We start from the raw sequence: 141,516 nt of genomic DNA, 5'->3' as shown, positions 1-141,516 counted from the left end.
GGAACCTGGCGCGCTATAGTCCATGGGGTTGCAGAATTGGACACAACTGAGCGACTGAGCACGCACGCAGGAACTAGATCCCACATGCCACCACTAAAGACCCTGCATGCCACAGTGCAGCTAAAATAAATAAAAATAAATATTAAAAGAAACCATGAACCCCCTGAGGACAGAGGCTGGCTCAAGTTTATTGTGGTCCACCCTGTCCCTGACAGAGTAGGTGCTCAATAAACATTTGTTGAATGAATAAACAAATGAGTGAATGGTGAAACCGTTCTCTTTTCCCCACTTGGGCCAGGAGAAGTTTGGGAGAATTAGGCCTGAGTTTGATTCATTCCTCTGCCACTTCCTGGCTGTGTGACCTTGACCAGTTACCTAACCTCTCTGACCTTGTTTCCTTCTGGGGGAGAGTCGGAGATGGCCTACCATGACTACACACATTAATAGTAGGTGCTCAGTAAACAGCCCTGTAGAGAGACAATTCAGGCCCAATGTCAAGCTCCAACACAAACTAGCTGTGTGACCTTGGACAAATCACTTTCCTTCTCTGGGCTTCATTTTCCAGATACATTCCTTGGGGGTAATAACAGCACCCGTAGCTCCGTGGTGGTGAGAGTGAAGGGACACAGTGAGCTTCCTAAGTAAGTGATGCTTTGGAGGGCTTGTGTGATGGAGAGTGAGCTCTTCGGGGCAGGGACGGCTCCTAACTCTCCCACCCACCCTCTGGCCCCACTCAGTGCCAGGCACACAGGGGGTCCTCACACGCTCAAAGGAATGGAATCTTGTTTCAGCTCTGTGTGCTGCAGCCCCAGAGAGCCAGCGCCGGCTCCTGAGCACCCTCCCCTCCCAGGCCAACTCTCCTGTGTTTCCATCTCATTTCCGATGAGCTGGAGTCGGAGCACCAGCTCTGCCCCCGCTTCGTGCTGAGCCTGGTGAGGCAGGGTGGTGGCTGCTCCTCCGGGGTGCACCTCCCGGTGGGCGCTGGGAAGGAGGGCAAGACGAAGCCCCTCCAGAGTCAGCCCTGCTTTCCCAGGGGCCCAAGCTCCTCAGGCAGGAAAGTGTGGGGCTTCAAGCCCAGAACCCCTACTCCTGGCTGTGTGACCGTGGACAGGTCACCCACCTCTCTGAGCCTCCCTTCCTGTACAGTGCGGCCGCTGATGACGCTGGCAGCCCCCTGGGGTTCCTGGGAGGCAGGTGAAGTGTGGGGCACACAGTTGGCACCGCATAGATGCACTGGGCACAGCTGTCTCTCATTTTATAGTGCAGCTCTTGTCTTCCACAGATGGAGAAGCTGAGACCCAGAGAGGGCCAGTGTCTTGTCCAAGGTCACAGAGCCTTTATCTTGCTGGTTCCAATGGCTTTAGCCATTCTCCCTGCACAACCCCAAATACCAGCAGGGCTGGGCCTCTGGGTGGACAGACAGGGGGTCTCCTGGGCTGAGTCCACGGGGAGAGGGTGGAGTGGAGCAGAGCGTCAACAGGAATAGCCTCCCTTGTTGAGGAAGGGCCTTAGTCGTTGTCTCAATAAATCCTGGAAAAGCTATGAAAGCAGTATTATTGTCGTCCTCATGTTACAGATGAGGAAACTGAGGCTCAGCAAGGTGAAGTTAATTACTTGCTCCAATCACACAGTGGTGGGAAGAAGGGTCTTGGCCGCAGCCCCAGATCTGCTTGTTGAATAAAGGAGGAGACAGTGGACAATGGAGGACCACTGAGTTATGGGTTGGGGCGTTCGGTCGCCGCCCCACCCCCCACCCCCCGCCGCCCCGAGCCTGGGATGAGGTGGGGGTGGTGGACACCACGTCAGCAGCATCTAGGGGTGGGGTATTGTTAGTAGCTCCCACAGTATGGAAAAGGGAAACCCTGTCATCCTTATCGGCCACTCCTGAATCAAGAAGCCTCCCAAGGGTGGCAAATGAACGTCGGGCAGTCTTGTGCAGCCTCAGGGGCGGGGCGGGGTGGGGCGTTACCTCCTGCGGCCCCGCCCACGGGGTACGGCCAGTGCAGCGCCGCCCAGCCCCAAGCAGACGCCCAGCCCGCCTCCTCCCCCGGTTACCCCGCACCCGGACCCACTGGGTCAGTCGTGTACAGTCTGGAGCAGAGAGCACTTTCAGTGCGCCTCCTGGACTCCTGGCATCCAGGTGCACCGTCTCCAGGCAGCCCACCAGGATACACCAGGAGCCGTCTCGGTCTCCCCACACGAGGACCCACTAGTTTCAAGGTCCGAAAAGGAGGAAGGCAGAACCCTCCACTCGAAAAGGTGAGCACCTTTGGGGGTGTCCCTTCCCTCCGTCGGACCTGCAGGCTGTTTGGACAGTTAATCCTCGGGGGCATCTGGGCACCTGCGTTCTCAGTACCGCTACCGATTTGTCAATAACTTCAGGTCCTCTCTGACCCTCAGTTTCCGTTTCTCTGCCACCATAGCTTGGAGCCAGGCCTTCCACCTCTAAAACTCAAAGACGAGACTTCATTTTGTGAAAGGCTCTACCTGTAGGATTGTAACAGTGCCTGGTCCTTGCAAACCTCTTTCCCCTTATTGAATTCTCACAGTGACCCTCCCAGAAAGTGTTGTTACCCATTTTATTGATATGAAAACGAGGTTGTGGAGCTTTCCTACTGGTCTAGTGGTTAAGACTCTGCACTTCCACTGCAGAGGTCATGAGTTTGATCCATGGTGGAGGAACTAGATCCAACATGCCACTCGGCATGCACTCCCCCCCCCCCCAAAAAAAAAAGAGGGTCATGAGTGGATGGATGTTGTTGATGTTCAGTCACTCAGTCCTGTCCGACTCTTTGCGACCCCATGGACTGCAGCACACCAGGCTTCCCTGTCCTTCACCATCTCCTGGAGTTTGCTCAAACTCTTGTCCATTGAATCGGTGATGCCATCCAACCATCTCATTCTCTGTTGTCCCCTTCTCCTCCTGCCTTCAATCTTTCCCAGCATCAGGGTCTTTTCTAATGAGTCAGTTCTTTGCATTATGTGGCCAAAGCATTGGAGCTTCAGCATCAGTCCTTCCAATGAACATTCAGGGATGATTTCCTTTAGGATTGAGTGGGTGGATGAGAATTGCACAAATGGGGTCCAGAAACCCTCCACCCCTGAGGCCTGACTTCAAAGCCCCATGCTCATCCCACTGAAACACTTCCTCCTCAGATCATCCGCTTGAACCCCACAAGGGCTGGCTTCCCAGAGGAAAGGTCAAGGGGTCCTTGCTCCTGTCTCTGGTCAGCACCCTCAGGTCCCTGCGACCACCTTTCTGCCTTATCCCCGGGGAACATCCTTGGGAGGAGGGACCGCAGATGTGGACGTTGTGTCACTGGCCCAGCCTGTCACTGTCACTCACAGCTGCCACAGCGGAGGAGGGCCCCTCACAGAAGTCTAAGGGGGATCCTCGGTTTGGGAATCAGAGTGAGGTGAAGAAGTGGGGGTTGGGTGGGGAGCTGGAGGTGAAATGTGTTCTGGGCAGAGGGGGGTTCTGGTGTAGAGGCCCAGCGATGGGGGCCAGCACTGTGGCTTCTACAGACTCTCTGCAGTCAAGATAGCAAGTAGAGGCTAGAGCAGCAGCCCCCAACCTTTTTGGCACCAGGGACCGATTTTGTGGAAGACAGTGTTTCCACAGACCGGAATGGGGAGATGATTTTGGGGTGATTCAAGTGCATTGTGTTTATTGTGCACCTTATTTCTATTATTAGTACATCTCTCCTACCTCAGATCATTAGGCATTAGGTCCCCGAGGTTGGGGACCCCTGGGCTAGAGTGATGAGCCAGGTGCAGACTCTGCAGGGCCTTGTACAGCACTGTCCGGGGTCTGGACTTGATCCTGAGGGCGCTGAGGAGCTGAGGAGGTTGCAGACTCTGGAAGGGCATGATTGGCTTTCCCTTCTGAATCCCATTGCTCAGTATGGTTGTCCCCAGCCCCATTGTCATGGACTGGATAGTTCTGCCCCTCCCCCAAAGTCATGTGGAAGCCAAGTACCCACGTATGGGACCTGCGAGGGTGATAAAGAGCAAATCTGGTCACAAGGCTATGAGGCTCTGAAGCTTCCCCGGTGGCTCAGTGGTAAAGAATCCGGGAGAGAGGTAAAGAATGCAGGAGACCTGGGTTCGATCCCTGGGTCGGGAAGATCCCCTGGAGAAGGAGATGGCAACCCACTCGAGTATTCTTGCCTGGGAAACCCCACGGACAGATGGGTCTGGCAGGCTACAGTCCACGGGGTTGCGAAAGAGTTGGACATGGCTTAGCGACTAAACAACAGCAAGGGTGAACCCCTAACTGTTTAGGGCTGGTGCCCTTATAAGAACAGGAAGAGACACAGCGCTTTCTATCATGTGTGGATATTGTTTATAAGCCAGGAAAACAGGTTGAACCAGGAACTGAATTGGCTGGCACCTTAAATTTAGACTCCCCAGCTTTTGGAACTCTAAGACAAAAAATTTCTTTCCTTTTTTTTTTTTTTCTTTTGGCTGTACCGTGCAGCATCATAATTTCCCCAGCCAGGGATTGAACCCGTGCCCCCTGCATTGAAAATGTGGAGTCTTAACCACTGACCCATCAGGGAAGTCCAATAAACTTATTTTGTTTAAGTCTCCCAGTGTGATATTTTTTTATGACTGTATTAGTCAGCCCAAGATGACTAATACATACATGGTTCACTGAAGTAAAAATTCAGTTCCTAAAAAAAAAAAAATTCAGTTCGCTGGGACTTCCCTTGTGGTCCAGTGGCTATGACTCCGAGCTCCCAATACAGGAGACCCAGGTTCCATCCCTGGTCAGGGAATTAGATCCCACATGCTGCATCCAAGAGTTCGAATGCCAAAACTAAAGATCCTGCCTGTCGCAACTAAGACCTGGAGCAGCCAAATAATGAGTATTTTTTTAGTAATTCAGTTCCTCATTGCACTAGCCACATTTCAGGTGCTCAGTGCCTACAATGGTCACCATATTGGACAGTACAGATAAAGAATATTTTCATCAGTGCAGGAAGTTCTGTGGACAGTGCTATACTGGACAGATCACTCAAGGTTCTGGGTGGAAAATGTTGGCAGAGGAGGAGACCAGTGAAGATGGGGTATCAGGAATCCAGTGAGAGGTGCCGGTGGCCAGCACCTCCCATGCTGCTTTAAACACAGCAGGTGCTCAATAAAAGGCCGCTGAATGGACGAATGGGCTGGATTTGAGTGAGGTCTTGGGAATGAAGATGAGAGGATGATCTCGGGAGGCCGGCAGGAGGCTGAACTGATAAGAGTGAGGTGACTGGTTCAGGAGCCAAGGATGGCACCTCGAGCAGCTGAGGCATCTCAGCTGGTTCAGGAGCCAAGGATGGCATCTCGGGCAGCTGAGGGGACGGTGGGGCTGTCGCCTAAGGTGGGGACCTGGGACGGAGGCAGGTGGGGGCTGGGGACAAGGATGAGCTTGTGTCTGGGTGCTGGTGCAGTGGCCACGTGGAGATGTCCGGGAGGCCGTTGGATTTTGGTGTCCGGAGGCCGGCAGTGAGGTGTGGGCCAGGCAGCGGTTTGGCAAGAGATGCCCTGCCCCCACCCCGGGAGAGGATGCGGGTAAAGTAGAAGGGGCTAGTGGCGGGGTGGGGGGGGTAGGGGGGTGGTGGAGTGGCAGGTTGCGGGGGTGGGGGGGTTCCTGGGAGATGACGTAGCCAGAGCAGCAGCAAGGCCGGGGCGAGCAGTGCCCGAAGTGCCAGGATCACTAGGCGCCTGTCAACCAGGACCAGCCAGGCCTGTGTGCAGCCAGGTTTCTGGTGACTTTGGAAAGAGATGATTCAGGGTGGGGGAGGGAGAGAGAGAGAGAGAGAAGAGGACAGTGACAGCTGGCCCCGCCAACTGGAATTGAAGAAATGGCTGCAAGTCTCGAGAAGCTTGTTGGTGAAAGAGTGAAGATTGTTATTGAAGGCGATGCTGGGTGGAGGAAGGGATTTTTTTCTTGGAGATGGGAAAAACCCAAGCATGGTCACAGGTCACAGGGAAACAGGGTGGGGTGTGTTAAAGACTAGGGGGGAAGAACAGGTGCAGTTAGTTCAGTGAGGTCCAGTAAGTGGGGTTTGAACCTTGCTTGACTATCTACACGCGATCCAGTAGCTGACCTCAACATTCCAGCCAGGTAGCTGTGTCTTATGTATCCCCACTTCAGAGATGAAGAAACTGAGGTCAGACGCATTCAGCAATCTGCCCCCGTCACTCTGGTCACCTTCTCCTAATTCTGCAGAGGCTCCGTCTAGGCCATCGGGGCTTGGTCTTGAATCCGGCCCCTCCGGCTCTGACCCCAGGGTGTGTTCCAGACTCTTCCTCTTTTGGAGCTCAACAAACCATAAAGTGATAAAGGAGCACCACGATTCCCAAGTGGGAATCATTTAGTCAGAGAGAAAGAACAAGAGATGCCATTCATTTAGTGCTGATATTTCCAGACTTACAACACATGTATGTTGCCGGCACCGCGTTCCCAAGTACAGTGTCCCGTGGGTCTGAAAGTGAAAGTAGCTCAGTTGTGCCTGACTATTTGCAATCCTGTAGACTATACAGTCCATGGAATTCTCCAGGCCAGAATACTGGAGTGGGTAGCCTTTCCTTTCTCCAGGGGATCTTCCCAACCCAGGGATCGAACCACATTGCAGGTGGATTCTTTACCAGCTGAGCCACAAAGGAAGCCCTGCTTTCACTGGGACTGCCCCATTTTAATCCTGAGGACCATTCACTATGCTCATGTTTTGTGCCGTACACTTTGCTAAGCCTTTAAATGCGATCTCGTTATACCACACAGCACCCATGAGAGGTAGACTCCTTTCAGCGTGTGTGCATGTGTGCTCAGTCGTGTCAGAATCTTTGAGACCCCACGAACTGGAGCCCGCCAGGCTCCTCTGTCCATGGGGATTCTCCAGGCAAGAATACTGAAGCAGGTTGCTATGCCCTCCTCCAGGGAATCTCCCGACCCAGGGATCAAACCCACGTCTCCTGCATTGGCAGGCGGATTCTTTACCACTGAGCCACCAAGGAAGCCCATGTAGACCCTCTTACTCTGCCGTTTTTAAGGAGAGACAAGGGAGGCACAGAGAGACAAAGCAACCTGCCCGAGGCCACGCAGCACGTCTTTGGCAGAGACGGAAATCAAAATGAGGTCCGTTTGCTGCCAAAACCTGTGTTCATGTGCCAAACTGCTTCATCTCTGTTCAGATTATAGCAGGAAGGCTTCTTCTTTTTCTCTCTCACCTCTGGTTTGCTGACTGAGGCAGAGGAAGAGTTGGCATCCAGCTCTCTTTTAGGCTCTCATTCTCTTCTCCCTTAGGGATGGAATTCTCCCAGGCTCTGGGGGTAGGACTCAGTTTTATCTGCAGGGAGACTGCATCAGCCTGGCTGGACAAACCCGTGTTTGCAGCCACTAAAAGCTTTTTGAGATCTGGAAGCCGTAGGGAAGTAGGGACAGATGGAGCCATAGATTTCTTCCAGAAATGGTCTCATTTTCTTTGCAATCTCTGATAATTACTGTGTTGGAGGTGGGGGTAGGGGGAGAGGTCAGGAAAATGGCTGGTCATTTTCCACTGGACTGGTGGAGGGGGAGGGAGTAAGGGATAACCGTCTGTTGGTAATTAACAGGAGAAGGCATCTCTGTGGCCCTTCCAGCCCTGGATACTGGAGAGAACCCGCGGTATCTTAATCAGGGTAGGTGACAGAGAAGACTGGAGAAGTGGATGAGAGCTGACCCCTGACATTGAGCTGGGCCGTCCATTTCTTGGGATCAAACCCTATAGCTGGCTGCTAACCCTCTGTTTGGAAAGGTAGCCTGGTTAAGAGGGTGTTTCAGCCACCCAGGTACTGAGAAGTTGAAGTGCTCGGCTTCAGTTTTCTGGGGGTGTTGAGGAGAAACCTAGCAGGGTGGATTTGTCAATGGAGAGCTATCCTCCTTCCTACTTCATTCAGGCCCACATCGGGGCACCCTGAACCTCAGTTTTCTACCTATGTGACAGTCCCACGCCCACCCGCAGAAATAGCCATTGCTCAAAGTGAGATAATGTCCTCCCAGTTCCTCTCTGTTTATCTGTGCTGAAGCCAACTCAGCCTGTCTTAATGTAGAAGGACACATAGGTTGTTTACAATTTCTTACTATTGTAAACAATGCTGTGATGAATAACTCTGTGCCTAAATCATTTGTAGCACCTGCCATCTTTCCTTAGACCTGATTCTCAGAAATGGCAGCCTACCTCCAAGGGGGGACCCCTAGCCATTCGCACCACCTGATAGTCACAGGTGTTGACTTTCACACCTTTTCACACTTTTCACAACTTTATGTTGTCTTCCATACTGAATTATGCTGACCTGAGTGGACAGTGTGACTTTCTTTTTCACATTTTTATTTAATCTATTTGGCTGCACTGGGTCTTAGTTGCAGCACGTGGGGTCTTAGTTTTGGCTTGTGAGATCTAGTTCCCTGACCAGGAATCAAACTGAGACCCCCTGCATTGGGAGGGAGGAGTCTTAGCCACTGGACCACCAGGGAAGTCCCTACAGCGTGTGACTTTCAAGGCTAAGTTATAAAAAGCACTGCAGCCTATGCCTTGGCTTCTTGAATCCCTCAGTCTGGGAAAGCCAACCGCCATGTCTTGAGGGCACTCAATCAGACCTGAGGAGGAACTGAGGCCTCCCACCAATAGCCCCCCCTATTTGTCAGCCATGCACATGGACCAATTTGGAAATGAAAGCGGGGTCTCAGGCAAGCCTTCCGCTGACTGCAGCCCTGGCTTTCACCCAACTTCAGACTCTTGAGAAGCCCTGAGTCAGAACCATGTAGCGGAGGCTTCTTCTAGATCTCCAGCCCACCAGACATGATAAATGATATTTCTGTTTTAAGCCAATGTGTTTTGGGTGATCTGTTTCACAGCCATAGGTAAATAATATGCTGAACCAAAGACCAGAGCATTCTTTAGATGCATGATGGAGAGTGCCATTGTTTTTCTTTCCTTTTTATATTGCCAGATTGTTAGCACTGACTTTGACATGTAATTGACCTATGATTGAAAGTGGCCTCTTGATAGGAGTTCCCATTAGCTCTGGAGATGTGAAGTATATTGGAAAGCACTGTATGTGACCAAAGATTCCCAGGTGGCGCTAGTGGTAAAGAACCTACCTGCCAATGCAGGAGACTCAGGAGACGCTGGTTTGATCCCTGGGTCAGGAAAATCCACTGGAGGAGGAAGTGGCAACCCGCTCTAGTATTCTTGCCTGGAGAATCCCCTTGGACAAAGGAGCCTGGCTGGCCGAAGTCTACGGAGTCACAAAGAGTCAGACAGGACTGAAATGCCTGAACACGCATACACACATGTATGTGACCAACAGCCCTTCCCAGGCTGCTCTCAGATGCAGATTGGTTTTTGATTTGTGGCCTTGAGCCCTTCTAGGGAAAGATGTTCACAACTTGCTTCTATGCCCAGCTAAACCTTCCAATAACCTGAGTCGCACAGCAGAGAAAGCCCAGTCTGTTGTCAGTTAATTGCTCCTTGCTTTTTCTGGATTCTCAAAAGCTTTTGAAAGTGTCAAAGATAAAAACATCTGGGTCGTGAGGACTATTTCACCAGAGGCCATACAACTCGAATGAGGGTTATCATGAGGAAGGCGGCTTCCATTTCTCTGCCTCATGTGCTCCCACGTGAAGTACAGACCTGGGGAACCTGCCTGAGCACTTGGAGAAATACCAAAGGCTCCATTCATTCAATCATTAATATGCTCAGTAAATATTTATTTAGCATCTCAGACACTGTTGAGACGATTCAGAGGAGTGTAAGTCATGGTTTTTGTGCTTGAAGTGATTCACAGAGGCAGCAAATGGTGTAAAAAGTCCATAGTTGTAACAGTTTGTACTGGGTTCAAATCCCAGCTAACCTATCTAACAAACTGTGACCCTGGACTGGTTTCTGCCCTTCTCCAAGCTTCAGTTGCCTGTTCTAAAAGGAAAAGATGATAGTAGTATCTGTTTGCAATGGTTTGAGGTTTACATGAGATATGCCTGTGAAACAATTAGTTCTGGACCTAGAACCTGGCAAGAACAAGTACTGAGTTTCTTATGGTTGGTAGTAAAAGGTCCCACAGAGCCTCGAATGAGCTCACATCAGGAAATACGATAGACTCATATACATATATTTTTAATTTTATTGAAGTATAGTTGATTTACAATGTTGTGTTAATTTCTGCAGTATAGTAAAGCGATTTGGTTATACATCTATATATAATATATATTCTTTTTCATATTCTTTTCCATTATGGCTTATCACAGGACACTGAATATAGTTCCGTGCGCTCTACAGTAGGACCTTGTTGTTCATCCATCCTATATATAATAGTTTGCATCTCCTAATCCCAAACTCTTTATTCATCCCTCCCCCTGCCCCGAGGCAACCACAAATCTGTTCCCTGGGTCTGTGAGTCTGTTTCTAACGAGTACTGACTTTGTTACTGTTGGAAATACAGCAATACAGTGCCTCGAACGAGCCCACATCGCAAAACAAGACAGATTCCTATTTGAATCCCGACTGTGTGACTGCACACACATGCCTGCAGCAGTCAGAGCCTCCATTCTTGATCTGTAGACTAGGTACGTCTAATCAATGCACCTTCCCGGCTTATTGTGCAGGTTAAATAAGACCGTGTCTGCCTGTGGACACTCAGCACACAGACCTGTAATATACAGTAGCTATTTCTGTGAGGGAAGATGATCAGAAAAGCAAATTATTGCAATGCAGTTTTATAATCGCTGTAACCAGGTCTTTCCCATGGCTTTTGAGGGCTGGGCGTGGAATTCTGAGGAACCATCCTGCAGTCTATTTGTGTAGCTAGGAGCTGACAGAGCAAGTCCTCACTTGATTATGGGGCTGGGACTCTAGCTCCAGAGGCAGGACCCTGGGTGGCGGGCAGATGGTCCTGGAACTTCCAGGAATGATGGAGCTGTTACGAGAGTTTGTCAGACCAGGGTCCACGATTCTGCTCACCATCAGCTAGCTAAGTGAAATTAATCAATGCAGTCACGTCTTCGAGCCTCCGCGTCTTCATCCGTGAAGCGGTGTTGATGACGCCAGTTGGCACTGAGTGCCAGCTACGTGCCGACCTTGTTTTCAGGGTTTATGTGCATTCACTCACTTAGTCGTCATAACAGCCCTGTGAAGCAGCTGCTAGTGTCCCATTCCCATTTTACAGATGGGGAAGGCGTGGCACAGGGAGCTTAGATCTTTCACTAGAAAATGGCCTGGCCAGGATTTAAACCCAGGCAATCTGAGTCCTCAGACAGTGTTCTTTTAACTCTGTGTGCGCGCGTGTGTGCTCAGTTGCTAAGTTCTGTCCAGCTCTTTGTGACCCCATTGACTGTAGCCCGCCAGGTTCCTCCGTCTATGGGATTTCCCAGGCAAGAATACTGGAGTGGGTTGCCACTCCCTTCTCCAGGGGATCTTCCCCACCCAGGGATTGAACCTGCATCTCTGCATTGGCAGGCACATTCTTTACCACTGCACTACCTGGGAAGCCCTTTTAACTCTGCAGCTTTATTATTATTATTTTTTAATAATATGGAATATAACATCCATATTCCAGCTACTTCTCACCACACTACCGGGCTTCCCTGTTAGTTCAGCTGGTAAAGAATCCACCTGCAATGCAGGAGACCCTGGTTTGATTCCTGGGTCAGGAAGATCCTCTGGAGAAGGGATAGGCTGCCCACCCCAGTATTCTTGGGCTTCCCTGGTGGCTCAGATGGTAAAGAATCTGCCTGCACTGCGGGAGACCTGGGTTGGGAAGATCCCCTGGAGAAGGGAAAGGCTACCCACTCCAGTATTCTGGCCTGGAGAATCTGTGGGGTCTTGAAGAGTCAGACACGACTGAGCGACTTTCATTTCCTGGGGTTTAGGGAAGGATAAAATGAGGCAGACCATGAGGACAGCTGTGGCATAGTATGTAAAGCAGGTTGCTGAATGCTTTTTTTTTTTTTTTTTTGCTGTTTTATTACACCTTCTACAAGGAAAGTATTTTTTCCTTGATCCATATTTTAGAAAGGTCCTGCATTCCTCCATTGCTGGCTATGAGATACACAGAAGAGGTGACTAGGACACAGAGGGGACTGGTGAACACTTGAGGGTCCCCCAGTGAAATGGTACCGTCCCTGGGTTGGGAAGATCTGCTGGAGAAGGGAATAGCTACCCACTCCCGCATTATTGCCTGGAGAATTCCATAGGCAGAGAAGCCTGGCAGGCTACCGTCCATGGGGTCACAGAGAGTCGGACATGACTGAGCAACTAACGCAGTACTACTGCCAGGCACTGTTCTCGGCACCGGGAATACATCAGCTGGGAGAATTTCTGCATCCTGCAGACATGGAGGGAGAACTCCCTAGACTCCCACATTACACGGTTCCTTCCTACTACTAGCAATTTTGGAGGCAAAAGCGTCTGTGTCTCAGAGCATTTGTTCTCCCATCTCAGCCTCCCTTTGGGAAAAGCCATTTTTCTCGCCTCTCAGAAATGGAGGTACACTTCCTTGGGGAAGAGAGATGATCCTTCATCCAGCTTTTCTGCTGGAAAAGGTAGCCACTGATGGGGACTAACATCAAAACCTGTAAAGAAGAAGGGAACAAATCCAAATCCACAGGCGCTCCCATGGCCCTGAGAACCACAGGCTGGTGTGATGCCCCTCTGCATGTTCAGGGAGTTCAGATTCTGTACAAGAATACAGCGCCCATTTAGTTCCAAATGCAGCCCTGAGACAACAGTGTCTCAGCAGTTTGGGTACAGGGTGTGGGGAGAGAAGAGTGCAGGTGCTGAGTTAGGAAAAAAAAAATTTTTTTTTCAGCTGCACCACACTGTATGGCATGTGGGATCTTAGTTCCCCAACCAGGGATCGAACCTCATTCTTGCCACTGAAAGCACTGGACCCAACCAGGTCCCAACCAGGACCCATGGTCCCTGGTCCCAATCATTGGACTGCCCACGAATTCCTGTAACATGATTCTTGTTTTGTTTTTGACTGTACCTTGCAGCATGTGGGATCTTAGTTCCCTGGCCAGGGATCGAACCTCCATATCCTGTATTGGAAGTGTGGAATCTTAACCACTGGACCACCCAGGGAAGTTCCCTTCCTTCAACACGATTCCTGATTCTACAAGATGGAGTCACAATCTCAGGTTTCCTGCTGAGCAGAAGCCTCAGTTTCTTCTTCTGTAAAATGGGAGAGTAATGGACCCTATCTCCTAGGTAGATTCCTATGAGGATTAAATGGGATCTTTCCTGTAAATCCTCTGGCCCAGTCAGACTTAATAAGGTTCTGTGTGGGCTTCCCTGGTGACTCAGATGGTAAAGAATCCACCTGCAATACGGAAGATCTGGGTTTGATCCCTAGGTTGGGAAGATCCCCTGGAGGAGGGCTTGGCAACACTTTCCAGTATTCTTGCCTGGAGAATCCCCATGGATCCTGGTGGGCTACAGTCCACGGGGTTGCAGAGAGTCAGACAACGACTGAGCGACGAAGCACAGCACATGTTTGACCCAGCGTTTCTCAGTCTCACCACTACGGACTCCTGGGACCTAAGCCTTTTTCGTCGTGGGCTGGGATGGGGCACTGCAGGATATCAAGCAGCATCTCTGATCCATACACAGTAGATGCCAGGAGCGCCCTCCTAGCTGTGACAACCAAGAATGTCTCCAGACAGTGCAAATGCACAACTGCCCCCGCCTGGTTGAGAACCTTTCTTGTTGCTATTATGAACAATAGTTCCCTTCTCATGTGAGGCTGAGGCACCTGATTTGCAAGGGGAGGCCAGGTTGAGGTTTGGAAGCTGCAGCTCTTGCTGCTGCCGTGGCCAGGTTTGTAATAAACCTCAATCTCAGTAATGAGATTGACGCGGATGAGTGATTTTTTTTTTTTTTGCCAAAATTCATGTTTAAATTTTGGGAACTCTCTACAGGAGCATTGTCTGGAGAAATTGTTCCAGCTGGGGTTCTGCTGAGGTTGTCAGAGGGTGACACTGGGATTGGAGTCTGGAGAGAACACCTTGAACTCATAGAATTTCTCCTTTCCCTTTAAAAAGATAATTTTTTTCAAAATTTATATCATTGAATGAACTTTGCAAAAGAAGTAGAAAACACAAAACAGGAAGTGTAAAATGGAAACTCACCTATAACTGGGATCCTGTCACTTAGAGATAATTTCTATTATAGTATGTGTAAAGAAAATTACCGGCCAGTATCACTGATGAGCATAGATGCAAAAATACTATTACAAAACGTGTGTTTTATAAAAACAGGACATACTGTTTTCTGACCTGCCTTTTTCATCTAACAGCGTCTGGAACATTTTTATGTATCATTAAACAACAAATATTCTTCCATAAAATTCTTTTATTTTTCCTGCTTGAAAACCTCCTGTGGCTCCTGGCAGCCTGGAAATAGGCAGGATTCACAGGGGGAAAAGGATGAAGTCACACTCCTTGACTCATGTTGTCCAGGTGTTGCCTGGACACATGGCGGCAGAGACCATGGACCCCATGAACGGAGAGGGCAGTGCTTGGGTTCTGGGCGGTCATTCTTGCCCCCGGGGTGAGGTGTAGACATTTCTGGCTGCTGTGTATTGTCTCCAGGGCCTAGCCCCGTCTGTCTTTCTGATCATGTCCCTCATTTATAGCCTTCTGTCCACTTCCTGCCCTGGAGTGTATTGATATTAACCCATCTCGTCTCACTGTTTCCCTTGAGGGTGGTTTCCCTAGCCGACAGTGGTGTGATAAGCATTCTTCCACATAAACAGTTAATCCTCATTATTTGTGGACTCTGTATTTTCAAATTCAGCTACTCATTAAAATTTGTGACCCCCCCCCACAAAACCATTTGTGGGCATGTGTGCATACAGAGTGGGGAAAAATTTGAGTTACTCAATGCACAGGTTGCCAGCTGAGGTTGAAGGAGGCAAAGGTCTGTCTTCTTGTTTCAGTTCATACTGTAAACAAGTATCCTTTCCCTGTAAATCGAGTGCCACGTTTTTAGCATTTGTGTGTTTTGGTATGATTTTGCTACTTATAATGATACCCAAGTATAGTGATAAAGTGCTGTTTAGAGTTCCTAAGGACAAGAAGGCTGTACGGTGCCTTATGGAGAAAATACTTGTGTTAGTTTCATTCAGGCATGAGCTGTGGTGTTATTGGCTGTCACTTCAGTGTTGGTGAATCACCTCCGTGCATGCGTGTGTGCTCAGTCGTGTCCAACTCTTTGAGACCAACTCATGGACTGTAGCCCTCCAGGGACCTTTGTCCATGGAATTTCCCAGGCAAGAAGTGGGTTGTCATTTCCTTCTCCAGGGATCCTTCCCAACCCAGGGATCAAACCCACATCTCCTGCATTGGCAGGCAGGTTCTTTACCACTGCACCACCTGGGAAGTTGAATCAACTACACACACACACACACTCTCTCACATATATATATTTCAACAATGTACATGTTAAATAAGATGTCTTCAAACAGAAGCACACATAAAACCATGTTATATATTGCTTGGTTGGCAAACATGTAACCAGAAGCCTGTAGGAACCTAATTTTATATTTCTCCCAGAAGCAATGATTCAATATTCACTCATTTAGTGTTTGTGGTGACTTTATAGAATATATCTCTTGAGTAATGAGAGTTGATTGTGTTTTTGCACGTCACCACGATTATTGCCTTAGGTTAAATTTCTGAGAATGGGATTACTGAGCCCACATAGAATGCCTCTACTGAGGTGTTTTCAGTTTGTATCAGGTAGTTCTTACTGCGTAACAAACCTGTTTCCGCCTCTGTACAACGCTGATTTTTCAAAAGCCATATTATTTCCTGTCAACTTATGAGGAGTCAAAGAGTTAGTGTCTGGCAAGTTGGTTAACTCTGGGCCTGGTGAGCAGTATGCGCTTAATAAGTACAAGCTCCATCATAGCACTTACTTGTATTGAAGATCTGTAGCAGGTACGCTCACAAACATAATCATAGGTTATTTCTCCCCATTGAAGAAATAAGGAAGCTGAAGCCCAGGGAGGTAACATGACTTGTCCAAATTGTCAGAGCCAGGAAATGGCAGGACCAGTCATTACATCAGAGTTTCTACCGTCAGCTCAATCCAATAGGGCTGTTGTACATGGACTCATTATGGTAGTCTGAGACTGAACCCAAAGTATCTCTGAGGTCTGCCTGTACCATATGACTGAGCAATTAAACTCCTGGACATTTTTCCAGGAGAAATGAGGACCTGTGTTCACACAAAAACCTGTACATGAATGTGTATAGTGTTCATAGCAGCTTTATTCATAACAAATGATCCCAAACAGGAAACAGCCCAGATGTTCTTCAATGGATAAAGGGTAAAACAAATTCTGCTCTCTATCTATGGAATATTACTTAGTCATAATAAAGGACAAAAGAAAAATGAAAAGATAACAACAAAAAGTAATAAGGAGCAAACATGTAACAGTCTCAGATCTCCAGAGAGTTATACTGAGTGAAAAAAAGCCAGCCCCCTAGGGTTGCACAATATATGAATTCATTTGCCATTCTTTTTTTTTTAAAAAAAATATTTATGTACTTTTTGGCTGCACTGGATCTTTCATTGCTGTGAGTGGGTTTTCTCTAGTTGCAGCGAGGGGGGTTACTCTTCATTGTGGTGCACAGGTTTTTCATTGCAGTGACTTCTCTTGTTGCAGAGCATGGGCTCTAGGGGGGCCCAGGGGCTCTGTAGCTGTGGGACATGGGCTTAGTTGCCCCTCAGCATATGGGATCTTCCCGGACCAGGGATCAAAGCTGGGTCCCCCAAATTGACAGGTGGATTCTTAATCAGGGGAATACCAGGGAAGTCCCATTTGTCATTCTTAAAATCACAAAGATTATAGAAATTGAGAACAGATGAGCAGTTGCCCGAGGTTAGGAGGGAATGGGGGCAGGAGGGAAGTGGGGGTGGCTGTAAAAGGGCAATGGCAGGGGTCTTCCTGGTGGTGGAAATATTCTGTGTCTTGTATCAAGATAAAAATATCCAGAGTGTGAGATTATACTCTAGTTTTGCAAGATGTTACCACTGGGGGAGGGCTTCCTAGGTAGTGCTACTGGTTAAAGAACCTACCTGCCAATGCAAGAGATGTAAGAGACACTGGTTTGATCCCTGGGGCAGGAACATCCTCTGGAGGAGGAAATAGTAACCCACTCCAGTAGTCTTGCCTGGAGAATCCCATGGACCCAGGACCCTGGCAAGCTAGAGTCCATGGGTTGCAAAGAATCGGACACGACTAAAGCGACTTAGCAAAGCACACACCATTGGGGTAAAAAGCACATGATCTCTTTGTATTATTTCTTATATTTGCATGTGTACCTACGATTATCTCAAAATCAAACATTTAAATTAAGAAAGGCTTTCCAGACTATTATTACATAGAATGGATAAACAATAAGATCCACTATATAGCACAGGGAACTATATTCAATGTCCTGTGATAAGCCCTGATGGAAAAGAATATGAAGAAGAATGTATATGCATGTATAACTGAATCACTGTACAGTAAAATTAACACATTATAAATCAACTATACTTCAGTAAAATAAATTTTTGAAAAAGACATCCTGTCCATTGCCAATCAATCATTTCTAGTTCTATTTTGCAGAAAGAAGCACTCCAAGCAGTGAGAATTAAAATTGATCAATGGAGGGTGAATTTTAATATTCCCCGAGTTTTGTCCTCTCTGTCAATTCAAGCAGGGGTCTTACCTACTGAGATTATCCCAGTAATCTGAGATTACTTCCAGTCTTTCATTTAATTAATAGTTTTATCATTTGTTTATGCTTCCATAGGGCTAATCCAGCTCAGCTTCCATGTTGCCCTGGCAACCTAAGACTAAGGTCCCCATTTGCTACTAAGAGAAACTAGAAAAAAAGATTTTCTTAGGAGCTTCCAAACGCAGGTCTCACAGTTCTTTCTTCTTCATACATGAGCTGGCGTGTGTATCATGTAGGATACGGGACCATTCTTTTTTTTCCTGATCACTAAATTCATCTTCATCTAGTGTCTGTCTTTTAAGGCTACTTCAGAAATCACCAGCTTTTGAGAGCAGAAGACTTACAAATTCAGCATCTTACCTGCACCTAAATCTCTCCATTTGGGGCCAACTTGGACAGAACCAAGGTTTCCTTTCAGACCCAAGAAGAGGTTGCTATGGATTCAAGAACAATGGGATGATTTTTTTTCTCAAAGAGTTACGCGATTTTCCAGCTGCTTCTGGAAGTAGCAGCTCTCCACTGAACACATTTGGGTCAGGTGTCGGGTGGGGTGGGGACGTGGCATTGCTCCTGACTTCGGACGCTTTCTGTGCAAGAATCATCTTCCTCACCTTAAGGGTAAAACTGGAAGACAAATGCCTTGGGGTCCTTCTCAGTATATTTCATGGTTGTGGTATGGTGGTGTCATCTTCGGGGAATTGATGTCCTGGGAAATTTTGCTTTAATTTTATCATTTATAGAACTGGGAGATGGGGATCAACACGTTTTAAATACCTTCTGAATGCTGGGCACTATGCTGGATGCTTTGCCATGCCTTAATTCATTGAATCTAAACTCCTGAATCTTCAAAACCATTCCCTGAAGTAAGCACTTGGATGAATCCCACTATATAGAGGAGGAGAGCTGGGTGCAGAGAGGGGAAGTGACTTGCCTGAGGTCACACAACTGGTAAGAAGTGGAGCCTGGATTTAGAGCCAAGTCTGTCAGAATCTAAAGTCCATGCTTTTTCTATTCTGTCATGCTGCCAGAGAGGCATTTTAATGTTTAGTGTAATGACTAACTGAGGGCTTATGCCAAGTCAGGCTCCTTGATAAGTGTATTACTAACTGGGACCTCATGGAATCCTTCCTAAGGTGCGTCTATTATCTATTTTACTGAGGCTTAGGTGGGCCAGTGGCTAAGACTGTGGGTCCAATGTAGGGGGTGCTGGTTTGATCCCTGGGGAACTAAGATTCCATATGCTGTATGGTGCAGCACCCCCCCCCCCCAAAAAAAAAAACAAAAAAAAACCCTGAGGCTGAGAGAGGAGACATAATTTGCTTTGGTAACTGTTTTGGTTCAGGTGGACCCTGCTTTACATAACACACCCTTCTGTGGCTGATGCTGAAAATGAAAAATTCTTCACTGTTAACTGCAAAGGTGTTTTGCTTTGGGAAGTAAATAGCCTACCCCATCAGAAGATCTGCTTTATCAGTTCAGTTTACCAGACCTGAAGATTCGCGTCCCCAAATTTTGACATTTCAGAGCTTGGTATTTGAGAAAGGGACTCTGGCTATCAAGAGAACAGTTTCACGCTACAGATCAGGAAATTCAGGTCCAGAAAGATGAAGGCAACTGCCTCAGGACACACAGTCTGACGGCAGCAGAGATGGACTCGAAGCCCCGCGTTCTGACTTTTTTAGGCCTGGGTCGCCCAGTTATTAAGTGAGGGACTTCGGCCAGGAAAAGAAAGGGAGGGACCCTGTAATCCTTCATTTCCCCACCTGCGAAATTGGGTCAAGACAGGCCCTCCTATGTAGTGGTGTGGGAGTCCAGGGGCCGCCACCTTGTGCTAGCGAAGTGACAAGGTGTAGTGGAAGGAAGATCTCAGCCTCAGGAGTTCCCAGGAGCGGTGGGAGGGCGTGCTGGCTGGAAAGGCGGAGCTTCGGGGGCCAGAGGCGGGGATTCGACGGTTCTGGGCGGGGCTTGAGATTTAAAACAGTTAGATGAACCCTGGGCGGGAATTCGGTCGTGTCCGACTCTTTGCGACCCCACGGGCAGCAGCACGCCAGGCCTCCCTGTCCATCACCAACTCCCGGGCGGGAATTGCGATGCCACAAATAAGGGTTGTTCGCCCGTGGGCGGGGCTTCTAGAAGTTGGGACGGGATTTGTGACGCAGAAGGGACAGTTCTGAAGGAATGGGAGGGGAGCTGGGCTTAAGGACCCAAAAAGCCGGCGAAGGGTTCGGATGGGGCAGTGGGCAGGGCTTAGAGGAGTTGATGTTCCGGTTTTCAGGGACTCCGGGGGAATTTTTGAGGAGCGAAAGAATGTGGCTCGGCCGAACCAAGCAGGTCAGTGGGCGGGCTCTAAGGTCGCCGCTCCCAGTTCTGAGGGGGCAGTGGGCGTGGCTCTCCGGTCACTCCGAGGGCTAGTGGGCGGTGCTTGCGCTTGGGCACGACCTTCTTCCAAGGCTCACCTGCATCCCTCGGCGCGACCAGAGGAGGCGCTAGGGAGAGTGAGGCGTGGAACACGGGGTGGGAAGCGGGCTTCCCCTCCCGGAAGTGGGTGTGGCGTGCCGCAGCCCGGCGGCCCTGGTTGGGCGCAGCACGGCGCGGGGGCGGGGCCTGCGTGCGGCGGCGGGGGCGGTGGCGGCTGTCTGCGCCCCTCCCCCGCGCGGCGCTCAGTGCCAGGCGGGAGGCGGTAGCGGTTGGAGGCTTTGCCGGGCTTTGCAGTGGGGACTTCGGCAGCGGCGCCTCAGGCACCTCGGCCCCGGTGAGCTGCGCGCGCCCGGCAGGGCCGCTTGGGAGCGAGCGGGGCGGGCGGACGGACCTGTCCTCTCAGCATGTGAGGGCGCCGGCTGACAGGAGCCGGCGGGGCGTAGGGCAGGGCCCGGTGGAGTGGACAGGGCTGGGTGGGCGCGCGCGGCGCGGGTCCCTGGGTCGGGGGCCCGCCCTGGCCGGTGAGCAGGGGGCCCGCCCTGGCCGGTGAGCAGGGGACAGGGGTCGGGGCTGCTTCGGGAGACTTGGGGTCCGGCGGGGCGGGGAGTTGAGGACTGAACCGCTCGGCCTGAGGAGAGTGAACCCAGGTCCCCTGTGGGGAGGAGGCTGCTCAGGGGAGACTTTTGGGGGTCCGGAACCCTCCTGGATGGGTGAGGAGCCGCGTGGGAATGGGGCTACCCCGGGAAGGATTTTAGGGGTCAGGGCTCCGCCGGGTTGGGTGGGGTCTTGGGTGGGGTGGGGCTGCGAGAGGCCAGGGCGCTGAGCCCGGGGGCGCCAGGCCTGGGGGCGGGGCTTGAGCCGCCCTGGGGAGCGGGTTGGGGGGGCGGTGCCAGGGGCTGGGCTCACGTGGGGTCTGGGGGAGCTGGGTCCTGCTCGGGAGGGGTGAGGGCGGCGGTCTGGCCTCGGGGTGCCTGCTTTGGGGTGAGAGGCCGGCTCTGGACCCTGAAGAGCTGGGTTGGGGGTCGGGAAGGGCGAGCCGGGCTGGGGCTGGAGTGATGTGGGTGGGGGCGGTTTGAGAGGAGGTTGTGCCGGGCGGTGGGAGCCGAGATCTGGGACTGGCGGGGGAGGGGCAGGGGGCAGGTTGGGAGAGGAAGAATGGGGCAGGAAGGCGGCAGGGTCGGGGGCCTGGAGCGTCCGCGTGCGCTGGGTGATTCAGAGCTAGGCTCCGGTGAGAGCGGAGCAGCTGGCGAGGGACGCAGTTAAGACGGAGCACGGCGCAGGTGGGGCTCCGCTGCGCCTAAATGACTGAGGATGAGCTCAGATGTAGAGGCTGGAAATACGGGAACCGAGCCCTCCCGCCTGTCCACACGGGCGCGCACACGCTGCCCTCCGTCTCTCGAATGATATGAATGTGTTGGGGGCAAGTGGCCCGCTGCGGAGAGAGCCGAGAAGAAAGGGGCTTCCTCTTGCAGGAGAGGCGCTGGCCCTCCCGTCCTTTTTTGGGAGTGTTCAAAGGGTTTTGATGGCTGGAAAAGGAAACGTAGGCTTTACTGCTTCGCGGTTTAGAATCACATCCTATATTTGGCTTTAATGTAGGCTGTCCTTGTTTTGTGGTATCTGAAGTCCTTGCTCTACATGTTGCAAACGTGGGATTCAGGGTAAGAAGCAAATTGCAAGTCGCTCATCTTCCCCAGGGGAGCAAGATACAGAGGCCTTTCTTTCCTATAAGACATTTAAGCAGAATTGAATATAGTGCGCGTTTGTAAACTGGTCCTGGGGAACGAATGTATTTACTTTTGGAAATGGTTACAACAAAATATCAGGCCCTCTCACTGCAGCTTTCCTGCCCAGGGTTCCATCCTCAAACAGTACTTGTAGGGCTGGTAGTCACTCTATAATAATGCATTTCATTGTCCTTATCTGGCAGAACTCTCTCCTGACACCAGCCTGCTAGAATAGACAGAAACATGACTAAGTATAAGCAGTTGCTTTGTACCGTCTGCTGTTCAGTTGTGAAGGCAAATAGATATCTGTTTATAGGATTGCACTTTCTGCACTGCCTGTAAAACTGAAGACATGGGAAGACTCTATTTTGGACTTGATTCTATGTATTTCAGAAAATTTAAAGGAAACATTTTTTTTTTTTTTTGCTTTGGAGGTACATTTCAGAGTCACAGCACCATGTTTGGATATGAAGCCTAATAGTAACTCTTGGGTCTGGGAGTTTGCATAAATAAATTGGGGGAGAAAGTGAAATAAAACTGGGAATTGTGTTGTATATTAGGGTGCCATGTTCTGTGGTAGATGTTTGTCATGTGTGCTGGGGATTGAACAAAGATAAAGGTTGGGTACACACCTTTTTGACAAATTAGGAATATGCCCTGTTTGTTTTCAATTATTTGTAGAAGGTACATTAAAGCCTGATGGATTCTAATGGACACATACTAATGAGAGATCACTGCACAAAATATTACATTTTTCATGATCATTTGTTTCTTTGTATGCAGATTGTGCTAATAATCAAAAGTTATGTCTATTACTTTATATAGTTTGGGATCAGATTCAGGGTTGACAGGACGTGTGATGTGTGTGCTACTTTATTATTATTTTTTTTAAACTAAGGTGTAACTGACATGCCACATTGTTAGTTTCATGTATGCAGCATAATGATTCGACATTGGTATACACTGAAATGTCACCACAATAAACCTAGTTACCATTCATCACCATACAAAGTTACATTTCTTTTTTCTTTGTGATGAGAACTTTTAGTCTCTTGACAACTTTCAAATACACACTAGATTATTGACTATAGTCACTGTGTTGTCTGTAAAATCCCATGACTTACGCATGTTGTTACTAGAAGTTTGTACTTCTTGACTCTGTTCACGCCTGACATATAGCCCTTTTTAAATATGGATTTTTTTATTTAAGTTTTATGCTTAACACAGCTATCGCTGTTGAGATTCACTCCACCCATGAAAGAGAGTTACTCAGATACCTACGAAATGGAATGTACAAAAGAAGAAGCGATCAGTTCTTAGTTATGTCACTGGGGGTGTGGAAATTCATTTCTGTAAGATGGCAGATTATTTCTTAATACTTTGTTTTGTCGCGAACAGTGTTTTAGAAATATTATATTAACCAAGTTGTTTCACCTTTGATTTCTTTTTCAAAGGTGGAACAATAATAAATTTTGGGTGCTATTTTCAGATGCAGGGTACAAATCCAGGTTTGTGTTCCTTTGGATGCATCCTGTTCCTGAGTTATGAGAACTGTTTTCTGACACGTGTATGTCTTTTTAAACTTAAGATGCCTTTTCTTTATTAAAACATGGAAATACTCATGAATATTTTAGTATGACCTAGTACCCAGAATGTTAAGTAATAGAATCTCTCTGGGTTTTCATTGCCCTAGTTCAGATCCTTTAAAATGAGTGAACAAGATTCTACACTCTTTTTGAGAGCTTATTTTGTTTTTCAGTGGCACATAATGTAATCTTATTTGTTTTATAACTACTTTTTGGAGCTATAATTCACATATCATACAATTCACCCATTTAAAGTGTAGAATCCAATGATTTTTAGTATATTCACAGAGTTGTACAGTCATCATAACAATTTTAGAATATTTTCATTGACCCAAAAGAAACCCTGTACCCATTAGCAGTCTTACCCCCATCCCTCAATTCTTCTCCCTCCCCTGCTTTAGACAACTACATATCTACTTTTTGTCTCTATGGATTTCCCTTGTTTTGGACATTTTTTATAAATAGAATCATACAATATGTGATCTTTTGTGTCTTTTATTAAGCATAGTGTATGGAAGGTTTATCTCTGCTGCAGCATGTGTAAGTACTTCATTCTTTTTCTAATAGTTGAAAAATACTCCGTTCCATTGTTTATCCATTCATCAGCTGATAGACATTTGGGTGTTACTCCTTTTTGGCTATTATGAATAATGCTTCTGTGAACATTTGTGTCCAAGTTTCTGTATGGACATATGTTTTCCTTTCTCTTGGGAATTACTGGGTCATATTGGTTACTCTGTGTTAAACTGTTAGAGGAACTGCCAGATTTTTCCAAAGCAGTTGCACAATTTTACAATCCCACCCGCAGCGTATAAAGGTTTCGGTTTCTCTGCATCTTTGCCAACACTTATTATCCTCTGACTGTTTGATACTAGCCGTCCTAGTGGGTGTGAAGTGGTATCTCATTGTGGTTTTGATTTGCATTTCCCTCTTGTCTTTTGGGATCCTCCATGAAACCTTCCTTAGTCCTCACAGGCAGACATTGTCCCTGTCCTCATGCCTCGGACATTCATCACTCCCATCTGCTACAAGGAACTGTATCTGAACTTGAGCTCACTGTCTGAAAGGCACCTTCCTATGGAAGGCAGAATGTGAGAGAGAAATGGACACGAAAGGCAGATCGAGATTCGCTTGCTCACAGCATGGTCTCTAGTGCTTACTGGATATTTGCTGAATGATTTTTTTTATTGAAGTTAACTGGAAAGATCCTGAGGTCAATGGGTTTGTTTCTCTGGTTATTATTTACACCTTTGTTGCCTATGTTAAAATAACATGAAGTGCAGAGGTAATTCCCCTCTGCTTTTCTGGCACCCGAGTCCACCTCTTACCAAAAAATTGCTCAGATGTAAACCGAGTGTTTGAAACATTTTCCTGAGGGCAGAATATTCTCATCCAGGCTCTTTCCCCCTAATAAACAGTGATGACTGGCTCACAGCCTTCTCAGCAGGGCAGATGGCCAGGGAACACATTGGGTTGGTATGATTTAGCCACACCAAGTGCAAGCAGGCCTGCCCTGATGGTGTTGAGTCAGTCAGTCAGTGCTGGAACTGCTCCTGTGCACCCCTGATGGTGGGTGTGCATTGACTTTTAAAGGTGCACACTGCCTTCCTTTTCACTTGCTCTTGCTTCTCTCAGAGCATCCGATTAACACTTTAATTAAAATACTCCATTTAGTATCTTCCTAAGAATTAGAAAAAAACCAGTTGGCCATTTGAGGTTATGTTTTCTTTTTTGTGTGGTCACTGAAGTGATTGGAGTGGAGTGAGGTAAATTTCTGGGACTTCCTTGGTGGTCCAGTGGTTAAGAATCTGCCTTGCAATGCAGGGGTCATGGGTTTGATCCCTGGTTGGGAAACGTATTAATAAGATCCCACATGCCAAGGGGCAACTAAGCCGGGGTGCCTCGACTGCTGAGCCTCTGCTCCCCAACTAGAGTCTGGAGCAGATCCCTCATGACACAACAAAGATCCGATGTGCTGCAACTAAGACCTGATGCAGCCAAATAAATAAATAAATACTTAAGGAAAAAAAATTTCAGATTTGTTCTTTGTCTCATCAGGCTCAATGAGCTATCTGTTCTTACATTGTTTCTTGCTCTGAGGGTTTTGTCTTTCGAGAAATTGAAGCAACGAAGAATGCAGACCTTCAGAGCAGACTGGAGGGTTTCACTCTCTAACCCTTGTTTTTAACAGCTGCGATTTTGTCAATTACCTGACCTCCCTGAGCCTCAGTTTCCTCTTCTGTAATATGGAGATGCTAATAGTACCTTGCTAGGTTTTGAGTAGACTCCGAATAAATTTGTGTGCCCTTTGTCTTCACTCTTTTTTTTTTCTCTGTCTTCGCTCTTAAATGTCTGTTAATGAATGGAATTGGGGGGAATCAAGGAGGGGAAGTTTAACACATTTTATTTTTCATGTTAAGCTATTAGTGTATGGATTCTCACTCCTGCCTCTGTATTTTCGACTTCATATCAAACTTGAATCACTGGAGAGGAAAAAGTGTTTAATTTTAGGATGGGAAGGTAGTGTTAAAAATGAGACCGTTTTTGGCCATCGATCTGAATTGTAACTGTCTATTCAGACGAGCTTCTCTTATGTAGGCCTTAGGCTTGTATTCAGTCTGTCTGTGTATTTTAAGGAAAAAGGTTTAGCTACTGGCAAAAAGATTGATCTTTGTAGGATTTGGAAGGATGCTCCAGTGTGTGAGATGCTCACAGGATGGAGTACGATGTGAGTGGCAGTGTTGTGATCAAATGTAATGTTCTGTGTGGGAACAGAGCCTCCGTTGTCTCATGGGATGTTAAATTAGGCCTGTCATTTGAATCTTACATTAATGACAAAAATCGTTCCTCTGATTTGCCATAGTCAAGAGAAATCAAATTAATGCGGAGGTTGGGGTGAAGGTGTACTCTAAGTGGGAGTAGAAACATTTGTATTTTGCATGACTGAAGGTGGGAATTTCACAATACATATTTTTCCCCCTTTGGTCATGCAATTATCTACATTTTAAAAAATTATGAATAATGGATCATAATTTTAGCACCGGTAGGTCACCGTCTTTTGACGAATGTATCATTTTAGTGGGCTTGGGAGATTATTTCTCAGGCCTAGAGGTCCTCAACTTGATGCCCGTGAGGATCAGCTTGGTCAGTCCAGCTGCCTGGGCTCCAGCTCCCTTGTGACTCTGAATCACAGCTTGAGCGGAAAGCGCCTCACTGGCTTGTTCCTCATCTGACGACCAGGGGACTGTGGTCACAGGCGCTTGAGAGACTTCCCAAGATCAGGAACTTGACTGTCCCTCCCTTCCTCCCCCACCTCCTTTCATGGATGGCGTGAGTTCATTTTTGTAATTGGTGGTGTGGATTTATACTATAGTGTGGATTTTTTTTTTTTTTTACAGTGTTAACCCCTATGAGCTTTCCTTAATTTTTAGTCCTTGACACAATTCAGCAGTTCCCTCTTAAGCTTCCACCATGGTCTTTTGCCAGATTTACACACTGAGCCCACTCACTGTCATTCACTTCAGTTCATCATCCGGATTGGTAGTTAGCACCAATTTCTTCTTTCCGCTTCTCATCTTCAGCTTGTACATGTATTAAACTAGGAAACTTGATCCAGATTTTCAGGGTGTCTTTTTAGATATAGTTTGGGGAAACTTGAAAATACATGGAATCTCTCGGATAAGCCTTTGGGTAGACGTCCTAGTTTTCATGTAAAGCTCCTTGGCAGTATTATATTGACCCCTTTTTGTGTCCTCAGTCTTGTAATCCGACCATTATAGTATGTAGTTATGGTAAGGATTTATCTTGGATGTTTCAAAGACCAATTAATATTGCAAAGGTCAGCCCCATTAGGCTATCCATACATGAAAAGGCTCATTTTGACAGCAACAAGATCCGACGGGTCCTGGAACTACAGACAGGTGTAATGAAAACCCCATAGGGTTGGCAGAAGTTGATCATTGCTTCCCAGTGTGATCATTATGTCTCTGGGGAACCATGATAGCCTGGGAACCTGGGCAAGTGGCCATTTGATGTAAGAGCCTTTTTTGCCCCATTGTGAACTCATAGTATGTCCCCATGTTGTGACAGTTGCTGAAGTCTTCATCATGTATGAACAAAGCCATAGTTTTTTTCAGTTTTGTAAACAGCCATAAACACACGTGGGAAAGGAAGTGTTGGGAGAGTGAAGCCTTTGGGGGTGTATTTTCCACTCTTGACATTATCAGGGTTCTTCACAAAATTCACAGGCTCCCCCTCTGTAGGATGAATGTTTACTCACCATTATTTGCTTACTTCACATGAAAGATACTTAAATTCCTTTTCATAATGGTCAAGCATTCTTTTCTAGTTAAAGACTCTAATTCCTTTCATTCTTAGGAACTTAAAGAATTGAGGCTGATTTATTAATATAAGAACTCAAGCGCTGCCTGAGCGGTGACTGAGAAACACATGTAAGCTTGAGCCATCATCTCCGTTAAGCAGAAGGATTTATTAGGAGACTAGTCACTTTACAAGCTAGATGGTAAATTAATTTTGTGGTTAGTAGTGTCTTTAGTTTAACATTGTCATTCTAGTTTTTTTTGGCAAGCAGGCAAGAGGCCAGAGCTAACAAGTGTTGGCCATAGCTCTTTGGGGTGATACTTAATAAGATGCGTGTTGTCTGTTTTAGAAATAAAGTAACTGTCCCCTTAGGCTCTCTGTCTCTTATGTGAACCACTGTTGCTTTACAGTGTTACAGAGGAAAAGGGAAACTGGAAGTTTGTTTGTTTGTTTATTTTAACCCTGAGGTGTCCTTGATCTTATGCAGTATAGAGCTATCTTGCATGCCCTGCGCTGAACTACAATGTCAAGTGGAACAAGTGATATGTCTTACCTGCAAAGGATAGTTGTGAGTCACGAGGTTCCCTGACCCTGAATGGTTGAGAGCCCAGCTGCAGCTTCTATTCTGGAGGCAGCATGTCCATTCAGTCCCCAACCCAGGACTGGGTTGCGTTCCCAAGTCTAACTCAGTTATTTGGAACCGAGAAGGCATTTTTTTGGTATAGGTTCAGTGTTGTAGCGGTGGTAAGTTCCCAGCCTAGACTGAAGAAATCTGTTTAAGTCACAGCGCAGCTTTGTAAACTGTTAGTGCTGATAGCTGAATTCCCGGCTTTGGGGGCTGGGGGTAAGGAAGGGACCCAGCTCTCCCCGGCGCCTGTCTCTGCCCGTGCCTGTCCGTGCGGGGACACCCTGCAGCCTCAGGCCACAGCAGCCCTCCTAGTTCAGCCTCCTTCTCTCTTGACTTGAAGCTTCCACTCCCCTGTTCAACTGATCTCCTTTAAATAGTAGTCACAAAGCAGGTGGTTCAAATGCATTTCTGTAACTAATGTGCTTCCAGAGGGCCACAGTTCCTACTAGACTACCACTGTTACTCAGCGCTAGAACAACTATGGCCTTAATTGTCTTAGCTTATTTCGCCCATGTCTCTTGCCCCTCTTAGAGATACAGTATTATTATTTTTACAAAGGAGATTCCTTACTGATAAACATCATCTCTGTGAAATGTTGGCCTGTAGTCAGTGTACCAGAGTTTCAAGGGAAAGGTTGAGGGAATTCGAGCGGGTTCAGGCAGAGCCCATGTAGGAGGCAGCCCTGGTTCCTGGAGTTGGGAAGAAGCCTTGTCTGCTTTAGAAAGGTTCCTTCTGGAGAGCAGATGATAACATATTCTCCCACATCCACAAGACCTGGGAGGTTGCGGACGGGCTGTGTCTGGAGGTGGAGGGGAATATGGTCAGTAGGACAGAGGGTAACATTGATGACTTACGCGTTGGTGGCTATGCATCTGCTGAAATCCCCAAGGGCAAAGCTGCTGAAAGCATAGTAATCACTGGTGTTGATGTTGTCTTGAACTATCACTTGCAGGAAACCAACTTCACAAAAGAAGTCTACAAAAAGTACATCAAAGATGATATAAAATCAATCAAAGGGAAACTTGAAGAACAGAGACCAGAAAGAGTAAAACCTTTTATGATAGGGGCTACAGAACAAATCAAGCACATCCTTGCTAATTTCAAAAACTATCAGTTCTTTATTGATAAAAACATGAATCCAGATGGCAGGGTCGCTCTGCTGGACTACCGTGAGCATGGTGTGACCCCATATATGATTTTCTTTAGGGATGGAATATGGTAACACAGTTGGCAGTTACTTTGGGTCTGTCACCTGTCGTCATAACTGGCTGGCTGCTGCTTTTCATCCGCACAGCACCAGGGCTTGGACAAATGGGACTGATGTCATCTCGAGCTCTTCATTTGTTCTGAACGGTGATTTATTTGGCACGAAGGCATTGTTTTTGAGAAAACATGTCATGTACGTTGTCTAAAAATAAAATGCATTTAAACTCAAGAAAAAGAAAAGTTCCTCATTGAGAACAGTGAATCTGCTCAGCTTTTTTTCAAAGCACTCATGATCCTTTTTTTTCCTCTTTTTTTTTGCGGGAGGAACCACAGCTTGAAAGGGTTTTAAGTTTTAGCAGTGACTCGGTTTCTGGAATCTTGGAGTAGTGGTAGATCAGGGCAGGGTAATGGCTGTAAGTTGGGGTGACTTGTGCTTGCCAGAGCTGTGTGCTAGTCTCTACCTGTATTTCTAATCCTTTATAGACTCTTATCACAAAGCCCCTTCTTTCCTCAAACAAAGGGAAATAATTGATCTTTCCTTTTTGTTATTACCTCTTTAAGGGGTTTGGATTGTCTGGTTTTTAAGAACATCTTCAACATTTTATGAAACTAAGTATAATAAGGATTAGGGACTTGATTTTTCTGGTACAGGTAGAGAAGACTTCTTCACGAAATGTTAATGGCAGGCTTAATGTTTTGATTTACTTTTAAAATGTGTAATAGTTGTAAAAATAACATTACAAGCTTCCTCTAGCCCCCAAGTATACATTTCTTGATGCTGAATTCTCTGTGTGGGGCCTGAGCCCTGTGGGGGTTGAAAGGACAGGGCAGTGGAGAGTCAGTGTCTCTGGGACACTGGGTTGAGGCTCTGCCCTCGGGTTTACGAAATAGCACTGGGCTGACTCAGGGCAGGTGTAACAGGGGAAGAGTAACGTGACGGATAAGGCAGATGACCCAGATTGTCCAAGGTCATGAGAACAGAATACACGTTTATACAGTGCATTTGAGTAAAATGGAAGTATGGTTTAGCTCTGGAGTTATAAAGGTAGATGGAAATGTAACTTATGGGTGTCACTAACATTATTGATTTCTGTGCTAATACTAATTACATTTTGAGCTAAATGAGTAGAAAGTTTAAAACAAAGAAGTGTGGAATTATTATTTTCCAGTTTGTGAAAGTGAACACTAGTGCCACTATATGCCATGTTCCTTGAAGGCATGGAAGTCTCATGTTTTTTGTGCTTTCATTTCCCAGTCCGCTGCCGTGTGCCTGGCCTACAGTAGATGTTCAGTAAATGCTAGTCAAATAATTGAATTTCAGTTTTGCATGTTGTACTTGTGCTAGGGATTGTTAGTCTTCCTAGTTTGCTAAAAGATAAAAGGAATAGAGGAAATTTTCTGTGGTGTAGAAGGACTGCTGATTGTAAACATTTGCTGGTTAAATTATCTTATGATAAGCTAGTCATCATTTTCATTTAAATGAATGTGTTAGCATATATATATACACATTTACTTACTGAAACATGTTTTATCTGTGAAGCAAATTTTGGAGTTCTAGTTATTTAAAGCATGAATTCTGATGAACTAATTTATTGAGTAAATTGAAAGTACTGGTAGCATGGAGTTCTTAGGGCTTTGATTTGTGGTTTGGTTAGCAACTTTGGGGCTTCCCAGGTGGCACTAGTGGTAAAGAACCTGCCTGCCAATGCAGGAGACACAAGAGTTGCAGGTTTGATCCCTGGATTGGGAAGATCTCCTAGAGTAGGAAATGGCACCCCACCCCAGTATTCTTGCAACTCTGACTTTAGAAAGAATCTTAAGAAACATCCTAGTGGAAGTGTGCCTTCGGCTGGAGAGTTTTTGTCGAAAGAGGTATGGGAAGAACCCTCATCTGTATCAAGGTGAGGATTTATAGTTAAGGTGAAAGTGAAAGTGAAGTTGCTCAATTGTGTCCGACTCTTTGCGACTCCATGGACTGTAGCCCGCCAGGCTCCTCTGTCCATGGGATTCTCCCGTTAAGGTAGCCCTCGAAAAAATGGAGTTACCCTTTCATGTCTTTCTCCTTCTGTCCAGTTTCCTGTCCTTTAATGTACTCGCTGTGAAGTGCCCATAATGGACACTGCAGGGCCCCCAGGCCAGCCCCGGGGAGTCACAGGGCAGGTCTCAGCTCATTTCAGTGGCTCCTGGATCGCCAAGAATTTAATGTGCTTGGGTTCATTTCACTTGAAAAATTGACAAGAACCAAGTACATTAAGATAGGGTGAATTGGGCACCCTTCCAGCTGTTGAATCATTTAGGAGTTCATTTGTGCAGTATTAAAATTTGAAAATCCGTAGGCTTTGGTTTATATCCTGTTATAACATGTGATCACAAAAAAAGAATCATTTTGTAGCTGTGTTTTTGTGTGTGTTATTTTTGGCCATTTTTAGAGGTTCCTGCAAACTATACATGTAAGTTCGTTATAAATGTAGTTTTTTAGACAAGCAGTGTTAGGGGGTGGGACACCTCTGATCTTTTCTTCTGACCTTCTACTCAAATGCTTAAAGGATTCTTCCTGCTTTCATTTGAGGCATTTGAAAATTTTCTTTTAGTTACTGTTATGTAGTCCAGTTAATTTAACATAAAGGATTAAGGACTATGATTTTCTTTTCAAATCTTTATCCAGTTTGGAGGGAAATTGGATTTGGAATGGATAAGGTTACAGTTTTACCAGCTAAGGCTGGTAAAAGCTTCTAGTAATAGAGAATTTACTCCCAAAATACTTAGCCCAAATGAAAGCTCATTTTGCTTCTGAAAGTGAGCCTTATTTGTTCGTCTCCACTTCCCCGGAGGTATTTTCATTTTATTAGTAGAAGAAGATGTGTGACATTTCCCGCTTAAAGAACTGAGACCTTCTAAAAGTATTGAGTGGTGGTAAAGTATTTATTTGATAGTAATTACATTTTCCCTAGTGATGTTACATTTTTACAGTTTCTTGGTTGTAGACATTGATATTCTGAGTTTTTTGTGTTTTCCCCCTTTAGAAGAGAGGTGTGCTGATGAGGAAGTAGTTTGTAATTTTACCCAAAAGAATTAGTCAAAACGATCTGTCCAAAGGTGCAGTAAGACTTCAAGAGGTACAGGCATGCTCACGCTCAGTCGCTCAGTTGTGTCTGATTCTTTGCGGACTGCATGGGCCATAGCCTACCAGGCTCCTCTGACTATGGGATTTTCCAGGCAAGGATACTAGAGTGGGTTGCCATTTCCTTATCACACTTCACAGATACTGTTTTTTCACAAAATGAAAGGTTTGTGGAAGCTTTGCATCTAGCAGGTCTATCAGCACCATTTTTTCCAACAGCGTTTGCCCACTTCACGTCTGTGTTCACATTTTGATAATTCTTGCAATATTTCAAACTTCTTCTTTATTATACTTGGTATGATGCTCTGTGGTCAGTGATCTTTGATGTTCCTGTTGTAGTTGTTTTGGAGTATCACGAACCACGCCCATGTAAGATGGTGAACTTAATAAAGGGGTTTTCTAACTGCTCCGCTACCTGGCTGCTCCCTGTCCCTCTCTCCTTGAGCCTCCCTATTTCCTGAGACACAATAGTGTTGAAATTAGGCCAGTTAATAACCTTGCAGTGGCTTCTAAGTGTTCACGTGAAAGGAAGAGTGTTAGGTCTCTCACTTTAAATCAAAAGTTAGAAATAATTGAGCTCAGTGAGGGAGGCTAACAGACTTCTTGGGCCAGGTAGTCAAGTTGTGAATGCAAAGGAAACGTTCTTGAAGGTCGCTGGTGAACCTGGAATGATAAGAAAGCAAAGCAATCTTATTGCTGATATGGAGACAGTTTGGTGGTCTGGAGAGAATACCAAACCAGCCACAGCATTCCTTTAAGCCAAAGCCTAATCTTGAGCAAGGCCCTAGCTCTCTTCAGTTCTGTGAAGGCTTCAAGTGAAGAAATTGCAGAAGAAGAATTTGAGGCTAGCAGAGGTTTCTTTATGAAGTTTGAGAAAAGAAACTGTCACTGTAACATCAAAGTGCAAGGTGAGGCAGCAGTGCTGGTGTAGAAGCTGGAGCAAGTTATCCCAAAGATCTAACTCAGATTATTAACAAAGGTGACACCCTAGACAATGGATTTTCAACACAGATGAAGTAATCTTCTAATGGAAGAAGATGCCACCTAGGACTTTCATAACAAGAGAGGAGAAGTCAGTGCCTAGCTTCAAAGGACAGGCTGACTCTCAGTGGCTAATGCAGCTCGTGACCTAAGGTGAAGACAGTGCTCGTTTACCATCCTGAATATCCTAGGGACCTTAAGAATCACGCTAAATCTACTCCTCCTGTGCTCTATAAATGGAACAATAAAGCCTGGATGACAGCACATCTGTTTACAACATGGTTTCCTGAATATTTTAAGCCTACTGTTGAGACCAACTGTGCAGAAAAATATTCTTTTCAAAATGTTACTGCTTGTTGACGACATGCTTGGTCACTCCAGAGCTCTGGTGGAGAGGCAGAATGAGGTGAATGTTGTTTTCATGCCTGCTAACACAGCTTCAGCTCTGTAGCCCATGGATCAAGGAGTAGTTTTGACTTTCAAATCTTACTATTGAAGACATACTTTTTTGTAAGGCTATAGCTGCCATAGATGGTGAGTCCTCTGATGGATTGTGGCAAAGTCAATTGAGAACCTTCTGGAAAGGACTCACCACTCTAGATGCCACTTAGATCATTCATGATTCATGGGAAGAGGTCAGAATACCAACATTAACAAGAGTGTGGAAGAAGTTAATTCCAGTCATCATGGATGACTTCAGTGGAAGAAATAACTGCAGATGTGATGGAAATAGCAAGAGAGCTAGAACTGGAGCCTGCAGATGGGCCTGGATTGCTGCCGTCTCATGATCAGACTTGGACAGATGAAGAGTGGCTTCTCACGGGTGAGCAAAGAAAATGGTTTCTTTTTCTTTTTTTTTATTAGTTGGAGGCTAATTACAATATTGTAGTGGTTTTTGTCATACATTGACAAGAAAATGGTTTCTTGAGGTGGATTCTGTTCCTGGTGAATATGTGAAGATTGTTGATATGACAACAAAGGTTTTATTTAGAATGTTACATAAATTTAGATGATAAAGCAGCAACAGGGTTTGATAGGATTGACCCCAATTTTGAAAAAAGTTCTGTCGTGGGTAAGATGCTATCAAACAGCTTCGCGTGCTACAGAGAAATCTTTTGTGAAAGGAAGAATCAATTGATGTGGCAGGCTATTCTCTTAAGAAATTGCCACAGCCACCCAGCCTTTCGAAACTACCACCCTGATCGGTTAGCCGTCAACCAAAAAAGATTATCACTCACTGAAGGCTCAGATGATAGCTGGTTTTTCAAAAAAGCAATTAGGTATTTTAAAATAAAGATGTATACATTGTTTTCAGACATTATGCTATTGTGCGTTTAATAGACTGTGTGCACACTAAGTCGCTTCAGTCGTGTCTGACTCTGTGACCCTGTGGACTGTAGCCTGCCAGGCTCCTTTGTCCTACAGATAACGTGAACGGAACTTTTATATGCACTGGGAAACCCGAAAATTCTTACGACTCACTTTACTTTGAGACATTTTTGTTGCAGTGGTTTGAAACTGAACCTGCATTATCTTTGAGCTGTGTACACATGTGCACTTTCCTGTCTCTATAAAGTGGCTGAAAATTCTGGAAACAGGGAGATTTTTTATTTTAAACAGTGTTAGTTTTGTTTTCAAATAGCTTGTTCATTATGTTTACCTTCAAGCTCTGGGGCATCTCTGTGGGCAAGCTACTTTAATTTATTTTTATTTTATTTATTTATTTTTGCTACCTTAATTTTAAAGCCACAGGTGGTTACTAATCTGAAAAGTCACAATAAGTAATTTAAATATTTTCCCCTAGTTTTTTGCTATTTTCAGACACTCTGCTTGTAAAGAGAAGGCTCTTGGGAGCTCCTAAAAAGGTGGTTCTTCACCCTGTATTGACTCCCTGCCCCATGTACTTTGCGTCCCAGCAGCACAGTGACTTTGGTGTGAATATTCGATTGCAGTGTCTCCTCTTGGAGACTGTCAGCTCCGTGGGAGCCTGACTCCTCTTCTTAGCATTATGCCAGGCACATGGTCAGAGCTCAGTAAATAGTTGGTGAATAAATGCATGATGAATGACTGGGGTTAAAGACTTCAGCATTCACAGTCAAGCATGTGTGTTATGAGTATAACCCTATGGGTGCTGGTAATTCCATTCTCCTTGAATTGTGTGTGTTTTATGGGGGGATGTAGACTGCATCCCAGTGAAAGAAACGTTCCATATAGACTTGTAGGCTTTGGGTTAATACATTTAATAATAATTGTATTAATAATAGCACCCTAGAATAATTTATTTTAGTTCTCCTACTTTTAGATGAAGAAACAACCAACCATAGGACTGAATTGATTTAGTGGTTAGGTGATTGTGTCAGTATAAGTTTATCTTGCATCCAGGCCAGAGTTATTTCACTCTACCTCCCTTGAAACAGGGTCAGGAGTATGTTTATTTGATCACTGCTTGCCTAGGATATATGGTATTAAAAAGGGAAGGCGGCAGTTTTTCAGTTGAAGGAGATTAGTGTGTTTTTTGACATTGCTACTTTTTCTTATGGCTAGCCTTATGAGGGGCTTCATAAAAATGCCTTTAAAAACCCACAGAAAGATCTGGGAGTCCAATAATTTCATTTCCTGCTCTAAATATATTGCTAAAGAGTTATTAAAATTTTATTCCAAGAGAAACTCCATCTCAGTAGTGGAAACAGACTTAGCAAGTTTGCAGTCATACACAATGTGCTTTCCCCCAGCTGTTGATAAGAAAAGTAGGTCATCAGTATAGAAAGAGCATTTCAAAACACATTCGTCATTAATTTTTAAGTGAGAGTGCTGGGCCAGTCATGTCGGTAAAGGTTCTGCAATTGGGACGAGCACTCTTGGGATTAATTTGGCTCTTTGAAGAGGGAGGCAGAACCGAGCTTCCAAGCCTGGTCTCCTGTGGGGCACTTTAGGGAGATGCTTCAGCTCAGAGGATTTTATTCGGTTCCATCGTGTTGTCTGGGCAGGTGGCGCCTGTCTCTTCGATGGGGGATTCTTCAGTGATCCTTTCTTAAAGCTCCAGGGAAGCATAGCATGGGTGTATTTATAAAGATGCTGGTGATAGCAAAAAACTGGGAGATACAAGGGATTGTAAACATGTCATCCTTATATGTTATCTTGGGGGAAAATATGCCCTATCCTTTGATAATGTAATAAAAAAAAATCTGTCATTGAAGAGCTAGAGATGACCCTTGCAACCTTTTAAAAGTTCTTGTTTTAGTAACTAAAATTCATGGCATGTCATTCTTTATTTTAAGGGAGTTCCAGCACAGACCTCTCTGGTTGATGAAGGGTCTTTCTTTAAGATGAGCATGCGAGAGCTGAAGTGGGATTTTGAGTTTTTGTATTTAGGATCTTTATCTGTTGCTCTTTTGCTGTTCACATCATGCTCATTTCTTTTTTAAAAATTTCAGCCTTGTTGAGTGTAGTTGACAGTTAGTTGTCAGATGTCTGAAGTCTACCTCGTGGTGATTTGGTGCAGGTAGATAGCTTGTCTGGCCTCTTGTCCCTGCATTTTTTGCTGTCACTCTGAGCTGCGCATCCTACTCTGTCATCGGGGAGTGCCTATACTGATGTCATTTTAGGAACTCTTTGTAACCAACCAGTTCCTAAAATGAGTACAAAGTTATAAACTGTAAAAGTAGGAGTTCTTTTCTTAGAAAGCTTTAAAAAGAGTAAACCTGTTCTTCGTACCTCACCTTTTAGAAAATATTCTTTATTAAAAAATAATTTATCTTATTTTTAACTGTGCTAGATCTTGGTTGCTGTGCAGGTTTTTCTCTAGTTGGGGCGTGCGGGGGCTGCTCTCTAGTTGTGGTACATGGGCTTTTCACTGCGGTGGCTTCTCTCGTGGAGCACGGGCCCTAGGCTCGTGGGCTTCAGTAGTTGAGGCACTCGGGCTTATCTGCCCCAAGGCATGTGGGATCTTCCAGGATCAGGGATCGAGCCCATGTCTCCCACAACTTAGCAGCTCCCAGGGAAGCCCAGAAATTATTATTGACATTTAGCTCTCCAGCTTTTTATACATGCCCAGCTCTTCTCTTGGACAGTTGAGCACATAGTTCCTTGACTTAAACCTAAGGGTTTTCAATCAGAAGCAAAGATTGGTTTCCTTGGGCACACCTAATGTGCTCTATCGTTTGTCTCAGTATATTTGAATGCAAACAGCCAGCTTCTGTAGTTTATAAAGTGTGAGTCAAGTGTCATTTCCTATTTAAAAATGGCACCAGCAGGCCAAGTGGAACTGTGAACTGTGGAGGCACCGCATGAAGGAGTTCTGAGAGGCGTTTCTGGCTGATGTGGGAAACCCAGACTGTATGTGTGTGTGGAGTTTATCACTGAAAAAGTATGAAAGTTCAGGGGGTGAGAAGTTGAACTGCCCTGTACTTTGTGGTTCGAGGTCATCCTGTCTCTCTCTGGAGTCCTTTATCTTTGGGCGAGTCACGCAGTGTCTCTGGACTAAAAATGAAGGGCCTGGAACTGATGACCCTTTTTACTCCAGGCTTCTGTGGGGCCCGGTCTGGAAACTAATTGGTAAATCTTACTTGCATTTCTTTGTATTTTCTTTCCAAGAAGCATTTGAAAACCAAAATGTTGTAGGATTCTTGGGTCAAAGCAAAGTGCACTTACTGTCCGTATGCCTCATTCGTGGCATTTTACCTAGAACCTGAGTGGATAAGGGGATGTCAGTGTTTGGAAAGCTATAATGAGTGAATTTTCGCCCATTATTTTGCCATTTTTTTTTAAGTCTTTTATTGAATTTGTTACAATATTGCTTCTGTTTTATGTTTTTTGGTGAAGAGGCCTGTGGAATCTTAGCTATCTGACCAGAGATGGAACCCACACCCCCTGCATTGGAAGGCAAAGTCCCAGCCACTGGACCGCCAGGGAAGCCCTGTCACCATTCCCGGTGTCATGATGAATTGAACCAACATCAAGGCTGTTCCATAGTTGCAGTCAGTTGTCTTAAGTGGTCAGCAGTTTTCTAAAAAAAAATTTCCAACATCTCTGGAGTGCAAACTTTCGGCCTTAGCTGCTGTATGTAAGGAATGTTGTGTGTCTATCTGACTTTCTGCTGTGCTTTATATAAAGCAGATTGTTGCATGTGGTCTTTTTTTCTTCCTTTGTAAAACAGCTTCTATTAAAGTGAGTAAATTAGGTGTATTTTTTTGAGGATCTCATATATGGATCTGTTTATTAAAGGATTGGATGCAATGAAAGTAATTTGTTAGGTGAACTCTACAAGTGTCACTGGTGGGTTTGGTTTAAGGAAATTGAAAAAAGCTGAGCCATCTCATATCCAGAAGTGATGAACCTTGAATTTTTGTATTTAATCAGAGTACCTCCCGTATTTGCTCTTGGTGTCTGCTGTCTCATGAATGTATATCCTGCACAGGCTTATGTAACACCTTTCCAACTTCTCACAAAGACTTTAGCTGTTGGCGCTGCCATTTATAGTGGATTTGGGGACCCTTGTTTCCTCCTCTGCTGTCCTGCTTGCCACTTTCTGTTAAATAACGTGTCTGATCTCTCCCCACATCTAAAAGGGCCACAAAAGCAGTAGCTCAGAGGGAACATGTCTTTCCCTGTTGGGACACTCTGCAGTCTTCCTGTGGTTGCTGCTGCTCAGCCTCCTGAGCCTTTGAGTGATCTCTGGAATGGTCTCAGCACATGTGCTGAGCAGGATTTTGCTGCTAGTAGGGGTTTTCCTGTATGTGTTCCTAGCAGGATGTGCTTCCTTTCATACACACCGTAGAAGTGCATCTGCTGGAATCTTTAAACAGATAACTTCTCAATAAACAGGAAAATGTCAAAATTATGGTCCCTTTTTTATGAGATTGATGGAAGCAGAGAGAATGGAGAAAAAATGTAGTAACATTTACTCAGGTGTTTGTGTTTTATTTGGTGCCATTACAGTATAATAAACACCCTGTTTTGTCTACGTTTTCCCCTCTAAACACCCAACACATTTATTTTATGGCCTTTGAAATAAATTTTCTCTGTTAACTTGACTAGGCATTACTGCAAGAAGCACACCTTTACACTCTGAACGAGGTCGATGATGATCACCTGATTGTGACATGGAAGTTTTCTTCTGAGAATGATTTTTAGCAAACTTTGTTCTGATGCCTATAAAATAGGTCCTTAAAACATGGACCTTATTTTTCACAGTTTGTTTTTGGTTAAAATGTTTACCCAACATGTAAAGAAAATTTTAATAATTTTTTGTTTCCTTAGATGAACTGTTAAGTATTGTGGGGGTTAATAGTCAGCTTGTAGGTTTTCTTTTTTTTTTTTAAAGAGTCTTTCTTTACAGATCAGCTGTATTTATTTATTTCTGGCTGTGCTGGCCTTAGTTGCTGCACTTGGGCTTTCTCTAGTTGTGGGGAGTACGGGCACTTTTGGTGGCAGCTCCCGTGCTTCTCTTTGTGGTGGCGTCTCTTGCTGCGGCTCCCAGGCTCTAGCGCACTTGGGCTTCAGCAGTTGAGGCGCGTGGGCTTAGTTGCCCCACAGCATGTGGGGTCTTACCAGCACAGGGATCAAAGCCCGTGTCCCCAACATTGGCAGGTGGATTCTTAACCGCTGGACCATCAGGGAAGCCCTAGATTTTCTTCATGAAGCTAAACACAAGAACATATTATCTACTGATTAGAAATTTGTGCAGGAATGTAAATTGGTGTAATCACTATGGAAGATGGTATGGAGGTTCCTCAAAAAGGTAAAAATGGAACTACCATATGATCCAACAATTCTCCTTCTGAGTATTTATCCAGAGGAAACTAAATCATTATCTTGAAAAGATATGTGTACCCCTGTGTTCATTGCAGTATTATTTACAATAGCCAAGATAATGGAGACAACCCAGATGTCTGACAGATAGATGGATGAGAAAGTGTAGTATTGTGGAATATTATTCAGCCATTAAAAAGAAGGAAATCCTGCCATTTGTGACAAGATGGATGGATCTTGAGGGCATTATTCTGAGTGAAGTAAATCAGACAGAGAAAGACAAATACTCTTTATCACTTACATGCTGAATCTTAAAAACAAAAGCCAACACAAAACCCAAACTCTATAGGAAAATAGCACATTTGGTGGTTGCCAGAGGTGGTGGGTGAAATGGGTGAAGGAGTCTAAAGGTACAAACTTCTGGTTATAATATAAATAAGTCCTAATATATAGCCTGTCGATAGCCTGTCGACTATAAAAAGGGTAAATGAATTAAAAAGAGGCTTGCCATGATGGCTACTAAACAGTCAAGACTTAACTTTTAATCTGCTTCCTTGGCTTTCAATATCATCTAGAAACTTGGGCAGAGGAGACGTGTCTGTGAGAATGTTTTATGGTTGGATCTATGCTCTCAGCCTGTTCTCACAGTCTTTGTCTTTCAGAGATTCATCAGTTTTTATTATAATGAAAATCATTCCAGAACAGTCCCAGTCTTACTGGAAATTTGGGGAGAATGATCAATTGCTTATTATAAGGCCTTGGGTAAGGTTCATAATTCCCAACATTTTGTGGAAATTAAAAAACACATTGCAAACAAAACAAAGACCACATTGCATTCTTTCTATCTAAAATCAGTTTATTTTGAAATTTGTAAACATTTCTTTGATTTGCTTAATGATTGCTACATTGTCTCCCTCTTTATTACCACGTGGATCTTTAATTCCTATGATCATTGGAAAGAAAAGGCCCTATGCAGTTCAAAGAACTTGTACTTGAAAGACTAATGGGCAGGCAGCCTCTCTAAGGTTGAACTCTGATAAGACATTTGAAATTGAATGTATCCTATCCTTGGACTTTGTGTCTGTGTATTTGTTCAGGATTGTTTCATCTATTTTTTTTTAATAAAACTGAAAATTAAATTTACTTATTAAATGCCTTCATTTGGGGGATGCTGTAGTTGTGTAATTTGGGATATGATATTTAATAAAAGAACAACTTAAGTTTGATGGTATGACGCTTTGGAAATTTATAGCTGAACATTTAAAAAATTGGTGAAACTAACATGGTTTGATACTACAGGCTTCTTTCTCAAGAAGACGTTTGTTTTTCTGTAGTAAACACCATGCTGATGTGGGAGAATATAAAATTTTGTAAAGGTTCGTTGGTAACTGATGCTAGCTCATTAATGTAAAATCATACTTTTGGCTCATAGATTGGCAGAAAATTGACTTGGTTTTTTTCCTTTGGGGTAGAGAAACCTATTAGCAGGCTCTGAAATAACAGTTGCAGACATTTATCAGACAGTGCTTACTATGCTTCAGATTCTATGCTAGGCACTTTGCATACTTTTAAAAAACATTTTTATTGAGAGATAATTCACATATCTTACAACTCACCCTACTTAAAGTATACAGTTCAATGGTTTTTAATATATTCACAAATATGTACAGCTGTCACCACAAATCATAGAATATTTTCATCACTTCAGAAAGAAAGGCTATAACTCTTTAGCTATAACCTCCTATTCTGTAATACCCCTTCCTCCCCGACAGACAATCATTAATTTGCTTTCTGTGTCCATGGGTTCGCCTATTCTGGGCCTTTGTGTGACTAGGAATCATAATATGTAAGCTTTTGTAATTGGCTTCTTAGCATAATAAGGTTTATTTAAGTTGTAGCATGTATTAGTATTTTTTTAAATTGCCAAATAATATCCCTTTGTGTGGATATATGCCATTTTGTTTGTCCATTCATTGTTCAGTGGGTCTTGAGCATTTGGATTGTTTTCACCCTTTGGCTGTTGTGAATGTGCTGCTCTTAAAATTCCTGTACAAGAATTTGTCTGACTACCTGTTTTTAGTTCTTTGGGGTATGTTCCTAGTTGTGGAATTTCAGGGTCATAGCGTTAACTCTGTTGAATCGTTTCAGAACTGCCAGACTGCCCTCCCAAGCAGCTGCGCTGTTTTACATTCCCACTACCTGTGTCTGAGGGTTCAGATTTCTCTGCATTCTCATTGACACTTATTCTCTGGCCTGATTCTAGCCATCCTGGTAGGCGTGAAGTGGTATTTCAATGTGATTTTGATTTACATTTCCCCAGTGACCAAAAATATCCAGTATCTTTTCTTGTGCTTATTGGACATTTCATTTTTGGAAAGACCTATTCAAGTCCTTTGCTCATTTTGAAATTAGATTATTCGTCTTTTTTATTACTGAGTTGTAGGAACTCTTTATACTAGATAAAAGTGCCTTATCAGATATATTATTTCCAAAAATTTTCTCCCCATTCTGTGAGTTGTCTTTTTATTTTCTTGATGGTGACAAAGGTTTTTAATTTTGATGCAATCCATTTTGTATACTTTTTATTTTTGTTGCTTGTGTTTTTGGTGTCACATCTAAGAATCCTTTGCCAGATCCAAGGTCATGAAGATTTACTCCTGTGTTTTCTTCTGAGTTTTAAAATTTTAGCTCTTAGAGTTACATCTTTGATCCATTTTGGGTTAATTATTTTATATTATGTGAGGTCAGGGTCCAGCCTTTTTTTTAAATCATGCATTTATTAATGAAAATATGATAACACATTTACAGAAGACTTGGAAAATACAGAACAAAGTTACATATAGTTCCGCTTCCCGCTTCTTTTGTGTCTATCCTGCGGTCCCAGCACCACTTGTTGAAAAAAAGTCTTATTCCCCACATTGAATCATCTTGGCACCCTTGTTAAAATCGCTTGATCAAAGATGTGGGAAGAACTTTCAGTTCTATTCCCTTAACTTACATGTCTGTCCTTGTTCTGATTTTGTCAGATACTTTTTCTGTGAGATGGTCATGTGGTTTTTGTTTTTTATTTGATTGACACATGTTACATTAATTGATTTTCAGATGTCACACCAACCTTGCATTGTGGGAAAAGTCCCACTTGGTCATGGTGTAGAAGAAGCCTTTTCACATGTTGCTAGATTTTGTCTGCTAGTATTCTGTTGAGGATTTTTGCATCCATATTTATAAAAGATATTAGTCTAGTTTTCTTGGGATGTCTTTGTATGATTTTGGTATCAGAGTAATACTGGCCTTATAAAATTAGTTTGGAAGTAATTGGTGAAGAACTGGTATTAATCCTTTAACATTTGATAGACTTCAGCAGTGAGGTCACCTGGACCCGGTATGTCAAATATCGTTTTTAATTCTTATTATAAGGTATCCTCCTCTTTCATAGATGAGGAAACTGAGGCTCAGAAAGGTTAGTGGCAGAAGTGGAACTTGAATCCGGATTACCTTATGTCAAATACTAGGATGACAAAAATAGCTGGTTTACTGTGTACTTAGTTATGTGTTTCTAACTATATAGGGTACTTTAATAAAATACTCTCCTGCTACAGTCCCATTAGCAAGTGCTCGTTTAATGGTCACTTCAACTGTATATGTATTGTGCCCACTTCCAGGCAGAGCACCTGACCCTGAAGGAGATTATGACTTGCCCTATTGAACCATGGCCAGGAAGTAAACGCTGTGCTTCGCACTCACAAAGCTGCCGATTCGCCAGCCCGCCCTGTTCGGTGCTCTTCTCTGTTGTGTGCGATGTGAGCAGCCGTGCCACATGTGGGCAGCTGAGCCCAGATGAGGTTCGACCTCGGATGTGGATGGCCTGGCCCAGACCGTGCAGCACGGCCAGAGCCCTGGCCTTCCCCCTCTCTGCTCTGTCGCTAACCCTCTGCTCCATGGTTGGAGCAAAAGAACCTCTCACTCTGACTTCGTGTACTTGGGATGGAAATTTGTGTAGCATATGTCACTCTGTGATACAGAAGTGACTTTTAAAGGTATTTTAGTGCGTCAGACAGCCAGCAGCTTTGTGAGATGTTTCCCAGTGAAGACATTCAAAGCATATTTATATTAATATCCATATTGTTGGTGAGATTAGATGGTATCCTCGCCTGTTTGAGCAAAGAGGAAAAACTGTCTGCATTTTTCAAGTTAGAGGGCTTCCTCACGTTGTCTGTTCACACTGACTGAATGGTGGCCTCCAAAGCTGACCCAGTGCCCGTGTGGGTGGAGGGGCTGGGTGGGTGGAGGACTTCCCAGACGGCGGTGAAGGCTGACCTGGGGGGCCGAGTGAGTGCTGTCTCAGTCTGGCAGCCAGTGTTCGGGAACTGCTGGGACACTGGGGCTGGAGCCTCCGCTGTCCGGACCCAGGCTGTCTGGGTGGCACCTGCTGGTACCTCTGCTCCCTTGTCCTGTGTTGTCCTGTCCGGGGCCCCCGTGTGGTTTCTGGGGCGGGTGGGGGCAGCCCCTGACTCTGCCACACGGGAGGAGCAGAGCTGGGTGTCTGGCTGCTCCTAACTAGGCTGTCGGTCAGTTTTCCCTGCAGCCCCCCTCCCACATCAGCTTCTCTTCTGAGCGCTGGGCCTGGCGTCCTTCCGTGAGCTGCTCCTCCGAGACTCCGCTGCGGGGAGAGCGCTCACTTCTCAGCCCCACAGCTCGTGGCCCCGTTCGCGCTCTGGGCCCCTTTCCAGTGTCCTTGCTTCTCTTCCGGCGTTTGGACCTGGGTTTATTCCTTTACTGTCGTTTTATTAGGACTCCGGGAAGGAGTGGAGAGAAATGCCATTTGTGAATTTCTTTTGTAAATTACCTCATCGTGTCCTTTGTGTGATTTCTCATTGGGATTTTCATGTTTGAAATCTGTAAAATCGTTACTTAAGCGGGATCAACTCTTTGGCACACGGTGCAGTTCTCCCTTCCTCTGCGTTAACTGCACTTCTGAAACGCCTGCTGGAAGGTCATGGCGGGGATTCCAGCTTCTGTGACTTGTGTAGGTGGTCGGGGAGGGAAGTGGACCCTGAGACCAGCTGACTGTACGTTGGCTTTTGTATGGACGTGCTTTTCTTTAGGTTTCACCACCTTGTGGAAGCTGTCTTATCTTCTCCAGCTTGAGACGAATTCATTCTATTGCACGGATAGAGGGCCCCAGCCAAGTGGGAGGAAATAATTTGCTGTCTCCTCACCGAAGGCTTTGGGCATCTGCTCTTCCCAGTCAGCTGGGAAGGTCTGGCAGCAGCTGCGCTGAGGAACACGGGTGCTCACCAGCCTGCCAAGGCTTTGTTGCCTCAGCCCAGCCACATGCCCTGGGCTTCTGCACTTAGCAGTGGGCCCAGAGCCATGAGGAAGGGTGGGGGCTGGTGGTAATTAATGGCCACCCCACGTGTGTCCCATTTGGCACGAGTGGACAGGTATTATTTGCCCTCCTCTGTCCTTGGGGACAGGGGGACTAGTTTTCAGCTGAGTTGTGAAGGTTTGCCTGTGTTCCATCGTCTCTTGTGTTTTCCGGGGGCTCCTTCCTCCCTGGCCAGCATGAATGGAATGTCCTGTGTTAGCGGACAGGAAAATGATGCTGCGGAGCAGCCCAGGAGACCTCAGTCAGGTGGGGCCTGCTGCTCCTAAAGCCTGCACGCTTCCAGTGTTGGACAACCCAGTGGAATTTGGGGTCTGAGATGACCCGTGAGGAAGCCGGGAACACCAGCTGGGTGTCACTTCCTGTCCCCAGGTGCTCTGGGTTACTTGGGAGGTGGCTGTGGGGAGCGATCAGCTCTGACAGACTGGTTTCCTTTCCCCTCCCTGAGTTTTTCTTTTCCTGTGCTCACTGCTGCTGCTGTGATGACCCCAGGCCTTTCTCCATCACAGCAGCTTCTTAGCCTGGCCCCTTTCTGCCTGATCAATCCAGTGTGCTAGCGGCACCCCTCTTGTCATCTCCACTTTTCATGAAAACTTTTGCCTTGCTTTTTCTCTCCCTCACCCTGGCTTTGGCCCCATGATAGCAGAAGTAGTCAGACTCCAGGTAACAGTCAGCACCAGAGATGTGATTCTCAGTTGCTCTGATTGTTCTGCTTGTGTTGGAAGCCTCTTGAAGGCAAGGCGGTTTGTTTGTGTTGAGTATCTCCACTTCTCGTAGCTGGTCTTGTGGAAACACTAGTGAGCAGACGCTGCTCTCAGACGGCAGAGTGCTGATGTCTGGGGAAAATGCTTAAAAATGGAAAAGTTACCTTGGCAGACTGAGGAAAAAGCCACAGTATCATAATTTGGGGAAGGTTCCTCAACTTCAAATCAACCAAATGACTTCACTTGGGAGTTTTTCTTATCTATAAAGGGGTGGGGGTCATAGTGGATTGTCTTTCCATTCCCACCCAGCCCTAAAAGGCTAATTTCCCTCATTCTTTACCTTGATCTTTCTCTTAAAATTAAAACTAATGAGCTGTTTCTGGATCTCGAATTTGGAATGTTTCATTTCTTTGTAATTCTTTCCCTGACGCATTTCGCAGTTTTCTCTGAGTACGTGCTGCTAAAGGAAATTTGGATTTGCCATTTGGCCACCCTTTAGGAGAGCAGACAAAATGCTGTACTGTTCTGGTTTTTTTTTTTTTTTTTCCCCTGACTTGTAGCTCTTCATTTGTAAAAGTAAACTTTCTCTCAGGGGCATGATTTTAACTTACTTTTTGTCCTCCCACAGACACGATGAGGCGAGTGGTACGACAGAGCAAGTTTCGGCATGTATTTGGGCAAGCAGTGAAGAATGACCAGTGTTACGATGACATCCGGGTTTCTCGAGTGACCTGGGACAGTTCCTTCTGCGCTGTCAATCCCAGATTCGTTGCCATCATCATAGAAGCGAGCGGGGGCGGAGCGTTCCTTGTACTCCCTTTGCACAAGGTAAGTCATCTGACTTTCCATCCTGTGAGATGACACCCTCCAGTAATCTCTGTTTAGCCTGTAATGGATTGATTTTGGAGATTGATAGTTCACTAAGCATTGTGTGATTTCTGGGACCATTAGACTCTGATGTAATTGAAGTTAAGTTCCACACGCTTTACTAACCACATCAGTTTTTCTCTGACAGAGAATCAGTAAACAGAATGGTGAACTCTGTTCTGGACGTGCCCTCTATGGATAGGAAAGATTCTTAGAGTGATGCTGTGAGTATGGACAGGCACAGAAACTTAATGATTTGGTTAATAATCATCTGCTTGCCTTAAAAGATTCCCAGAGTGCAATTTTAAAAGCAGTTATGTTTTTAAATGGGCAGAAATTGTAAAAGACTTATAAGAAACTCTTGTGTATGTGTGTGTGTGAGTGATCATGAGGACTGAGACTTCTTGGTTTTGTTTTGTTTTTGAATGGTAAGTGGGATGAGAGCCCAAGAAAATGTCCCCAAACAATGCAGATTGCAAGTCTGTGCAGTAGTAAGTTTCAGCATAGGATCTAAACAGCGTTCACAAGTGGTAGAAATAAAGGTTCTCTACTGAAAGTGGTTCCATGTGATTTTCAGCCTTGCTGGGCTTCTTAGTTCTACCTTGTCCTGATTTCATCCTTCCAGAGAACCCTCTCCAATATGGGTGGGCAGATAGGCGGTTTGTAACTTTCTGACCGTTCTTGAAAATTGCAGATGAGAGTCTGTGTAAGCTTTAACAGGAAATCCCAGAATTGCAAATAATGGGGGGTGGGCGGGCGGGAAACACTGTGAAGGGAGAGCCTGGAAAGAGTCATTTTCTGATTAGCTTTTGGGAGGAAAATAGGTTTGGTGAGTCCTGAGCCCTCGTGATAAGGACGCAGAGGCTGGGTCACGTCACAGCTGTTTCCACTCTGCTGGGAACAGTGGGTCTCTAGGAGCCCGAGCCATGCCTGTTAGGGGCCTGTCTCCTCATGATGCGCCGTGTGATTCTGAAATGGTTACAGTCTGTGAATTTCTGTCAAAGTTTGTTTCCCATTGTATTTTGGTGTTTTTTTCTTAGGAAGACTCTGGCTGGGAAAGCTTCCAGTTTTCTTGGACTTTTCATTCTCTCAGATGCTCCTGACTAAACTTGTTTTATTTTAGCGTCTGATCTGCACCTCGGTGACTGGATTGATGTGGTATTATACAACAGAACCATCTCACTACAGAAACAGGAGATGGATGCCTTTGGGGAACAAATCTGATATATATCTCCAAACGTACTTTCTTACTGGCAAAGTTGTCTATCATTTTTTAAAGGAGACTCTTTTCATTAAATTGAAATTAAATTTTGTACTCGGATACATTTGCTTTTGTGGAGAAAACATCTGCTTTGGTGGTGAATAATACATTCAGTTCAGTTCAGCCGCTCAGTCGTGTCCAGGTCTTTGCAACCCCATCGACTGTAGCACCTCAGGCTTCCCTGTCCACCACCAACTCCCGGAGCTTGCTCAAACTCGTGTCCATTGAAGTCGGTGATGCCATCTATCTCATCATCTGTCATCCCCTTCTCCTTCTGCCTTCAATCTTTCCCAGCAGAATAATACATTACACTGTTAAAACTGTACTTACCTGATTTTGTAGTGGGATTTGGAATCTAATGCCAGTTTTGCATTTGATCACCACGACTTTTTAGTTTATTTGTCCATCAAGAGCAAGGAGCACTTGAAAACTTGACTTTCAGTGGTGTCTTAACGGTGGCTAGCTGAGAAGATACCTCAGCTTGTTGACCAAGATCAGGCTCTGAGGCACCGTGATCTCTCTTGAGTTTAAGAGTATAAATGTAAGACTTTGGGGGTTTTTTGTTTTTTTTTTTTGCTTCAAAGAAATGGAACAAGCCAATTAAGCCCAAAATAAACTTCCGAGTGGCTAATCTTCCTCTGAATTCAGACATTTCTCTTTAAGTCCCACATCCACAGAAGGCCTTGTGAGTCCACCTTCGCTTTCACCAACCATGGGAAGCTTAAGGTCCTGCTCATACCATGTAAGGGAGACTTGTATGCAGGTCCAAAGCTGACTGGATCATGTGCTTTGGTTTTTAACATGAAGTGGTCAATGCCTAATAAGTAGATTTTAGCATTTTGTTCTTTAAGCAACTGTGTAGGAATTAGGATATAATAAGTTGCTTCAGAAATTATCATGTTTGAGCAAAGTGGTGGTTTTAGAGGAGCCTCCAGGGCCTATCTTTCCCAGGCTTATAATAGCATTCTGTGTGGCTTTGCTCCTTAAATATTAATTTGTGTTAGAGAAGGTGACATTGGCATGAACTAACCCCAGTGACACCCGTTGGAAATAAAGCCAGTACTTGGGGTTATCAAATTTTATAATCAGTGGGTTCACACATACTCTGGGATTTTTGTGCATTAAAGTGTGTGTGTTGCGCCCTTAGGATCAGTGTGGTGTTGAGGAAGGAACACAGGCCTGGGAGTCGGGGAGCCAGGGGCTCAGTGCTGGCTCGGTCACTGACTTCTGGTGGGGCGTGGATTCCTCACTCTGTCCTTCTGCTCTCCCATTTCTGTATCTGGAACGTGAAAGGCTCTGTAATATATGAAAGTGATTTTCTGCTTTGGCAGTTCTAGATGATCTCGGAAGTATTTCTCGTCTCCCGTGGCACTCAGTGTTAATATAATTTCTCATTTTGCTACCCAGAATTCAGCAAGGGAAATGCTGTTGTTCCTTTTTTTCCCTCCTTAGTGCCAACACATAACTTTACGAAGTAGATGCCTGTTTACTTCTGGTTGCTTTTCCACCAAAGGCAAGGCTGAGCCAAGCAAAGAAAAGTAATCCGTGGCCCCTGTAGACAGTCCTGTGTCTCAGGAGCTCTTGAAAGGCTCTGCTAGGATGGCAGGGCCTAGCCCAGAGCCCTGGAGTGTCAGGTAACACTCCTCTTTCTTTTCTTCCTAAGACCCTGTCCCTTAACTACTTACTACCTGTGCTTTTAGAAAATACAACTGTGTTCCACATTGTCAGGAAACCTACATTTCTGCCTGCTTTGTGGGGCCGACTGCCCCAGGATATCTATTTCCTTTTAATTTTGGTTTAATAGTATATATTTGAATGAGGATCATAAGTTTTATGTTTTCACAGGTGATAGTTCATTGTTAGATGTGCACATGTGATCAGTTGGTTTGATCGTCTGTAATCTCTGTCCTCCAGGAGTGCTGTGTCTGCCTTTCATTGTGGTCAGTTTCCTGACACCCTCCCCCCACCCCCCGAAGATTGCTGGTACCGAGAAGTTTGTCTCCCCTTTAGAAGTGCAGCCTTGAAGGAGGAAAACACTGGGGACCCTGAATGCATGTTGAACCCTTGATCCTGAACAGGATTCTGCCCTGGAAAAGAGATCCTGCAACTTCAGTGTCTTGGCAACTTTGAAATAGTTTTATAATGAGGGAAAGGAAAACCAAATTCCCACATGCAATATGAAGTGATGCTTGAAATGAAGGTTGCAGGAAATGATGCTCTGGGTGTGTGTTGGACTCCTGTGTGTGAAGACGGCAGTCTAGGATTTCTCTAAACATGAACCTAAGGAGATGTGTATGGTTTTAAATAAATATCTCAGAGATTTCTGGTAATGTGCGTCACCCCCTGCTCCCCACCCCCCACGTCCTCCCCCTATGCCCTCTGCCACTGCAGTTTTTACCCCTGGCTGTAGTCAGCCAGGCTGGTTTTTGGTGGTGCTTTGGGGTTTTCTGTCCATATTAATATTGAATATGTGTGTATTGATCTTAAGATGTATTGTGACTCTGAAAGGCTCCCCGTTTTAAAACATGGCCCCTGTGAGTTTCTCTTCAAAGTTAGTGTCAGCAGTAAATAAGACTTATTGTTGCAGCCTCATGAGGCTTGTGGTTAGATTCCAGGAGAATCATGATCTCTGTCTTCCAGGACTTAGAATTAAAAATGGAAAGAGTATTAGAGACAAATACATTGACATGTACACAGCAAGATGTAAGCTTCGGAATGAATGTTTATATTAAGTGTATTGGTTTATGAGGTTTTTATCCAGAAGATTTTATAGGATCTTAAGGGGTCACTGCTGGGGGAATGTGGAAAGTACTGAGCCCTGAGGTGGGGCAATTTAGATTAGCACGCATGATTCAGGGTTTCTTCCATAATGCTTCCATCAAGCTGCGGCATGCTGTCCTGTCATAACTTCTCAAGGTGTGGCCTAGTACATTTTCTTATCCTTTGGTCTTTCAGAGGATGAATAATAGTAGTCTTGCTGAACAAAAGTCGGCTCTGTGGTTTTGGCCGTGGGGGTTTTTGCCCACAACTGCACAAGCTGCCATGTCAGAAGCAGACAGGTTTCAGCCCCTGTGTGCTCTACCATGCGGGCCTGAGCAAGCCTTCCCGAGTGGGAGCCACGCTCATGACGTGGGACCGAGGCATTCCCATCCCTGCTGTGAGCCACCGCGGCTCACACGAACACAGTGTTTGTGGGTAGGTGTGTGCGTGCACGTGTGTTCCCACGCATACTAAAGCTGCCGATCACAGAGAGCCTGGAAACCCTAACCTAAACAGGGGTTGAGGAAGTTGGTTAGAATTCTTTGCTCGCGATCTCTTATCCACTTGGGTGTAGGATGCAAATTGGAGGGCTCCTGTCTTCCTTCCTCCCTGGACGGTTCTTACTTCGGAGGATTGAAGTGATCACTGATTTCTTCTTCCCAGTAATTGCATTGGAGAGCAGGTCTGCCCTCGGCCACGATGGGTTGGATGTGGCTAAGTCTTTGTTAACCTTCTGGGTCTCTGTTTCCTCTCTCTTCTTGCTCCCCTGGTGTAGCTGTGTGCTGCCTTCTTATACATCGTTATGTTTCTCCCATATATTTTGTGGGAATATTTGGGATCTTGCTTTATTTATGTCCGTGAACTATCTTTTCAACTCATTTGTAGCCCTTCACAACTAGAATTTTGTGAAAGAATTCAGCCCTACAGAAATCATCTCAGTGAATATTTTCTTAGTTCTCTCAAGGAATGGACATTGCTAAGCCTTATAGATGCATAGGAAAGAAGTTAATCCACTACATAAGTAGCTGCCTTAGGGCATTAGGACTTAATTCATCCATGAACTCAGGTTGGCAAGGGCTGCTTAGAGTACTTTTCTGTCATATTTATTGAAGAAGAAATTTATTGAGGAAGAAATCTTGATTCATTGTAGTCAGTATTCTAAGTGCTGCTGCTTGATATTTAATATCCAACTCAGAGTTTACTTCTGATTCACTGAGACAGTGGAAATCAAACTTTGGATTTCCTTAGATGCTTGTCTCAGGCTGCATCATCACATTGTCAAGTATTTAGCCACGTAACAGAGAAAGGGAGGGTGATTGGAATGGTACGTGCTTGATATCTTGTCGCTTACTTGGATGGTCTGCACGCTGGATGGCTGTTGTATGATGGGGTTCCCCGTCATCTCACCTTGCTTCACTGGTAGCAGCCTTCAGGATGGCCTCCAGGGGTCCTCACCTCCTTGTATCATGCCTTCATGTGGTTTCCTCCCACATTAAATAGGAGTGACCTTTGTCGCCACTAGGATATGGAGGAATTGATGGAGTGTGGCTTCTGAGATTAGGTCTTAAAAGCATATTGACTTCCACTTTGTTTCTTTCGGAGCTGCCATGTTGTAAGTACCCTCAGCTTTATGGAGAGGTCCTTGGGACCATCTGCCAGTAGCCAGCACTGACTTACCAACCACGTGAGTGTGCCATCTTGAAGGAGGATCCCTGCAGCCCTGGCTGACACCTTGACTTGTGAAAACCCTCAGCTGGAACCACCCAGATAAGCTGCTTTTGAACTCCTGACCCCACAGAAACTTTGTGAGATGAGAAATATTTATTGTTTTAAGTAGCTAAATTTCAGGATGACTCATTAAGCAGTCCAAGACACTTGGAGAGCAAGATCAAACCAGACAATCCTAAAGGAAATCAACCCAGAATATTCATTGGAAGGACTGATGCTGAAACTGAAGCTCCAATACTTTGGCCACTTAATATGAAGAGCCAGCTCATTGGAAAAGACCTAATGCTTGGAAAGATTGAGGGCAGGAGGAGAAGGGAGCAGCAGAGGATGAGATGGTTGGATGGCATTGTCGACTCAGTGGACATGAGTTTGAGCAAACTCCAGGAAGTAGTGAAGGACAGGGAAGCCTAACATGTTGCAGTCCACAGGGTCGCAAAGACTTGGACACAACTGAGTGACTGAGAAACCACAATTAAGCAGTAATGATAACTGAAACATTGTACAGTTGACGCTGAAACAACTAGGGTTACAGGCACAGACCCCCAGGCAGTTGAAAATACACATTTAAGGTTACAGTTGGTCTTCTGTATTCATGGTTCTGCATCTGTGGATTCAACCAACTGTGGATCTTATAGTACATATTCACTGAAAAAAATTTGTATCCTAAGTGGACCTGCATAGTTTAAACCCATGTTGTTCAAGGATCAGCTGTATTCTCAGAATATGATGCTTACTTGACTCATAATGTTAGATCACATAGTGCGTAAATAAATAACTCAAAATAGCCTAAATGGCCTTTGTGTGCATGCTCAGTCACTTTAGTCATGTCTGACACTTTGTGACTCTACGGCCTGTAGCCTGCCAGGCTCCTCTGTCCATGGAGTTTCTCCAAGCAGAAATAATGGTGGGGGTTGCCATGCCCTCCTCTGGGGATCTTCCCAACCCAGCCATCGAACCCATGTCTCTTACGAGGCTCAAAGGCCTGTTGGGTAATTTTAGATACTTTTTCCATCTCTCCTTTTAAAAAAATCTATGTAGATAAATACATATAGATATATAGCATTCTTTAATAAATCTTAAATGAATAATGAGGGATTGTGTACAGTAGCAAGAGAAATTTATGTTAAATGGCAAGATACTTTTATCCTATGTTCTGTGATTTTGTCATACAACCTAAAAATGTGTTATAAGAGAAAAAAAAATGTGTTATAAGGTTATAGTCTGCCTTATGTTTAACTTCAAATTATGTTATTAATTTCAGGGGAAAACTGTAATGTTAACATCGATGGTGGGACTAAAGGTGATTTTTATTTTCTCCTTTATAATTACCTATACTTATTTCAAAATGTTTTATAATGAATTTATTACATGTAAATATTATTTTTAAAAGGCATTATCATTAATATTAACAAAGTGTATACGAAGAGCTAATTGTTTAAACTTTAATGAAAGCTAAATCAGTACTTTAGAAAAATTACATTAATTCATTCACATGCTTATTTATGAGACATTTGAGCACCTGCTCTGTGCCAGAACGTGTGTTGGATTCTTGCTCTTAAAAAGGCTTTGCTAACAGTTGACGCTAATCCCTCCAATGGGGAGATATGTTTGTGCCTCAAGGGCTCTGACACAGCGATGGGAAATGAGTTCTCACTGAGCCTCAGAAGTCAAGGAAGATGTCACAGAGAATAGATACAGTCTGTGAAAATAAAGTCTTCCAGGATAGAATACTGGAAGGTGGGTTTCTCCTGGGTGTGGGAGCCAGAGGTAAAGCAGAAGAGCCCAGCCAGCTCACTAAACTCAGGAGTGAGAAGAGGGGCCCTGTCCCCGGGGAGCCCTGTCCCTCCTTCCTGCGTTGGGAGGACCTTTTCTCATGTTGGAGAAATGAAGTGTTTGATTGGGGGGGATTAGGAGGAGCTGTAGAACAGCCTTTTGGTAGAAAAATCTCACACTTCAGGGTTGTTTTTTCCTTTCACTTCTGGTGTAAATAGTGCAGAAGTGGTATTTTCCTTCACCATTAAATGAGGGAAAACCAGAGTAAGCATTGTTCTGCATTTTAGGATTATTGTTAAAACTGGATCCATGTAGCATCTTTGCACTGTTTCAGCTTCAGAAAGCTCTGGGGACTCCATGGCATATTCATGACAGCAAGAATGTGCTTGGCAGGTCCCCTTCACGTATCACGTCTTAGTTTCTGCATACAGTGGGCTTGCTGTCATACACCTGTCCTACAGTTGCAAAAATTGAAGCTCAGACCGAGTGACTGTCCAGAGCTCCGAGTTCTTCCGTGGATTAGAACTTTGAGTCTCTATTTGATTTGTACATGTATATTTTTGATTAACATTTATTTTTTCCACTGAGGGTGAAAGATTTTTTTAAAAAAATAGAAACCATGGCTTAATTGACATTTAATCCTTTGCATTCTTTCTCTGGGGTTGGAAGGCTTAATAACAAAAAACACTAGCCTGTCAGGGCTTTGGTTCTGGCAGCTTGAGAATTGTCTCGAGGTTTGGAAAGTGCTTGGTCTCCGCCGCGCTTCGTGCACAGACAGCGGCTATGATGGAGTCGCAGCAGCTCACATCATTGAGGGCTTCCTTTAAGTGCCAGGCGTCGTGCTGATAAGTGCCTTCTTTCATGAACTAGTTCAAAAGGAATGGCAGTCTCCCGATGGCGCTTTTCTCTGTGACCCCCAGTCACTGCCAGCACCTGCTGGATTTGCATTGGCTGTGACTCCCCCGACTGTACGCCGCTGGCAGGCAATTTCCATTCTCACAAATAGTGGTGCCCCGTTTTGGAGAGGGCTGGTGATGCCGGTACAGATGTACAGATGTGGACGTTTGGCACAGGGTAGCTTTGGTATGACGGGCCAGGGCTTCTGCTCAGGACCAGTGTCCTGATGTGTCCCGGGATGCCCATTCACTGCCTTCTGAAGTAGATGCTGTCTGCTGCCCTGAGCACCTTAACTGTCGATTGTATGGACAACTGTGAAGGGCCAGGGGGCGGGGGCTGGGGGTGGCAGTGGCGGCGGGCACCAGGTGCAGAACAATGACTTCCAAATTGTGTCCCAAGCTGCCAGCCCCACGCACAGCCTCATTACCACATGAAGCGCCACAGAAGGACCTTTTCATTTTCTCCCAATGACTGTTCTCCACAGTCGTGCCGGGGGTGGGGGGCCAGGGGGGACACCCTCCTCACCCCGTTATTAACAATGGAGCACAAAGTCCTGGCAGAAGGAACTCACCATGTACCCAGGGGCTATTTTTGATTACAGCGAGTGGCTGTGTCTCAGAGTATGCCCTGGCAGATGACGGCCGCCCCCCCCTCGTCCTCCACCCTCCCCTGGAGATGAGCAGGCAGCCTGTCCTTTGTGCGTTTCCGTGGCTGGCCTCTGGCGCTGCTGCAGTTCACTGATATGTCCACGGCAGCCGGCCCGCAGGCCTGACAGGCTCTGACAGTGGTTTTTACCATATATGGCCATCAGAGCTCTGGGGCTGTCAGCCGGCCAGCATCGTTTCCTTCCTTTGCTTTGATTGGCTGCGCAGCGGGCTTGGAGAATGGTGGGATCTGGGAGTCTGTGGTGAGGGGAAGCCACTGAGTCAAGTGCAAAGAACGTTTAACTCTTTGCTGGTTTTCTGGAGCGTGTGAGCCAGGGCTGAGCACACAGGCAGTGCTGCTGGCAGAAGCCTCTGTGTATAAATGTGATGATGACCCCACGTCGGGCAGGCAGCGAGGGGCAGGTTTCTACATACCAATTACGCTACTGAAATAGACTCCAGGTGCCGTAGACAGGTTCCTGCCGTCCCCGCTTGTCCAGAAGCCTCTTTGTAACCATATGTAGTAGACGTTCTGCTCTGGCCAAGTTGAATTCCACGCTGACTGGGGGTGGGACCTGAGCTGAGTCCGGGCTGAGCCGGAGGGCAGTGATGAGCACGTGTTGGCCTTCTCAGAGGAGTGGGGACTTGGGTTTCCTTTCTGGCTGAGCTGTAAGTTGGGAGTAAATGATACAGGCTACTGAATTGGGTCTCTGCTCCGGTGCTCCTGCTTGTTTACAACCACTGCAAGATGTCAGCTGCCTTGGCCATGCAGCCCAAAGCATTTGCCTAAAGAAAGAAAGAAAAAAAAAAAAAAAGCTGTGATATTTTTCTGGTTTTCATCCCCACTTCAAGGAAGGGTGGGTTTCTGCTCTGAGGCTTGTGGGTAAGCCAGTGCAGAGCTGGGATTGGAAGGGGTGGCGCTGGGGCTTTTCCTCATTCTCGGGGGGTCCTGTGGGAGGAGCCCCCAGGGTCAGGGAGATGCCACTCGGGCGGGGCTTCGGCCACCAGTCACTCTCCTCTCTGAGTGGGTGCTGAGTGCTTTGTGTTAGTTTCCCGTAGTTGCTCTTACATTGATCGTTCTTTTGCTCTCCAGCATTTCCTTTCAAGCTGAACTGTGTTTTGACTCATTTCTACCTTGTCGTGGGTTCCTAGTTTTTCTTTGTTCTCAGACCAGAGTTATCATATGGAATTATTTGTCTGCAGTGATGAGGTTTTTGCTTCATAAATTTTCTGTTAAGTCAAGAAGTTAGGAGATAGAGCCTCTCTGTTTGCTGTTGTATATTTAGGCGTGGCAAAGCCAGGAAATGCCAACTCTTCCACCTTTTTGCTTTCTGATGATAAAATATCCATAGTTTTACAGTAACTGCTGTCAGATTCCTTATGGACTTTTAAAATGGTCTCCTCACTCTTCAACCCAGTTTTTAAAGAGGACCTGCAGTGCCAGAATAGTTTGCTTGGCATTTTCACTTGTGCCCATAGAGACTGTTCCTTTTTGCTCGCAGGCAGGCAAGGGCTCCCACACCGAGCCCGGTGGCTGTGGTGGCCGGCTTACTTTCCAGCACCCAGTAACCCAATCTGTGTGTGCTCTTCCTGAGCACCTCCTCTCACCTCCACCTTAAGGTTGGCGTTTCTGGTTCCCTTAAAGTAAAACCTCCTCAGAATGTTCCATTCCTGGGCCATGTATGAGCTGTCATTCTTGGTGACCGCCTGTCTGCAGGCCCTGTGTCGTGTGCATTGGTCTTCCCGGTCAGCTGCTGGGCGCCTAGCCTTGCCCTGTGGACCACTCTCCCCTGCACCGCCCGCCTCCACTCCCCCACCACCCCTATCAGTCACTGTAGCTCCTTCCTGTGGAGGAGCAGGGCCTAAAGAGATTTCAATAGAACACATATCCACATAAATAATGCTGCTCGAAGAAAAAGGAAGTTAAAAAAAAAAGAAAAGCCCACTTCAATAGATACCCTTTTTTGACTCCTTTGAACTCTCCACAGTGTGAATGGAGGCCTTATGCCCAGGCTCTGCAAACGTTTCCTTTGCGTCCGAGCACATGTTTGACTTACCATTCTCCTTATGGAGAATGAGTTTTCAGGGAATTACTCCAAGGCCAGTGGTGAGGTATGATCCGTGCCTCTGAAAAGATCTTCTGATATATCCACAGTATGATAGTTACTGAACTTTGGACATGTCAAGTGATTTTGATCAGCATTTTTTCCTAAAATGAAAACCTGTATGAATATAAAGTAGGGATGAACAGTTTGGAAAAATCTTTGTTTCTTGAGCCAGGATATGGGGGTAAGCTGTTTGGGCCTTACATCTGAGGATGGTGTAACCAGTCTGGATAAGAAACTCAGATTATCGTAATGGATTATAAAATGGCTGGATTATAAGAAGAGTGCAGATGAGAAGTTTAGAGGGAAGTCCTGGGAGCTGCCTGTACTGCCCTGGCTGAGGGAGACCCCTGAGGAAGCAGGCAGAACCCACCGCCCCGGAACAGCTGGCGTTTCTATGACTGAATCCAGAGTGTGGACTAGAAGGACATACCCTCAGCATCTTCAAAGGGAATATCTGATTTGAATGATAGAACTAACACGTGTCACTTTTTGACACCATGTGAGTTTTGTGTATTTTTGTTTTTTTTTTTAAACTTTACGGAAACATGTTGGTCGTGAGAAAGAAGAAGCCTGCCGGGTAAAGTGTTGTGTGGCTTTTACAAAAGTCGCTTTTGGAAGTAACCAGTAATTATCAGATTGAGCCTTCTTGGCACCAGTTTGGTAGCATCTTCAATTTAATATTGAGCGAGCTAATGTGTAGATTGAAAGCAGTTACCATGTCAGGCAGTCTGTCTTAAATGAAGAAACAGTCATCCTAAATGATTAATGCAAAGGTCTTATGGAAGCGTTCCAGAGTTGTATTTTGAGACTTAGGGAGGGTAAACTGTCTGCACCTGTAAAATATACTCTTAGCTTTCTTGAAAATACATCCCAGAGTAGAACTCCTTTATAGAAATGTCTGTGATAAGAGTTTTGTATGTGTCTGTTTTGTGTGTATCCAAAGTGCTCTGATTGCATGGCAGTGTCTTCAGTGAATGCGATGGGTGCACTTCCTAAACATGGATTCTTTTTTGAAAGATATGACAGGTAAGGTCGGGAAGATCCTCTGGAGAAGGGAATGGCAATCCATTCCAGTATTCTTGTCTGGGGAATCCCATGAATGGAGGAGCCTGGCAGGCTACAGTCTGTGGGGTTGCAAAGAGTCGGACACGACTGAGCAAGTAGCACTCCACTCCATGACACCTAAGTAAGATACACTATTAGATGTAAATGGAAGCAGTTGTGGTTTCCTATTCAAGCTAATGGGAAATACCTTTGCAATTAGAAATATTTTGAAGAGTTATGTTGAACTTTCTATGCCTAAGGAGGAATGTTTTTGCCAACTTATTTAAAATTGCAAGCATTCCTTCCTAGAGCAGTTTTACAAAGATGTATTTACTGATGCTTAAATTTTGATTTTTCACCCCCCCCCCCCCAAAAGAAAAGAAAACCTATAGGAGGAAAGTGTTCCCTAACTCTGTGGCTCTAGTGAAGCGTCAGTCTCCAGGAGCTGTGCTGAGGCTTGTAGCCACTTTGAAATGTTTGAGGACTTTTCCCAAACCCAGAGTAAATGATAGCACCAGTGTCCTGGTGGTTCTCAACTACCAGGAGTGCTGGCTGGAACCTGTCGGAACCGTCAGCCTCAGCCGGGGCCGCCACGTGGAAACTGCTGTCGCAGCTCTGCCTGGTGCCAGCCACACATGCATTTCGGAGCTACATTTCCCTGGGGCTCATATTGCTGGGTCTCCGGTGGGCCACTGAATCCTTTAGATAATAATAGTCTGTAAACCAGTTCCCTGACCTGTTTCACTGATGTGTCCCACAAGTGTATGCAGTGGGGTCTGAGCCAGAGCCTTTGGGAACCTTGGTGTTGGTCATTTTCGCCACTTGTTGACTTGCTGGTAATTCTCATCTCTTGGAGCTTTAGCTGGAGAGGTACAATAGCAGTTGTCCTATGGCATGTGACGGGGATAACTAGTAAGTAATCAATACATTTAAACAGTTATTTAAAGCAGTAAATTTACATCTGACTGGTTAGTCTCAGCTAAGCTTTGGATTCCATGCTAGCAAAGTAGTAATATTCTAGATGATGTAACTGAGGTGACGCATCCTTAATGAAACAGTGGACTGATTTGTTAGTAAATGAAATTATTCTATATATAAGCCTTGGGAAATTGATGAGTAGTTCTTAAATCACTGTTTAGCCAGAGATGATACTTTAAAAGCTGTTATTAAGTTCTTATCAGTCTTCCTTCCATCCTCTGCATTCATTTAAACTTGCTGCTTAGATGTGCAGGTAAGCCATGTTGTCACCATGACTTGCAGTCATGTCTTTCTGAATGGCCCTTCACAATCTAGAATTAGACATGGATTCCTCAGTTTATTCACTGGATGATAAATGAGGATGTGTCATGATTATGAATGAGAAGTGCATTCTATTAGATCCCAGCGCAGAAGGACTTTCACAAATGATATGCCCTCATCTTTACCATATAAGGCCGTATTGTATGGTTTCCTTCGGTTTCCATGGACTTGAGCTCTCAGTAATTTGTAATTGCCCAGCTCCGCCCTTTTAAAGATACATACTCATGGGTGAAATATATTGTTGTGCTCTGGGTTTGATTTTATTGCGGGTAAGAAACTATTTGGAGGTGCAAGCCCTTGGAATCAAGGTAGCCGATTCTTGACCGTGTGTGGAGAGCATCCTGTGTGTAAAACCATCAGTGCACATTGAAAACGGCAGTGTTCCTCACACGTTCTGCCTTGTGTTCCTTTATCACTACCAGACATTGAGTTGATTCCCTTCCTGCCGTGCTGTAGGAGGATATGACTTTCCTTGCTTTATTTGTTGTAAGCATTTAGGGCGATGTTATAACCAGAGGAAGCAGCTGTTTGCAGGGTATCATTTTTGATTAACTTTGGGTTTCTGATGACCAGCTGCCAATAATTTCCACATTACTCTTGTGCCTTTTTCACAAGCTCATGGCATAGTGGAAATTATCTTTCCCTGTAGAAACCTTGTAGGATTGTCAGTGATATTTTCGATCTCTGCTTCTTGGCTTTCTCTGTTGCTATTTCTTTGTCTAGAAAGTGGGAATAACAGAGTTGCTATATCATGCAGGTAGTTGTGATAATGCAGATAAAAGATCTTCATACAGTTCTTAGCATGTAATGTAAGTCTTCTGAAACCACTAGCGATTTTTATTATTGATTTTTTTAATAGAAAGGAGGGAAATAAGTGACACTTGTCCTTTAAATGACATCCAAGTCCCTGTGAAAATGTTGGGCCCTTTAGTACTTTTATGCTGTAGACTTGTTGGGGCTGAGCTGAAAATGCAGAAATGCTTCTTAATATTCTCAGGTACCTTACTTGACTGAAGAATATTGGTAAGTAGCTATTAACTTTTGGCCAGGGTTGTGTAATTTTAACCTAAAAAAGAAAAGTTATTCAGTAAACTTCTGAGTATATAAGAACAACTAGTTCCCTGGTGGCTCAGCCAGTAAAGAGTTGGCCTGCAGTGCGGGAGACCTGGGTTCAATCCCTGCATCAGGAAGATCCCCTGGAGGAGGGCATGGCAACCCACTCCAGTATTCTTGCCTGGAGAATCCCATGGACAGAGGAGCCTGGGGGGCTGCAGTTCATGGGGTCGCAAAGAGTCAGACAGGACTGAGCAACTGAGCAAGCACAGCACAGCGTTAATGTACTCCCAGCTTCCCCTTGTTGCTGTATACCTAAGCAAAAGCTCTTCTTAGCCCAGATTGAAAAAAATTATTTGGTGTCCTTAGCTTTTGAGAGCTTAGTGACTGTACTCCACCATTAAGAATGCCACAAGTGGTTTGCTGGGGAGAGCCCCAGAATGCAGAGACCCTGAGATCAAATAAAACAATTCAGGTAGAAAAGCTTTCAAAAGTTAAAGATTTTTTAAAAAATGTAAATTAGTAGCAATACATTAGTGTGTTTCTCAACTTTAGTATATTTTAATTATTTTTAAAATTAGGAAGCAAGTCATACATAATAAAACACTCCTGTACTCATCCTGTGCATCACACAAGATTAGACAGATGTTAAAATTTTGCTATGTTTGTTTCATATCTCTTTTTTTTTTTGAAAAACGGTAAAGCATAACAGATGTAGCTGAAACGCCATTCCCCTTTCCATCTTTTCTTCTTCCCCAGAGGTAATCATCTTCTCAAAGTTGGTGTGTATCATATGTTTGTACTTTTATTACATGTACATATATCTATAACACAGACTATTATTTTCTATGTGTTAAACTTTTATGTAAGTGATGTTTATTCTTATACCAAAGGGCAGTTAAATTGCTTCTGCTTTTTTCACTGTTTCCAACAGTGCTGCCATGAATACCCTTCTTGTGCAAAATATGGGACAGACCATGTAGAAGTGGTATTGCTGAGGGGTGGGCACCTTCCATTCCAGTTGTTTCCAGATTGCTTTCAAAGGAATTATGGCAGGATACTCTCCTGGGAGCAATTTCTATGAGTTCCCCTTTCCCAACATCTTTGCTAGCACTTGTATTTAGGTTTCTAAATTCTTGCCAGTTTTAATAGGGGTCAAATATTATTACCATATTGTTTTAATTTGCAGTCACCTGATTACCAGTGAGATGGAGTGCTTTCCATACGTCTATTGGCTTTTCAGGCTTCCTTCCCTGTGGATCCCTGTTCCTGTCATTTGCCCCTTATTCTATTAAAGTGTTGTTGATTTTGTCAGATATACATTTATGTATACATGCATATAATAGTGTCCCAATACAGATGTAAATATTAAATCTTCTCAAATAAATAAATAAATAAATAAATCTTCTCCCATTCTGCAACTTATCTTTTTACTTATGTTTTTTGAGAACAACCCACACTGCTGAATTTAGTTTACATTTTCCCCTCCATTTTGGGGGCTGTTTGCATCAATATTTTTGTCCTGTAGGTTTCCTTCATGTCAGGTGGTACATTCCTTAGGTAGTAGGTTCAGCAGTGTGCCTTGATTTTCTATTCTCTGGGAGTGTTGGTTGGAGGTGAGTTCTTCCTTGAATGTTGGTTAAAACTCATCTGTACAACCATCCAGGTCTGTTACATTTGGAATTTACTAACTGGTTGGTTTTGAGTGGGCAGTGATATATGGAGTTTACAGTACTGGTTCTTTTATGGTTCTGGGTCTCTCTAGGTTTCCTGTTTATTGAAAAACTTTTGATACATCACATATTTTCTAGGAGATGGCTTATTTTGTCTGGAATTTTAAGATTTGTTTTAGCTATATTCCACAAGTTTTGATATGGCATGTATTTACTGACCAGTTTTAACCTTTTTCTTATACTTTCGCTTTTCTTTTTTTAACCTTTTTCTGTTGGCTGTTGACCAGTTTTGATTTTCTATCTGAATTATTTAGTAATTCAGATGCATTGGAGATTTTTGGTTTATATTTTTCTGTTAATTTTTAATTGTTTTGCATTGTACTCAGAACATGCACTTTAGGATATTGATTCCTTGGTAGTTTTTGGGATTTACTTTGTGATATCCTAATTGGTTATTTTAAAAATAAATATTTAATGTGTGCTTGGAAATGATGTTAATGTGTGCCTTGTCTTACCTCTACTGCAGTTACTCATAATTACTACTGTTCTATACAGTCAATGTCCATTTACGCTGGTCACGTTTACCAGTTTTTTTGCTCACTGCTTGATTTGGGATCCCAGATCTTTCTTTTGGTTAACTTTTTTTTTCCTGAAATAAGCCCTTGAACTTAATTCTTTGAAATTAACTTTGAAATTCTTTGAAATAAGTCCAAGAACTTAATTCTTTACATAAGAGTCTTCAAATGGTAAGTTTTCAGTATCTTTTTGTTTAAAATGTCCTTTTTTTTTGGCCATCCATCACTTTTGAATGATAGTGTATCTGGGTATAGAATGCACAGGTGGTTGTTTTTCTTAGCATTTCCAAGATATTTTCCCCACATCTTTGTTTCTGTACTTGCTTTTGAGAAGTCTGCCCACAGTTGACCTAGTCATACTCTCTTCAAGTAATTTGTCTTTTCTCTCTGGCTGCTTTTGTTTGAGATTTTGTCTTTGTTTTAGGTGTTTTGGAATTGCACTAGGATGTGAATAGATGTGGGTTTGTTTAGTTATTCTCCTTGGGTCTTGTGCCTCTTCAATCTGAAGACTTCACCTTCAGTTAAACCTGGAAAATCCTCAGCTTTCACCTCTTCAGTTTTTGCCTGTCTTACATCCTCTCCTTCTGCAATGTCTGTTGCAATGTGGATCATATCCCACCTGGGCTTCATGTCTCAGAATGTTTTAAATTATAAAATATCACACATTCAAGAGAGTAACTACTATATAGTTTAAATAATGATAGTAATGCATAATATAATGATAATAACATTAGAAAACAAACACGTGTGAGTTCGCCACCAGCGCACTGAGCAGTAGACCATCACCTGGGGCGGGAGCTCCAGGGAGGAGTGCTCACAGGGGGTCAGGTGGAAACACCTGGCTTCGGTGCTGAGTAGCAGTTCCTTCTTTAAGGAAGGATATGGTCAGGGATGTTGATAGAGTGGGTTCTAGCAGTTGGTGAATTCTGGTAACATATTCTGATCATTCGAAGTGTCAGTCAGTTCTCACGTCAGTTCTGGGAGAAAGACCTCTAGGGTTCTCATCTTACGGGTGAGGAACTGAGGCTCGGCCAGGCCTCAGAGGGGAGGTGGCAGTGCCACACCCCAGCCCGGCACCTGGTCCCTGACTCTGCTGCTTCCTGGCCTGTCAGTGGCCCACATGGCTTCTCATATATGACCCAGGTTCTCTGTAATACTAATTCAGGAGGCCCACACTCTGGGTTGACTTAGTTTTGCAAGAGAAAGGGGGAGTGTGTGAAAAAACCCAGGCCTCAGGTCTGTAGGCTGGTCCATCTTCACCCCTCAACTTAGCACTCACCCTTCTCAACAGAAAACCTTCCCAGAGACTAACCCCGATGCCTCTGGTTGCGTGTCCTCCTGTGTCCCTGCCGCCCTGGGCCTCTCCTGGTGCCACCCTCTTGTGCTGCACTGTGCCTGGAGCTTTAGGTGGACTCCACGCTCGGCCAGGACAGGCCTCCTGCCCACCTCTGTGTCTCCAACACTCAGCTCAGTGTCTGGTCCAAGTTCACAGATAACACACGTTTGTAATTCTTAATGATGGAGTAAGTTAATATGTTATGCAAGAAAAACTAATAATAAATGCCAGTTTTTCATTGAGTGTTTACTGTATTCCAGGAACTATAATTTTTTTTATAGATCTTATATAGATCATTGTAATGCTGCGCTATGATTTACCTTATTTCTCATTTCCTCTTCGTGGTAATCCTAGGAGGTAAGTATTATTATTACTCATTTCACAAGTGATGAGCTGAAGCTTAGAGAAATTAGTTGTCTGAGATCATATGCTGTTTAACCAAGAGAGCCTGGGTTTGAACCCATCTCTCTCTGACTCTGAGCCTGTGATCTCTGCTTTAGCACACTGCTCCCCTGGAGATTTCCATAGTCAGTGGAGAAATCCAAATTTACTGATCTTAAACATTTTCCAAAAAGCCTGCCCCTGTGTTGTGACAGTTGGCCATAACAGGAGAGGGTTTGCTTTTACGCTGTGGTGATCCCTTTCTGTCCTCCTGCGTTTAGCACATGTAGAAGAACCTCAGAAAGACTGGCACTAACCTTTTAAAAAGGAAGTAGCTTTTATACCCCTGTTGTTGTAATAGCATTTGTCTTGGTTAACACAGAATTGGTCCAATAAGCCACATTGGCTTGAGTGTGTAACATGAACACGTTGTGATGGTTGCTATGACCAATCTTAAAAGTTGTGTTCTTAATGAGATCTGGATCTGGGTAATGACTGAGTGCTAAAGTGGTTAATTAGAAGGCCCGGCTGACGTTTCTGTTGATTGAAAACAGCAGAGACCTTAGCGCATCCTATGTCCTTCAGTCCCTGAGCAGTGTTGAAAGCTTTTCTTTGTATTACCTTCACTTACTTGCTCACAGTGCCATCCATTTGTATATTCAAGGGTATTAGCTTATTATATTAAAGATTATATTTTACACTTTCAGTAATACTAGGGTTTTGTTTTTTTTTTTTTAACAGTAGATACACTTATAATTTACAGTTCAGCTATTTGTTAGAATTGTATTTTGGTAAAAAGACTTTCTTTTTTGCTATGTCTCTTAATGCCATTGATTAATTAAATGTCTGGTTCTGGAAATGTAGCTCCCTTTGTTTGATAGAGTGTCCTCAGTAGTAACTGTTTCTAGAAATGCAAGTTGACAGTTCTTATTGGCTGACGTTGGCTGATCTGAACGTCATCATTGGTAGAGTGTTGAGAGTTCGGGGTAGAGGTAATAAAGGAAAAATCTTTCTGAGAAAACATACAGACTCTGTGGCCTTGATGATACTTAATAGATCTGTTTCTCTCTCCTTTCAGACTGGTCGAATTGACAAATCCTACCCCACAGTATGTGGCCACACAGGACCAGTGCTGGACATAGACTGGTGCCCACACAACGACCAGGTCATTGCCAGCGGCTCGGAGGACTGCACTGTTATGGTAAGGCCCTGTGGTGTGGTGGGCACGCGGGCCAGCGCGGCTCACACGCTGCCTTGCAAGAGTGCGTGCACGGAGCTTTGAAGTGCAGAAAATCGTAGTAGCTTTGACTGTCCATTGTGTTATGTAAGAATCTAGCAACATCAGCTTTTAGCGTTGATAAACCATTTTACAAGCCCTTATATCAAGGAGCTGGGCCCTGTTGTCTTTTTTCTTCTTCCGAATGAGTGTGTGTATGTGTGTGTGTTCTTCCTTGTTAACAGTTAACACATCTGCTTGGTTGGGAAGATTTTAGAAAAGGTAGAGTGACTTTCAAATATTTCCTTGAATGCCATTGGATGACATGACCTCCTTCCCCACCAAAAAGGCAGACAAAATTGTTATCATGAATTGCATATTCCAGTGAAATACGATGCCAGAGGTTATACAGATAAATGGGACATGAAACAGATACTGAGAGATAGTAATGAGTTTTTTGCAAGTGCTTATTTCCAAGCTCATGTTTGTGGACCCCGATTAAGAAAGTCCTTTCTATGCAGGTGTACAAACATCCAACTTCAAAGATTTTTAAAGTAAGTTCTTTATGTTCCCTAGGTTCTGAAAGTAGGTTATATGTGAAACCAGGCTTTGGTGGAGGGAAGGAGTACTTTTGAAAGTGAAGCTTCTTGTTCTTGATTATGTTCTTCTTAGCCTGCAAATGTAATTATGGGTTTGGATCCATTTTTAACCCTATCCCAGCATCTGCTGGAAAAGTTGAGCATGAGTGCAGAAGGGGAGTCCTGAAGTCAGGTCTGGATGGGGGCAGGTCTTCCCTAAGGCAGCCTCTCACTTGGCAGTGGAGAGCTGCAAGAACTGCACTAGGGGAGCTCCCTCTTGGTTTTCTGTGCACTGAACCAGACCTAGAAACATTGTTTGGAAGGCTTTGTTAATTATAATTATTTTACATAAACACAAATGAATTCCTGAACTGTGCCATTTAAACATTTACCAATTTTTCTCATGGACTTTTGGCTGAGGATAACTCCTCCTGTGATCTCATGATTTTGGCAGCCAAAGCGTATTAAAGAAATATGCTGCTATTAAAAGGAATTGTTCCATTTAACATGCCTTGCTAAATTGATCATTTGAATGGCTGCAGACACATTTTGCTAAGGGAGAGGAACAGTGTTCAGCCCCAATGCCAAAATCTTAATCTCAGAAACCTTAACCTTTCTTAGAGCAGGGTGTTTGACCCATCTCTCCTCATCTCCAGCATTATTGGTCATGTTGCCCTTTAAAAAAAAAAAAACCACCTTTGAATTATAAAACACACTAAACAGTTAAGTGAAAAAGTGAATTGAGAGATTTATGACAGAGTGAACATCCTGTGACCACCACCCAGGTCAAGAAGTGGGACTCTCCCAGCCCCCTCAGACTCTTCCTGTGCCCACCCCAATCCCGAGCCGGCCCTCCCTCCACAAGTAACCAGTAAATTCACCTCCTTGCCTGCTCTTTGTGGTTTTAATCATGCAAACGTGCATCTCTGGATGATGCTAGAGCTCTTCCAAGTTTTAAGAGCTTGATAGGTCTTTTAAGTCTTTCCTAGTCTACAGAAGGAGTTCCTCCTCCATCCTTTCCTTGTTGAAGATGCCTGACCTTCGACCTGAAGCTTCCAGCAGTACAGATTCTGCTGATTACACCCTCATGGTCCAGTTCAACCTGCTTCTCTGTCTTTCAGATTCCCTGCAAGTTGGCAGCTGCATCCTGGAGTGTGATTAGATTCAGATTCCAACCCTTTGACAAGCCTAGAGCTCCAGCTCTGGTCTCCCTCAAGGCATGAGGTCTCAAGATGCCTGTTTTTTTCTCTTTTTTTTAATTTGCGCAGTTACTAGATATCAGTTGTTTTCAGTTTTCAGCTGGTAAAAGTTGTAAGCTGGTCCTCCCTCTTATCTGCTATTTAGTTACCCAGGAGTACAGTTCATACAGGAAAGCAGGGTAGACATTTGTTTGTTTCCTTTTATTTACCCAGTTTTCAAGATAATGAATTGGTTTACGGTCTTCCTCAGAAGGTGACCAATTAGTTTTTCCTTTGGAGGTTTTCTTCCCCTTTCATTTCATGTGGAACTCATGGATTTGAACTTATTTCACAGGTTTTGATCCATTACAGTTCTTCTTTCAAAGCTCAGCTCATTCAGTCTTTGTTAATGGGAACCTGTCTGCAGTTCCCGAGTCCTGACATGACCCTACTTGTTTCTGTTGCTTCCTTACTCTTTGGTATGTCGAAGTGTCTAAGGCCCTTCCTAGACATCTTTGGCCCCACACCTCGAATTGGCCTTTCTCTCAGAAGCTCTGGTTTCTTTGAAAAATGGAATTTCTAGGTCACTGTCCGGATGTTTAGGGATGCTCATTGTTACTGTGGTGATCATTGTTTTTAAGACAGTGCAGTAAATTTGTTCAGAATATCCATATGTATTTAAAGATATAATACCTTGTGACTTAGTTTTAATCTTTCTAGTTCAAAGTCAGGACTATAGAGTTTTTATTTGACTTTAATAATACATCTCTGTCTCCTTTCTTTCACACCCAGAATCCTGGTTTTCAGGGATTCAAGATGAATTAAAATATTCTAATCTATCTCATTTGCTGTTTCACAGTATACACACAGTAGTCTCACACTAAAAATATCAATAGTATCACCACTATCATGATTGCTGAAAGCAGTTTAAAAAAAAAAGTCATTTGGATCATCTGACACTCCTCCTCTGATAGATTGTAGACCCCAGTTCTCTGGAAACCAACCTGAGAGGGCTCCCTCCTGGGATGGTCTGGATCCATACTGAGGAGCAGTTCTAAGGGATGGAATCAACTAGGAAGGGTTTGTGGGAACAAGTGCTCTAAGCTCTTTGATATTGACAGTAGCTCGTTGTGACCTTTATACTTGAAGGTAAATTTTTCTGGATATTCCTTGACTTGCAGCGTTTCCTTGAGTATTTAAATCTTATTTTGGCACAAAGTGTTGCTATAAAAAACCAGATGATGGTGTAATTTTCTTTTCCTTATAGAGTATGTTCTTTTTGCCTAGATGTTCGTAAGATTTTTGTTTTTTTCTTAAAATGTAGTAGATTTCACTATACTGTTTTTGGTTATTCTGAGTTGGTATTTCTGAGTATGTGATGTTCTCTTTCAGTGTAGCTTCAGGTCTCTTTTTTTCTTCCCTCTAGGAAAGTTTTCTTGACTTAGAAGTCTTCAAAGTTTGTTCTTTTGCTTTGGTTTTTTCCTTTAGGGACTCCTGTTATCCAAATGCTTTATCTTCTTTCTTTGATGTTTGATATTATCTATCTAGCTTTGATATTTATCAGTTTCTCTCCAAACCTTTTTTTTCTTCTTTTTTTTTTTTTAGCATTTACAAAGATGTTTAATAGCACTCCTGTCTATTAAAGAAAACACAAAGTTCAAATGCCCAACATTAATTATGTTTAACACTTGGTATATACATTTGAACAAAGAGAAACGCTGCTGAGTAGACATTGGATTTAAATAAAGGTGTTGTAGGTATAATTCATTACAATTTATATTATGAATAAATAAGAAAAAAGGGCTGAAAAAGACAGAGATTTATTTTTCATTATTCTTTCATTTGGACCCAACACATCACACCCCTGCCCCACCAAGAACTTATTACTTCCCGCCATTAAACCATAATGATGACTCTCCATCTGGCAGTTACAGCACAGAACCAGCCCCTGGTTCAGTGGAAGCAGTGTTTGGCTCTACAGTTTATATCCTAACTTCGCCCCAGCTTCAGGAGCACAAACTCATGCCTTTGGTCACTTGAGACTTTTAAAAAGCACCAACTGATGGTGCTAGCTGATTTGGACCTAAAATGTCACTGTCCACCAGAGAAGAGGCTCTCACTAGATTCCAAATCTGTTATTTATTTTTCAGAAATCAAAGCAAGAAGAAACTTTTGAGAACAAGGCCATCCTAGGAATGTTCATAAAATCGCTCTTCAGCTTGTGGCTGATACATGAGATTATAAATAAATAAATAAATATCCCCTCCCCAACCAGGTGTGAGGCTTAACCAGCAGCTTCAGAGGCCTGGTCTATCTTTCGTGTTCAGAAAGAAACTTTGCCTTAAAAGGTCAGACCAGTAACACTGCAGCCCCAGCAGCCTCTGCAAAGAGGCCTTGCCAGCCACCAGCAGTCAGACACAACAGTGTCCAGCACCAGTCCCCAGGCCTGCCTCTCCAGAGTTTCACAGGCGGGACCCATGTGAGGGGGGCAGCCCGTACTGTTGGAGGATGGCCCAGTACTCCCCAGGGCGCAACAGGACAAGGGATGCCAGACTTTCCAGGCACAGGCAAGTCGACCACAGTTGAGCCTCGTCATCCTCAGGGCTCTGGTTGTCCCCAGTTGGTCCCCAGTCAATCACCAAGGACAGACAAGGCCAGAGGTCCTGGAATTCCTTGACATTCAGAGAGCTGGCCTGAGGGCTGAGGTTTTTGCTGGTGAAAGCAAATGGTCCCCCAAACACCTGGGCCAAGTCCTGCCTGAAAGGCGTGGAACCCGGATGCCTACAAGAGGAGTGGAGAGGCTCGGATCCTCCGAGGGTTCCATCCCAGGGTCACTGGGCTGGCAGCAGGTGGCTCAGGAGCCCCTCGGGTGCTCTCACATGGTGGGACCTGCAGACCTCAGCCACGCTGGGATCTGCGGGCCTTGGCCCCCTGCATGGGCGTACCAGAGACATCCCTCTGACTCATTTCTTGTAGGCTAAAATTTTTCTGCTTTTTACCTTTTATTTCTTTGGGGTGTTATTTTTGTCTGTTTGCTCTTACTTTCTTTGTTAGCCTTCGTTTCTAAAGTACTTTTACTTTGATTTCTAATTTTTTCCTGATTTCCACCACCTAACTCTTGAATTTTTCAAGTTCGAACTTATAATGTTTCCAATGTCTTGTTCTCTTAATAATGTCTTTTGAAGTGTGTGTGATAGCATTTAAATCGTTTTTGGCACTGATCTTGTTAGTGTTCTGTATTGTCTGTCGGGATGCTATTCTTTACCTTATTTTCTTTTTTTCTTATAGTAGTTTTGGAGCCTTTATTTATTTATTTTCCTCTCTTAGTTTTATGTGAATTTAGTTTTTCCAAAGCTTTCGAAAGCTGGCTTTCTTTATAAAGCTATTCAAACTTTGCAGAGCGCCCTCTTCTGTCGTTTTCAGGTAGTGTTGAGGAACACCGTGGCTTGCTGTGTATTTCCTGACCTGCTTTTTATTTGACCTTTCTGATTCCTTTGTCCATCTTCTGTCCTGCTCAGCTTTGCTTCCATTTCTTGGAGCTGCCTCTCAGTGTGGGCCTGTATCAGAAGGGAGTCCTCTCTGGTTGACTTGTAGAATATTGGAGTCTAGATTTCTCCAGCCCCTTCAGACCTTTGCTGTTTCAGGTCCCTGTTCTTGTCCACTGTTGGAGAAGGCAGAGCCCCTCCTGTTTCCATTGTGGTCTCGTAACGGCCTGCCCTGCTGAGGTCTGTGGGGCCCCTGTTGCTGCCCCATGAGTTTTTCACACAGAGACCGACAGCACACGGGTCGTGCGGCTGTTGGTGATTTTCCTCCACCCACTTGCATCTGGCTGGGTTGTCACCTCGTTTTCTGTAAATGTGGTCCCTGTGTTTTGTTTTGTCATTTGAGTGCTCTGTGTTTTTCTGCAGGGAGTTGGGGAGATCTGTTGCTGATACCACCGTCTTCCCAGAATCCTCCAGTTTTGCCCCGTTATTGGTTTTGCCAATAAAGTGAACATTTTGTAAATTTGAAATAAATCTTCCTCCAGCTTTTTTTAGTCCCTTAAGTATGGGGCTGATGTTTTAATTGCTTAATTTGCCTCAAATCATTTGATATTATTATTGGGCTAATTACAAAATGCTTCAATAACTCAGCAGTTGAAAAAAAAAATTTTAAGAAGTATTTGATCTCCTACGCCACCTGCTGCTTAATACCTCATTTTCCACTTGTTCTGAAGATAAAAGAACACTGTACAGTAGATCAAATGATTTAAAACAGCAGCTTTTATAAATGGAAAAAAAAAAAAAAAAGAAGAGAAGTTGACTGTAGTTTCCTCCTGGTAATAGCCCAGGAGCTGCAAATGTGGATTGCTATCAGGGCCCAGCTCTTGTAGAGAAAGGATGCTGAGAAAGTCCCAGGCCACGTATATATATATATATATATATATATATATATATATATATATATATATATATATGCACTCAGCCTCAGTTACCTTACTTGTTTCAAAAACTAAAATAAATAAATAAACACACAAATACACCAATTGAGAGGATCAAGGAGGTATGAATATATAATGAGTTATTTTTCTTACAGTGAATTTTGATGTATACTTACAGTGGATTCATGGCAGTAAGAATATCTTCAGCAGATAATTCAGTAGGAAAAAAATACAACAAAACCAGTTTACCAAGTGAACGGTAAATGATTAAACTAATTTTAAAAACTGCTTTTTGTATTTATGGTATAATTCTATGATGTCCTCTGCATTTAAGTGATGGTTTATGCATCGTGTGAGCATTGACTCTGTGACAGTGGTGTTAGTGTAGGTTGCAGTTTTAGGGAAGGAACGCCAGCCTATGGTACACCCCTTCATCGTCTAGAGGTGGCTTCTTAAAGCCGCCTGGAGGTGAGTTTTACAGGTATAGTTTGCTTTTGATGTGCTGCTTGTTTTTTTCTTCTCATTTTTTGGCCACTCCATTTGGCACGTGGTGTGGGATCTTAGTTCTCTGACCGGGGATCGACGCTGTGTTCCCTGCCGTGGAAGTGCACAGTCTTAACCACTGGACCACCAGGGAAGTCCTGGTGTACTGCTTCTTGAAGTGATGTTTTGTACAAGCAAATAGCAATGATATAAACCCTGCTCCTGGAAACTATACTCTGCTCCTAGGTTTTCCAGATTTTTTGATACTATGAGTTCTCTTAACAAAATCTCCTCACAGAGAGTTTGAAAGATTGCAGCTGTTGAGTATTTTACTTGGGACAGTTTTAGCTCCAAGAAAGTAACAGCACCTTATATAATACAAAGAGCAGCCAAGGTAGGTTAAGTGAATGGTGTCGATTCAACACTGTCCCTTATCTGCAAACACAGATGCAAAGACCAGCTGCCCAGACAGTGGGGCCACCTGGTTTGGTTCTTCCAGAGTCTGGGAGAGGGAAGGTTCCTACAGGAGGCACACTCTTACCTGTCTTCACCTGGAGGTTCTGATGGTCCCAAATGACGAGGCTTAAATGGATACTGTTCCTTTGCCCAAATCAGTCTTAACACTCCTGTGGACATCAACAGTGATCAGCTCCCTAATTTAGCCAGTTTTGCGTCTGTTGTGAATTTTCCTATTGTGGGCTTTGTCTTGAAATAAAGATGGAGGTGACGTGGTTGGTGATGAGAGCACATTCCCCAGGGCTCCAGCCCTCTCAGTCATTCAGCAGGACTTGTTATTTCCATTCTGTCCAGATTGCATCTGGGCTGTCAGCCAAGTGGGTATTCCTTGGCACATCGGAACCCCACTCTCAGTTCTTGATTTTCTCAAGACCAGCGTTGTTCTCGGGGTCATGGTTCGTTGAGGGATGTTCTGAGTCTGCGTCCTGCCCGCTGGGGTGGTTGCACAGCGGCTTCTGCAGGGCGTTTGCTGCTCTGCGGCGGGTGCAGTCTCGGCCTCTCCCTGTCCCTTCAGATCAGCACTTTCCTCCATTCTGCCTTTGGGATTGATTTCTTCTGCATTACAAAAATGCGGCCTTTGTGGGGAATCCTCCTTTTTATGGCCGTAACTCCAGTAGCTGGCCCGGTAGCACGTTCACAATGGGTAATTAAAACAGGGAAGCGGTATCTGGAAACAGTTTGTGTTTGCTTAAAATATGCACTGTGTTTGAGAAATAAAACTGTCAAACAGATACACTTTAAAATGACTGCTTTGAGAGAAACCCGCTTTTCTTAATTTTCCTCACTTTTTTCCTGTTAGAACTATTCCTGAACAGGGGCTTAAAGTTGTTTTTTTCCAGAACCACATTGGCTTTTCACCCACTGATTCACTTTTTCATCTGGAAGCCCTAGAGACTGATGGCATTCCCCCCCCACCTCCCTTCTTTCAAAATGAAACAAGATAAAACATTGCCATAGTAATGTATCATCCACACAGAAAATGCCAGGAATACACAGTATTATTTTAAAAAAAGAAAAAAGCCAGGAGGCGATGGGATAGCTTGAAGTGGCTGCCAGGCTGAGTGCCCGCTGAGGGTTCAGCGAGGGTGTCTTACGCCTCTCTTCCTCTCTGCCCCCAAGGATGTGTCTGGGAGAGCAAGTGGTGGTAGAGTCCTTGCTGCGGCCACAGAACACAGAGGAGCTAACGGACCAGCCTGGAGATGAGAGCTGATCTCATTGTGCTAATTGGCCCGGGCATGAACTAGAGCTTTCACACATGTGATATCTTGGACATAAATTAGGCAGTTGGGTACAGGGCTGAATTAATTTGAAGACAAATTAATTTCATTGCCAAGAATCCTGCTGTTCAGACTTAAAATTACATATTGGGGTCATAGGGGTCACAGTTCCAACAAAAAAAATAATCATGAACGTAGATCTTTTTTTTTTTTTGGCCAGGCACTGTTTTAAGCCTTCATGTGGTGATTATATTTAATCACTGTTAACAGCACAGTGAGGCAGGAGCGTGTCCCATTTTACCACTCAGGAAACCCAGGCCCAAGGGAGGTGACAGTTTTGTCAAAGGTCACTCTGTTTGCAGTAGTTCACCTTCGGGTGGTGCTTGGGGGTGCAGAATGTTTCAGCTCGTTTGACCTTTCCAGCTACCCTGAGAGGGTAGAGCTGCTGCTATCCCCTGAATGGAACAAGGAAATCAAGGCTCCCAGAAGTGAAGCCCCTTCTTCATGCTGATGTCCCAGCTCTGGCGGAGACCCGGTCTCTAACATCCTGGCCAGTGTCCACACCAGGCTGCATCCCAGGTTGTGCGCAGGAAAACCGAACATAGACTGAATGGGACTCCCGCGACCTCTCCAGTCCAAACTGGAAGGCCGTTGTAGCTGTAGCAGGGAGCCCAGCAAAGGGCAGAGAGCCACGTACCAACGGGCCTGTGAGCCAGGTCAGCGGGCACCGAGCAGGGCTGTGTCCACTTCGTGTGGAAGGACTTATAGGTGTGCCAGTCCTTTCCCGAGTCCACCTTCCTCCCTGCAGAGGCTGGGGGGCCGCTGTCTTTGCGTCTCATTGCACAGAAGTTTCCCGTCACTGTCCCCTCCTGCTGGGAATCCCCTGCCAGTCTTATCTTACTCTGCTGTCTCTCAGCCCCTCAGCCAGCCTCTTTGGAGCATCCACTCTTTAGAAAATTGCTCCCTACATCTGTTTTATTTTGAAACTAGATTCTTGATTTCCTTCCTTCCTTCTCCCCTCCCTTCTTTCCTGCTTCCACCTGTCACCTAACTCCCATTCATCCTTAGAGGTGTCTCCTCAGGGAATCTCCTGGATGTACCAGACTCAGGTGCAGGAAGGCAACCTCGTGACAATTTTCACTCCACTTAGCTTACACAAGTGTCGCATTGGTAATGAGGACTCTGTGGTTTCCTAGTGAAAAAGACAAGTAACAACTACAGCCAACACTTACCCAGAGCCTGCCTTAGGCCAGGCATTGTTCTGAGTGCTTTAGATTCATGTTGCCACATTGGTCTCCAGACAGGCCCAGTGAGAGCAGATTTCTTATTATTCCCATTTTATAGACGAGGAAGTTTGAGGTCCAGATAGGTTAGGTGAATGTCCCCAAGGTCATGCAGTGGATATGTAGAAGAATTAGGATAGTCCTCACCCCTGCACTGTTCCGGGGGCACTGACTGTGTGTCAGGCACTGTTCCAGGACTTTCTTGATTCGTGTAGTCCTCACGGCACTAAATGAAGTCTGATGCGTCCCTGTGCCGAGCCCTTTGGCCATCACCGTAAGAGGCCTGGGCTGGAGTGGAACCAAGATCTGTTTGGTTCCTGAGCCCATGCTCCATCTGTCTGCTTGACTTTGCTGTCTTTGACTTTCAGTCTCATAGACCGACTACTCTGCTTTGTTAAGACTATAAACCCCTTGAGAGCAGGATCTGAGTTTAGTTGTCCTTCCCCTCCTTGCCTGGTAACGGGCCCGGGTTATGGTGGCTACTCAAGGAAAGTGCTCTTGAGTGAGTGACTGAGGTAGTAAGATGGGTTAGGTGTCTGGGTGAAATGCATAAGCCTTGTTGACAGAACCATGAGGTCTGCCAAAAGTGAGATAAAGAAGGGACAAAGAATTTCCTCATTTTTAAAAGTATATAATAAACATTATGCTCCATCAGTAAAATCTCCTTGCCATCCAAAGAAAAGATGGATGAAGAAGCTAGAGAAAGAAGAGATGAAGTCCCGTTATAAGCTCTCATGTTTAAGACAGGAAATGCTGATTATATCCAAAGCCACCCATCACTCCACGCCTCATTAGGGATTTAGAAAATGCACTATTTAATCGGGGTCAGTCAGGCACTGAAGGTTTTACGATCCTTGTGGGAAAACCTGGCAGCCCGCGCTCACAGTGCCGCCTGGAGACAGCATGTGGAATTACATGCTTTCTGTCCCAAGCCTGGTCAGAATTCATTTTGCAAAATGCATTTCCTGTTGAGTCATTAAAGTCCCACTTCCTAATTGTTTCTCTGCCGACTTCGTGCTTTGATTAAATCAGTCCTTGTTTTCTGTTCAAAATTTCTGTCCTGCTTTACATTCAAGTAGCCAGGTTCAATGTGGAACTGTTTTACTGATCATAAACCCTTGAATAAAAACAGGGGAAAGCAAACAGATAACACTAGAGGGTAGCAGACACCCACACTCCAGGAGAGGGGGCCACAGGCCAGAAGCCTGTTCTGTTTAGTCTGTTCTGTTCAGCCTGTTCTGTTCGGAGGAGGGAACCCTGGTCTGGGTGAGAGGTGGAAAGGAGCAAGGTCGGTCCCCCTTGCCTTCCCATGCTGGTTCACATCTGCCTTAAAACCCGCTGAATGATGGAGCGTTCAGGGGAAATTAGGTGGTTTCTTAAGCCCTCAGAAGGCAGGTTTATGAATAATCCCATAATTCACCACTTTCCTACAGTCCTCAGACTGGCACCCTTTTTGTTCTGATTCTTTGCAGGACAACAGAACCGAGCTGAACCTTAACCACTCCTAATCCAGACTCTGCCTCCACTAAGCAATTGAAAACAGACAGTTGTTTGTCTCCTCCTTAAAAATCCCCAACAAAGGAAAATTCTGTTTCTCACTTGTTCCACTGTTGAGCATGATTTTTTCCACTGGCAAGTTCTAGATTTGTTATGAACTAGTTCCATAAACTCTTTTATGGTAGAAGATTTACTTAATCTTCATACAGAAGACAATAATTGTTTTAATTTTTAACCTTTTCACAAGCTTAAATGTTATTTAATATCTGGTTTTAACAGCTTTATTGAGATTTGATTTACATATAGCTTACCCATTTAAAGTGTACAATTCAGTGGTCTTTAGTATATTCACAGATATGTGCCACTCTCACCACAGACAATTTTAGAATGTTTTCACCACCTCAGAAACCCCACATTCTAAGCTGTTGCACACGCACACACCCAGCACTAAGCAACCACTAATATACTTTCTGCCTCTATTGATTTTCCTTTCTGGACGTCTCATACGCACGAATCCTACAGTATGCGGATTGTCATCACTGGCTTCTTTTTCTTAACCTAACATTGTCAAGTTTCATCCACATTGTAGCATCTGTCAATGCATGCATACTCAGTCGTGTCCGACTCTGCAATCCCATGGACTGAAACCTGGCAGGTTCCTCTGTCCATGGCATTCTTCCAGATAAAATTACTGGAGTGAGTTGCCATTTCCTCCTCCAGGGAATCTTCCCCACCCAGGGATCAAACCTGCATCGACAGGAGAATTCTTTCCCACTGAGCCGCCAGGGAAGCCCAGTGTGTCAGAACTTCACCCCTTTCTTTGGTCATATGTTCCTTTTTGTTTCACATTTCTTGCGTTCGTTTATCAGTTGCTGGACATTTGGGTTGTTTCCACCTCTTGGCTATGATGAATAATAATAGGTTTATGGTGCAAAACATGTATTTTCCTTTTTCTTGGGTAGATACCTAGAAGTGGAATTGCTGGGTCATAGAGTAACTTTGTGCTTGATCATTTGATGAATTCCTAAACTGTTGCCCAAAGCTGCTGCACTATTTTTCATTCTAGCCAGCAGTGTATGAGGGCTCTGAATTCTCTCCATTCTCGCCAATACTTGTTGGTATCTGTCTTTTTGATTCCAAACTTCTAGTGGGTATGAAGTGATATGTTATTGTGGTTTTGATTTGTCTTTCCCTGGTAGCTGATGATATTGAGCAGCTCTTCATGTGCTTTTTTGCCATTTGTATATCTTCCTTGAAGAAATATTTAGATTTCTTGCTCATTTTAAAAAAATGGGATTATTTTTTCTTTTCTTATTGAGTTCTTTATATGGTCTAGATAAAACTCGTTTTTCAGATATTTGACATAAATTATTTTCTCTCATTCTGTGGGTTGTCTTGTCCCTTTCTTGATAGTATTCTTTGAAACACAAAAGTTTTTCATTTTGATGAAGTCCAATTAAGGTTTTTCTTTTGTAAGAAGATTTCTTCAGTACGTGTTACAAAACTATTAGGTATCTTTTCTATTTTCCCAATGTAAAATTATAGAAAATATGTTTGAAAAACTATGCCATCTCCCAAGAACTTTTGGTGGATAGAGTTTGCTTTCCCCTCAAGACCATGGGCTTACCTAGGGGTTTTCACCCCAGTGCTTCTTTTCGTGGGTGCTTGCTTCAGTCATTTTTTATTTTTCTTTCAATTTTTTGGTATGCTTCTAACTGGAGAGTTTTTAACTTAACAGGGAATATAAAATAAAATCTCCACTAATAGTAAATAAAAGCCAGAGAGGTCTAATATTTTTAGAGCTTGTGGATATTTTGCTCTTTGCTATCCTACTCCATTTGAAAAACAGCTGTTCGTGTTTCACCACGTTCTGCCTTTCATCCAGAGACCACGGTGTATTCTGTTTACACACAGCGAGGCTTCACACAGGATGGTCACAGTAAATGTGATAACAAAAGCCGACCACTTTCATGTGGATCACCTTTCTTCCTCTTCCAACAGGTATGGCAGATCCCAGAAAATGGACTCACCCTTTCCCTGACTGAGCCCGTGGTCATCTTAGAAGGCCACTCAAAGAGAGTTGGCATCGTAGCCTGGCACCCGACGGCCCGCAACGTGCTTCTCAGCGCAGGTAAGAACTGAGCAGCCTCTGCTTTCCCCTTCCCCTCATTCCCCACGGCCCCATGTAGAGGGAGCAACAGACGCATTCTGACTGTGCTAGCAGCTGTGAAATCAGAAGAACCCAGGGTGGGGTGCAGGTGTCCCCCAACCCATGTGTGCACTCGCGCGTGCGCGTATGTATGTGTGTGTGTGTTGAGGCCACTGGGGCAGATCCAGTGGAAGCTGTGGACTTCTTGTCTAGAAGCAGGAACAGGCACGTACTTACTTAGTGCATCTAGCACTTTGTGAGTCTAGTGAATCTCAGCAGAGTCTCGGTTCCCGCCGGGGCTTCCATGGCCCTCAGTTGTAGTTACTCCTGATGTGGTAGAAGGACCCCAACTGGGAGTCAGGAACTCTGGTATTGCTGCCAATGTTGGGGTGATCTTGTTAGTTAAATATGCTGTTTCCTTTTAAAAACACTTCCATTTTTCTCCTTGTAGTCCATGTATATTATAGAGAATACATATAAACAAAAAGGAGAAAATAAAAATCACTTATAACCCCATCACCTAGAGGAAACATCATTATTACCCCATTTTGATGTTTCCAGAAGATGTTTCTGTGTGCATAAACGATTTTACACACAAAGAAGGGTTCAGCCTCTTTCACGTGACCTGCTTTCTGCCCTTGCTGGTACACTGTGGCCCTTTTCATACATACTGTGTGATATTTTTAATGACTCCATTAATAGTCCATTGTCTGGATACCTCTGTTTATTTAGTTAGTCCTCTGTTTTTGGACATTGAGGTTGTTTCTGCTTTTTCACTGTTAAACAGCACTGCAGTGAACCCTTGTGACCAAGTCCTCGTTGTTCCCTATTGCTTTCCCACTTGTGTAGTTTCCAAGTTTCATCTTAAAGAAATCTTTTTCTTTGTTCAAAAATATGAGCGTTTCTCTGCTATCATAGAAGCAATACAGAGGACAGGAAGGAGCTTTGTGGGGTAATGGAAATGTTCTAGATCTCGATTGTGATAGAGGCTAGATGAGTATGTATGTCTGTCAAAACTCAACCAATGTATACTTAAAATGGGTGCCTTCTATGCAAACTGTACCTTAAAAAAAATTGGCTTATTAAAAATGCACTGCTAATGTTAGTGGTAGAATTTTAAAGTCTTTCACTTTACCAGTAAAAAGGAGGGGAGAAGTCGAGTTTTTAACTAGGAATGAAAGATGTTTCTGATGTAGTGAGTTAATTTAAAAATCTAATGCCTGGTACCTATTGAAACCAAGAACTACTTTAAAAAAAAAAAGAAAAGTAAGATTCTCTTTTTTTTAAATCACAATTGACTATAACTGGGAACCCTTCCAGTGTTTTACTCAGAACCTCAGTCTGATAAGGAGAGAAAACAATTCCAAAGGTGGAATTCCATCATGGAAAATACCCTACTGCCTGCCTCATCGAGGTCAGACCTAGGGTATCATCGGCATACTCAGCCCAGTCTCCCTTGCACAAGCTGAGGAGAATGGTTGATTGCAGCGTTGTGCATATTTTAAGACTATATGATCCATCCATAGTGGCTGGAGTTATTATTTGCCTGTGATGAAGGAGGAAGAGGATGGGTCAAGTCTCCATCCCAGAATTTAGTTCCAACTCTTCATACTGTTGTGCAGCTTTTTCACCCATTTCCTACTTCTAAAGAGATGGGAATACCAGACCACCTAACCTGCCTCTTGAGAAACCTGTATGCAGGTCAGGAAGCAACAGTTAGAACTGGACATGGAATAACAGACTGGTTCCAAATAGGAAAAGGAGTCCATCAAGGCTGTATATTGTCACGTTGCTTATTTAACTTATATGCAGAGTACGTCATGAGAAACTCTGGGCTGGAGGAAGCACAAGCTGGAATCAAGATTGCCAGGAGAAATATCAGTAACCTCAGATATGCAGATAACACCGCCCTTATGGCAGAAAGTGAAGAAGAACTAAAGAGCCTCTTGATGAAAGTGAAAGAGGAGAGTGAAAAGGTTGGCTTAAAGTTCAACATGCAGAAAACTAAGATCATGGCATCCAGTCCCATCACTTCATGGCAAGTAGATGGGGAAGCAGTGGAAACAGTGGCTGACTTTATTTTTGGGGGCTTCAAAATCACTGCAGATGGTGATTGCAGCTGTGAAATTAAAAGACCCTTACTCCTTGGAAGGAAAATTATGATCAACCTAGACAGCATATTAAAAAGCAGAGACATTACTTTGTCAAGAAAGGTCCGTCTAGTCAAGGCTATGGTTTTTCCAGTAGTCATGTATGGATGTGAGAGTTGGACTATAAGAAAGCTGAGCACCGAAGAGTTGATGCTTTTGAACTGTGGTGTTGGAAGAGTCCCTTGGAATGTAAGGAGATCCAACCAGTCTATCCTAAAGGAGTTCAGTCCTGGGTGTTCACTGGAAGGACTGATGTTGAAGCTGAAACTACAATATTTTGGCCACCTGATGCGAAAAACTGACTCATTTGAAAAGACCTTGATGCTGGGAAAGATTGAGGGCAGGAGGAGAAGGGGACAACAGAGGATGAGATGGTTGGATGGCATCACTGACTCAATGGACGTGGGTTTGGGTAGACTCTGGGAGTTGGTGATGGACAGGGAGGCCTGGTGTGCTGGGTTCTCCAAGAGTCAGACACGACTGAGCGACTGAACTGACTGAACCCTTAGGTAACTTAGGTGTCCTGGTTATCGGTAGCTAATTTTTCTAAGTGTTTGCAGAATTGGCTTATTGACAAGAGTCTCACCTTCAGGATGTCCATCCTTTATGTTGCTTCCTCGTGCTAATGTCCTGGAAGCAGCAAATGGTGCCTCTTTTTAAAGGGGCTTTGGGGACAGGGCGCTGACTGTGGAGGGAAGATAAGTTGATGAGTTGAGGGGCTCTGGCTCGGTTGACCTGTGGCCTCATTGGGGATCAGGTTCTGAATTTACCTATTTGACGCCTATTTGACGGCAGTTTGTGCTTCTCAAACCAGGCCAGCCTTGGCCTATTTTTCTCTCCTTTTTGAAGATAAAAAATCTGCTCTGAGCATATGGCTGGGCATTTCCCTTCACTTATTGTAATTTACATGCTTTGGTCCAAGACCGTGTCTTACAGCACCATTGATTGCAGTAACCTCCTATCTAGTCTTTGTCTTGAGCCTCCTAAACCATTATTTAAACCCTTTATTTTTAGTTTCTCCGGAAAAGAAAGAAGCTGTATTCATTCTGATGCATGTTTTACTAGAAAAGGAAACTTACAGTCACTCAGGGTCCACTAACCCCGTTAACTCGATGTAAAAAAAAAAAAAAAAAAAATAGGATTCTATTTTCCTGCAGTTCTTTATTTTTGTTTGGTTTCTTATTTGTTTCACATGAACCCAGACTTAACAAGCTGTATTTTTCCTTTACCATGTTTGTTTTACACAAATCTCTTTTTCTTTTGGTCATCTCATGTTTTGACTCCTGGCAAGTAGGGCTTCTTATAATCAGCATCTTCATTTCAATACACATGTATATTTATCCTCCCTGTGCTTATGGTTTTCACAGATGTGTTGTTCTGCAGGCGTTTCTCATCCCTGAGGGTGTGGTTCTGCTTGCTTGCAGGCTGTGATAATGCCATCATCATCTGGAACGTGGGGACCGGGGAAGCCCTGATAAACTTGGATGACATGCATTCAGACATGATTTACAATGTCAGCTGGAACCGGAATGGTAGTCTGATCTGCACAGCCTCCAAAGACAAGAAAGTGAGAGTAATCGATCCGAGGAAACAGGAGATTGTTGCTGTAAGTATTCTTAGGACAACAGCCCCAGTCTTTGTCGTGCTCCAGTGGGTGAGAGCTTTCTGCTTTTTAACGCAGACCAGAGAGGCTGGGCTGCCGGTCTGTGGACCCTTGCTGTGTACAGAGACCCAACTGTGCATCAGAAAAGGCTTGTCCGGGCTTCTGTTTCCCAGTTGCCTTTCTCTTCAGATCTGGGCATGTGCAGCTTTTACCCAGCCTTCCTGGTAAGGCTTCCCTGGAGGCTCAGACGGTAAAGCGTCTGCCCGCAACGTGGGAGACCCGGGTTCAATCCCTGGGTCAGGAAGATCTCCTGGAGAAGGAAATGGCAACTCACTCCAGTACTCTTGCCTGGAAAATTCCATGGACGGAGGAGCCTGATAGGCCACAGTCGCAAAGAGTCGGACACGACTGAGCGACTTCAGTTTCTTTCTTTTCCTTTCTCCCTCTCAGTTGGCAACCATTTCTCACAGAGAGACAAATTTTTTTATCAGTGTGCTTAAGAATTTGCAAGTCTAGGGCTTCCCTGGTGGCTCAGTGGTGAAGAATCCACCTGCCAGTGCAGGAGACATGGGCTCAGTCCCTGATCTGGGAAGAGCCCACATGCTGTGGATCAGCTAAGCCCACTCACAACCGCCGTGGAGCCCGAGCTCTAGAGCCTGAGACCGCAACCGTTGAAGCCCAAACACCCAAGAGCCCGTGCTTCACAACCAGAGAACCCACTGCAGTGAGGAGCCTGCTCACCGCAACGAGAGAGTGGCCTCCACTCACCACAACCAGAGAAAGCCCACATGCAACAACAAAGCCTAGCATGACCAAAAATAATAAGTAACAAGTAAATAAAATTTAAAAATTAAGTTGAAGATACAATATCACCCTTAAAAAAAAGGCTTGGCGAGTCTAGATCAGCTAACCCACAGAGTTTAATTGCACACTGGCCTAGGACTGCAGATAGCTCAGTGGATTCCCTCCCCTGCTCCTCAGTTGATTGTTAAAGGGCCTGATGATGCCAAGCATTCTTTCCACAGCATTAACATCCTTGGTCCTGCCCTCTGAGCTAGGCCTCCACAAAATCACACATTATGACAGAGATGGACAGTCAGGCCTTCAGTCACTTCTCCCCAACTCTGTGCCCCGTCATAGCCGTTCTCTGAGAAGGTAGCTCTTGGCTGGCATTGCTTTTTATGAGTCAGGCGACAGGCGCGGCTGGTGTTTATCAAGGCCCTGTGCGTGTGGTTTCTCCACTAGAACATTCCATAGGGCAGAGCTGGTGGGCTCCCATTGAACAGATGAGGCCAAGGAAGGGGTTAACCAGACTCGACTTCCTGTCCCATGAAATTGCTGGATGCCATAGCATATATCCACCCTTAGGTTATTATCATGCTTTTGAGAAACAAATGTTTGGCAGAGCCCTTTCACGTGTTTTTGCGGAGGCTGGACTGGAGTTGGTGGCAGGGGCTGGTGGAAGGCTGAGGCCTTTCAGTCCAGGCCTGGCATGCTTGCTTGCCAGCTGAGAGGCCTCAGCCAGATCCCTCGGTGTCTCTGTTTCCTCCTCCTTCAGGGAGGGGAGGTGGTCAGTACTGAAATGTGTGTGCGCACACACAGTTACACCTTTGATGTGAGTGGCCTGTGGGGTGTAGCTGGGTTCACTGAGCCCCCGCCGTCCCTCACTTTTCCTTCCTGCGGTCTGGTCTGACTGTGTGTAAAATGCCTCTTTGCTTTCTCACCCAGGAGAAGGAGAAAGCACATGAAGGGGCCCGACCCATGAGAGCCATCTTCCTGGCCGATGGCAATGTCTTCACCACTGGCTTCAGTCGCATGAGCGAGCGGCAGCTGGCTCTCTGGAACCCGGTACGTGCCTTCACGGCCCTGCCACCCCTTCGCAGCCTCAAGCTTTCCCTTTTCTGAGCACGCCTTGAGGTGGGTTAGTAGGTGATAGAGTTCTCAGTGTCATATGCTGAATTCCTGCTCATCTTAAATTGGATGTGAAGTTCTCATCCTCACTGGAGACTTACTGCTGAGTGTGTTTTAAAAATACATTCTTGATACTCCCAAGGAGTCCATGTTGATTGTTGTTTTTCAAAAGAATGCATGAAGAATCCAGTGTTTTAGACTTGGGAAATAAGTTATAAACTTAGTTAAAATGTTTCCTAAAGAACGTGATCAAATGTCTGAATCACAGTAGTCATGCTTGGGAAAATGTTCATGACAGCACAGGCGGGAAAAAAGTACTGAACCGCATATATGGTATGATCCCACTCTGTGTGTGCTTGTGTGCTGGAGGGAAGTAGGCCAAAGCGGTCGTTGCCCCGCACTGGGCTGTGGGATTATGGCGTATGGGATGATTTTTGTATTTTTCCTGTACCTTTTAACTTTCTAAAGAACATGAGTTTTTTGTTTTTTTTTTTTTAATAAGAAAAAAGATGGACTCTCTCATCTCTTATGGGATCACACTGATGGGTGCCTTAATTATGCAGTCAAGTCAACACACTTTTCAGTGAGCTGGATCTCATGTAGTATTCTTACTGGTAATTACATGTATGAATATTACATGTATGTTGTTTAAACTTTCATTATTTTAGGGAAATGGCTAACTTAGAGATGAAAGAATGTACTGTCTTATGAAAATTCATCTTTTAAAATGTGTGTGTGTGTGTGTGTACATGTGTTTGTGTGTGTATACATATATGTGTGTATATATATATATACTTTTTCTTCCAGAAAAATATGGAGGAACCAATTGCTCTTCATGAAATGGACACTAGCAATGGGGTTTTGCTACCTTTCTACGACCCCGACACCAGTATCATTTACTTGTGTGGAAAGGTAAGCAGTAATTTTCCTGTTTGATCTTAAATTTAATTCTGTGAGAAGAAAAGTTTATCCTTCAGAGCTTTAGTAGACGGGCAATCGTATAGGGAATAACGCTTTGTGGATATGAGCTTTTGAGGGCCTCAGAGACTCTCCAGAGGGTTCTCACTCCTGGAGTTCTGTGTTAAGGGCCAGGCCGTGGATTATGTGGCCCAACTCAAGTGTCAGAATGTGACAGTCGTTACAGGAAGACCCCACACAAAACCCCTTTCTGCTGCCTGATGATCTCTGCCTAACTAAAGTGTTGGTAGCTTTATCTTCATTACTGTTACATCATTTTAGAAGGTGGTGACCTCAGCATCCCTTCTTTTTTTGTAGGTTCAATAATCATGTAGAATTTTTGTAGTTGAAATAATTGAATTAATAAAAATAAATCTGTTGATGTGTTCCCTTCCCTAAACCTGTCAGATAGTCCCTCACTGGGTGAAGCTGGGGGTCTTATTATTACTTCTGTTCACAACTGATGGAGTGAGCTGCAGACCTGCTTGACATTTTTATAGGTCAGTTACTTAGAAACTGAGATCTTGTCTGTTTCCTTGAAAGTCATACTTGCGATGTTAACAGCAGCCATAGATCACAGCCAGATGTTACTAGCACTGGGTGGAAAGTTGTTGTGAGTATGTAGAAAGCAGTGTGTGATTAGCTTGTCTTCATTGCTTTAGACAGTTACATCCCTGAAAGAGATGGAGATCATGGGAAAGGAGAGGAGGGTGGAGTACCGCCCAGCTCTTTATCACTTCTTCCACAGACCTCTTCTCTCCCCTCTGCCTGGCAGGACTGCCTTCATTCTCAGTTTCTTGTAACTGCATGATAGTTATTTACACTCAGGCTAGTATATTCAGGTCTTCAGAAAACTCTGACCTTCTACGCAGTGATCACAGAACCTAATACATTGCAGTGAGATAGCATTCCAATCTGAAGTTAATTGCTGGAACTAATGTTTCTTCATTAGAAATCTTACTTCTTATTCTGTTGCCTGGTGTTGTGCCCTCAGACCTGTGCCATGAAGGAATGTTAAAATCAACCCTTTGGGCGATGAGCCTTTCCTCCCCGACTCTGCCTCGGTGTCAGACGCAGCGCAGGACAGTCAGAGCCCTCAAGCAGAGGCCCTTTAGAGGGCATGCTAGCCTTGCACAAGCGAGGGGCTGCTCTGCCTGGAAGTAAAACCATCGGAGGCTAAGCCTCGTAAGAGGAGGAAAAGGTCCGCACTGCAGCGAAGTCCCAGTCAGCGCTGACTTCAGGGAGGAGTGGGACACCCACCTAAACCAGGTGTTTTGGCTCACATCTCCCGTTTCTCGCAGGGCGACAGCAGTATCCGCTACTTCGAGATCACAGACGAATCCCCTTATGTCCACTACCTCAACACGTTCAGCAGCAAGGAGCCTCAGAGGGGAATGGGCTACATGCCTAAGAGGGGACTCGATGTCAACAAATGTGAGATTGCCAGGTAAAGAATTGGTATCAGAAAGTGTTTAGAAGGCTTACACCGTCTATATTCTGTGAGAGCACGTGATTCTGCTCTTTCTACCAGTCTTTCTACCTGTGTGTGTGCAGTAGAATCGTAGAACTAGTGTCTCATTTCCTTCTTAGAAACATGGGGCTTGAGAGCAAGAATGAACCATTCAAAATCATTTAATCCAACTGTGCCCTCCCCGTCCTCCAGATTATAAATTTGAAATACAGCTAAGTAGCTTCACTGAGGTGACTCACACCCTGATTTAGTGAAATCTTCGTCTCTTGTCTTCAGGCTGCAGCTGTGGCCAGTGTCCCCTGGGAGGCAACCAGGGAGCCTGTCCCCAGGATGGAACTGAGGGATGGTTTTCCTGCCCTATGAGGGGACCTGCCAGGTTCCTAACTGGCTCGTGGACCCCGTGGATCTGAAACTAGGGAAGCAGAGATCCACAGCGGGTGTTAGGTTAGTTGGCTTAGGAAGCCCATCTGTGCTGTGTAATGTCTGCCTCTCTCTGCTACTCTGTGGAGTTTTTAAAAATGCATATTCCATGATGCTAGTGACTTTCCTAAGGGGCAGGCTCTTTTTCTCAGTACCAACCGACTGCTGGCCATTTTAAACAACAAAATAACTAGCACGACATTGTCAAGCACATGATCATACCACACATCTTTATAACACTGCTTACATGGACATTTTTTCTAAGTGAGCTAAGCTGGTCACACAGATAATTGACACATCTTTAAAAATAAAAGAAATTTTTATAGGCCCATTTTTATATAATCACTGCAGGTTTGTTTTTTTTTTTTAAATACTCCAACTCTATAGCTAGAATAATGAAAGGAAGCTGTCACATCTAAATTGTGGTTTAAAGTAATCAAAATGTGGTTTAAGGACTTCCCCACTGGGCCAGTGGTTAAAACTGTGCTTCCACTGCAGGAACCATGAGTTCGATCCCTGGCCAGGGAAGTAGGCAGGCTGTACAGGGCAGCCAAAAGCAAAACGTGGTTCAAAACAGACTGAATCTGAACTTTAAAATTACATTCAGGGTTTGGGAACAGGTTTACTCTACTGTCATCTAAAAGTTTGAAGAGACCATAGTCAGCCCTTGGAACTTGCGAGCTCTGAATCCGTGGATTGAAAATACTGAGGGGAAAAAGTTCCACAGAGTTCCAGAAAGCAAGACTTGAATCTGTGGGACGTGGGACACAATTTACATAGCATTTACGCCGTGTTCACAAGTGTTTACCTAGCATTTACGTCATCCTAGGCGTCATAAGTCATCTAGAATGATTTAGACTGTAAAGCGCTGCACCGTTTTTTGTAAGGGACTTGAGAGCATCCTCAGATTTCCGTGTTTTGGGGTGTCCTGGACCCGTCCCCCGTGGATACTGAGGAGTGACCGTTTAAGCGGGTCAGTCAGGACACCTCCTGTTGACTCTGTTTCTGGGTGTTGGTGACATGTGGGGCACTGTATTAACCACATGGCCCAGATCCCCTTTCCATGCGCGAGGTGGGTGCTAGCGCACCCCCTTCATGAATGAGGAGCTCAAGGCCGGCTGAGGTGGACACAAGCCCTGGCGTGGGAGTGGAGCTGGCCATCCAGCTTAGACCCGTCTTCCCGCCGCTGAGCGACTGCACAGGTTTGGGGCTTGCTGTTCCTACTCTTCTCACACTCTGAATAATTCCAGAGTTTTCTTGAGTGTTAACCCCTGATGTGGTTTGCTCAGATGCCAACATTTAATTTCTAGGATTGTTCTCATTTCCTTTTTAAAAACCCTGTTTATACTTAGGAATGTTCAACCACCTCATGTTGGCGGGAGACCTGGCATCCAGGTCGTAGATACTCTCTGAGAGGTGGGTGTTCTTGCCTCCTGGCTGTCGACGCGGTAATTCTCTCACAGGCGGTTCCTATTGGTGATGTTAATCATCTCCCCACGGCTCATCAGCCCCCCAATAGTTGGAACTTGACTGTCACCATAATGCATAGGCCTCTGCTCCTGGTTCACGTCCCTGTCCGCCGTTTCCCGGCATAGCTCCTCTCACTTCCTCTTCCTCCTCTGTGAATGGGAATGCTGGGTTCTCCCTGCTCCCCAGGATCTGTCAGATGAGGCAATGGGCAAACGCAGCATGTACAAGAATGCTTGCTAAGCCTGTTACTTGGCCTGTTTCACTTAATACAACTTTGCCTTTATCTCTCCTTTGAAGATTCTTCAAACTTCATGAGAGAAAGTGTGAACCTATTATCATGACTGTCCCCAGGAAGGTAAGTGCCCAGCTGTCTAGGTGATCTGTGTTTAAAAAGAATTTTAAGCATTCCACACCTTTCTTCCTCACCTGTGAGTTTCTCTTCTGTGTCCCATGTAGTCTGACCTTTTCCAAGATGACCTGTACCCCGACACGGCAGGGCCTGAGGCAGCCCTGGAGGCAGAAGAGTGGTTTGAGGGGAAGAACGCCGATCCACTCCTCATCTCGCTGAAGCACGGATACATCCCTGGCAAAAACAGGGACCTCAAGGTGGTCAAGAAAAACATTCTGGACAGCAAGCCCACGGCAAACAAGAAGTGCGACCTGATCAGCATCCCCAAGAAGACAGCAGATGCGGCCAGCGGGGTAAGGACTGCCGGGCCTAGGGGAGTGGGCTGGCCTGGCCTGCTCCTCCAGAGGCGCCTGCCAGCCCTGGGCGTCTGCAAGCACTGTCCCCACCGGCCAGGCGGGCTCCAGCCATGATAACAGGCACTGTCTGTAGGAACTACCTTGGCCACATGGCATTTATGGGTTTGATTCCTTTAGTTCTGTTTTTTATGATGACTGGGATAGAAGTCAGCCTGTTACTGATGCTGGGGAGAGGAGGTCCTGGAAGGAAAGAGTGGTGAGAGAGTGTAGAAGTTGCCGGGTGTTCGAGTGACGGAAGGATCTGGAGTGAGTGGGACTCAGAGGCTGAGATGACCCTGGGTGTATTAACGAGAGTCACGTCAGGAGCAGAGGCTGGCAGTGAAGACCCATGTGGCCCTGGGGAGGGCAGGGGCCAGCCAGGGAGGGGAGAGGGTGGAGCGCCGGCAATCTGCGGAAGGGAGTTCTGGGGGCCAGGAGGGCCGAGCGTTGTCAATGACGAGAGGAGCAGCAAGCAGAGGACAGGTGCCCTCAGGCTGTGGCCAGGGAGGCTCCTTGAGGCCCCATGACTTTGGAGACAGCAGGGTTTCCTCCCGAAGAATCAGCTCTACGAGGGAGAAGCTCAGCCTCTTAGAGGAGCCACAGGGCAGGGGGTGTAGTTCCCAGGAAGGACCTTCTCCAGGAGTCGATGAGTGCTCGGCAGCCTTTAGAATATCACCCTCACCCTGGCCACATAGAGGGTGTTCCTGCTTGAGGAGGATGATGGGGGTGTTTGGAATGTGGGGCAGCCTTGCAGGGTTCAGTCTCCTCCTACAGCCTAACTGTATCCCAAGAGTCCATCCAGGTAGGTGCACAGGTGAGGGGCCGGGAGCCGTGATGCACAGTTGCTTTGCTGTAGGGTCAGGGGAACTGGCCAGTGCTCATTGCATTCCTACGAGGCCCAGCCTGCGACCTGCTACTTCCAAGTAGAACAGCTCGTTTATGCCCCGTACGTGCTACCTGTGCTGAACTTCGCTGCCTTTAGTCACCCTCTTCCCTCCCCCCTTTTTTGTTTCCCTAGCAAAATGAAGCCAAGTTGGATGAGATTTTAAAAGAGATCAAATCTATAAAAGACACAATCTGCAATCAAGATGAACGTATTTCCAAGTTAGAACAGCAGATGGCGAAGATAGCGGCTTGAAGGTCCACCCCACCCCAAGATGGGAGCAGGAAGGCGTGGTCCCGGGGAGGGCGAAGGGAGGCACTGCCTTTGGAGACATTCCATTTCAGATCTGTGGACCAGTGATAGGCCACATTCCAGTAAGAACTCAATTCGTCTCCCAAATTTGCAGAAACAAAATGTGATTTAAAAGCTGAGCTTTTTACCAGAAAACTTTTTTTGATGTTCTAAGTGTTATGTGTCTTGTGAACTTCTAAAAGACAAAAGTGCTACTTTGAAAATCCCAGATATTCTGAATTTTAGAAACCCAACCAATTCTGATTCAGTGTCCTGCCCAAGTACCTTTTTTTTTCCTTTCTATTTTTTTTTTTTTTTTTTACAAACAGGGACCAATGCCACATTGCTTTTTGTATTTCTTTTTTTTTTAATGTTGCCAAAACCAAAAGTAGCTTTTTTTTTTCTTTGTATTTTGCTACTTTGCAGTATTTGTGTGTGGGGTTTTTTTTTTTTTCCTTTAATTTGAAAGGGACAGCACTGTGTATGTTTATAAACTAAATGAAGATAAGATATTATTTTGTATAAACATTCATCTGAGAACAATCAGAGCCGTAGCCACACGGTGCTGACTTCTCTGCAGCACAAACCTGGTCATCTTAATGACTGTATAAAAGGAAGACTTGAAAAATCACGTGGATTCGTATTCCCACCCTTCCCCTCCCATTGAGTCTTCTGATCAAAAAAAAAAAAAAAAAAAAAGGCTCATATTGAATCATTTTCTTTCTCTTTTCTAGAAATTGGGTGGTTGTACCAGAATGGAATTTTGCTTCTTGGTTATCCTGTGCTTCAGATGATTATAATCTAACCTAAACTCGCATCTGTTTCTGCGGTTTTGTTACACACATAGAGTCTATTGCCTTCATCCCTTTTGATGTCATATTTCAGGTTTTGGTCAATACTTGACAAGGGTGTCCAGGGCGAGGAGCCACACACGCTGTGGAGTGTTCCTTCTTGTCAATTTCAGCAGCTGACCCAAGGTTAGGCGGGACACAGACGAGGGAACCCGGAGGGGGGCGTTTGCCCCGCGTGTCGCCCTGCCTGATTCTCTGCTTTCCTGCTTGTCCTGTGCTGGACAGCTTACCCCCCCCCCCCCACCCCCACCCCTCCCCCGCCGCCAGCATCACTGGAGCTCCTGCCCTTCCTTTCTCCCTTCTTCTGTATGTAGCTCTCCCTCTCAGGGCTTCCCTCTTGCATTTCGGTCCTAACTGCATTCTGCTAAGCGGAGGCCAGAGGGTGCTGTTGAACACCAAGACTGAGAAGGGCCAAGAAGGAAGCAGACATCTGCTGTAGCTTTGGTGGTGTCACTTGTCCCTCTGCACCCTCTACACAGACTCACCCGCGCCCCCTGCAGTGGCTCCGAGGCTGGGTCCAAACCCAGAGGCTGCTTAGTCCCAGGCCAGACATTGAGCTCCCAGGCCTGCCCCGCTCCTGGGTTAGCAGGAACCCCTCTCCATTTCTGTTTTCTCAGAGCGCATGCCTGAGGGAAAAAAGGTGTAAGGAGCCCTTTTGGAAGAGCTAAGTGATGGAATAGGAATCATGTCATGCCTTTGGGGCCACAGCGGGGACGCTTGCATGTACGCCTGCAGGTGTGGGGCTGGGACGGGACTGGCTGGAATCGTCTGTGAGCAGGGGGCCAGGCTGAGGCAGAGTGTGGCGTCGGTGGGTTGGGACACATGTCCAAGCTGTCCATGTGTCCATGTAGAAAAGGTACCATGTTCTTAACCAACCCTGGGATTGCTGTCTCCACAGTTTCAGGGTATTTGAATGTTTGGTGTGGTTTTGTGTGTACATGTGTGTACGTGTGTGCTTTAAATACTCAAGTGGATAATGAGATATAAAGAAAACAATAATTACAGTGGTTTATATTCAAGCCTGTATGTGTTTCTTTATCAACACAATCTGCTGAAGACCTTCATTATTGAGATTCAGAAATGTTCTAAGGTTCTGATACCCAATTAATTAAGTGAGCAAAATTGGTGGTGGTGGTGAAACACCTTAGGGAATATGGTTTGGAGAGACGAGGAGGCAGGGGCCGGTTATTCTGACCTGAGTGTGTAGCTTATGGCTTATTTAATGAACGGATTCCCCGCCAGGCTCAGAGTTGGTGTCTGACGCTCTGTGGGCTATTTTTCTTGTTTTGTCTTTTTTCTTTTTTTCAAATCCGAGCTATCCGAGAGAAGACCCAGTGAATTACTCCTAGATCGGCTCTTATAGAGCAGCCATCGTATTCTGTCGAAACACTTGCTTCCATTTTAAAAGATAAAAGAAAAAAAATTGATTACAAAATGGTGTCCGTGTTTATTTCACATGTCTGCTGTCTTTGAGGCAGTGAGTGCCTTGCTGCCTGACACAGTGTCTCTGACTCAGTGGAACCCCCCCCCCCCCCCACCTTTCTCGGAGGGTAAGTACGGGGCATGTATGGGTGGGCCCCCTGACTCTGGACATGGAGTGGGGCTCAGAACCCGCCTCCAGCCTTCCCCAGGGGTGGATCTGGGGCAGACTGCCTCGTCTTGCTGAGCCGCTTATTGTGAAGGAGGGACGAGAGTTCGGGTGAGAGAAATAGCTGTGTCTGGTCACCCAAGGAGCCCCTGCACAGCCACCAATTTCTGTGATGAGCTGATTCCCTGGGAATCAGGGCTTAGGAAAGCATCTCTTTCTTCAGTAGAAGCACAATACCCTTGATTTAACTGTGATTTTTATTCCAACAAAAGGTTTTCAAGGTCATTTGAATTTCGTGGCCCTCTCTCAGCTCCCCTTTCTGCCCTGAAAGCACTATCCTGTGACATTTCAGTGATCATAGCAAAGAATTTCCCACTGTTTGGTTTCTCTAAATGTCTGTGACTGTGATGACTCATTGGCGCAAAGCCTCTCCTCCTCAAATTCCCTCTCCCAAAGTTGCTGTAGTCTGTGGGGAGAACAGAGGCCAGGGCCGTGGTCTGCCCATCCGTCCGTGTCTGCACGGACGGAAATGGAAGTCGGCCGTGTCCGTCTGCAGCCCCTCAGCGCCGCCGGTCAGGGTGCAGACTCGTGGTTCAGGGTGTTTACGACTGAGTGGTTTTCTCCCCTCGGCCGCCTTGCTTCACTGCCAGAAGACCCAGGGTGTTAGCCCCAGACAGTCAGCCAGGCCCCGTCGAGGGAGAACTTCTGTTTTTCGAAAGGCTACTTCCCTTGCCACCGTTCTCAGTGTTCTGTGTCCAGAGGAACTTCTGTTGGCGCTTCAGAATCTTAACCCTAAGTGGCCCTTCTCTTTCCGCCAGCACATCTCCGGGTCCTAAAGCCATCATGGGGTCACAGACCTGAGTCATGGTCAAGGATACCCACCTTTCCTTCTGTGGGGGCTGAAAAGTTTTTCCTCCACTCCTGGAGAGAGTGTATATAAACTGGTACTATTGCCGAGGGTAGGTTGATAGGGTATATCAGAAGCTTTAGATATTTGCACCTCTGGAAATTCTATCCCAAGGATGCTAGCGGGAGGCATGTTTGGGAATTAGAGGAGTAGGAATTACTTGAGCAGGGTAGGTTCATTATTAACCACCCCAGAATAGGTTGTTTTTGACAAACCCTCTGAAGAATGTGGCGGCTTCCCTGGTAGCTGGTAGAGAATCTGCCTGCAATGTAGGAGATCCCAGTTTGATTCCTGGAACAGAAGGTCCCTGGAGAAGGGAATGGCTACCCACTCTAATATTCTTGCCTAGAGAATCCAGTGGACAGAGGAGCCTGGTGGGCTACAGTCCATGGGGTCACAAAGAGTTGGACATGACTGAGTGACCAAGTACACAGCTTAGGGATACATGTATATGTAATGAATATTTATATGTAGGATAAAGACCACAAATGTTGCTATATAGGGTAGCAGTTGTGGGTAATTTTTCATTAACTGGATATTTTTTTCTGAATTTCTCAATTTACTATAAGTGTCTTATTTCCCAGAAAGAAGTTAATAATGTACAAGTGATAAATTAATACTTGGTTGAAGCAGGAGGCGTTGTCATTCAGTGGTGGGACATTAAAGTCGCAGTGGGGGCAGGGACCCTTAAGGCCTCCGAGCAACACCAGTGTCCATGTGTCATGAGGTCAGTAGTTAAACAAAAGGAAACTTTTTTGAAAATGGGATAATTGCTTTACAATGTTATGTTGGTTTCTGCTGTTTAACAACGCAAACCAGTCAGAACTATAGATGTAAATATAGATATACTGGAGTGGGTAGCCATTTCCTTCTCCAGGGGATGTTCCTGACCCAGGGATCGAACCCGGGTCTCCTGCATTGAGAAAGCAAGCAGATTCTTTTCTGTCTGAGTCAACAGGGAAGCCCAGATAGAGGTCTATATATATTCCCTCCCTCTTGAGCCTCCCTACCCCGCATTCCACCCCTCTAGGTCATCACAGAGCACCCGGCTGCTCTCCCAGGGCAGTACAGTAATTTCCCACCAGCTATCTGTTTTACACATGGTAAGTATGTATACTTCAGTGCTACTCTCAATTCGTCCCACCCTCTCCTTCCCCCCACTATGTCCGTGAGATCTTTCTCTATGTCTGGGTCTCAGGAAACTTCTCTTTTCAAATTTAGAAGGAAAAAATAAATCCCTTCTTATCTAGACTTGAGAGTGGGTAAAAGATTTTAAATCCTAAAGCAATAGAATGAATCCCAGAGGAAAAGATAGATTGGCTGCATAAAAAGCAAATTATATATTCACTACTTGGCATAAAAAATGAAGGCCACGGAAAGTGGGAAATATGTTTTCAACCAACATGATATGGGGTAACATATTTTAATGTGCTTAATCTCAGTCCCAGCTGCCACCTCTGTTTGAACAGGGATGGTTCTACCTCCCTGGTGGGGCATGTCCCATTTTATTAATAAGTCCAAGAGGGTTTTGATGTGCAGGTAGCAACAGTCTTCGTCCCATCCCCTGGAATTTAGTCCACCACCTACTGGTTTAACACAGACCTAGAAGTGGAAGGGGTTTGTTAGGAGACGCTAGTCATAGAACACTTGTTTGAAGTTTCCGAAAGAAAAGTGGAAAGAGAGAAATTACTCCGGATATAAAGATCTTTGGGGGGTCAGGTGGCTGCCGGGTTTGGTGGTTGGGTTACAACGTATAGGAAGGTGAGTTGAGAGAAGCTGGTGGGCTCTGTGAGATTCAGTGTAGTTTCACATTACTGCGTGGAAATGAAAATGAGAAAGCTGATTTTCAGAGCCTGAGTTCTTGAATGGAGGGTGGCGAGTGCTGTGGGGAGGAACCCAGCTCTCCTGAGCAGAGAGCAGTGCCTGGAGCTGGGGTCAGACCAGATGTTAATCCACTGAAGCAGTCAGCTCAGAAGATTGAAAAGCAAGTGGACAGATTGTTACCAAAACCACTAGGTGCTGAGGGTTGGGTTTTTTTTTAAATGGAGGCTTCCTCATGGTGATCTGAAAGACTCAGTATTTTTGGAAAATATGACATGGTGGGTTTGGAGCAGCACCGGGGAGAAATGATTCAGACAAAGGCCTGCAGACAGTTTCGGGTATAGGAAAAGCTTTGGGTCGAAAGAGGCGAGGGGGGTCATCCATGTCTGAAAGGGGAAGAGCAAGAACTGGTCTGGTGTCGGGTGCTGTGCACGAGGCCTTTAAACACCAAGTAGCATCCCACCTTCACAGCTGGCTGTTCCGGGAGGGTATGGACAGGTCACAGTGTGAAGGAGTCACAGGGTCCTGGGGGCAGGCGGAGCCGGAGGTGCTGCAGCAGCTGGGGAGCGGGGGAGCAGGGCAGCCTTCACCTTCTTTACGGCCCTGCTGTCTTCTCGTTACTCATTTCTAAACCACCCCTCCCCACCACGGTTCCATTCATCTTGGCATTAACTGAGGAAATACTTATTTTTATAGTGAGATTTTTTTAAAGGCCTGTAGAAAAATTGGAGTAGAGCCAATGACCCAAGCGACCCAGCCAGGAAAGGTTGTTTGAACCAAAGCTCAGTGCCCCGTGGGTCAAGAAATCAATCCTCAGGGTTTCAGCAACAAAATCCCAGCTCTGGGACTCTAGTGATGAGACCTGAGAGCTGGGAAGTTGCCCCATAGATAACAGGAAGTTGCTGCAGATTCATTTCTGTGCCAAGATGCTATTTGGATTGTAAAAGGTAAGACAAAGCAGTTCCTGGTCAACACATTGCCATCCTCAACTGCAGTTTCCCAAAGTGACGAGCCAGTTCTTACAGCCTGGCCGGCTTCTACCAGGGCAGTGGATTAAAATGTCCCCAAAGACCACAAGGTAGAGATCCATCCCCATGTGGGCCCTGAGCACCTGTTAGAAATCTCATGTCTCTTACAGAGTGACCAGCCACTTGAACAGCCTTGTAACTGGTTCCTCTACCCCTACTCCTACCCGCCTCTTCCCTTTTTTGTTTCCAGAGTGACATTTCCGAGAATAGAGTCTGTCAAGGTCTCTGGGGGAGACACAAATGGTTCCCCTCTTGTCTCCGGCTCTTCGGCCCCCCTGTATGAGAGCCCCCTTGACTCACCCCTGCCTCCCACCCACCCCACCTGGTTCCTGTCCCCTCTCTCACAGCCCATGAATCACTCATGTCAGCTCCAGCTTGAAAATAACGTCCGTATTCCAGCTACTTCTCACACCACCACTGTGAGCCTCGTAGTTCGTGCCCCCTTCCTCTCTGAAACGAATTGACCTGTATTGTGTTTTCCCAAAGAAACAGAACTAATGAGATGTGTTCAATATGTATATAGTGAGAGATTAATCAACAATGGGCTCACATGATTACAGAGGCCAAACCCCCATATCTCCAGTCAGCTGGCTGGACACCCAGTGTTTCAGTTTTGAGTCCAAAGGCAGCAAAACAGTGCTCAAAGTCAGGCAAGGAGTTCGGTCTTACTCGGCCTTTTCTATTCTAGTCTAATCGTCAACTGATTGGATAAGGCCCACCCACGCTGGGGAGGGCAATCTGCTTTCCTCAGTCCACTGATTGAAATGTGCCTCTCACCCGGAAACACCTGCATAGACACACCCAGGATAACACTTGACCAAATATCTAGGTACCCCGTGACCCAGTTAAGCTGACATATAATAGTTAACCATCACGTCTTCCTCACCAAGCTTCCTGTTATCCCCCACTTTAGTCTGTTCTTGGCACAGCAGTCAGAGTAACCTTTTAAGGTATTTAGGCACGGTTGGGTAAACAAAAGCCCACAGGCTGAATCCTGCCTGTTGGAAGGTTCCGTATAGCCCGCAAGCTAAGAAGTGTTTTTGTTTTTTTGTTTTTTTTCATTTTTAAATGGCTGTAAGAAAACAGCAAACACACACACACACACACACAAAAACAGTGACAAGTAAAAATTATATCAAATTCAAGTTTTAGTGTCCCTAAATTTTATTGGAACACAACCACACCCATTTGAGCAGCATCTGTGGTTGCTTTCACTCTACATCCTCAGAGTTGAGTAGGTACTAGGAGACCCAGTGGCCACAAAGCCTGAAATTTGCAATCTGGCCCTTTTAGAAAAAAGTAGACTGACTCCTGTTTGTAGGCTCCAAACCTTCCATGGCTTTTCATCCCACTCAGAATAAAAAGCTGGAAGAGCCTTGAGACTGGCCCTTGGCTTCCTGACCTCTCCTAATGTTCTGTTTGTCAGAGGCCTCCTACCTCAGAGTTTCCATCTGTGCTATTCTCTCAGGACCACCCGTCCTTCCCCTACCCCCAGTATCTGCAGAGCTCCTAACACCTGTGACCACCAGCTCTATCAACTCTTAAGTTTCTCTCTCTCCCAAATGGAATGAGGACAGGACCAATACTTGATGCTGGTATCTAGAATCTGGCATATGCTGTTAATAAACATTTATTGAATGAGTGAATTGAAAATACATTATCAGAGATGAAGGTGCCTAGTGGAATATCTGGGCAACAGTACTTTGCTTCCAGAATATGACCTTCCCCTGACCACTGTCCACCCTAGGCTGGACCAATGAACCCACCACCTTCAGTGGCAGCAAGTCCTTTATGAAGGAGTTGGATTTGGGGTGCGTGGAGCAAGCAGGCAGGGCAGGTGTGCTGTGATGGAGAAAGCATCCTGATTCCCTTCTGCTCCCTGAGTCCATGCCTGAGATCCAGCTTTCCGAAACACCCTAGGAAGCCTACTGCTGCCTAAGCCAGTTTGAGTTGAGTTAGTTTGCAACCAAGACTGCTTCCTTATACAGCTGTCTCCCCTATCAGAGGCCCCTGAGTTCCGAGGTCCAGAGTTCTTCATCTCCATACCTTTAGGGCCAAGGAAGGCCCAGGGCTTGGGGTAGCTTGTTGGAGGCATTGATTTCTTCAACTGCTATGCTCCTTGGAAAAATCACTGAGTCTGGAGCACCTTTTTAAGATTTGATTGCCGTCTGGCCTTCTGGTCTGCGACCAGCCCCTGTGCACCCTAAGCTGATCCAGTGAGCCCTAGAGAGTCCCTCTTCACTCTGAAGGACTGGCTTACTCTGTAGGCTTCCATTGAAAGCAGCCAGCTCCTGGGGTTGCTCAGAGATGGACCCAGAATCGGGCTGAAGGTCAACTCCCTGAAGTTCTGTTCTCATTGAGAAGGGGAATTGTTGCAGGAAGAGACCCCTTCCAGGGCCTAAGGGTCAGCTCTTGTCTAGCACCAAGTAGTGAATTGTCCTAGGAGACACAGGTGCTGATGAAGCAAGAAACTTTATTGGGAAGGGGTTCCAGTTCCCTGGGTGGGGGACCCAGGAGAACTCTGCTAGGTAGCTGACAGTCTCAGGTTTTATGGTGATGGGGTTAGTTTCCGGGTTGTCTCTGGCCAATCATTCTGACTCAGGGTCCTTCTTGGTGGCAGAAGGACCACCAAGATGTGGTCCTTCTTGGTGTGGACCAAGAGGCCAAGATGGATTCCAGCAAGGATGCTGGGAGGTTCATAGGAAATATGGACTGGTGTCTCCTCTCTCCTCTTCACCTTTCCCGAATTCTCACTGGTGGTGGCTTGGTAGTTCTGAGTTCATTACCAGAATCTCCTGTTGTAAGATAACTCATGCAAGTGGTTACTATCGGGCCTGGCCAGGGTAGGCAGTTTCAGTGTTTCCCCTAACAGAATGATGTCCTTGCTCTGGTGGGCCTTAAGGTGGCCATTTTCCCCTTCAGCCATTCAAATCAGCAAATGGCATTCTGTGAACACTCCCTTGTGTCCACAAGGATGTTGGGGGAAGGGGAAGGGAAGGGCAAGCATTTGGGTGTAGTCCCTTCTGCCTCTCCAGGGCAGGACCTTTTATTACAATATCTCTGTTCTCTATTTTAGGAGACCTTTGTTTTCACTTGAACCAAGGGTCCCATGGCAGGTAAATTTGAAAACTGCTCCGTCTCCAGCTGTGCCATGCTCATTCACTCAGCCGTGTCTGACTCTCTGCGACCCTGTGGACTGTAGCCCGCCAGGCCCCTCCGTGCATGGGCTTCTCCAGGCACGAATACTGGAGTGGGTTGCCATTTCCTATTCCAGGGAATCTTCCCGACCCAGGGATTGAACCTGCATCTCTTAATGTCCCCTGCATTGGCAGGCAGGTTCCTTACCACTAGTGCCACCTGGGAAGCCAGATTCCTCTTTGTCTGAGAGAAAGCCAGAGGCTTTGCCATCTGGTCTACCTGGGCTCCGATCCCCTGGGCCCTTGCCTGATCCCCAGATTCCTCAGTGGCGCAGTGGCCACTTAGGCAGGCAGGCATGACTCTATGAGACACCACCCCCATTTTCCTGCAGTTTCCTCCATTTTTAGGGAAATGGATGTAGGGTCATGCAGGAAATGGACATCTTGTGGGGGAGGGGCCCCAGCGAGTCCCCAGCAAATTGCAAAGATGATCAGATCTCAGCTACTCCTGGCCTTTCAGATACAGTCCCTGCTTCTCCACATATTTCCAGAATTCCACAAGTTTTGTCTGTCTGTTTTTATTTTCTCATTTTCCTCAATCCTTGACCAGCTTATGTCCGGTAAATTCCAGGTTGAGGCTAAATTCTGCTGACTTTGGCCACCTAATGCTTCCTCTCTTTGTCTCTATGGCATTGTTTCATAAGAACAGTGTTCCCCACCCCAGTACCCACCCAGAAACAACTAAGGAACCAAATGCAACCACACGAGAGTCCTTCCCACAAGCAGAGATGTACAGGTGGCGGCGAGGCTGCTGGGACTGGGCGCCCACCGTGTGACGCTGACCCATCAGCCAGCAGCAGCATGACCACATTTAGCCCCCAGATGAGTATTTAGGAATGTCCGAGTGTAAGAAGGTTGTGGGCTGTTTGGATAGCAAATCCTTGGTTGTCCAGCTGGGAACCCAAGGAGCCACACCATTCACTTTAAGACGAGGCTGCTCCAGGCTTTAGTTAATGTTCAGGGACACATTTTCCCCAGAAGACCTCTAAATGGGCCTTGGTTCCCAGTCTAGCTCACCCCTGAACTCTGACAGAAGAAATTAACACTCAGTGGCTTTGCTGATTGCAATTCCTGCCTCACACCCCGGCACAAACAGGAGCCGGGGTGTAGACTGGGGCCTTTTTTCTGGCTTCCTGGACTCTGCCACTGACTCTGTGTGACCTTGAACAAAGCACAGCTTCTCTCTGAGCCTCCACATCCTAAGCTCCAAAGGCTGCTGTGAGCCTACAAGCAGATAGATGCACAGCGACTGGTGCTTAGCAGAAGCCAAGGTAATGTTAAACTTCTGTATTTTAAGACTTTGCAGGAGAGGAAACTGAGGCTCCAGAGAAGGGACTTGCCTAGGTCACTCAGCTTGTAAAAGGTCAGTTGCCAGGCCCCTGGTCTTGGGAGTGGTCCCCTCTGGGTCACTGCTCCTGGATGGTTTTTCAAAGCTCACAGGGGCGTAAGGGCCTGGGGCCAGCCTGTGGAAGAATTAACTTTCCTTTCAGCTGTGCCAGAATCTTCTGAGAAGCAGCTTGAAGCTGCACAGGGGCCAGGGAGGAAAGGAGGTATCTGGGGGACGTGGGGCCCTGCCACTGCTTGCTGTGGACCCCCTAGCCAGTACCCCCACCCCAATTCTGCATGGGGCCAACAGCCTCTGGCACCCCATTCATAATTGAACAAATGACCAGGTCTCCTGGCCCTGTGGCTTGGGAGAGGCTGCTCCCTGCTCTAGGATGATCAACTTATCCCGGTTTGCCTGGGACTGATTCAGTTTTTTTTTTTTTTCAATTATTTTTATTAGTTGGAGGCTAATTACTTCACAACATTTCAGTGGGTTTTGTCATACATTGACATGAATCAGCCATGGAGTTACATGTATTCCCCATCCTGATCCCCCCTCCCACCTCCCCCCCCCCCCCCACCCGATTCCCCTGGGTCCTCCCAGTGCACCTGGCCCGAGCACCTGTCTCACGCATCCCACCTGGGCCGGTGGTCTGTTTCACCATAGATAATATACATGCTGTTCTCTCGAAACATCCCACCCTTGCCTTCTCCCACAGAGTCCAAAAGTCTGTTCTGTACTTCTGTATCTCTTTTTCTGTTTTGCATATAGGGTTATCATTACCATCTTTCTAAATTCCATATATATGTGTTAGTATGCTGTAATGTTCTTTATCTTTCTGGCTTACTTCACTCTGTATAATGGGCTCCAGTTTCATCCATCTCATTAGAACTGATTCAAATGAATTCTTTTTAACGGCTGAGTAATATTCCATGGTGTATATGTACCACAGCTTCCTTATCCATTCGTCTGCTGATGGGCATCTAGGTTGTTTCCATGTCCTGGCTATTATAAATAGTGCTGTGGTGAACATTGGGGTGCACATGTCTCTTTCAGATCTAGTCTCCTCAGAAAAATATGGAACACTTCACGAATTTGCGTGTCATCCTTGCGCAGCAGCCATGCTAATCTTCTCTGTATCGTTCCAATTTTAGTATATGTGCTGCCGAAGCGAGCACCTGATTCAGTTTTAACACTAAAAGTCCCACATCCCAGGAGCTCCTTTAGTTCCAACAGGCCTGCATCGTTGATCACCCTCTGTGTAGACTGTCATCCTAGAGCCAAACTCTCACAGGGTCTTTCCTGCTGCAAAGTCAGGGCTGCTCCCCTGTCCACCCCGCTGGTGGGCAATTGCCCCATTGTTCGTTCCCATCAGAGCCATCCTCCTGTCTCTCTGACTTGGCCATTAGCATCCGCCCCTAGTTCTAGGACAAACTTCCATCTTTGGAGGGCTTCCTGTTTTATGGATCAAGCACCAGGACCTGGATGGGGAAAGGCACCCTGGGGTCACACAGGTCTCTGACTCCTGGCTTGCGCTGTTCCCTTGACCTCTGCGTCTTGAGGAACTCGTCATTGACTTCACACCTGTGGGGCCAGGTGATGGGCTCTGGTTTGGGATGACCTGGGGTTTGAGGTGGACATCTGGGGCGGAGCCTAGCAGAGGGACTGTCCCACCTCCAATGGGCTTGTGAAGCCGGGCCCGAAGAGATGTATTAATATCTGAGATGCTTATGATCAGGGCATGGCCTTCCTCCCCTGGGTAAGGCATTCAGAGTTTCTCAGCCCCTGCCCATGAGGGCTGGCTGTTCCCACACCTGCTGGGGAGGAGCAAGAATCTCTGAGTGTCTCCCTTCCTCTTTGGGGGCTTCAGGTTCCCTGCCTGTACAGACTGAGTGTGTTTGGGTCCCCTTCTGGCTGTAGCTTCCTAAAGCCATCAAGGTTCTGTCATGTGAACACCCACGGGGGCTCTGATTTTCAGTTTAAGACAACAAGCCAGGATGTGTGGTCCTCTGTGAGCATGTGTCCCGAGCCCCACCTTGTATTAACACAAAGGCCCTGGCCAGGCCCTGGAAGGCAGCCCTCCCTGTCCCTTGCCTTCCTTGAGAATCTGTGCATTCTCAGGCCTCCCAGCCTGGGCTGATGCTCTACACTCTCCTTGGGATGTTGCCTTCTCCCTCGGCTACTTGTCATCTCAGTGGTCACTTCTCCTTGGAAGAGCCTCGTGTCAACTCCCTCCCCTGCCCAGGGTAGGTTTGGGGCCCCTCCCTGGCTTACCCAGGGGTGACATGACCACACCACTCTGTCCTAATGATCTGTTTACTTGTTTACTTGCTGGCTTCCTCATCAGATGAACAGCCACAAGAAGGCCAGAGCCCAGAGTTACTTGCCTTAGGGTCTCAGAGCAAAGATGATGGGGTGTCAGAGTTGGCTAAAGAACCAAAACAGGAAAGAGAAATAAAACAGGCAGAACCTGCCCTTATGGATTTTGCAGTCTGTCTCCCCAGAGAGGTTCTTGATTGCAGCTAAAAAGACCACTTGGGCACCTTTGAGAGATTCTTGGATCTCCAAAGAATGGTTGCATTTGATTTGCAAAGCTCAAGAAGATCTGTGATTTGAATCTCCCCCACCCCCAATTCTTTTCTTGGCCAAGAATCGAGAACCATCCCCCTTTGCATCTGGTCAATCCCTCCCTTCCAGGGCGGGGTGCCTTCTCACCCCCACCCTCCATCCCTGTGGAGTAATACTGTGGCCTTTCTCAACTGGAGCCTCCTCCCAACAACCTCCGCCACAAGTTCCCACGTGGTTCTAGGTGTTTTCATGGTTACAGGAACCCGAGAGTGACCTCAGACTCCGCGGGGCCCTGTCTCCCACTCCCCACCAGGCTTGATCAGCGTCCCTGAAGCTGTCACAAACAAGGGGGTGTGGGCTGTCACGTGGCTTTGAGTAACCACACTCTCGCTTCCTTCTTTTACACACGGCCGTTGGGGGTTGGCGCGATCCGAGACCACGGCAGGGGTGCCACAGCCGGGCCTGGCAGCACAGGCTGGGTCCTCGTCGCTGAAGCAGAGGAACCACTTCTCCTGGGCCCACGAGGCGGCTGTCCCATGGTCTGCTGAGCACGGTAGGTGCCAGCTTGCAAAACCACGGGGAGTGGCTGGGTGGTGGAGTCCCCAGGGGCCAGCAGGCCTGCCTGACAGACAAGGGCAGGCTGGGGGCCAGTCCCGGGCAGGGCCTGAGCTGCAGCCCCTGCAAAGCGTGTCCCAGCACTCTGGGCACTCGGGATTGAGGTGTGCCTAGAGTTCATAGCTTTATTCTGCTGTCTCTTCTGGGTCCTACCGACCTCAACTTCCATCCGTCCCTTCCCACTAGTTTTGCCAGCAGCTGCCGGCTTTGGGGTTACTGTGAATTTTTTTTTTAATGGAGAAATCAGGAATGTTTCCCTAAAAATCATCCTACCCCTTCATGGGTGGGAAACCAAGGCCCAGAGAAGGGATTTGCTCAAGCTGTGGATCCATTTAAAACAGCATTTTTCAAATCTGTGTTCTTCACATTTTTATAGGACTGAGGAAGGGATGCGTGTGCACAACAAATAATTAAAATGTTAGAATTAAGAAACTACTACTAGCAAAAGAGAAAGTCAGAGTAATGATGAGAATATTCCTGTTTTGTGTCTGGAGTGCTTTAGGGGGCATATAGGGATGGTGGGGGGCTGGTGGCTCAAGCACTGTCCCCTGTACACACACATACACAGAGACAAGGAGAGGGTCAGGGTGGGTAGGCGCTGGCTGCCTGGAATTCTTTTTTTCTCGGAATGTGGCTCCCCTTGCCTCAGGCAGGCCACACCCTGCACGGTCGCAGGGCTTGGCCGGCAGACAGGGGAGGCTGAAACTGAGCAGAATGGGCTGGGCTGTAGGGTGAGCACCGCCTGGGAGCCTCAGCCTTCAGAGGGGTCAGGGAGTCATCTGAGAACTCTGTGCCCCCTTTTAACAGATAAAGAAACCAAGGCTCAGAGGGGTGAGGCAGCTGCCCACGGCGGCACGGCTGGGAGGTGGCCAGGCTTGCACTTGTGGCGGCCCCATGTGGTCACCGGACCCTCGTGGAGCCCACAGAGATCCCAGATTTTGGTCTCTCGGCCTCCTTTTGCTGAGCTGGAGCAGGCAGACGGTGGGTGTGGCCTCTGGCTAGAAGGAAATAGCATTGTTACTGCTTGTGCTGCTCACTGCAGGACAGGACACTCCATCGAGAGACAAGGTGTTGGTACAAGCAAGAGCAACTTTATCCGGAAAGCCAGTTGACTGAGAAGATGGCCCACTGGTGTCCCAAAGAACCATTTTGCCTGAGTTAGGATCCAGGCTTCTTTTATACTAAAAGGGGAGGGGTAGGGTGGCTGGTTGATGCAAACTTCTTGGAGTTGGAATCCTTTGTTCTTGCAACTGTCCACAGTAGTTCTGGTCATGGTGTTCCTGTAAACTTCTAACAAGACAATTATTTTCTGTTCAGCAACTTTTTAGTCTCTATATGAATGGAAAAGTGTTATACCTTTAAAGGTCAAGTCTGGGAGGCAGAGCCTTGAGACACAGTATTATGTGTATTTCTGGCTATAGGTGACACTTTTTTTTTCTTTACAAAAGTGCAGAGCCAGAAGGCCTAACCAGAGGCAACAAAATACAAAGGTTAGAGCTAAAGGGATAGATCTAACATGGAGTCAGGTTTGTTCTTCTCTGTTACAGTTCCCTACTGTCAATGTCCATTCCACAGTGTTGGCAGTGGTGGGGGTGGGGAAGGTGGGGGAAGGGTGGGGGATGGGGGAGGGTCGGGTAAATGATCGCTCTGGCTACTTCCTGCTGAACAGGGGCAAGGAAGGAGTGAGGGTGGAATGGAATCTATCAACTTGAAAGTATTCCCAATTCGTTGAGCATAAGCAGTTTGCATTATGAGGACACTGCCCCGCCTTTTTACAGTTCTGTCACACTTAGACAAGCAGACTTCCCAGGTGGCTCAGCCTGCCAATGCAGAACCTGAAGGAGCCGTGGGTTTGATTTCTGGGTCAGGAAGATCCCTTGGAGGAGGAAATGGCAACCTACTCCAGTTCTCTCACTTGGAGAATCCCATGGACAGAGGAACCTGGCAGGTTACAGTCCATAGGGTCACAAAGAGTTGGACACCACTGAGTGAGCATGTATGCACACTTAGATGAGCACTTGAACACACACACGTGTGTGTGTGTGTATATAATTCCACTTTACATATATATAAACTCTAGCAGTTGAGGGCACCGAGGCTGCTCTGCCATGTGCTATCTTTGTATATTTCCCCTGTTGGCCACACTTGGACAGAACTTGATTAAAGCATTTCCTTCCAACACGTACCAGTGACATGAGAGAGTGAAGTCCTCATTACTTATATGGTACGAGGCTGACTTGAAACAGCAACTTAAGATCTAATGGATTGCAAGGCCGAGTCTGTGGACCTATTGGCTACAGATTCTCCTGGTCAGGCAGACACCAGGAATCCAATACTTCAAAAGGGCTTAATTTAAGCTTGCTTCTGGGAACCAGTCTAATCCATTGCAGGGCAACTGGCAAGGCCTTATCCCCAGGTACGTGAATAGTTTTCAATCAATATGATACTTGTTGGCTTATATTTGTAGATAAAAGCAAGCACGTTGTCACTCTGGTGTTAGGCAATACAGATTGGGGGATAATTTGCCTTTCTTGGGATGCCATTGGCCCATACTTCTGGTCTTCCCTTTCTGTAAACCTCAGGGAGATCATCTAAGTTCTGTCCATTTTTCTGAGTTTTCTAGGAGAGCCCTCGGTAGGTTTCAAAGCATGTTTCGGTGGGACTCTGAAATCTAGTGGTCCTGTTGAAAAAGTCACTTGAACATTTAGTTTACAGAGGTGATCTCGGCCCAGGATGAGGATAGGGAATTCAGGCATATACAAGAAACTATATTTTAATATCAGATTTCCTAGTTGGCATTCCAGTGGTTATGAAAATGATCACCTCTGTACTTCCCCTGACACCCCAGTGACTGGGGTAGACTGGGAGGTTCTCTGTGCTAACTGAGGGTTTCAATTAAGTTCAGTCGCTCAGTCATGTCCGACTCTTTGCAACCCCATGGACTGCAGCACACCAGGCTTCCCTGTCCATCACCAGCTCCCAGGGTTTAACTCAAACTCATGTCCATTGAGTCAGTGATGCCATCCCACCATCTCATCCTCTGTCGTCCCTTCTCCTCCCGCCTTCAATCTTTCCCAGCATCGGGGTCTTTTCAAAGACTGAACTGAGGGTTTAGCATGGAGTTTGCTTCCCCCGTGTCTACCAGAAAATCAACCAGTTTGCTATTCACTGTCAATTTTACCCAGGGCTCCTGTGGGGATATTTGAATTGAGTGTTGTAAATCCAGAAGAGCCCCAGGCCTCTTCATTCATCATCTGAATATTCTTCCCTCTCTACCATCTGATAGGCCCCACTCCTATCCTTTCCTACCCATTTCTAGCCCTCCTTTAAAAAACTTTTTTTAATTGAAGTATAGTTGGTTTACAATGTTGTGTTATTTTCAAGTATATAATACAGTGATTCAGTTATACATATATTTGTCTATATCCTTTTTCAGATTCTTTTCCCATATAGGTTATTACAAAATACTGAGTATAGTTCTCTGTACTATACAGTAGTTTCTTGTTGTTTATATATAGCAGTGTATATAAATGTTAATTGCATATTCTTATTCCTCCCCAACCCCCTTTCCCTTTAGTAACGATAGATTTGTTTTCTATATCCGTGGGTCTATTTCTGTTTTATAAAAAGGTTATTTTGTATCTTTTTTTGAGATTCCACAAATAAATGATATATTTTTCTTTCTCTATAGAGCTTACCTCACTTAGTATGATAATCTCTAGGTTCATGCATATTGTTACGACTGGCGTTATTTTCTTCTTTTTTAATGGCTGAGTAGTATTCCATTGTGTATGTGTGTATGTATACATACACATGTACACACCACATCTTTTTTTTAAGTAATTTATTTTTATTGAAGGATAATTGCTGTACAGAATTTTGCTGTTTTCTGTCAAACCTCCACATGAATCAGCCATAGGCACACATATATCCCCTCCCTTTTGAAGCTCCCTCCCATCTCCCGCCCCATCCCACCCCCCTAGGTTGATACAGAGCCCCTGTTTGAGTTTCCTGAGCCACAAGGCAAATTCCCGTTGGCTGTCTATTTTACATACGGTAATATAAGTTTCCATGTTACTCTTTCCATACATCTCACCCTCTCCTCCCCCTCCCCATGTCCATAAGTCTGTTCTCTATGTCTGTTTCTCCATTTCTGCCCTGTAAATAAATTCTTCCATGCCATTTTTCTAGATTCCGTATATATGTGTTAGAATATGGTATCTATCTTTCTCTTTCTGACTCACTTCACTCTGTATAATAGGTTCTAGGCTCATCCACCTCATTAGAACTGACTCAAATGCATTCCTTTTTATGTGTGTATGTATATATACATATGTACACACCACATCTTCTTTATCCATTCATTTGTCAATGAACATTTAGCTTGCTTCCATGTCTTTAGCCCTCTTTTTCTTTAATTTCAGGCATTCTCTTCCCCAGTGTCCTCTCTCTTTACAGTAAGTCCATTATTTCGTACGAAGTGCTGGCTTACCTTTCTTAGAGCCTCCTGTCTTCCAGGAACCCAACAGAGCCGTTAGAAAAATAGCATTTCCCCTTGGTCTTCTTTCGTCTGTGTCCTCTACTTTTGAATACCTCAAAAGCAATGTCTACCAACTGAGAAAGATTCATTCTAAACGCACCACCTAATTTTTATGACTTTCTCCTGATACCTGGGGCAGTTTGCCCCATAAGGTTTGCATTTACCTTTCTAGTATTTTCAGGGCCCTCAGGATCTGCATCTTTATAAAGTCTGATAAATTCTTTCCCCAAATTTAGAGGGGTCTTCCTTTGATTTGTGCTGAATCTCTTGAACTTTTTTTGAAACTATCGTTTTGGGACCCCTTCTTGAAGCCCTGCCAAGACGCACGTACGGTAGTGCTCTAATAAGGGCATCGGGGATTCCTTGGGGGTTCAGTGGCTAGGACTCAGTGTTTCACTTTGGTGGCTCCGGGTTTGATCTCTGGTTGGGGAACGAAGATCCACATGCTGTGCGGCATGGCCAAAAACAAGCAAAAACGGACATTGCTCCCCCACTAAGGCTCCCAGTTTGGTTCAGCTGTGGGTGCTGCCAAGTGGGCTTTGGGTGTACCATTTGGGTCCATTAGGTGGAGCTGGTTATGCTTCTTCCCTGGCCTGATCAGTGACCATTCTCCTTTCATCTCCTATGAAGATCATATTGAGAAGACTGTGTATGTCTGTTCAAGAAGGTTGGTTGATGGGTAGCAAAACAATTCTGTCATTCAGAAAGGATCCTCCCTATAAGGAGGGTTGTCCAATTAAACAAATCCAAGGTTGAGAAGGGTCTGTGCATCTATAGAAACCCAGCCACCTGGCCTTTTTCACTTATGCCTTCTATGGGATAATTGCCCTGCTCTGGGAGTGGCTCCCAGTCCAAATTGGGTGCCCTATTGGGTCTTGGAGAGTGACACCAGATCAGGTTCCAGTGCCCAGGAAGCTAACTGATCCCCCTAAGGAGAGGGAACCAGTCCAATCACTTCCTGAGCCCTGGTGTTGGGAAGTGGGGCTGGAGCAAGAAGAACAGGAGGCAGTGGGAGGAGTGGATATGTTGGGATAGTGGCTGCAGTGGCTGGGACAGCCAGCTCGGCCAGAGGAGCACATAAGGTCTGGAGCAACGTGGCTTCAATCTCGATCCTTTCCTTTTCTTCCCGTGTGACAGGTTTTCCCTCGGGCTTCTTTTCAAGCCTTTGAAAAGCCAGTGTAAGGCAACAACTGTAGGACTTTTCTCATCCCGATGTAATTGCTTGCACAGAGGGGATTTTATCCTTCTTCCCCACTTCTTCACAGAATGGCTCCAATTTCACTATTGTATTGTAATTTAGAGAGCCACCCAAAGGCCAGGGTTTCTCAGATCCTAACAGGTACTGTGGCCCTGCATCATTACAATAAAATGTCCTCTTCCTCTTAGTCATGGGTTCATGGCTATAATTAGACCTCTCACTTACCCAAAATGCACCCCCAGAGGACTCTTTTTGGAAACATTCCCCATCTATTAAAGGCAGACAAGATGGAGTCAGGCTTGTTCTTCTGTTACAGGATGGCTGGTGTGTATGTGTGTCCGTGTGCTGGTCCGTCTGTCTGTCTACAGATACCCTCTGAAAATTGTCAGTTCTTAAGCTAAAACCAAGTGTAGGTCTCAGTGACTTCATTTGTGGAAGGACCTCACCTCCTCTGTTACCAGACCAGCAAATCTGGGTACGACACTTGAGACTTGAGTGTTTTTTTTTTTTTTTTTGTCCATTTTTTGTCCACACTGGAGGGGCGTGTGGGATCTTAGTTCCCCAACAAGGGTTGAACCCATGCTGCTTGCATTGGGTTGGAGTCCTCACCACTAAAACCACTGGGGAAGTTCCAAGAGTTGGGTTTTTTGGAGGATGAGAGGAAGGCAAAAAAAAATCCTTAGATGTCACTATGGTTTATGTGCCTGTAAAGGTCCATATAACATTCAACAGCTATGAAAAAAAATGAAAGTGTTAGTTACTCAGTCGCATCGTACTCTTTGTGACCCCATGGATTGTAACCGACCAAGCTCCTCTGTCCATGGAATTCTCCAGGGGATCTTCCTGACCCAGGGATTGAATCCGGGTCTGCTGCATTGCAGGCAGATTCTTTACTGTCTGAGCCATCAAGGAAGCCCTGCTACCCACTCCAGTATTCTCACCTGGAGAACTCCATGGGCAGAGGGGCCTAGTGGACTATGGTCCATGGGGTCGCAAAGAGTCGTACACAGCTGAAGCAACTGAGCATGTGGTAATGTCTGGAAAGGCTCCTGATGGGACTGGGGTCATTGATAAGAAAAGGTTGGGAAGTGCAGGATGACAAATGTGAGGCCAAAAGCCTGCAGACGGCATGTCCTGTGCAGTTGTGAGCCTGTTGCCGGGCCTCAACTTTGGTGTCCACTCCTGCAACATGCCTTTAATGAGCCCCCAGGATGCCAGGCCTGTGGGGACTGGGCATTCACTGGAGACCTGTGATCTGATGGAGGTGGCCGGCCATGCTGCCCACACTCCAATGGACCAATATCACAGCGCTTACCAAGCACCTGTCTGTCAGCTAAGCCCTGGGCATGTAGCACAAGTCACAAGGGTCTCTGGTTCCTATTTAGCGTTTATGGGCTGATGGGAATGAATGTTTTGAAAGTAAACAAGCATTTTTTAAAAAGGTTTAAACGACCGGACTAATCATGCCTGGGCAATCTGGGAGGGCTTCTTGGAGGAAGCAGCATTTATTCTGGCTCTGGAGATGGTCCACGCCTGGTTCACAGGTGGTACGGAGCTGTGACTGTGAGGTGGGCTCTGGAGCAAGACCACCCAGGTTCAAATTCCTGCTCCTTCTCTTACTGGCCATGTGGTTCTAAGCACCAAGTGAGCCTCAGTTTCCCCATATTTCACATGGAGTTAACATGAGGAGGTTGTGGGGCCCGAGTGAGCTAGTAATTCATGCATAGCTCTTAGAACAGTACCCAGGGCATTGTCTACCCTAGACACATGTGATTCACAAGCCACAGGAGACTAAGGCTGTGTATAGTACCCAGGCTTCTGGGGCTTCTGGCCCTGGCTCTCTCTAACAAGGTCCAAAGTGTGTCACAGCTGCCCCAGGGTTGCAGGTTTTTCAGGGATATGACCTTATGTCACGCAGAATGACAATGACAACAGCTGGCCTTTAGTGAGCGCCTACCAGATACTAAATGTTCAACCCGGACCAGCTCACTTCAACCCATAACAACCTCACAAAGCATAGGCACTACTGGAATCTTGTATTTCAGATAAGGAACTCATGGCTCAGAGAGGTGGGTTCAGTTGCCCAAGGTCACACAGCTTGTATATGACAGAGGTGGGACTGGATCTGGTTTGATGCTGGATTTGATCCTGAGCGGGGCCAGAGCCTATCTGTTACCAAAACTGGGGTCCACTCACTTGTGTGCAGTCAAGCCAATCTACTGACACCATGTTGTGGGGGAGGAAAAGGCTGTTTATTGCAGGGTAACAGATAAGGAATCTAGGACAGCTAGGGCTCAAAAAGCTAGAACTCCCCTATGAGCCTTTGCAAAGCATTTCTTTGTTAAAGATCTTTTTTGATGTGGACCATATTTAAAGTCTTTATTGAACTTGTTACAATGTATGCTTCTATTTCTATTTTTTTATTTTTCTGGCTGCAAGGCATGTGGGATCTTAGCTCTCCAAGGATCGAACCCACAGCCCCTGCTTTGAAAGAAGTCTTAACCACTGGACCATGGAGGAAGTCCTACAAAGCATTTTTAAAGGCCAGATGAGGGAAGGAGGAGCGTTGGACAATTCTGATTGGTTGGTGGTTAGGTAACAGGGCAGCATCACAGGGGTTAACATCATCAATCCTCGGGTGCCAGGTCTGGGGGCTACGTGTTCGTCCACCTGGTAGGGGAAAGGTTAGCATCTGTAAAACAGCTCAGGAAATGTGCAGCAGTTACTGTTATCTAGGTACTTCAGGGAGGAGCTAAAGCAAAGGATATGTGGGCGGGGGTGGGGGTGGGGTCTGTCCTAGGAAGGCCCCATAGGGTCCTGCCTGGTCATATGTCCAGTCCAACAGGACTCAGACCTGAGCTTGGATCTGGCGGAGGGGGACACCTGGGCCTCCACTGGATCCTCTCTCTTGAGGCTGCTCAACCCACACCCTGAGATGCTCCATCTTTCGGATCCTCAAATTTCAAGCTTTTTAATGCTGGGATTCAGGATTCCAGATGGGAGGTCCCAAACTTTTTGAGTCCCATGAGTGTCTTTCCTGAGTGGTCCAGGGCAGCTGTGCAGAGCTTGGTGGGGTGGGGGTGGGGGGTGCCTCCTGACAGCTCACTAGTCTACATTGCCTGAATGGGGCTCAGGCAGAAGTACCCCAGTTTAGGGTGGAAGGAAATGGGCAGTGTCTGACCGCCTCCGTCGGGCAAGCGACAAGACAAATAGGATGTGGCATCTCTCTGTCCCTCTCTGTGCCTCGCCCATCCCTCTCTGGTGGTAAGTGACTGTTTTCCTGCCATCAGAGGAGAGAAGAGGCAAAAGGTGGGGGCTGAGGGAAATGGCTTCATTGCCCTCAGCCTTGCTTCCCTAATCTGTGTAACAGGAACCAGAGCGGCCAGCGCTGGGGGGAAGACGAACGAGCACCCCAGATGATGAGGTAGTGAAACGACCTATCCACAGTGGGGGGTTTATACCGCGTTGTTTTCGTTAGGGTACAATACACGTGTCCTAGCAAAGATGAAAGTCATTATCCTACCTGCCATAGATGGTGCTTACACTCTGCTCCTCTCCTTGTTACCTGTGAGGCTCTTTGAGTCACAGAGCCTCTGGGAACCGTGTGGGTTTCCGTCATATGGGTGAGGCCTGCCCAGCTGCAGCCTGGTTGCAGGCCGCTGTGTCCCCGGTAACCTTCCCCTTGAAGCTCACAGTGTGGCAGGTCCCAGGGTCCTGGGTTGCCTGAGACAGATGGGGACGAGGGATGGTCAGTGCTAACGCTGGGAACATTTGGGATGAGATGGTCGGCTTAGGCCCAGGCAGGGAGGTGCTGGCTTTTCCTAGTGCTCCCTGTTGCATCCCGAACAGGCAGGGAGGTCTCTGCTCTCACACAGGTCTTTGCAGCTTCCCTAACGTGGGAAGGTAGGGAGGTCGCCACCTCTGTACCCTCCCTGAGTCTAGAGGCCTCCCCATCTCCTCTGCTCCTCTGTCCGTAGCCCCCTGCTGGATGCCAGCATCAGGGGACCTTCCTGCAGCATGTCATTCCGTTCTCCTCTTTGAGACAATGCCGCCCATCTTACAGATGAGGAAACTGAGGCTCAGACTTGGTGACGCAATCTGCTCAGGTTACACAGCAGCTCAGCAGTCTCTCTCCCACCCCAGGCCACCTCTGTGTGCAGGGGTGGGTGCAGGGGGAGAGCTCAGCTTGGGGACCACAACCTGGCCCCTTCCACGGTACCCTCCCATCCTCCCTGACTCACCCAGCTACCTCCCTGACCCAGGGGCTGGTGGGCTGGGTCTTCTGTGTTTGTTTCTCCCTTTCTGCTTCCAGGAAGTGTCTAACAGCTCGGCCTTCCAGGAACTGAGAACTACCCAAGTGGGGGCAGTGCCCAAGCTCATAGTTATGCAATATGTCCTAAATAGGGCGTCTTCCTAAAGTCCCCTGCCGTCAGGAAAGTGGGGCCAAGATTAGGCCATGTACTCTTTCCTGAGGTGCAAAGAATGTCTGCCTCCCAAAGGCAAATTCAGAGGCAAAGAATGTGTGTGTGTGCACATTTGTATGACACCCTTATTTAGCACGAGCTGTGAGCTGGCATTTTTGAATTCATTATCTCATTGCATTCTCCCCACAGCCCTATGAGATGGGTGGCATTTGTTCCCATTTTACAGGTGATGAAACTAAGGCTCAGAAAGGCAAAGATCTGAGTCAAGGTGATTTCACTTGTAAGGGACAGAGCTGAGACTTGAACATCCTTTTGTTGGACCTCAAAATCTGTGCTCTCAATCTCATGCCCTGCATAGTACGCAGTACAGAGAGCACCGACCTTTCTGGGTGTTACGGCCTTGAATCAGAATCAGATTCCTCCTGATTCTTTCTTTGCCCTCCCTCTCCTCACTGGGTCCCCAGTGGCAGGCACAAACCCACCAAGCTAAGCTGTGTTCCAAGCCTTTGCTCCTTCTGCCCTCTCAGCTAGGTTAGGTCTCTCTCCACAAAGCCTTCCTGAGTTCTTGCTAGCTTCAAATCTTGTCTCTGCGGCTTGGCAGCTGTGTGTCTTTGGGCAAGTCGCTCTACCTCTCTGAGCTTCATCCCTCCTCAACAAAATGAGGGTATCTGTGAGAGCCAGATGTGTCTGGTGCAAATATCATCATTTAGTTTAAGAAATTATTTTAAGATAAGATCAGACTGGAATTTTAGAAACCATCATAATTTTAACTAACATGTGAGAGGTTGGGTTGAGTCTGGAAGCAGAGGGTTTGTGAGTGAGTTATGGTCATTCAACAAATGATGAACAACTGCACTCTGCTCTGAATTACGTGATGTACAAGGAAAGGTATTGAATAAATGAGAAAATAGTTTGAAAAAGTAGATACAGGTATCAATAAATATGTACTGGAATCACATTGCTGTAGACCTGAAACTAACCCAACATTGTAAAATCAACTATACTCCAACTGAAAAAAAAACACAAGGAAAAGTATTGGAAATTATCCAGGCTCTGCTCCACTCTGGGATGAGCTGGTCGGCTTACTCCCAGGAAGGGAGATACTGGCTTTTTCCAGTGTTCCCTGTTGCATCCCGAACAGGCAGGGAGGTCTCTGCTCTCACACAGGTCTTTGCAGCTTCCCTAGTGTGGGGAGGTAGGGAGGTCGCCACCTCTGTACCCTCCTGAGTCAGAGGTACCCTTCATCCTCTCTGCTCCTCTGTCCGTAGCCCCCTGCTGGATGCCAGCAACAGGGGACCTTCCTGCAGCATTTCATTCCGTTCTCCTCTTTGAGACAATGCCATCCATCTTACAGATGAGGAAACTGAGGCTCAGACTTGGTGACGCAATCTGCTCAGGTTACACAGCAGCTCAGCAGTCTCTCCTCTGCCCTGGGCTGCCTCTGTGTACAGGGGTGGGTTGGGGGGAAAGCCCATCTTGGGGATCACAACCTGGCCCCTTCCACAGTACCTTGGATTGCATATTGCTGAAGGGTACTATGTCAGGGAATCGAGGAATCTCACCCCAAAACACAGCTGTTGGTCACCACAGGATTCTCAGCTGCAAGATTTTGAATCCCACAAATACCAGCCACTGCCAGGGGGAGAATAAGGGGAGAGAGAGAAACCCAGGAGGCATGAGTGTTCACAAGGCCAGAAGAAAGACCAATCAGATGGCCACAGGGAGAGGCACTGCCCTTTCTGGCTCCCTGGTCGGGAGGCTGAGGGGTGATACGAAGATAATCGCCTTTGCTACCCACAGGCAAATGAGATGACTGTCAGCTCACTGAGGACAGGCTGTTCACAACAGATTTGAGTTTTTCTCCTGGCCCCAGATGGAGCAGTAGATGGCTCTGGGCCCTTGAGGACTTACAGGATAGATTTACTGAAAGAACCACAGTAGCTGATATTTGTAGGAGCTGGAGATGGGAGCAAAATGCTAAGGGCTCTGGAGGTATCACCTCATTTTATCCTCACAATAGTCTACGGGTAGGTGCTATCATCCCCAACATGTAAGTGAGGACCTAGCCAAAGGGAACTGGATCAAGCCAACACATTGAGAAAGGATAAGGAGACTGAGAATCTGAGGGACAGGCCAGGGTTGTGTGGGATGGGAGCCAAGATAAGGGAAACTGGAACAGAGGGATGCAGAGAGAGGAATCAGCATCAGACTCCAAGAGGCCTCAGAGGGCCAAACGAGCATCTTTATCCTGTCGTCCCATGGTCACCAAACTCTTGCTCATGGACCCCATTGGTGGACAAGATAGGTACATTGATCTATTGATGAACTGTACACAGGTACTGCTGTGTTCATGAGACACTGTAAATGTGTACAGAAATAGAAGTTAAGTGGCATAGAAGTTCATATAACTAGAAGGTCTAATGTTACCTTTCTACACCTCAGTCTTGTCCACACTGCACTGGGTCTTCGCTGCTGCATATGGACTTTCTCTAGTTTTGGCCAATGGGGGCCTGCTCTCTAGCTGTGGGCATAGGCTTCTCGTTGTGGTGGCTTCTTCTGTTGCAGAGCACAGGCTCTGTGGCGCGCAGGCTTCCATAGATGTGGAGCGTGGGCTCTGTAGCTGTCGCCCAGGGGCTCTGGAGCACAGGTTCAGCAGGTGTGGTGTGCAGGCTGAGTTGCCCAATGGCACGTGGAATCTTCCCAGACCAGGGATTGAACCTGTGTCTCCTGCACTGGCAGGTGAATTCTTAACCATGGACCACCAGAGAGGTCTGAGGAAACTATTAATACATTTCTGTGCACTGGGTCAAGGGAGTTGAAGAGCGCCCCCAGATGGATTCATTGGTGCTGGTAAGTAGTAATGGCTGCTATCTGTGGAGGGGCTTCTGTGCCCCAGGCATGTGCTGGGTGGTGAGGATGCCCCAGACCAGACGTATTACCAGCGGTGGCTGCTCAGGGTCACGGTCAAGGGGCACTTGGTGGGCCCAGGAGTGTAGCTGTCCTGACGTCCCATTGTCCATGTCCCCCCTCCAGGCGCCATGTCTCTGCAACTCCTGCTCCTGGTGGTCCTGCTGGGCCCTGACAGCAGCCTCCAGCTGCGGGAGACCAGCAAGAACGAATCCGTGAAGGCCCCAGACCCCCCATACCCAGGTGGTGACGGGAGAGACCTGGAAGACTATGATCAAGAATATGACTATATAGCAGAAACGGACCCTCCAGAGATGTTTGACAGTGGCACCGAGGCCCCCACGTTTCTGCCTATGGTGGCAGCGCTGGGGCAGAGAGAGCCTGCAGAGCCTACGACACCTGAGTCATTCATTCTGGAGGTGTCCACAAGGGACTCTGCTGTCCTGAGTGCCACAGGGGCAACCACCAAGAACCTGAGCACAGAACTGGTCACACTGGTCCCTCTGACCAGAGAACTGGTCACTGAAATCCCTCCCAAAATGAAGGATCTATCCACAGAGTTGGCTGCAGTCACAGAGGCCCTGTTCATGGGTCCCATAGCCACAGAGGCACTGTCCACGGATCCCGTGGCCACAAAGGCCCTGTACATGGAACCCATGGCCACAGAGGCCCTGTCCACGGACCCTGTGGCCACAGAGGCCCTGTCCACGGGTCCCGCGGCCACAGAGGCCCTGTCCACGCACCCTGCGGCCACAGAGGCCATGTCCATGGGTCCTGTGGCCACAGAGGCCCTGTCCACGGATCCCACAGCCACAGAGGCCCTGTCCACGCACCCTGCGGCCACAGAGGCCATGTCCATGGGTCCTGTGGCCACAGAGGCCCTGTCCACGGAACCTGCAGTCACAGAGGCCCTGTCCATGGAATCCAAAGTCATAGAGACTCTGTCCACGGAACCGGCCACCACAGCAGACCCTTTCAGGGAGCCCACTACCATGCTAGCCCTGCCCACAGATCCAACCACTGTGCAGGCCCTGCCCACGAGACCTGCTACCACAAGGGGCCTAACCACAGCCCTTCCTGTGGCCTCTGATACTCCCAAGGGCACCACTGTGGCAGCTGGCGACTGGTTTGAGGCCTTCACTGGGAACAGAGGTCAGAGCCTTTTCCCCTGGAGCTCTGTGGCCCCGGCCCCCCCAGAGAGCCTGCCAGATCCGGGCCCCGTGAGGCAGTGTCTGCTGGCCATCCTCATCCTGGCCCTGCTGGCCACCATCTTCCTCGTGTGCACCGTGGTGCTGGCCATCCGCCTCTCCCGCAAGAACCACCTGTACCCCGTACGCGGTTACTCCCCCAGCGAGATGGTCTGCATCTCGTCTCTGCTGCCCGAGGGGGGCGAGGGGCCCACTCCCACGCCCAACGGGGACCTGCCCAAGGCCAAGGACCAGGGCCGGAAGGCGGGGCCGGGGGGCGACCGCGAAGGGGATGACCTCACCCTGCGCAGCTTCCTCCCTTAGCTCCTGGCTGCTGAGCCACGGCCCACGCCCCATGCCGAGGCTCTAAGCTGCAGGTGGGGCTTCCTTGGATACCCCTGGAGATGGGAATCTTCTGGGCGGGGAGCCCGGCCGCCATCCACAGGACTGAGAGCAGCCGGGGTCCAGGCACCGAAGCAGGCCTGGCAAGCAGAACCTCCAGGAGAGGCTGCAGACGGCCCCTCCAGCTCCCTGCCCAGCCCCCGTGTGTCCCGGGCTCCCTCTAACGCCTCCCTTCCCCAGGAGGACTCAGAGTCAGTTCCCTGCCGCCATGCCCGCTAACGTTCCCTTCTGGTTGCTATGGTCACTGCACAGGAAGGGGGCACTCTGAACTGGATTCCTTAGTTCATTTCCTGTCATTCCCCGCCCCGCTTATTTGGGGGTATCTCTCAGGAAACCCACAGTGAGTTGTGGGGGCTGGGCATGTTCCTTAGGGGACTCTGTGGACCGCCAAGCTATCGTTTAGTGACAGACTAACCCCATCCTGCCCTCCCTCGCCTCCCCCCGGGGCCTTGATTGAGGTGCTCACAGAGGTCTCCCAGGGCCCAGCTCAGGGTCCAGGATGGCGCAGATGCTCAGTAAATGTTTGGTGAACAAGTGATGGCTGAATGAATGCTTCAAGCTGCCTCCTTCAGGTGGGGAGTGGGTCCTTTGGCTGTTCCCCCAGCCCCAGCCCCAGGCCCCTTAGGAAGCCCCCTGCACAGGCTGTTAGGGTTACTTCAGGGGGCACCTCGGTGTATCCTTGGGCGCTGGGGCAGGGGTTCAGGCTCTCGAGGGGCAGAGAATGCTGGCCCCAGGAACCACTTTGTCCGGTGCCCCACCCATGACACAGTTCAAGCCTGCAGAATTTGGTCCCCCGCACCCCGAATCTCTACCAGATACCCTCTCCAAACATCAATGCCATGCACCCCAGAAGCCCACCCTGAGCTCTCTCTGTTCTGCATGAGGCTCATCTCCCCTTAACACCCAGTGGCCCCCTCCTCACAGGGGGAGCCTGGCTACAACCCACAAGGCCTTCCTACAACTGACTGGCTGTCTTATAGAGTTTGAAGAAGTGAAATGAAGTCGCTTCAGTCATATCTGACTCTCTGCGACCCCCTGGACTGTAGCCCGGCAGGTTCCTCTCTCCATGGGATTCTCCAGGCAAGGATACTGGAGTGGGTTGCCATTTCCTTCTCTAGCATAGAGAGTCTGGGGCCCGGTAAACTTTTTCTTAAAGGGCAAGATCATAAATATCTTCGGTTTGGCAGCCCACATGGTCTCTGTTGCATTTTCTCAACTCTGGCATCCTGGCATGAAGGCAGCGATTGACTGCGTCATGGATGAAGGGGTTTAGCTGAATTTTATTGAAACTTTGTTTACAAACAGGAAGCAGGCTGGGTCAGGCTCTATAAGTCAGCTTGTCCCTGACTTCAGTGTAGGGTGACCAGATGTCCTGAGACTTTCCTGGTTTCAGCACCAAAAGTCCTATATCAATGGGATACAAGGCTTTCAGCTCCAGCAGATTAGGACAGCTAGTGGCCCTATTTAAGCATCAAACCCACGTGGACCCCGAGGGTCAGGTCAGGACGCCAAAGGCTTAGAGAGGAGAAGGGTGTGGTTTACTTCCTGACATGGCTGAGCCGGGTTTCAGACTTTTGATCTTTGCTTCCTAATACCTTTTAGTCATTTCTGGTGGCTCAGATGGTAAAGCGTCTGCCTGTAATGTGGGAGATCTGGGTTTGATCCCTGGGTCGGGAAGATCCCCTGGAGAAGGAAATGGCAATCCACTCCAGTACTCTTGCCTGGAAAATTCCATGGACGGAGGGGCCTGGTAGGCTACAGTCCACGGGGTCGCAGAGTCGGGACATGACTGAGCAACGTCACTAATGGCTGACTAATGTATATGGGGAAGGAAACACACACACTCTCTCTTCTACCTTCTAGAACATTCATCTCAGGGGACTTTTTCTCTTCTAGAAAAATGCCTCCAAGGGCCTCTTTGGGAATTCAGGACCCCCTCCACTCCGTGGCATAACCTGCAGAGAAAGAATTCAAAGAAAAGGTCGAATTGGGGCAGGGGAAGGGGGGTGTTGGCTGCAACTCGGAGACAGAGATTGGGGGAAAGGCAGGAGGAACGCGAAAAGTAACCGGGCCATAGGAGACAGAGTCGGGGATAAGCACTGCTTGGTTCTGTCCTCCCCTGCCCCCTGCCCTTGAACCTCTAGAACGGCTGTGATACACAGGAAGGTGTGTTCAGCGTGCTCTGGTGGGGGCGCTGGTGGAGCGGGGTATCCGCCACGGGCGGGGACAGCCAGCCCTGGAGATGGCGGGTTCCTGAGAGAGCAACAGGGATTTCACTTCCCCTTTATCAGGGATCAGAAAAGTCAGCCGGTGGATTCCACATCACTGGGGTGGGGCCCCAGAGGCTGGAGGACTTGGGGGACATTTGAGCAGTTCCTCTGGGACTTTGCTACCCCATCCATCTGGGCGGGGAGAGGTCTCCGGATTCCCCTAAGGGCCCCAGGGAGCGCCTCTGCTCCCCCACGTTGGTTTTCCGTCTCTACCGGAAGAGGACCGCCTCCCTGCAGCCCTCTCTTCAAGGTGCAGGATTCGTCAGCAGCGGAGATGGCGAATGCTTGAAGATGCCACCAGGGGGCGTCCACCACCAGCTAGTGGAGCCAGGGGCAGCCTGGCGCTTCGCTTGGTCCAGTCTCGGAGGATGAAGGAAGGATGGAGCCAGGTCCGAGTTCCAAACCCAGTGGGGTGCTGGTATATACTTACCAACTGATGGCTTGGTGCCCAAAGCACTATTTGCGGTGCTTGCCAATTTCTTTGCTGTAAATACTCCCATGACTGATTTTGAGCAACCAACCATTTATACAGTGAGTGAGTGAGTGAAGTTGCTCAGTCGTGTCCGACTCTTTGCGACCCCATGTTCTGTAGCCTACCATGCTCCTCCATCCATGGGATTTTCCAGGCAAGAGTACTGGAGTGGGTTGCCATTTCCTTCTCCAATTAGATCGTAGAAAAAATGTAAATAATGCCAATGGCGTAGATGTAGGATGTAGTAAGATCATGAGGAAGTGATGAGGGTTAAGTATTGAAGACCTTAGTTTTTAAAATAATGTAATTTAATTTTATGTAACAGCTGGTTCAAATAATTCTGAAAATTTGACAACTGGATCTGAGACTGATAGGCTGGCTCCTGCATCCTAGTGTGTCCTTCCCCTTGTCCGGACCTCCCTTGCCCTTGAACATCACCCCGTGATTTGCCCCATCCATCCACTGAGCAGGAATATCTGCCAAGTCTCCATGGATCCCCTCATACAGCCCTATGAAGGAGAACTAGGATTCTCCCTATTTTACAGAAGAGGAAACTGAGGCTCAGAGAAGTGCAGTTACATGTCCCAGATCGTATATGAGGATCTGAGATTGGAATCTAGGCTTGAATCAGAAAGCCAAATTCTTACCACTAAATCATGTGGTCCTTGAGATCATAGTGGGGTTCTGGGGGAATCCCGTGCCCCAAACTCCCACTCCTGCTGACCTGTCCTGGCGTCTGGAAGTCCCCCTCAGTCACCCTTTGTGGCTCCCAGTTGCTGAGAGAAGGCATTGGGACTTGTTAGTTAGTTGCTCAGTCATGTCCAGTTTTTTGCAACCCCATGGACTGCAGCCTGCCAGACTCTCCTCTGTGCCTGGGATTCTCCAGGCAAGAATATTGGAGTGGGTAGCCAATCCTTTCCCAGGGGATCTTCCTGACCCAGGGATCGAACCTGGGTCTCCTTCATTGCAGGCAGATTCTTTGCTGTCTGAGGCACTAGGGAAGCCCCAGGATGACAGAGCTGAATCCATCTTGCAGAAAGCAGGCACACGGCAGACCTGGGACGCAGGACAGAGAGAGGTGGCCGCGACAAAGCGCTGGCATTTCCTGGGCACTCAGTCTATGCCCAGCCCCACGTCAAACGCTTTATCTGCCTGATCGCATTTAGGTCTCACAACAACCCATGGGGTGAGGACAATTATTATCCCACTTCTCTGCTAGGGAAACTGAGATTCAGAAAGCTGAACCACTGGCTTCAGCAAGTTGCACTGCTGAGAAACCAGACTCCACTGACTTCAGCTCTGGTAGTAGGAAAGGAAGGAGGGTAGACAGGAAATGGGGGACATGGGGTGGCATGCTAAATCTACTTTTGTCCCTTTGGAGGGGGGGCTGCCAGCCCTGCGGGTGCTTCATCCAGCAGTCAATCTGGACAGAGGCTCCCCAAACCCTCCTCCATACCCCACCCCCGCCTGCCACTCAGCCGAGTCTTACCTGATGCCTAAGCACAGGATATGTCCTCCATAAACCATAGTTTTTAGGATTATCAAATGCAGAAAAATGGCTGGAAGTATACCAAATTGTTAAGAGAGATTAGCCACCAAGCATGGGATTATAAGTGAATTTTATTTGGTTCTTTTGACTTTCCTATGTTTTCCTAATATTTTTCAATGGGCAGAACAAAATCAAAAGTGTTTAGGAAGTCTGGGGGGTCCCAGGTCTCCCCAGCTGGTGAGTAAAACCATCCATTCTTTAGCTATGAATGCCCACACAGGAAGGCTCTGAGCTGGTGGTCTTGACCCGGGGGCAACTTTGCCCCCCAACAGGGGACATCTGGCAATGTCTGGAGATAAGCTGCTTGTCACGACTTGGGGGAGGTGGCATCTAGTAGGTTGTCAGGGACCCCGACAAAGATCCCGAAGTGCACAGGCCAGTCTCCCAAGGCAAAGAAGGGTCTGGTCCAAATGTCAGTGGTCCTGAGGTGGAGAAATTCTGCTCTTCCCACTTGACAGTGAGGGCCCCTTGGAGTTCCCCTTCTCAAAAGTGTTTGGAAACCCAAACTGTGTGGCCATGAACTTGATTGCTAAGTGTCCTCTTGGTGGCTGGAAGCCTGTAGCCATAATTGCTCAGGCTTTTGCCCCCTGGGGACCCACAGAACCAGCGCCCCATGCCTAAGCCTGGCAAAATAAGGATGCTGTTGCTGAACCTGGCAGGGGGGCAGCCTTGGAACTGCTTTTCTGAGGAAAGGAGCAAAAATGAATGGGCCCAGGGCAGGAGACAGAAGCACCAAAGGGGCGAAGACGCAGTTCGTTTCCTGGGCACATGAACCCTGCAAAGGGTGAAGCATGGTCCCTTCCTGTCCCAGCACTGCTTCCGGGCTGCCCCCTCCCTTGGGGCAGTCCTTCCAGGAGACCGATTGTTCTGCTTTGTGTCTGGCCTCCGGCCCCCTCTGGCCTTCAGGGGACTTCCCCCAGAGCTTCAGTGGCCCCCTCAGCAAATCACTGGCTGTAAATGAATCTGTAGGACGGTAGGCTCCCCTAATCCCGCCAGCAGCCGAAGCTTCTGGAAGCCAACCCCTGCCCGTTTGGACCCCCACCTCACCTACTGACAGACGTGTTGGCTGGATGAGGGCAGGAAAGCTGTCACCTGTCATTCTCACTTGGCTCCGGCCCCACGAGCCTGCTGGTTCTTTCCTCGCCACACGCTCCTGCCCCAGGTCCTTTGGCCTGCTGCTCGTCTGCCCAGTGCCCTCTTGCCAGAGGTCTGCGGGACCAGCATCTTCTCATCCTTTATGTCTCAGCATGAATGTCGCCTCTTCAGAGGGGCCTTCTCTGCGGCCCTGTGCCCACTTTTGCTTTAGGACAACCCCCTAAGCCCCTGCAGGGTGGTGGTGCTGGTGCTCGTGATGAGTCGCGTCCGACTCCGTGTGACCCCACGGACTGTGGGTGCTCTGTCCGTGGGATTCTTCAGGCAAGAAGACTGGAGTGGGTAGCCATGCCCTCCTCCAGGGGATCTTCCCGACCCAGGGACCGAATTGCATCTCTCACATCTCCTGCGTTGGCAAGCGGGGGTCTTTACCGCTAGTGCCGCCTGGGAAGCCAGCTGACCGTCTGGATGTATGGATTTTTGCTGTGCAAGGGTGGGGCCTCTGTCCCTCACATTCACCCTCTCCTCATCACCGCACAGTGCCTGGCAGTCCGCAGGGGTTCAGAAAACATTTACTGCATTGACAAATGCGCGAGGGAGTTTGGCAAGGAGGTGAGGATGCAGGGACAACTGTGGGACTGGCAAAAATCTAAGCACCAGAGGCAGAAATCAAAAGAGCCTTAGGTGTAAGGCTTAGGGTCAGGCCTGGGTTTCATTCCTTGCTCCGCTGCTTATTTCTGGATGTCGGGCAAGGCTAACCTCTGGGAGCCTCAGCTTCCATACCTGTGAAATGGGGAGAAAAGTCCTTGCTATTTATACCGCTGAGACACGGCTGGCACACTTCAGGTGACCAACTAGGGCCCACGTGAGAGAGGCAGTCCCCGCTATGGGGGCAGGCGTGGACCCTCTGAGGCGCACCGTGGGGCCTCCACGTCCCCCCATGCCTGGAAGCCCAGCCCCCCTGTGGTTTGGGGAGCAAGCCCCCGCCCTGCTGAGCGCGTCGTCTTTTGGCCTAAAATTAGCTCACAAATTCCTTGGCTGCCTGGTTGGTGCTTCCAACCGACAATTCAAACCAGATGTTTCCAGCTGTCGGGGCCCTTCCCCCCTGGCCAGCGCCTGCGTGTGCCCCGGGGAGGTCGGACTCTACCCAGGCGAGATGGATTGGAGCACGCACTCGGGGTCCCTGGTGGTGGGGGGGGGGCAAGAGCGGGAGCCAGCCTGGGCTTGTGGGCTTACTCCTGTAAGGATGGGGCCCCCCTCGCCAGCTGACCTGCCGGCGAGTGGGGGCTGGGGTGGGTAACCGCTCTGCCTTTTTCCATTCAGGAGCCTTGTGGAGCGCCTGCTGTATGCCAGGCCTCTGTATTTGCTGCTGTCCAGACACTGTGAGAGTCTCAGTCTGAGGCGCCACTTGTGCTGCTGCTGTTGTTATTAGCGAATGTATTTAGTGCCAGGTGGCGCTACTGGTAACCCTCCTGCCAATGCAGGAAACATAAGAGACGCAGGTTTGATCCCTGGGTCAGGAAGAGCCCCTGGAGGAGGGCAGGGCAACCCACCCCAGTATTCTGGCCCAGAGAATCCCCTGGACCGAGGAGCCTGGCGGGCTAGTCCGTGGGGTTGCACAGAGTTGGACATGACTGAAGCAACTTAGCACGCATGTGGCTCAGTGGTAAGGATTCCACCTGCCATGCAGGAGATCCAGGCTCGATCCCTGGGTCGGGAAGATTTCCTGGAGAAGGACATGGCAACCCACTCCAGCTTTCTTGCCTGGAAAATCCCATGGACAGGTGAGCCTGGTGGGCTATAGCCCGTGGGGTCGCAAAGGAGTTGGATACGACTTAGCGACCAAACAACCACCACCATAACTAACAACCAAGGCTTACTACACTCTCACAATAACCCAAGAAAATGAAAGTTACTGTTACTCCCATTTTACAGATGAGGGAACTAAGGTCCAGAGTGGTGGAGGAACTTAGCCCAAGGTCACTCAGCCCTGAAGCAGCAGGACCCAGAGGCCCCTGAAGGGTAGGTGGTCTCAGCTCACCCTGGGTGAGTTTTCCCTCCTTGCTGTCACCCCCACGAGGCCCTTTCCCTCCTGGTGGATGGATCTGGGGGTTGTGGAAGACCCTCTCCGTGAGGCTGTCCCTGGGCTTGGGTGCAGAAGGTGACTCACGGCAGCTGCCAGGAGAGGAGGTTCATTAGGAGACCCGGGAGCCAAGTGTCCCAGCTGAACCAGAAGCCGGTGGCTGGAGGAGGGGCAGTGGGGATCTGCGTGGGCTTCACGGGGGCCTTACATGGAGCCCCTTCCCCATCCCCAGAGGTGGGACCCAGAGCCCTTTATGATGGTGCTTGAGAGAAAAGGTAAGTCTGTGCATGCGTGTGTGTGTGTGTGTGTGTGGCATCGCGCACAAAGAAGAGAGGCGCTTGATGCAGGGAGGAGAGGGCTTCACGCATGTGGGGGGACCGTGGCTGGCCTTCACTCCTAGTAAAAGCCAAAGCCCCCTGCAAATGCCTGCAGAGACCTGGCAAGATCTGGCCCCAGTGCCCTCTGTCCTCACTTCCTCCCACCCTCCCCCTCACTCACTCGACTCCAGCTTCACCGGACACTTTTCTTTTCCACGCCTTGAAAACGCCAGGCAGGGACTTCCCTAGTGGTCCAGCCTCTGAGACTCTGCACTCTCGGTGCAGGGGGCCCGGGTTCCATCCCTGGTCAGGGAGCTAGATCGCACATGCTGCAGTTAAAGCTCCTGCATGCTGCAAGGAAGACTGAAGGTCCCGGGTGCCTTGACCAAGGCCCAGTGCCACCAAAAAAAAGAAAAAAAGATTCTCTGTGGTATCTCTTGCAAGTCTCTCACTGACTGGAGATTAAAAAAAAAAAAAAAAAGCCCGGCACCCGCTACCTCAGGACCTTTGCAGTAGTTCTTGCCTCTGCCTGGACCACTCTTCCTCTGATCATCTCCCTGACTCACTGTGCCACGTCCTTCAGGTCTCTGCTTGCACATCTCCGTTTCCCTGCTTTGTCTTGGTCAGTACCCCTTATCACCACCTGTCATTCTGTATGTAATTACTAACCTATCTCTTTTTTTTGGCTGTGCTGGGCAGCATGTGGGATCTTCGTTTCCCGACCAGGAATGGAACCTCTGCCCCGCCGCCCCCAAAATGGAAGTGCAAGTGTCTTGACCACTGGACCACCCGGGAAGTCCCAACGTTATCTTTTCATGTACTTATTTGGCTGTTCTTAGCTGCGGCACTCGGGTTCTTGGCTGCGATCTTTCACTGAGGTGCAGACTGTTGAGGGCATGTGGGATCATAGTTCCCCATCAGGGATCGGACCTGAGTTCCCTGCATAGCAAGCTGGGTGCTCAACCACTGGACCACCAGGGACGAAGTCCCAAAGTTATCTTTTGAGTGGTCTTCTGCTCCCCCCAGAAGGCAAGCTCCCTGAGGACAGAGGTTCTTCATCTGTGTTGTTCTCTGCTGTAGCCCCAGTGGTGGAAAGTGTCTGGCATATAACATGTGCTCAGTAAGGACTGAGAGAGAGAGAACAAGAAGGAAGAAATGGAAGGGAAGGATAGGGAAGAGGAAAGGAAGGAGGAAGGGGAGATGAGGAAAGATGGGAGAGAGAGGGAAGATGGGACAGATGGTCTTAGTTAAAGGGAGGGGTCGCAGAGCAGGAGACACACAGGATGATGTACTGTTTGGGTGACTTCAGGGCTCCGAAGTCCAGCTCCGAGCCTTCCCCACTTTGCCCCTCTGCTCAAAGACAGGTAGCACCCCTCTTCCCCCACCCCGCCCCCCGATTTCCAACAGCGCTGCAAAGGGGGTCCAGGAGCACCATCTCAATTCCTCTTCCTGATGGAGGGTGGGGTGGGGCAGCGGGGGGCTCCTGCAGAATGGCCTGCTGGAGGGCACCTCATGGAGGGCACCCCGTGGGCAGCTGGCAGAGCGGGACAGCCAGGCCAGGTCTGCAGCCGGGGGTGCAGCGTCTATGCCCCTTACCCTCCGACACGTAGGCTCCCACGTGGGCCGCACGGAGCTGCTGCTTGCACCGGGCCTGGGGAAGGTCCATGTCTACAAGGCTGTGTGTAGCTGGCCACGTCTCCAGGGACACAGGAAGCCAGAGATCCTACCGGCTCTGGTGGCCCCACCCCACAAAAAATGAGAGGGAGGCAGGGTTCTTAATTTTTAAAGACAACTTTGAGTCATAACCTACCTAAAGCACAACCATCTGAAGTGTGAAGCTTGATTTTTCCCATACACATGTGCCCACATAACCAGACATTGTCTGTCTCCAGCCCCAGAAGTTTCTTTGTGTCTCTTTCCAGTCAATAACCAGCACCCCCCCACCCCCGGCCCAAGGGTAACTCCCTTCTTCTTCTCTTCTTCTTTTTTTTTTAAACAAATGTGTATCTTTATTTATTCAGCTGCGCTAGGTCTTAGTTGTGGCATGTGGGGTCTAGTTCCCTGACCAGGGATCGAGCTCCGGCCCCCTGCATTGTGAGTGTGGAGTCTGAGCCACTGGATCGCCAGGGAGCTCCTGGGTAACTGCTCTTCTGACTTCTGTCTCCACAGCTTGGTTTAGCCTTTGTTCTAGAACTTGTACACGGAATCACCCAGTCCGTGTTCTGCTGCGTCCATTTCTTTTGCTCGGAGTGTCTATGAGATTCGTCCAAACTGTCTGCCTCCGATTGCTTCCTCCCACTGGGGAGAAGTGTCACTGCATGGACCACAGTTTGTGCATCCCTCAACTCTTGGTGGATGTCTGGGTAGTTGCCAGGGTTGTTTTTTTTTTGCCTCTTATGGATAAAGCGACATTCTTGTCTGCATGTGAATGTGTATTGTCATTTCTCTGGGGGAAATACCCAGAGAAGAGCTTGCTGGGTCATTGAGAAGCATATCTTTAACTTGATAAAACCCACCAGACTGTTTTCCAAAGTGGCTATGGTATTTTTCTCCCTACCGCAGTGGTGGGTTGCTTGCTGGGGTGGGAAATTCACTTAGAATCACACAGCGAAAAGAGTTCAGAGGAACCTTGGAACCTCTTCCTAGTGCAGGAAGGGAAACTGAGGCTTGGCTCACACAGTGGTACGTGTGGGAGGGGCAGAGCTGGGAGTGAAGAAGGCAGGTCTCTCGGTTTCTAAGCTTGAATGACTCCTGGGTGAGAACCGATTCAGCACCCTGTCTGGTTTCCCGTAAGTGGCCTGGTGCCGAGCCCTTTTCCACCGCAGGGCCTTTGCACTTGCTGTTGGCTTTCTTGGCCCTGGAAGCTGTTCCTCCTGCTCCTTGAGCGCCTGGTTCCTCTTATCCTGCATATGTCAGTGCTGACACCTCTTCCAGGAAGCCAGCCTTGACCACAGTCACTAAAGTAGATGACCGGACACCTGCCCCCACCCCTTTCCAAGCTACTTCCTGTCTTCTCGGCCTTTTTACTTCTTTGATTTTTATCTCTTTATCTCTTTGATTTTGCAGTGTTAGGGTGTCTTCTTGAATTGCTGTTGACTTGCTTCTCAACTTGATTCTCAACTTGATTCCCCTGAGAGGAGCTCCTTGAGGCAGAGCAATATTATGTCAGTGAATCCCCTCTCTGGGCCTCAGTCTCCCCACCTGTAACATGGGCAGGTTGGACAAGAGTCATTCAGCCAGTGGAGGGCATTTACTGAGCACCTACTGTGTTCCAGGCACTGGTGCCGAGGATATGGTGGCAGAAAAAGCCCTCATTCTGGACCCGAGAAGCTGACAGTCTAGAGACACATAGAAACAAGCCCTTACAGGGCACCAGGGGTGCAGGAACATAGAAGCAGCTGCTCATCTCCCTCCCCAGAGGCTGGGGTTCAGGGAGGGCTTCCTGGAGGTGGTGATAACAGAGATGCAAGATATGCAGATGGGTCAGGTGAGGGGGTGCAAGGAGGACAGTGCTTCAGGCAAGGGAACAGCTGGAGGGAAGTCGCTTCAGGATCTGTCTCATTCACAGTTCTCTCCAGGCCCTAGGCAGTTCCTGGCTCACAGAGACATTTGGTAAAGAGCTGTGGAATAAGTGAACGTCTCTAGTTTACAGATGGGGAAACTGAGGCATGGGGCGGTTTCACAGCGCACCTGGGTCCTGGCCACTCCGCCTCCTTGAAGCCCCCCACCAGGGTCTACTCCACGGGTGTCCGTCCGCAGGCCAGGCCGTGCTGTGATGGGGCCGCAGCCCAGGTCTCTCCAGCCACATGAAAAATCTTGCGATATTTTTGCCCAGAAGGCAGGCCCCAGTGGCTTCAGGGGCTGTGTAATTAGCAGTGGCTGTGAGCCCACGAGAGGCTGGAGCTGGGGGCTGTGGTGGGCCAAGCAGCTTGCCCCGGGCTCAACCGGGGAGCACTCTGGCAGAGACTCAAGCCTCGGTGAGGTTTTCCCTCCTCCTCCTCCTCCTCCCTGCCTCCTCAGTCCTGGTTGTTCAGCGGGGCGGGGGTACGGGGGGGTCACAGCTGCTAATTGCAGGCTAGGCCCAGGGTGGGGGCTCTGAATTGCTTCAAGGCTGGGCAGAGGACCCGTTGCTCTGTTTCTGAAATTGTGGGTTGCAAGCGAGTGGCCTGGCCCCCTCCAAGCCACAGGCCTGCCCATGCCCCCACCCTTGGAGCCATGCGTGGCGCTGTGGGCCATGGGATCACCCAGGCCAGGCCCCACCATGGGTCCTGGAGCTGGAGAATGTGGACCCTGAGTCCCTCAGGATGGATGAAGAGTGGCTAGATACTGGGAACGTGAGAGTGGAGGGCAGAGTGATCACTGACATGGTCACAAGCATTTATTGAGCACCTACTGTGTTCCAGGGACCACCCTAGATGCTGGAGTTATGGCCATGCACAAAACAGGCAGAGTTCCTGGTCCCTTCGCATGCCTAGTTCATGGACTCTTGCTTGATGATGATCAGGAACTGCTCTGAAGGTGCTGGTTTCCTGTTTACCCCAGGGCCTTTGCATATGCTGTCCTCTTGCATTCTTGCCTTCCTAAATACCTCCACCAGTAGTTCTACTTCCACCTCCTCATGGAGGCCCACATGAGCCCCAGGACCAGACTCATGCCCCCCAGACTGGCCTCTCACAGCCTTGGAAATGCCCCATCCCAACTCTTAGCCCAGTTTACAGTTAGATATTCATTTCTTTGTTTACTTGCTGATTGCAAGTCTCCTCTCTCTGAGCCTGTGTCTGCTCATTACTGTCTTCCAGGGCCTGACACTGGCTGGGTGTAAACTCAATGCTCAAGAAATATTTGTAGACTGAATACAATTTAGAATGTCACAGCATTGGAACTTCAGAGCTGGCAGGCTTGTAGTGGGCATCGAGAACAACCCCACATTTAGCTGTAGCCCAGAGAGAGACAGAGATTTGCCCAGCCACTCACAGCTGATGAGTGAGCCAGGGCTGGAACTCAGGGATCTTTTTTCCTCCCGTTGGTGACTGACGTTTTTGTTATTCTGCCCTCAGATTGTGGGTCGGGATGTTTGGCTTAAGGGGTGTGTATGTGAGAGAGAGAGAGAGAGATGGTCTGATAGCTGTCTAACGGGGTCACTGGCCTGGTAACTTCCCTGGTTTTATTTTCTAAACAGCTGGCTCCTCTTTGGGGAGGGGAGTTGGGGCTGCTGGGACCATCAAAGGGAATAGCTAACAATCTAGGGCCCTGGCTCCTAAAGGGTGGGCATGATCTGTGGATTCTTGTATCCCTGTGCTCCAAACTTTCACTGGCTGCCTGTTGCCCCTGATGAATGCTGTCCCGAGCCTTTAGCCCTGCTCTTCCCTCGCCCTCCTATTTGCTCCTCCCTTTCTCCCACTTCGTGCTCCAGCGCGATTTCCCCACAGCCCCTTATCCATGTGCGGCATTCTCAGCCCCTGCCTCCCCCACGCTGGGCTCTCCTCCCGGAAGGACCTTCCTGGCTCTCTGCTCACTCACAGTCACGACCTCTAGGACAACCCCTGCCTTTCAGCGGACCTCTGTCTGTCCTGGGGTTCCCTGAGCTCTTGGCTTCTCTCCTGCCATGGACCCGTTTCTGTTTCGTAAAAAAAAGCAATTAACGTACGTGCGCTTCTGCTTGGAAGTCCGTGAGCTTCTTGAAGGCTGGGCTGTGTCTGATTCACCTCTGAAACCTGCTTAGCACGGGGTCTGGTGCACATAGGTGTTCGTTAAGCATTTGATGGACGAATGAATGAACGAACTCAGGAATAAATGAATGCAAAGGTCTGCTGACTCACTGGATTCCTCAGGACAGCCAGAGGGCCTGCTTCCAGTGCCCACACTGACTTATGTCAGTTCCCTGGCGGAGCCTCTAGAATGCACCCTGCCTCACTTTCTCGGTCTGTGAAGTGGGGCCATGACCCCTGCTCTGGCCATTTCATTTTGGGGTATCGCGAGGCCGTGTATCTCAGGATGTTAGAGGGAACCCACAGAGCTTCCCACCCACCCCTGTAAATGGGGAAATGGAGGCCTGCGGAAGAAAAGGCTCTGACGTCGGGTGTCTGAATTCCCTCCCTGCCTCAGGCCTGACCCTCCACGAATCCTTTAAGCACAGCCCAGCTCCCACTCTGTGCCCTGAGCTTCGGAAAACCTGAGTCACAGCTGGAACCAAGCGCGGGGAATTTTCCTCCTCACTTCCAGGGGCCCCGGAGCCTCCCTGACCTCGTCCCCTTGGGCAGGGGAGGCAGGATCCCTGCTCGATGGGCCCAGGGGTGCTCCACAGGACGGCCCCGCTCTGTGTCTGTCGGCCTCAGTTCGCCCCGGGGACCCGCGGTCAGGGAGGAAATGCTGCCTCTGGTGTCCCGGGCCGTGGAGGGGGCACCGTGGAGGAGGGGGCGTCCGCGAGTGTGAGCGGGGAGGGGGACTGTGTGTGGCCGGGCTTGGCCCCGCCCCTCCCCCTGTCCCCACCCCAAACCCACTTAATGAAATCAAGCTGGACGGAGGGAGCGAGGCAGGGAGGGAGGAAAGGAGGAGGCGGGGAGGGCGGGGGAGGCAGGGGAGGGCGGCCGGCAGCCCAGAGCCGCGGCCACCGGGCACCGCCACGGACTCGACTCGCTCTGCTCCACCTGGCGGGACAGCCTGCGTGCAGAGGAACTTGTGAGTCCTGGGGCCCCCTCCTCTCTCAGGGGGCCCCGGGGTGTCTTGGAGTTCAGGGGGCCGGAGTGAGTGCTTTAGGGGGCTTGTCTAAGTATGTGTGAGCTGTGAGTGTGTGTCGGATGCTGTGTACGTGGGTGACCTGCGTTAACAGGACGAGTGGCCGGCCGTGTGTGCACCTGGGGTGATGTGTCCTGAGTGCGGCGCTGTGTTGGCCGGAGAGGGGCGTGTGTGTGCAGTTGGGGCCTGGCTGTAGGGGATGTGTTGGAAAGTGGGCGCCGGGGTGGGTATTCCCGGGGTCCGCAGGAGGGTGGTGTGTATGAGGGCAGTCCCATCTGTGGGGGCCCCCAGCAGGTCAGGGGTACATGTGTGCACATGTTGCGTGTGTGTCTGTGTGTGTTCCCTGTGTGTCTGGGCGGGGGGTCCGTCCATCTGGGGCGTCGAGACACTGTGCGTCTGTGTCTTTTGTCCCTGTGTTGTGTGTCTGTGTGTTGTGTGTGTGTGTGTGTGTGTGTGTGTGTGTGTGTGGGTTTCAAGACTTCAGGACTCCCGTCCTTCCCCAGGCCTCCCCTCCAAGGGGCCCAGGTCCCTGTCCTTGGGTGCCCTGGAGCAGGGGGGTTCAGAGCTTCAGCCAGAACCCCTCCCCCCAGGCCCCTAATTGAAGCCAGGTTTCTGTGGGCTCCCCTCCCCCTCTGGCCACCAGTCCCTGAGTGGGGGCAGGGCAGCCCCTGGCCCCTCAGCCTCAGGTCTTGGCGGGGTACCTTGGCCTTAGGGATGGATTTGAAGTATCTGCCTATTCCTGACCTCAAGTGGGGGCATCACATTTGAAAACAATGAACTCTGAGTGAGAGGGACTCTGAAGAGGGGCCCTGCTCCCAGCTTGGGGTCCTGGATAATCACGTGGTGCTAGTAATTGACATCTCCGCTGTGCCAGCCACCACTATTTCTTGTCCTAACAATAGTCCAGGGAGGTGGCCTTATCCCCATTGTACAGATATGGAAACTGAGGCTCAGAGAGGTGCGATGCCTGACCTCAGGACACACAGCTGGGAAAAGACCTCCACCTGGCTGTTCAGAGCTGCCTTTCCAGTCAGGCTCCGTCCTGACTGACTGTGACCCTGGGCAGGCCTTTCCCAGTGTCAGGCCTGGGTTTCCTCCTGGATGAAATGAGAGGGGTTGGCCTGACCTCACCTCCTCATGGCCCGTGAATTTCTGCATCCTGGGAAAAAAATGAGGAGCAGGGAGGAGCTGGGGGCAGCTGATCGGCAGGACAATCACATCAGAGCGCCCAGGGCAGCGCCCATTCTACAGACTGGAAGTGGAGGCCCAGAGAGGTCAGGGTCACACAGCCATCTCCTGTGAGGCCCCGCCGGCTCCCTGCACTCGGCCTGCATGTTTCCTAGGGAGCCCCGGGGAGAGGGGTCGTGGGGGCATATGAATGGACTCGGAGAGTCAGGGTCTCAGTCTTTAAGAGCCAGAAGTAGTTTGCGTGGCCTCTTTCCGTATCCTCTGCCCCAGCCCCCAAGGCTCTTGGGGAAAGGAACACTTTGCTCTGTGTGACTCATTGCTGTGTGTGTGTGTGTGTGTGTGTGTGTGTGTGTGTGTGTGTCTGGTCCTGGATTCCTCGTTGGCTACAGCTTGGGGAGATTTCACTCAACGAGGTATTAATACAAATTTGGTCTTTCCTGGAGGATGAGGGGAGAGTGAGCACATTTACACGTCAGGCGAGGGTAATCATCATTTGTCCGCTGCGGGGTGGGAGAGTGCCGGCTGGTCTTGGATCTCTGCTGGGGTAGAAACTGGGCTGCTTCTGAATTCCACCAGCCCCACCCCCCGGCCCCCGGGGCAGCAGCAGCTCCCTACCAGGCGCTTTCTGAACGTGTGGTCTTGTCCGATCCTAACAGCTCTGAGAGGCAGGCCCTGTGCTCACCTCCTTGCCCCGCCCCCAGTTTACAGATGGGGAAAGCGAGGCCCCGAGGAGCCCGGCAGCAGAGCCAGACCCAGATGGAACCAGGATTCTAATCCTGGCCTAACTGGCCTCCTCAATCCGGTGCCTGCAGAGCTTCAGGGCGGAACCTTGACGACCGCCGCCCCAGGAAAGACCCCTGGTCTTCAGGCCCCACCCGGCCAGCCATCTACAGTGAGAAGTTTCAGCTGCCGCCATGAGAGGTCATTCCAGGGCTTGAGTCAAGGCGGCAGGCAGGGAGGTGACCTGTGAGGGGCAAAACCGCCAAAGATCGAGGCTGTCTGTAGGAACCTAGGCTAACAAGTAGCAGGGGAAGGCTCCTGAAGTTCGTGGAACTGCTCAAATCCTGGTTCCAGCTGACCAGTGATGTCGACCAGGGAGTGTGAGCCCATTCCTGGGTTAGCCGGGGACACACTGGAGTGTGTGTATGTGTGAGTGAGTGTGTGTGTGGATTCTCAGAATCACAAAGAAGGAAGGTTCAAATCCCAGCTCTAACAGTCAGCATCTGTGTGTCCTTGGGCAGGTCACTGTCTGTCTCTGGACCTCCAATTCCTCATTTGAAACATAGAGACAATACTAGTATTCTGGGCTTCTTTGGAATTGCACCCACAAAAGGGGCTCAGAGGGGCAACCTGTGGTAAAAGTACACGGTGATCTACTCATTTAAAATGAACCTCTTGACTTCCCTGATGGTCCAGTGGTAAAGACTCTTGCTTCCAATATGGGTTCGATCCTTGATCAGGGAACTAGGATCCCACATGCCATGGAGCCCCCCAAAGTTTTTTTTTTAAAGAGCCCCTGGGTGAGTGTTACCTTGTCTGATGTTCTGGGAATTTCTTTTGTATTTTGCTATCTGAGCCAGTTTGTCTAAATTCATGTCATTATTGGGAGGCACCAGGTCACTTGGAACAAGCCAGTCAATGGCCCCATGTCATTCCTACATCACCTCCTGAATCCCCAAGGCACCATGAGTGGGTACCATCACCTGCTTTGCAGAGCGGGGCCTGAGACCTGGGCTCTCACAGGGACCTGCTGCAAGATGCTGGGCACCTGACTCCTCCATTGTTGCCTGAGGCCTGCCCCTTGCCTTCTCTGGGCTTCTGTCTCTCCCATCTGCATCCCCGAGAGGGGGCGCCCCAATCAAGGGCGTGTGAAGTTTTCCCATCCTGGCACTTGCAGCCTCATCCAGCACCAGGGACCTGGGCCCTCTGCTGAGCCAGGCAGGGGCTCTCAGGGGGCGGCCTGGGGGGCATAGAAGGGGTCCCTGGGTTTGTCTGAGAGGCCAGGCCAATTCACACCAGCTGGGAGAGTTAGTGCTTTAGAAGCCAGGCTCCTCTGTAAAGCTGGGCCATAAGGAATTTATTAGTCATCCGGGCTGTCTGGGCCAGGGAGGGTCTGGGGGTTCACGTCGGGAGCAGCCTACCCGCCGGGGAGGGAGGTGCGGAGTTCATCTGGATCCCATTTGGTGGCGGCCACAAGACTCGGGCTCCAGCTTTGTTTCAGGCACAAGCGTTCCCCCGGGGGGCCTTGAGGTGGGGGTTAGCCGTGGGGCACATGCTTACTCAGGCCCCTGCCAAGCTCAGAATCTGGATGCTTCAAAACTTATGAATCTTCTGGTGACAGGACCGCAGATAGGCCAGGGGCAGTGGGGAGGGCTTCCTGGAGGAGGGGGTCAGCTTGCTCAATTACTCACTGAGCCCTCCCTCGGTGCCTGCATCCAAACTCCAGCTCTTCCTTAGCAAGGCTTTTAATCCCTCTGAGCCTCAGTTTCCTCACCTGGAAAATGGGGAGAATGTAGTACTACCCCAGCAGGTGGTTCCCAGGAGTCAAGAGAAATTTCATCTAAGAAAGGTAAAATAGGGCCTGGCACATGGCAAGCAATGAAAGAGTACGTTCTTCTTATGCGTTGAGCCAAGTCCATCAAGACGCATTAATTGAGTGCTTACTGTGGGGTCCAGGACCCAGATATGATACAAAACCCTGAAGTTGCCAAGATGAGTAAGATTCAGCCTGTGCCCTCTAGAAGCTCAGAGTGAAGTGAGTAATTGGGGGCGGGGGTGAACCGACGTGAACCCCGGGATGGGGTCCATTGCACAGTGGGGAGGCTCAGGCCCAGGGAAGGGAAGCGATTTGCTAGAAGAGGTTCTGTGTCCCCTGCATCTCCTCGGGGCCCCCTGAGGCCCTGGGGTCCCACCCTGATGTCTCTCCTGCCTCCCTTCCCCACAGGTCCCAGGCAACATGGTTTCCGCAGCGGCGCCAAGCCTCACCGTGTCTCTGCTGCTGCTGCTGCGGGTCCTACCCACGGCGTCCTACCCCGTGTCCCTGCAGGCCGGCTTCCTGGAGGACACGGGGGGCAGCGGGGAGGCCGAGGGCTCGTCGGCCTCCTCCCCGAGCCTCTTGCCGCCCCAGACCCCGGCCCTCAGCCCTACGTCGGTGGGGCCCGAGCCCACACCCCTGGCTGGCCCTAAGCCCCCCACCAACTTCCTGGACGGCATCGTGGATTTCTTCCGCCAGTACGTGATGCTCATCGCCGTGGTGGGCTCCCTGGTTTTCCTGCTGATGTTCATCGTCTGTGCGGCTGTCATCACCCGCCAGAAGCACAAGGCCTCTGCTTACTACCCTTCGTCCTTCCCCAAGAAGAAGTACGTGGACCAGAGCGACCGCGCGGGGGGCCCCCGGGCCTTCAGCGAGGTTCCCGACCGGGCTCCCGATGGCCGGCCCGAGGAGACCCTGGATTCCTCCCAGCAGCTCCAGGCTCACATCCTTGCCGCCACCCAGAACCTCAAGTCTCCCTCCAGGGCCGCCCCGAGCAGCGGAGACCTAGCCCAGGCGCCGGAGGGCAGGTCGGAGGAAGAGGAGAAAGGCCCCCGGGAGGCGGACCTGGAAGCCCAGGGACGTGCGCTTCCGGCGGAGAAACCCGAGGTGCCTCCGCTGCCAGAGGAGCCCGGCTCAGTGGAGGCGGACGCAGCTGCAGGCGCAGCGGCAGCCCCTGAAGGTCAAGGAGAGCCAGACGGGGCTCCCTCACTCTCCCAGGAAGCCGGAGGCCCAGCTGGTCCCCCCGAAAACCCCTGTGCTTGCGGCAGTGTCCCCCCCAGCATCTAACTGCCCCCTCTCGAACTGCGGGCCCTGACTTGGACCCCTGGCGGTCACCTCCTTGGGCATAGAAAGGCCCTTGGTCCCTACCGCGCTCTGACCACCCCGCTTCCTCGGCCACTTCCCGCTGGAGATCCCAGTGTGTCTGATCTTACTACAGTGGGCGGAGATGCTGGTCTCTGTCCCACCTCAGGAATCTCACCGACTTCGAGAACATCTGTCCCTGCAGCCCCAAGGCGCTCATCCGAAAGGCAGAGCTCCTCTGGGGGCTGGGGGATGGGGTGGGGGGGGGGGTGGGGGTGTCCCCGTCACAGACACGTCTGCTGCGACAGAAGTCTCAGGTCCCCTGTTACAGTGCCGACGCCGCTGCTTTCCATCGAGGCAGGAAAGAGAAACAGAATAACTAGACGTTTTGGAAAAGGTTGAATGAATAGGGAGACACACAAGGGCCTGAAGGTACCACAGAAGATCCATCAGGAGGTTTCTGTGAGGGCCCCCTGCACGAAGCACGAGCGTTTCCCAAACTGGCTTCCCCAGAAGCAGGACTTTGAGGTCCGATAACGAGTCGAGGAAACATTGCTTCTCCGCTCTGTGCACCGCCCCCACCCACCACCGGAAGTCCTCCAAGGCTCTGACAAGTCCTGCAGTCAAGGTGCCCATGGAATCCGGCTTCGCTTAGCCTTTCCCAAACTGCTTTTGACCGTGGAGTACTTTTGTTTTTGTTTTACAACTACAGAGTAAAATCCTGCAGAGAACCCTCTGGAAGTTACTGCCCTAAATGTTCCACGGCGTGCCCCCTCCCCAGTTTCTGGATGGTCCAGGGTGAGGGTGGTGGGGTTTGGGGTCTCAGCCTCTCATCCTGCTACTTACTGCTGTGGGGATGGGGCAAATGAAGTTCACCTTTCTTGCCAGGGACTCCAAGAGACCTAGAAGTCGGCTGGGGGGTGCTGTGTGTGAGGGGACCCCATTCTAGGAGGGGTTGGAAGGTATGGGGAAGGGTTTCCGACACCCAGGCTGGAAGCAG

At 47.4% G+C, this 141,516-nt stretch overlaps 4 protein-coding genes and 1 non-coding gene across 7 annotated transcripts; 4 read left to right on the top strand and 1 right to left on the bottom strand.

Annotated features, from left to right (window-relative positions):
* The first annotated feature begins 20,408 nt into the window (after positions 1–20,408).
* Positions 20,409–93,232, top strand: CORO1C (coronin 1C). Its single transcript, XM_061141689.1, has 11 exons — positions 20,409–20,507; positions 47,208–47,407; positions 67,057–67,179; positions 80,368–80,497; positions 84,090–84,271; positions 85,997–86,116; positions 86,987–87,091; positions 88,438–88,583; positions 90,795–90,852; positions 90,954–91,199; positions 92,260–93,232. The coding sequence occupies exons 2-11, from the start codon at positions 47,213–47,215 to the stop codon at positions 92,377–92,379; spliced, it is 1,425 nt and encodes a 474-aa protein (XP_060997672.1). The 5' UTR covers positions 20,409–20,507; positions 47,208–47,212; the 3' UTR covers positions 92,380–93,232.
* Positions 28,064–36,944, top strand: LOC133056407 (translationally-controlled tumor protein-like). The gene has a single exon (XM_061141688.1). It carries the CDS (start codon positions 29,249–29,251, stop codon positions 29,651–29,653), a length of 405 nt encoding a protein of 134 aa, XP_060997671.1. The 5' UTR covers positions 28,064–29,248; the 3' UTR covers positions 29,654–36,944.
* Positions 93,233–104,205: 10,973 nt separating the features above from the next.
* LOC133058049 (U6 spliceosomal RNA) lies at positions 104,206–104,312 on the bottom strand. The gene has a single exon (XR_009693174.1). It is a non-coding gene; the product is annotated as a U6 spliceosomal RNA (small nuclear RNA).
* A 1,759-nt stretch (positions 104,313–106,071) lies between these two features.
* Positions 106,072–121,509, top strand: SELPLG (selectin P ligand). Of its 2 annotated transcripts, XM_061141685.1 has the most exons (3): positions 106,072–106,255; positions 119,219–119,329; positions 119,513–121,509. In XM_061141685.1, the coding sequence occupies exon 3, from the start codon at positions 119,518–119,520 to the stop codon at positions 120,895–120,897; it is 1,380 nt and encodes a 459-aa protein (XP_060997668.1). In that variant the 5' UTR covers positions 106,072–106,255; positions 119,219–119,329; positions 119,513–119,517; the 3' UTR covers positions 120,898–121,509. The 2 variants fall into 2 exon arrangements, with proteins under 2 accessions (XP_060997668.1, XP_060997667.1); XM_061141684.1 differs by lacking the exon at positions 119,219–119,329 and having other exon boundaries at positions 106,085–106,255.
* A 134-nt stretch (positions 121,510–121,643) lies between these two features.
* Positions 121,644–141,247, top strand: TMEM119 (transmembrane protein 119). Of its 2 annotated transcripts, XM_061141687.1 has the most exons (3): positions 121,644–123,634; positions 128,294–128,380; positions 139,626–141,247. In XM_061141687.1, the coding sequence occupies exon 3, from the start codon at positions 139,638–139,640 to the stop codon at positions 140,499–140,501; it is 864 nt and encodes a 287-aa protein (XP_060997670.1). In that variant the 5' UTR covers positions 121,644–123,634; positions 128,294–128,380; positions 139,626–139,637; the 3' UTR covers positions 140,502–141,247. The 2 variants fall into 2 exon arrangements, with proteins under 2 accessions (XP_060997670.1, XP_060997669.1); XM_061141686.1 differs by lacking the exons at positions 121,644–123,634; positions 128,294–128,380 and adding an exon at positions 135,273–135,436.
* Positions 141,248–141,516: the final 269 nt, after the last annotated feature.

The sequence above is a fragment of the Dama dama genome, chromosome 5, assembly GCF_033118175.1.
Source record: "Dama dama isolate Ldn47 chromosome 5, ASM3311817v1, whole genome shotgun sequence".
NCBI lineage: Eukaryota > Metazoa > Chordata > Mammalia > Artiodactyla > Cervidae > Dama > Dama dama.
Note: the sequence above shows the minus strand (reverse complement) of the source record. Positions and strands in the feature narration are given on the sequence as shown.

Coding starts and splice junctions, on each gene's coding strand:
- LOC133056407 (XM_061141688.1), top strand. CDS start 29,249: ATGGTCAGTAGGACAGAGGGTAACATTGATGACTTACGCGTTGGTGGC.
- CORO1C (XM_061141689.1), top strand. CDS start 47,213: ATGAGGCGAGTGGTACGACAGAGCAAGTTTCGGCATGTATTTGGGCAA. Junction 84,272..85,996: donor GGAAACAGGAGATTGTTGCT/GTAAGTATTCTT, acceptor TTTCTCACCCAG/GAGAAGGAGAAAGCACATGA. Junction 86,117..86,986: donor AGCTGGCTCTCTGGAACCCG/GTACGTGCCTTC, acceptor TTTTTCTTCCAG/AAAAATATGGAGGAACCAAT.
- SELPLG (XM_061141685.1), top strand. CDS start 119,518: ATGTCTCTGCAACTCCTGCTCCTGGTGGTCCTGCTGGGCCCTGACAGC.
- TMEM119 (XM_061141687.1), top strand. CDS start 139,638: ATGGTTTCCGCAGCGGCGCCAAGCCTCACCGTGTCTCTGCTGCTGCTG.